The following is a 144,179-nucleotide window of genomic DNA, read 5'->3' as shown; positions in this document are numbered from 1 at the left end:
AGAAAATTCCTCAAGGTGTAGAAGAATAAGGATTTCTTTTCCTTTCCTTTTCCTTTCCTTTCCTCAAACAACTAAACATATTCTTCTCTTCTTCTTTTTTGACACATCATTCCCTCAATTTGTACGACCTGGAGAACAAAATTGAATAGAGCGTAAAGATAAAGTGGATAGAACTTTTGATTCCTCTATTGTAACAATTATATGATCAAAATGGCTAGGCACATACTTCTAAGAATCATTTTTATTACTTTTTAATCCTAAGTATCTTCTCTATATTTATCCTTAGGTTTTGGTAAATGGGAGGGGCAAAACATTTTGGGGCAAATCATTTTAGAGTAGTGTAATGACTCCAAATTGATTTACCCTCGAATTAATTTCAATTGTTATAACGTAAACTAAGGGGAACCATTTCAATACTTCGTGATAGATTGGATCATCAAAATAAGTGGCCACTCTATGATCCATTTCATAGTAATATTCCAGACCGTTTGAGGTGTTAAGTAATGTTTTGAACCTCTCTGGGCCAGTCCTTTTACACCAAATATATTATAGGGCTAGGATAATCTTCTTAGAAACTTTTCGGCCACGTCCTATCTACGACCGGTACGGTTGGGGTTCGGGTCATTTTCTTGATAAAATTTTTGGCCAATGGCCTACCAAGGTGGGAACACAAAAATTAATGACTTGGATTGGCTGGATTTGATCATCTTCTTGAGACGTTTGGGCCATGACCTACATACGATGGGTACCAATAAATGAATTGATTAGATGTTAGATCATGTGGTCGTTAGCCCTCGATCAGAGATCCGTGATGCTCTGATTGTGACCATTTGTGAAGATCATCACATGTCAATCCCCAGATATGTATCGTTTTCTAAATTATTATGTAAATATTATTTTATATAAAAGTAGTTACTTTTCAAATGGGTATCTTTATCAATCTCATGGCATGTGCATTGAGGACAATAAGTTATGAAGACTGAAAATCCACACCCTCCCGAGAGAATACTGAGATTCAATTGGGAGATATATACCCTAACTATCTCTAATCCTCCCTTTTGCATGTCCTGACGCTTGGCATCAACACGTACCCCTACAATATTCATTAGATCATGCAAATAAGTGAACACTTCTTTCTGTGTGCTACATATAAATTCATATGTAAACTCCCGTTCTGCTAAATCTTTTTATACTCGCCATTTGTGTTGCAAAAAAATGGATTGCAAAGTTGAGGATCTTAGTGGATTCGAACTATCATCCCCTTGAGAAATTTTGAGGCCATAGGCCATTAGTGAGAAACATTTTTAAAGTGACACATCTACAACAGGCCTCATATGACTGATAACGCTGTTTCAACAGCGAGAGAAACCGCGCATGTTGTGTAAGGTCAGAGTCTTATCAACTTAGTCCTTTGTGAGTAGAAGAATCAAAATTCTCCATTATCATCCAACTTAACAAAAGAAGGATTCCTTCTATCAAAATATGGGTAAAGGATAGTGTCATGTGGCTTCCATGCCTTTTTAGATGCTCATTCAAATTCTCCAATATAAAACATAACGATTACTTGATCAAATTGAGGGGAAGGTAAGAAATATTTATATCTAATCCTTCAACCAAGACTCTATCCCTTTTAAGAAAAGCATCTTGGCTCTTGAAAATGACCACAGTGACACAAAAAACTTCTTTGAATTTTTTTGGAAAAGAAATCCCAGTAATGCTTTTAAATGCACGTAGACACTCTGTAAAGTTCTTATTTTAAACCCAATGCTACCGAAAGACTAAGAACTTTTCCAAAGAAGATGGCATAGAATCACTGATGGACTTGGTATTTTCACCCCTTTGTTGTTGTAGAAATACTCCCAAAGAGAAACTCAGCAATGGAAAGAAGTATTTTCCAATGTTCAAAGGACAAACCAATACATCAAACCACGAAATTTCATGGAATACTCATTGGCCCAATTGTCTGAGAGAGGGAGAGAGTTGAGTGAGTGGGAGTGGAGAGGGCATAAAAAATTCCCAAAGCTAGTGGAAAAGATTTTACGTACTTAAATTGGTTTTTATTTTCCCGATTGTTTAGGGACTTCTAGACCATGTTTGGCCACTACAATATTTGTGGGGCTTAGTGCTTGAAGCTCATATATATAGTGCCTTGGTTCCCTCTCTCGCTTGTTCCGAGTTAGGGTTGGTTCGTGATCTTATTGTGTCATCTTTTTTTCTATTTCTAATAAATTTGTGGGGTCCCCATTAAACCCCAGCTTACCCATAAAAAAAATAATAAGAAATATTTGTGGGGCTAGTGGTGAGATAGGACTGGACAGGGAGAGACTTGAGAGGGTGGGAATGAAGGGAGCATGAAAAGCTCCTAAAAACCCTAGAAAATAAAAAACATATTCTAAATATGAATTTTCTTTTCCCTAGTTTCTAGGGACGCTATCTCTATTCTCTAGTCCTGCCCACTCGATTCTCTCCCTCTCCTTCCTTCCCAACCCCTTCTCATAGAGTTGGGCCCACTAATATTCCATGGACTAATTTTTCATGGTTGCCAACAAACATGCTCTTAAGATCTTTTTATGCTCCCCTCACTCCACTAGCCCAAAAATATTCCATGGAATATTTTGTCAGCGTTGCCAAACATGCCAGGGCATTTTTGTCATGTGTTTTTTACCATAGAGGTGTGGCTTTGTTTATAGGTAAATGCTTAAGCAAAGAAGAGAATCAAATCGAAGATACGATTCAAAGAGAGATAAACGAGACCAAGTGGGCTACTGTCCTAGGCTACAAGCATCCCCTCTAGCAATACACCATTTCTTGTCTTCCTTATAAATCTCCTCTCTCCTTCTCTTTGCACTATGATGGGGTGTAAAAACTCCAGCCACTCACAGGCTGCCACCTGTCCCAGAGCAGGTTAATTCCAGCCACTCACAGGCTGCCACCTGTCCCAGAGCAGGTGAATTCCAGCCACTCACAGGCTGCCACCTGTCCCAGAGTAGGTGAACTCCAGCCACTCACAGCCTGCCACCTGTCCTGGAGTAGGTGAACTCCAGCCTCTTACAGGCCGCCATCTGTCCTGGACACCTGTCCAGGACACCTCACCAGGTTTTGCCTATAAAAAGGGATTCAAAGCTCAAACCAATGGGTAATGCGAAAATCCCTTCTCTCCCTAAACTCTTAGACATCTCCCCTTCACTCCTGCTCATACTGACTTGAGTGTCGAAGGGCCTGTCCGGAGTAAAACCCGGTCTGGTCTTCTGACCTCGCTTGCCTTGTGCAGGACTCAGCCCTCATAGCAGGACTCTCTCTCTCGACCACCTCACTCCTCGTTCACCCCGGTCCTTCAGGACTCAGCTCCCCTAGTCATCCAGCTCAGCTCTTACATCACTGCTGTACCTGTTACCGATTTTAGGTCTAACAGATTGGCACCATCCGTGGGACCCCAGAACTAAAAGCTGTCTTTACACATCCCACTCACAAAAATGGCAGGACGCAAGAGTACGCGGATGCCTACTGCGCGGGCGCGGACTACCCAAACCGCGCTACCCCGCAGGACCCGGAGCGAGCGAATTGCATCACTAGTAGTAGCAGCTTCTGCTACAGCAGAGCAGAGCCCGGCTCGCTCAGAACATCTGAATCCCTTGCCCACCCCGGAGCAGGTTCAAGCTCTATTTCAGCAGATGACAGCCCTCGTTGGGCAGTACCACCAACTACTTCAACTGCCCCCTCAACCTCCCCTAGAGGCTCCGCGATCTGTCCAAGGAAGGCCAGACGTCCACAGGGGAGAGTCATCACACCATGGTGAGGGCCGAACTCATCATTCCACCAGACAAGTCCCTCACCCCACGACGAGGCATGCCCAAACAGAGCCTCATCACCGTGAAAGATCGCGGTCCCCCTCCGCACAGAGGCGCCGAGCTCATCAAGATCGTGCGCCACCGGCGAAACCTCGACCTCGTCGTATGAGTCGGGAGAGCCAATCCGGCTCCGCGGCGAGCCAGTCTGTGGAAAGGATCAGGTCCTTGGACCACAGGACGGATCCGCTGCTACAGAGAATGGAGGAGATGGACCATCGGATAGAGGAACTGGCGAAGGACCAGAGCCGGCCCGTCTCCAGGGCGTTCTCAAGTAGGACGCCATTCACTGATGATGTTCTGGGTGCCCCAGCACCCAGAGGGTTTAAAATGCCCGTCGTCCCTCAGTATGACGGCACTACAGACCCCGTGGACCACTTGGAGACGTTCAGAACAATTATGCTCCTACACGGAGCTTCCGATGGCTTTCTTTGCAGAGCGTTTCCAACGACGCTAACTGGCGCAGCAAGAGACTGGTATTCCAGGATCAAACCAAAATCCATCAACAATTTTGATGATTTTGGGGAGGATCTTGTCCGCCACTTCATGAGCAGCCGTAGGCCAAGGAAAACAACAGCTTCCCGGATGGCCTTGCGACAGGACGACAACGAGCCTCTGAAGGTGTTCGTCCGCCGATTCAACAGGGAGGCACTTCAAGTGCCAAATCTAGATCCCTCAGCAGCAATGAATGCGCTCCTCGCAGGCGCCAGGTCTAATGAATTCCGTCGAGCGGTGGCTCGACAAAATCCGCACTCACAAGCGGATCTTATGGCCGGGGCAGAAGAGTACATAACGGTGGAAGAAACACTGGCAGCTCTTAATTCAAATCGGAGGATAACCTCTGAAGAGAAGAATCTCCCTAAGCAGCGCAGGGAGGACAAACCTCCCAGGAGAGAGAAGTCTCCTCCTCCTCAGAGAAGAGAAGAAAACTTCACGCCTCTCAACACCTCCAGAAAGCACATACTGGCGGCGATCAGCGAAGAAGAGTTCGTGAAGTGGCCTGCTAGAATGATCTCCAAGGGAAACAAGAGAGATCCTTCAAAGTACTGTCGGTTCCACAAGGACCACGGCCACGACACAGATGATTGTTGGCAACTCAAGCAGGAAATTGAGCAACTCATCAGCCTGGGCTATTTGAAAAAGTATATCCGAACTGACAGCCGCAAACAAGAGCGCAGAGGAAAGAGCCCCCAGGGCCGCAGCCCTCGAAGATCACTGCAGCCCCCTGCTCGGGACAAAACTCCTCAGCTGGGCAATGCGCAGCCTGAGGCACCCCAACCTCAGCCAAGGGGGGTCATCGGTACAATTATGGGTGGGCCTGCAGCTGGGGGCACCTCTTCTACCGCCCGCAAAGCATATGCACGGCGAGTTAACACCGTGCACACAACCAGCAAAAAGACGAGAACGGAGAATGAGATCTCCTTCTCAGATGCAGATCTGGATAATCTTATCCTGCCCCACGACGATGCACTGGTTTTAACCATGCTCGTCGCCAACTGGGAGGTGAAGAAAATCCTCGTAGACAATGGGAGTTCGGCGGACATTCTATACTACCACGCCTTTGAGAAAATGATGATAGGCGACGACCGTCTGAAGCCGGCAAACTCAGATTTATTTGGCTTCTCCGGAGAGGTCGTGAAAGTGGTGGGGCAGATCGAGCTCCCTGTTCTTGTCGGAGATCCACCTTGTCAAGCTTTCGCCATGGTCAACTTTCTAGTAGTAAGGGCCACTTCGGTCTATAATGCTATCTTGGGACGGCCTGGCCAGAACCTCATCCGTGCAGTAGCCTCGGCCTACCACCAAAAAATGAAGTTCATAACCCCCAATGGTGTGGGGGAAGTTCGAGGAGATCAGCCTCAATCCAGAGAGTGCTACGCAACGGCACTTAAAGGCAAAAATGCAGTAGAGTCACTGCCAATTGAACTGCTCGATGTAAGGGACGAGCTCAGAGGGACTCAACCTGCTGAAGACCTCCTCTCCATCCCACTGTGCCCAGAGGACAGTGAGAAAGTCGCTCTGATCGGTTCCTCCCTCAGCACCGACATTCAGCACCAGCTCATCACTTTTCTCCAGGACAATGCAGATGTCTTTGCATGGGTTCCCGCCGATATGCCCGGCATTGATCCAGAGATCAGCACACACAGGCTCGGTGTTGATTCAACCTGCAGACCGGTGAAGCAGAAGAGACGACATTTCGCCTTCGAAAGGCGGCAGGCAATAAAAGAAGAAGTGGAGAGGCTTCTGAAGGCTGACTTCATTCGCGAGATTCGATACCCGGACTGGTTGGCAAACGTAGTCCTAGTCAAGAAGACTAATGGGAAATGGAGGACCTGCGTCGACTTCACCGATCTGAATAAGGCTTGTCCTAAGGACAGCTATCCACTCCCGAAGATCGACCAACTCATTGACGCCACAGCGGGTCATGAACTGTTGAGCTTCATGGACGCCTTCTCCGGATATAATCAGATCAGGATGTACGAGTCGGATATACCAAAGACCTCCTTCGTCACAGATCAAGGGACTTACTGCTACCGAGTTATGCCCTTCGGCCTCAAAAATGCCGGAGCCACTTACCAAAGGCTTGTGAACAAACTTTTTCAGAACCAGATCGGCCGTAACATGGAAGTCTATGTAGACGATATGCTGGTCAAAAGTCGGAGTGCGCAGGATCATGCGTCTGATCTCAGAGAAACATTCCAGGTCCTGAAGAAGCACAACATGAAACTTAACCCCACCAAGTGCACATTTGGTGTCAGCTCGGGGAAGTTCTTAGGATTCATGGTGAGCCAGCGAGGAATAGAAGCAAATCCAGAAAAGATCAGAGCCGTCATGGAGCTTACTGCCCCAAAAACCATCAGGGAAGTCCAGCGGCTCACAGGAATGATAGCGGCGTTGGGTCGCTTTATCTCCAAATCAGCGGAAAGGTGCTTCCCCTTTTTTAGCGCGGTCAAGGGACTCAAGACCGCGCCCTGGACGGAAGAATGCCAGGTTGCATTCGAAGAGCTGAAAAGATATTTGTCCTCTCCGCCATTATTAACAAAGCCGGAGCCGGGCGAGGAGCTATTTTTGTATCTCTCCATCAGCTCCACGGCTCTGGCAGCTGTACTCGTCCGTGAAGAGCACCGCCAGCAAAAACCTATTTATTATGTTAGCAAGGTTCTTCACGACGCAGAAACAAGGTACCAGCGGGTCGAGAAATTGGCTTACGCGCTGGTAATGGCCGCCAGGAAGTTAAGGCCGTACTTCCAAGCTCACACTGTAAAGGTCTTGACTGATCAGCCACTTCGACAAGTTCTCCATCGACCAGATATCTCCGGGGGACTTGTGAAATGGGCTGTAGAGCTAAGCGAGTTCGATATTCAGTACGCACCCAGGCCAGCTATCAAGGCCCAAGTACTGGCAGATTTTGTAGCAGAGTGCACTATCCCCCAGCAGGTCGTCGACCCTGAAGCATTGCAGCTCCCAGTTATAGAGAAAGTAGTCCCTGAAGAGCGTATGACAGAGGAAATTCGGACAGAAATCAGGCCACCTTCAGCCGGACAGGACTCCATAACCAGCACACCGACTTTGGAAGTATATGTCGACGGATCTTCAAATAAAAACGGCTGTGGAGCTGGCCTCATCCTCACTGGACCTGATGAGTTCACTGCGGATTACGCCCTGAGATTCAGGTTCCGTGCATCAAATAATGAGGCGGAATATGAGGCCCTCCTTGCCGGAATAAGCCTAGCAATTCAGACCGGCGCCCAAAAATTGAAAGCATACTGCGACTCGCAGCTGGTAGCAAACCAGATCCAAGGTGTCTACGAAGCCCGAGACGAGCGTATGATTAAGTACCTCGCCAAGGTTCGCCAACTTTCCAGCCGGTTTGCAAGTTTCGAGGTCATCAGAGTGCCAAGAACAGAGAATGCCAAAGCTGACGTGCTGTCAAAACTGGCTGCCTCTGGATATACCACTCTCGGAAGCATACACATGGAGTTTCTACAGAGGTCCAGCATCGACAGTAAAGCCATGGAAGTCATGCAGGTGGAAGATGAGCCGTGCTGGATGGATGAGATCATAGGTTATCTGCGCGATGCTAGACTCCCGGAGGATAAGAAAGAAGCTCGTAAGGTGATACAGAGAGCTGCCCGATTCTCCCTCAGTGGTGACAATCTATACAAAAGGTCATATACTCTCCCATATCTGAAGTGTCTGAGGCCGAGCGACGCCGCGTATGCACTACAAGAGACTCATGAAGGAATTTGCGGAGAACATCTGGGGGGCAAAGCCCTGGCGATAAAGGTGCTGCTCAGAGGACTGTATTGGCCTACTATCAGGCAGAATGCCCTGGATCTGGTTAAAAGGTGTGAGAAGTGTCAGAAGTTCTCTCCTACCATCCACCAGCCTGCCGTAGCAATGGCTCCAATTATTAGTCCGCTTCCCTTCGCAGTATGGGGGATGGACATCCTAGGCCCTTTCCCACCGGCCTCTGGAAAGCGCATGTTCATGGTAGTAGCGATCGACTATTTCACTAAGTGGGTGGAGGCAGAACCTCTAGCCCAGATCACTGAGCAGAATGTGCAGAACTTCTTCTGGAAGGCAGTAGTCTGTAGATTTGGGATTCCCCGTATCTTGATCACAGACAATGGCAAACAGTTCGACTGCCGGAACTTTCGAAAGTTCTGCTCGGACCTAAAAATTGAACAGAGATTCACTTCGGTTGCTCACCCCCAGACCAATGGGCAAACGGAAGTAACTAATAGAATCCTGCTTCAGGGGATAAAGAAGAGGCTGGACGAAAAAGCTGGCCGTTGGGCAGATGAGCTCTACCACGTTCTGTGGGCTTACCGCACTACTCCTCGCACGACGACTGGTGAATCGCCATTCAACCTTTCCTTTGGTACTGAGGCTGTGATACCAGTCGATATAGGCGCTCCGTCTCCCCGAATCACCAGCTTCAACGAGCTGCTTAACGGCGACGGGCTCCGTGCCGATCTCGACTTACTAGAAGAAATCCGGGAAGAATCTCGAATCCGGGTCGCCGCTTATAAGCAGAGGGTATCAAATTATCACAACTCCAAGATTCGCCCCAGAGAATTCAGGACAGGAGATTTAGTCCTGAGAAAGGCAGCCGTCTCCCAACCGACGAAAGTCGAGAAACTCTCCCCGACTTGGGAAGGGCCATATCGAGTGAAAGAAGTTATCTGGCCAGGAAGCTATAAACTGGAGACACTGGAAGAGCACTTATTACCTCACGCCTGGAACTCCAAAAATCTCAGGAGATATTATCAATAGACAAAATGTACAGCGTAAAAAGGTGACTTTGTAAATTTGTCAATTTGTTGTTATAAATAAATAATCTTTTTTGCAGACTTTGTTTCACTCTTACTCTCTGGAAACCCAGTTCACAAAACTTGGGTACTCACTGGAAACCCAGTTCTTAAACTTGGGTACTCACTGGAAACCTAGTTCACAAAACTTGGGTACTCACTGGAAACCCAGTTCTTAAACTTGGGTACTCACTGGAAACCCAGTTCACAAAACTTGGGTACTCACTGGAAACCCAGTTCTTAAACTTGGGTACTCACTGGAAACCCAGTTCACAAAACTTGGGTACTCACTGGAAACCCAGTTCTTAAACTTGGGTACTCACTGGAAACCCAGTTCACAGAACTTGGGTACTCACTGGAAACCCAGTTCACAAAACTTGGGTACTCACTGGAAACCCAGTTCTTAAACTTGGGTACTCACTGGAAACCCAGTTCACAAAACTTGGGTACTTACTGGAAACCCAGTTCACAAAACTTGGGTACTTACTGGAAACCCAGTTCACAAAACTTGGGTACTTGTTGTTCCTGAACTTGGGTACTTGTTAAAAGACCAGTTCGTCACAATTCGACTATCAACAGCCTCAGTCCCAGGTTATCAAAATTAAAAAGACACAGTCAAGCAAATCACTCAGTTGAGAAGTATCAGAGACAGACATGTGATTTCATTGATCAGAATATGTGGGGCCTCGAGGGCCATTACAAAATTCACTTTAAAAAGGCTGGTAAGAGCTGTAGGGTCTCAAGGACCATTACAAAAAGAGGTCAAAACAAACAAAAAAAATACTAAGCATCTGGAAGAGAGGTGATGTCAGCAGGAGCATCTGGCTCCTCATCAGTAATCTTCGGCCTGGCAGGGAGAGTCATGTTCTGCATCAATAAGTTTGGATTGCAGGCCTGGAGCTCCTGGAGGCAGTCGTAGTATCCAAGACTATAAGCCTCGCTCGACAGGCTGAAAAGTTCAGCCTCCTTCGCCTCTGTGGCCTCCTTCACTGCCTTCTCCTGCCTCTCAGTGGCTCTTCCTCTTTGAGCCTCCATGGCTTCAGCAGCCTTGACCAGTTTCTTCTTCTTTGCGGCCAGATCCTCCTTCAACAACCTCTTCTCCTCCTCTACTCGCCCGATGCTGGTTTGAAGCTCCTGCACCTCAGCGGCCAACTTTCCGTTCACCTCTTCAGATGCAGTAATGGCTTGGGAGAACTTCTTACTCTTCTCCTTGAGGTCATTATAGTAGAGCAAGATCTGAAGAAAGAAACAGGCATCAGTATGGTGAAAGGAAGAAATGGGCAGAAAGTTAGCAAACGGATCACCACTTCCTTACCTGGTAAGCTGAAGATAGCACAGCCTCCTCTCCAGTAGCTGGCGGCTCGTGAAGGATCTGTTGCTTGTCCTTCCGCAGCAAACACTTGCTCATGATCTCTGCTGCCACTCGGCTCTCGCCTAGGGCAGTGTCATCCTTCAGAACGGCCCAATTGGGTCGAAAGACGTGCTCACTAAGCCCCGTAGGAGGACGAGCCCCAGAACCGGTTCCGGTAGAAGCACCACCGGACTTAGAAGAGCCACCGCCCTGAGCAAAGGGGCCTATTAGCTTCACCGTAGTCTTGGGCCTCTGGGATGGGGGAGGAGTGCCCTGTGACGGGGCCGGACTCCCCAGTACAGTCGCCTTTCTCTTCTGGCGCTCCTGTTGTGCCTGTGCAGCACCCTCCTGTGCCCGTGGCTGGGCTCCCTGTCTTATCTTCTCGACAGTCGATTGTTTCTTCATTTCTGCCAGACAAGCAAGCAGTCAGAAGCAAGCATATAAAAGTAAACATATTTTAAAAGACAAGTCTAGCTACATACGTTCTGGAGTCGCGGCACTCACGCCCAGTCCAACTAGCACCTCCTCTCCTGAGAACTCTGCACAGCGGATAAGGCCTGATTGCTCAATCTCCTTCCGCATCAAGGCGAAAGTCTCTTTGTCCTCACTCTCGAGGAGCGGCTTTCGACTTAATTTGGAAGTTTCCGGAGTGTCCCACACTAGAGGGACAGGCCAGGGCTCACTGACCTCCTTATCCTCGACGTAGAAGAACCTATTCTTCCATGAATGTATTGACGAGGGGATACCGGTGATGATTTTGAGTTCAGGGCGCTGGCTGATGTAGATCCAGCCCCCTTCCTTATGCCTCTTCAGATGTGCACAAGCACGGAATAGCGACAAGATCACGCTCCTCTCTAACCGGCCGTGGACAAGATACAAGAACCCAGTCAGTAGTCTCCATGAGTTCGGAGCTACTTGAGCTGGGGCCAGTCCGTAGTATCGAAGCACCGCTGCGAAGAATGGGTGCAGAGGAAATCGGAGTCCCGCCCTCATCGACTCCTCATAAATACAGAGATCTCGACTCTCGTTACAGGCTCTGTCTCCCTCTATAGCTGCCTTCAGTTCAAATCTTGGAGGCACACAGTACTTATTCCTAATGTCGCCTAGCATGGACCTGGTGAGGTAGTTCTCTTCGACTAGAGCTCGCAGGTTGTATTTTGGGTTGGCATCCATCCGCGCTCTAGCGACTACCTCCACCGCCTGACCAGGAGGGAATGTTGTAGACGCCTCAGCAACGTCACTTTCAACACTCCCTTCTGCTCGGGAGAGACTAACAGTGGGAAGTGGAGTGGCGTTTAAGTCTAAAAACACCTCCTCCTTGTCCCCTTCGTCGTCACTATCTACAAGATCTACTCTAGCGGACGTCCTAGCCATTACAGGCTCCTGCGGCGGCCTAAATTCTGAACTACTGCTAGTGGAGGACTCCGTACCGGACTCGGAACTCGAATTACTATCAGACATGTAGTAAAGAGAAGGGCTGAGAGGAATACCGGTGAGTGGAGCTCGTCAAGTCCTTGCGCAACTCGAACTGCGAACTGCGAACTGGGAACTGCGAACTGCGAACTGAGAACTGAGAAGTCGAAGCTCCCAGAGCAAGAAAAAAAAGAAAAGATGAAAAGTAAAAAGTAAAGAATGAAAGGGGGTAAAACCTCCTTTTATAGCTTTTCAGAGGCGGTGGGGCATTAAATACGACGCACGCATCTCGAGGACACTCGAATGGCGCCACGTGTCCCATATTTATGACGGACACATTCTCCCACTCAAAAATACGATCTAGCACGCGCGTGTTCCTACGTGCATGAAAATTCACATCTCCGCTCCGTACTACATGCTCTGCACTCCATGCTCCGTACTACATGCTCCGCACTCCATGCTCCGTACTCCGTACTGGATCTTTAAATCCGAACTGGATATAACGCGTTTCAACAAAACGACAAAAACCAGTCCGGTCCGAACCGGACTGGCCGCAAGACGACAAAAATCAGTCCGGGAAAATCCGAACTGGATATAACGCGTTTCAACAAAACGACAAAAACCAGTCCGGTCCGAACCGGACTGGCCGCAAGACGACAAAAATCAGTCCGGGAAAATCCGAACTGGATATAATGCGTTTCAACAAAACGACAAAAACCAGTCCGGTCCGAACCGGACTGGCCGCAAGACGACAAAAATCAGTCCGGGAAAATCCGAACTGGATATAACGCGTTTCAACAAAACGACAAAAACCAGTCCGGTCCGAACCGAACTGGCCGCTAGACGACAAAAATGAGTCCACATCCGGACTCAACTTCCAGCCGGACTCCGGACTGGACCTCCGGACTCAACTTCCAGCCGGACTCCGGACTGGACCTCCGGACTCAACTTCCAGCCGGACTCCGGACTGGACCTCCGGACTCCACTTCCAGCCGGACTCCGGACTGGACCTCCGGACTCAACTTCCAGCCGGACTCCGGACTGGACCTCCGGACTCAACTTACAGCCGGAGTCCGGACTGGACCTCCGGACTCAACTTCCAGCCGGACTCCAGACTCCACTTCCAGCCGGACTCCGGACTCCACTTCCAGCCGGACTCCGGACTGGACCTCCGGACTCCACTTCCAGCCGGACTCCGGACTCCACTTCCAGCCGAACTCCGGACTGGATCTCCGGACTCCACTTCCAGCCGGACTACGGACTCCACTTCCAGCCGGACTCCGGATTGGACCTCCGGACTCAACTTCCAGCCGGACTCCGGACTGGAACTCCGGACTCCACTTCCAGCCGAACTCCGGACTGGATCTCCGGACTCCACTTCCAGCCGGACTCCGGACTCCACTCCCAGCCGGACTCCGGACTCCACTTCCAGTCGGACTCCGGACTGGATCTCCGGACTCCACTTCCAGCCGGACTCCGGACTGGATCTCCGGACTCCACTTCCAGCTGGACTCCGGACTGGACCTCCAGACTGAACCCTCCGATTCACTTCCACACAACACCTGTCCATCCAGATAAGCGATCAACCACACTTTCCCAAGTCACTCAATGACTTGGAAAACTGGGGGGCAACTGATGGGGTGTAAAAACTCCAGCCACTCACAGGCTGCCACCTGTCTCAGAGCAGGTGAATTCCAGCCACTCACAGGCTGCCACCTGTCCCAGAGTAGGTGAACTCCAGCCACTCACAGCCTGCCACCTGTCCTGGAGTAGGTGAACTCCAGCCTCTTACAGGCCGCCATCTGTCCTGGACACCTGTCCAGGACACCTCACCAGGTTTTCCATATAAAAAGGGATTCAAAGCTCAAACCAATGGGTAATGCGAAAATCCCTTCTCTCCCTAAACTCTTAGACATCTCCCCTTCACTCCTGCTCATACTGACTTGAGTGTCGAAGGGCCTGTCCGGAGTAAAACCCGGTCTGGTCTTCTGACCTCGCTTGCCTTGTGCAGGACTCAGCCCTCATAGCAGGACTCTCTCTCTCTCGACCACCTCACTCCTCGTTCACCCCGGTCCTTCAGGACTCAGCTCCCCTAGTCATCCAGCTCAGCTCTTACATCACTGTTGTACCTGTTACCGATTTTAGGTCTAACACACTACAACAACAAGAGAATTACTATAAACAAAAGCTCATATATCAAGACCAGATGTCCTCCAAATCCTTAAGCACAACTAGGCAGGCTCTAGAGACCGCACCACCGCGTATCATTACAATTGAAAGAAGGCTGAGTTTGGAAAAGAGGCTTGAAACCATTCACGAGGAAAGCGAAGGCCATGGTTTTAAGGAAAAGCCTTCGGGTTTGGCGGATTCAGCAGGAGACTTAGTAAAGAAATGCCCCTCTATAGTTGTTGGGTGACGGGACTCATATGTTATTCACATTGAAGATCTTGTCTAGTGTAATTTGTAACTATTTCAGGTAAACGGTGAGATCTACACCCAAACAGGGCCTATGTGTGCGTGCGACATAGAGTACACTTTTAGTAGCTAGGGGTGCAGGGTTGGGTTTGGTTGAGTTCGGGTCGGGTTCAGGTTCGGGTTGAGTTTTTCAAACCCAGGTTGAGTTCGGATCGGGCTCAGGTTGAGGGCTTGGGCAATCCGACCTGAGTAAAACCCTACATTTTTAATCATATTTTTTTCTACTATGCTTAAAAACACGAGCTGGGTCGGGTTGAACTTGGATTGGGTTCAGGTTGATTGAGGGCAAGTTGGACTGGCTAGGTACAATCTGCAGCTTCACGGTGTTTGAGAGTGTGTGTGTATATATATATATATATATATATATATATATATATATATATATATAGTAGAAGAGAAATTGGAGAATTATTGTCCATTTAACACGTTAGTGTATATGATTTTTACCCTTTTTTGCCCTCCCCACTTATCTGTACATAATATCTATGAGGGTAAAATAGACATTTAATTCACCCGAAATATAGCAGTCATCATTATTCTTTTACCATTAACCCTTTGCTGATATCTAACATCTAACTCTATGAGAAATTATTTGGGGGTAAAATCGTAATCTACATACAAAAAGTACCAACACAAGGTTCCTGTCTATGACAATTACGGAAAAAAAACTTCCGAGAAGAGGTAGAGACATATGACAAAGACGAAATAACTACTTTATATTACTCATGTCGGACACTTGCAAAATATTGACGGATTCCGAGCACCTGAAGAGGAACAACAATTACTGAAACCTCTCTCGATTGGAGAGCTAGGATCAGCCTATATCGATTGGAGGGCTACGATCAACCTATGGAAATTATTTTATGGGTACAACCAATTGATGTTGTGTTCCATCACATGGACAGTTTGGATCAACCTATAAAGCCACATAATTTCAATCTTACCCCCCTATTTTATGCTTTTTTAATAAAAAATCTATAGGGTGATCTTAACCATCCGATTTAAGAGGAACAACATATTATGGAAACCTCTATAGATTGGAAGGCTAGGATCAGCCTATGGAAATGATTTTTGAGGCACAACCTATTTATGTTGTGTTCCATCACATGGACGGTTTGGATCAACCTATGATGTGGTCCGTACAGTTCTTTGTCGGGGTATATATATATATATATATATATATATATATGAGAAAACGGTTCCTACACATATGTGTAGAGAGTTCTCTACACACTAGCTTAAAATACAGTGGGGGCCCACATTGTTTGGGTGATCCAAGCCATCCATTTTAAAGGCCCTCACATAGATAGGGTGTCTACAAAAAATCAGATCCATAGGATCATCCCAACCCTACGATTTGTGGAGGTAAAATGGATGTCTTTAAACCTTCACAAATTAGTCCATTTTTTGCCTCCACAGTTTGAATGGTTAGGATGATCCTATGGATCTGATTTTTTATGGACACCTATCTATGTGAGGGCCTTAAAAATGAATGGTTTGGATTACCCAAATAATGTGGCCCCCACTGTATTTTAAGCTAGTGTGTACATAACTTATCTACACATATGTCTAGGAACCGTTTATATATATATATATATATATATATATATATATATATATATATTAGATTGGAGGGCTAGGATCAGCCTATGGAAATAATTTTTGGGGCACAACCTATTTATGTTGTGTTCCATCACATGGACGGTTTGGATCGACCTATGATGTGGTCCGTACAGCTCTTTGTCGGCCCGTGCATCGTACGGGGTTTTTTACTAGTATATATATATATATATATATATATATATATATAGGGAAGTTCCTATATAGGGGTGGCAATGGTTCGGTTTCGGTTCAGTTCGACCCCAAACCAAACCGAACCGAAATTTGAATCGGTTTGGTTTTACCGAACCGAAACCGAATTTTCGGTTCGGTTTCGGTTCAGTTCCGCCAATTTTGCCACCCCTTACTCATAATCATTGAAATATTCGGTTTCAGTTCGGTTTGATCCCCAAACCGAACCGAACCGAACCGAAATTTGAATCGGTTTGGTTTAACCAAACTGAAACCGAATTTTTGGTTCAGTTTCAGCTCGGTTCCAGTTCGGTTCGGCCAATTTTGCCACCCCTATTCCTATAGTCCCTTTCCTCTCCTCTTGAATGCAGCAGTACTCTCCCCATTAAAAGTCTCTATCTTGTCAGCTGGCTTGGGGTTGGAACTCCCACCTGTAGACTTTTTTTGGTATTCTAAGAAGACATTCACTATTGGATTTAATAAGGGAGAGATGAATAAGCCTTGAAATACAAAGCTTGCAAGCACTCTCAAAAATAAAAAAACGTTAAAACTCTCTCTCTCTCTGCAAAAGAACGTAAATGACACTCTAAATTTTGTTCACTTCAAGAACAGTATATATAGATCTCGGTAATTTGAATGATGAAAGGACTTTGACCACATATCTACCACTTGCGTCCTACGTAAAATAAAATATTTCAACCTCATCTACCACAAGTCCTATAGAACCAAAAGTCTTTAGTAGGTATCTAACAAGGCATATCCAAACCGTTCAAGTAAAGAGTAAAAATAAATTTTCTAGAAATCAGTCCTAAAATTAAAAAACTCCATGAGTAGGTGGTGATTAGTTCACATGCACCACCTATATTATTCAATAGAGTTGTACTAACTAGAGGGCTGCGGACATGAGAAAAGCCATTTGCTGTAGTTGTACTAGTGAAGGAAGGTCCCCTTAATGCATCAATACTACTCATATGTTATTGTCTACATTTAATGCTCCAACAACAATAAGAAGACCAATTCTTTTCACAAGAGAAGGACTTGGCAGGGGAGAAATGTGATCATTCACTAAGCTGGACAAAACCACTTCACCGAAATTCTGGTGAGGAGGTAATTGGTTTTCATGCAGATCTTTTACTTTGAAGGGCAATTTCAACACCAAGTATTCTGAAAGGGGTTTTACAATGGTGTTTGCAGCCATGAGCTTCCAAACCTGTTCTTCCTATCCAATGAAGATCTCCTCTTCATCAGCAATGTGCTTTTGAAAATTGGAATTTGCCTTCTGTTGTGCCTCTGGCTAGTATTGATTAATTCAACACTGGGCCAATAACGCTTGTAAAACAGTTTGTTTTCGGACAGAATGGCGCTCCCGGCAGGTATTCAAGTTTTTTTATTGACCTGGATTCTCGCAAAGGATAATTTTCTCTGCCCGGGCCCGTTCCTGACCAGAAGTGTGCTTCCGGTCTTTGTGGAGACGAACCGGGGTGGACCAAGCAACGAGTACCTGAGTTTTGGTGAACTGGATTTCTGAGCAGGTTTGGTTTTCGGCCCGGGCCCGTTCTTGACCAGAAGTGTGCTTCCGGTGTTTGTGGAGAGGAACCGGGGTGAACCAAGCAGCGAGTACCCGAGTTTTGGTGAACTAGGTTTCTGAGCAAGTTTGGTTTTCGGCCCGGGCTCGTTCCTGACCAGAAGTGTGCTTCCGGTCTTTATTGAGATGAACCGGGGTCGACCAAGCAGCGAGTACCCGAGTTTTGGTGATCTGGGTTTCTGAGCAGGTTTGGTTTTCGACCCAGGCCCGTTCCTGACCAGAAGTGTGCTTCCGGTCTTTGTGGAGACGAACCGGGGTGAACCAAGCAGCGAGTACCCGAGTTTTGGTGAACTGGGTTTCTGAGTAGGTTTGGTTTTCGGCCTGGGCCCGTTCCTGACCAGAAGTGTGCTTCCGGTCTTTGTGGAGACGAACCGGGGTGGACCAAACAGCGAGTACCCAAGTTTTGGTGAACTGGGTTTCTGAGCAGGTTTGATTTTCGGCCCAGGCCCGTTCCTGACCAGAATTGTGCTTCCGGTCTTTGTGGAGACGAACTGGGGTGGACCAAGCAGCGAGTACCCGAGTTTTGGTGAACTGGGTTTCTGAGCAGGTTTGGTTTTCGGCCAGAGCCCGTTCCTGACCAGAAGTGTGCTTCCGGTCTTTGTGGAGACGAACCGGGGTGGACCAAGCAGCGAGTACCCGAGTTTTGGTGAACTGGGTTTCTGAGCAGGTTTGGTTTTCGGCCCGGGCCCGTTCCTGACCAGAAGTGTGCTTCCGGTCTTTGTGGAGACGAACCGGGGTGGACCAAGCAGCGAGTACCCGAGTTTTGGTGAACTGGGTTTCTGAGCAGGTTTGGTTTTCGGTCCGGGTTCGTTCCTGACCTGAAGTGTGCTTCCGGTCTTTTTGGAGACTAACCGGGGTGAACCAAGCAGTGAGTACTTGAGTTTTGGTGAACTGGGTTTCTGAGACGGAGTGCTCGGAGATTTGCAAAGAAACAGTATCCTTTCTCATTCACACTCAAGCGTACTTACAACGGCATTCGCTTTTGCGCCAAGTGGCCAGCTATTGATAGTATTTTAGGAGGTTTTTCGAATTCCAGATGCTCCCCAAGTGTTTCCAGCGTGTAACTCCCTGGGCGAATTACCTCTTTCACCCGGTACGGCCCCTCCCAGGTCGGGGAGAGTTTGCCGACCTTCTTCGGTTGGGAGATAGCAGCCTTCCTCAGGACTAGGTCCCCGGCTCGGAACTCTCTTGGGCGTATCTTCAGGTCGTGATAGTTGGACACTTTCTGTTTGTAGGCCGCGACCCTGATTCGGAATTCTTCCCGGGCTTCTTCCAGCAAGTCAAGGTTTGCGCGGAGCCCATCTCCATTGAGCTGCTCATTGAAGTTGGTGACTCTGGGACACGGGACGCCAACATCGACGGGTATTACGGCCTCAGTTCCAAAGGACAAGTTGAATGATGATTCCCCCTTCGCAGTGCGCGGTGTGGTATGATACGCCCATAGGACGTGATAAAGTTCGTCTGCCCACCAGCCTGCCTTTTCGTCCAACCTCTTTTTGATCCCCTGGAATAGGATTTTGTTCGTTACTTCAGTCTACCCATTCGTCTGAGGGTGCGCCACATAAGTGAATCTTTGTTCGATCTTCAAATCAGAGCAGAATTTTTGAAAGTTTTGGCAGTCAAATTGTCTGTCGTTGTCTGTTATCAAGACGCGGGGTATCCCGAATCTGCAAATGACTGACTTCCAGAAGAAGGTCTGCACGTTTTGCTCCGTGATCTGGGCCAGAGGTTCAGCCTCTACCAACTTGGTAAAATAGTCAATGGCCACCACGACGAACTCACATCTTCCTGAGGCTAGTGGAAAAGGGCCCAAGATGTCCATCCCCCATACTGCGAAAGGGAGTGGCCTGATGATCGGGGCCATGGATACAACAGGTTGATGAATGGTGGAAGAGAACTTTTGGCATCTCTCGCATCTTTTGACCAGATCCAGAGTGTCTTGTCTGAAGGTTGGCCAGTACAGGCCTCTCAGCAGTACTTTGATGGCCACGGCCTTGCCCCCCACGTGTTCTCCACAAATTCCTTTGTGTGTCTCTTGTAGAGTGTATGCGGCGTTGCTTGGCCGGAGGCATTTTAGGTACAGAAGGGTGTACGACTTTTTGTACAGGCTCTCACCATCCAGGGAGAACCGGGCTGCTCTCTGTATCACTTTGCGGGCTTCCTTCTTTGCTTCGGGAAGCTTCCCCCTACGCAGGTACTCGATGATCTCGTCCATCCAGCACGGCTCGTGCTCGACTTGCATTACTTCTATGGCCTCATTTTTTATACTGGATTTCTTAAGAAATTTCATATACATATACTCCTAAGAGTGGTGTAACCGGATGCTGCCAGCTTAGACAGCACATCTGCTTTGGTATTTTCCGTTCTAGGGATTCTGATGACCTCGAAGTTTTTGAACTTGCTGGCCAACTTGCGGACCTTGGAGAGATACTTAATCATGCGCTCGTCGCGGGCCTCATAGACTCCTTGGATCTGGTTTGCGACCAGCTGGGAGTCGCAATAAACCTTCAGGCTTTGGGCGCTGGTCTGGACTGCAAGGTTCATTCCGGCGATGAGAGCCTCATATTCTGCCTCATTGTTGGTTGCACGGAATCCGAACCTTAGCGCGTAATCCAAAACAAAGTTATCAGACCGGGTGAGAATCAAACCGGCTCCACAACCAACCTTGTTTGAAGATCCGTCCACATATACTTCCTAGATCGGTTCGTTGGACGATGGGTTCTGTTCTGCCGGTATAGGGATGTTTTCTGTTCTTACTGGTTCAGTCTCAGCTTCTGTTCGTTCCCCAGTTGTAGTTACCTTCTCTACAACCGGGGTTTGGACAATTTCGGACTCGATGCTTTACTGGTGGATGGTGCACTCGGCCACGAAGTCTGCCAGCACTTGGGCTTTTATCGCCAGCCTAGGCAGGTACTGGATATCAAATTTGCTCAGTTCCACGGCCCATTTCACAAGTCACCCTGAGGTTTCTGATCTGTGGAGAACCTGTTTGAGCGACTGATTGGTCAGGACCTTGATTGTGTGGGCTTGAAAATACGGCCTCAGTTTTCTGGCGTATGCCAATTTCTCAACCCGCTGGTACCTGATCTCAGCATCGTGTAGGACCTTGCTGACATAGTAGACCGGTTTCTGCTGGTTGTGCTCTTCCCGGATTAGCACAGCTGCCAGTGCCATGGGGCTTACGGATAGGTACAAAAGCAGCTCCTCCCCGGCTCTGGCTTTGTCAACAGCGGTGGAGAGGACAAGTACTAGTTCAACTCCTCGAATGCAACTTGACACTTCTGTGTCCAGGGTGCTGTTTTGATTCCTTTGACAGCGTTAAAGAAAGGCAGGCTTCTCTCTGCAGATTTTGAGATGAAGCGCCCCAGTCCGGCCACCATCCCAGTTAGCCGTTGTACTTCTCTAATGGTCTTTGGTGGAGTGAGCTCCACCACGGCCTTGATCTTTTCTAGATTGGCTTCTATCCCTCTCTGGCTTACCATAAAACCTAAGAATTTTCCCGAGTTGACACCGAATGTGCACTTGGTGGGGTTGAGCTTCATGTTATGCTCCCTTGGGACTTGGAATGTCTCTTTAAGGACGGGGACATGATCTTGTGCGCTCTGGCTTTTGACCAACATGTCATCTACATAGACCTCGATGTTGCGGCCAATTTTCTTTTCGAAGAGCTTGTTTACGAGCCTCTGATATGTTGCCCAGGCATTCTTTAGGCCGAAAGGCATGACGCGGTAACAATACGTCCCCTGATCTGTTATGAAGTCTTTGGTATATCTGATTCATACATTCTGATCTGGTTATGCCCGGAGAAGGCGTCCATGAAGCTCAGCAGTTCATGACCTGCGGTGGCATCCATCAGCTGGTCAATTTTTGGAAGCGGGTAGCTATCCTTGGGACAAGCTTTGTTCAGATAGGTGAAATCAATGCAGGTCCTCCACTTCCCGTTGGCTTTCTTTACCCGGACCACGTTCGCTAGCCAGTCCGGATATTGGATTTCTTGAATGAAGTCAGCCCTCAATAGCCTCTCCACTTCTTCCTTGATCGCCTACCGCCTTTCCAGGGCAAAATGTCTCCTTTTTTGTTTCACCAGCTTGCAGGTCGGATCGACACCGAGTCTGTGCGTGCTGACCTCCGGATATATGCCGGCCATGTCTGCGGGAGCCCATGCGAAGACGTCTACATTGTCTTGAAGAAACTGGGTGAGGTTTTGCCGGGTGCTACTGTCCAGAGAGGAGCCGATTTGGATGACCTTCTCGCCATCATCTTCGAAAAGAGGAATGGGGATGAGGTCTTCAGCGGATTCATTCACTTGGGTTTCATCTCTTAGATCAAGTAGCTCAATCGGCAACGATTCTGATGCGTTTTTGCCTTTGAGTGCCATGGCATAGCACTCCCTGGACTGTGGTTGATCTCCTCTGACTTCTCCCACGCCGTATGGCGTTATAAATTTCATCTTCTGTGATATGCTGAGGCGACGGCGCGGATGAGGTTCTGGCCGGGTCGTCCCAAGATAGCGTTATAGACTGAAGTGGAAGACTCAATAAGAATCACTCAATAGAATAATAATTAATTGTATGGTAGAAATTGTATCCTTTAAAGGAAATTGACTCCTTTAGCTTTAGAGAGAGCGGCAGATTCTCTCTTTTTTATACGCAATTCTTCATCTTGTCGATTTTGAATAAAAAATGTGGGGTTTCAGTGCAACTTCCAACTTTTGGAGTCGGGCTTGCACCCAACATCCTATTTCTAACTTTATCTTTATGATTCTTTGTCTCCATCCTATCGTACCTTGGCTGTAAGCTCGATAAGGACTCGGGTCCTGATCAAATGGGGCAGGGACCAACTAAAGGGTGACGCTGCTTTCCTCAACTTAGAAATTGTATCCCCATTTTTAGATCTTATAGTGGGCCTTAAATAGTGAAGCACCTTAAGGTGGAAACAAAGGAAGCTAAGGAGAAGCAACGAGGAGTGTAATTGGAGATTCTCATCTCTTGTGAAACGGGTTGGATAAGTGTTTAGTGCATCGAGGGAAGATCTACGTTCTAGTTCAATGTCCTATGGGAACCGGTTGTTTGAATGCTCGCTCTCGGCTCTATCCCAGCAAATGACTCGACTTGAGAACTTCATCAGCCCTAGCGGTTATGATACTCAGAAAATTTTGCACCTATGAGAATCGAAGCTTTGCACGTTCAGTGATCATCTACGCAATAGCTTCCAGCACCGGGTAGGTGTCAGACTCTATACATCGTGTTGCCACTTAGCAGAGTCCTGTGTTTTTAATAAACAGTCGCTACCCCCTGGTATGTGCCGCTTTCTCGCGCAGTTCTCGAGACTTTTCTTATTAGTAGTCTTTTCCGCTTGTCCTAACTTTGTCTTTGTTGAGGTGGGCATCGGATTAGCAGGTATATAATTGTCGGGATGCCCCGAAACATTAGGAGCATAAAAAATCCAAATGGCCCGGAGCAGTGAAGTGAGGTCCCTAAGATTAGGGACCGCACTGAACGACTAAACCGTTGCTAAGGGGGCCCGCTCGGATAAGGAATAAAGCCCTTTCCTTGCGCGCTCGCGTGCTTGTGTACTTGGGGGCCGCGTCCTAAATAGTCTAATCAAACCTGAATTATCACATTTGAGTTTCCGGTATAGGCTCTCCTACGTTAAATACGAAAAGTCTGGTGCCCTGCTCGCCATTCATTGAGAGCAAGCTCTAACTATCAGTTCTCACTCAATCCAAGGCGAAAACGAAGCATTCATTTCATCTTCTTCTTGTAGCGCATTCGGCTCCTCGCCCTATAATTTTAAGAAGTATAATAACTAGAAAACCGCTAGGCCATATGAACTTGATAGGGAAAGACGGCCCTCGAAGCAACTCATACAGAGACAGAAAGCCCACCCAAGGTGCAGACGTTCCTTTGTCCGAACCAATGTAGTCTTTATGTTGAAACTGCAATTGATCACGACTTCCCAATTGAGATAGATGTGGGTTCGCCCGCCCTTCAGCCCTAGCTTAAAAGTGTGAGTGGATCTTTCTCTCCGGCCCGGGAGATCGCTTCGCTTCTGGTGACTAACTTCTACCACTTCAATCAATGGCAAGCTAAAGCTACCTTTCATCAATCAATGAATGAATGAAAAGGAACCTCCATGTGAGGGGTTCGAGGACCTGTTGGTCAAAGGAAAGGGGAGGTCCAGATTTCGGGATGGAGCCGTATGACATGAGAGTGTCACGTACGGTTCCTTTGAGAAGGGTGTGGCTCACTACCAGGAAGTTGACCATTGCGAAAGCTTGACAGGGCGGTTCCCAGACGAGTACTGGGAGTTCGATCTGTCCTTCCACTTTAACAATTTCTCCCAAGAAACTGAACAAATCAGAGTTTGCCGGCTTCAAGCGGTCGTCTCCTATCATCATCTGTTTGAATGCATGATAGTAGAGGATGTCGGCCGAACTCCTGTTGTCGACGAGCAACTCCCAGTTCGCAACTAGCATGGTTATGACAATGGCGTCGTCATGGGGGAGTATCAAGTTGCAAGATTCGCGTCTGAGAAGGAGATCTCATTCTATGTCTTCATCTTTTTGCTGAATGTGTGCACGACATTGACTCGGTGTGCATAGGCCTTTCGAGCAGCAGATGATGTACCTCCGGCGGCCGGTCCCCCCATAATTGCGTTGATGACCCCATTAGGCTGGGATCGGCGCATCTCCGGCTGTGAGCTTGATGGTGGGGGAGATTGATTCCACGCAGGGGGCGGCTGTGACAGTCGAGGGCTCTGGCCCTGAAGGCTCTTCTCCCTGCGCTCTCCCCTGTGGCCGTCATCTTTGACATATTTTTTCAAGTGTCCCCGATTGATCAGCAGCTCGATCTCTTCCTTGAGCTGCCAGCACTCGTCTGTGTCGTACCCGTGGTCCTTGTGGAACCGACAATACTTCGACTTGTCTCTCTTGTTTCCTTTGGAGATCATCCTGGTCGGCCATCTCACGAATTCTTCTCCTTTGATCGCGGCCAGTATGTGTCTCTGGGAGGTGTTGAGAGAGGTACAGTTCTCTTCTCTCCTCTGGGGGGGCCTTTCTCTTCTGGAGACCTTATCATCCATACGGTGCTTGGTAGGGTTCTTTTCTTCAGAGGTCCTCCTTTGGTTTGAATCTAAGGCTGCCAGAGTCTCCTCCACGACTATGTACTCCTCGGCTCCAGCCATTAGATCCGCCAGTGAGTGCGGGTTTTGGCGAGCTACTGATCGACTAAAATCATTGGATTTAGCACCGGTGAGGAGTGCATTCATGGCGGCTGAAGGATCCAAATTTGGCACTTGGAGGGCCTCCCTGTTGAATCGGCTGACGAATGTTTTCAGATGTTCATTATCCTCCTGCCGCAAGGCCATTATGGATGCTGTTGTTTTCCTTGGCCTCCGGCTGCTCATAAAATGGCGGACCAGATCATCCCCAAAGTCCTCAAAATTGCTGATGGAGTTCGGCTTGATCCTTGAGTACCAGTCCTGGGCTGCACCGGTCAGTGTGGTCGGGAATGCTCTGCAGAGGAACCCGTCAGAGGTGCCGTGGAGGAGCATCATAGTCCTGAACGTCTCCAGGTGGTCTATAGGGTCGCTGGTTCCGTCATATTGCGGAACGGTCGGCATTTTGAACCCTCTGGGCGCTGGCGCATTCATAACGTTGTCGGTGAACGGCGGTCTGTTTGAGAACGTCTTTACAGCAGGCTGGCCATTCTTCACTTCTAACTGCAATTACATTCAGCACTGGAAAGTGGTTGTAGAGAAATCAAGAAAATTTTGATATTTATGCATAATACCCTTTATAATCATACTTTATGTACTTTGGGTAACTGCAGAACCTTCGATATATTTATAGTGAATTACGGAAAGGGGAAGTTGAGAAGCCTGCCCATAGATAGAAGGATGATTCTCGATGGGGTAAGCTTGCTCCCTATGTTTCCTTTCATGGTTATGAATGTATAATATATGTATTAAGTATACTGTGTGGCATCCTTCCTTAAGTTGCATGTAAAGAAAAAAAAAAGGGAAAACTTTTGAAAAAAATGTCCCACAGAACTAATAAAATATAAAAAAATTGCGAAGAAAATTCAAATAAAATCACAAAAACAATAAAGAAGATGTGAAGATTTCTACTATCTTTGAGAATACTCAACTCAACTCAACAAAGCCTTTGTCCCAAACTAGTTGGGGTCGGCTAAATGAATCCTTTAGAAAAAATTCATGAAGATGGTGAAAAGAATCTACCCGACTCTAATCCTTGCTCTAGTTGGGTTCTTCTACGTGGATCATTTTCTTCCATTCTATCCTATCCAAGGTCATGTTATCTGTTATGTTCCTAGCTATCAAGTCTTTCCTCACTGTTTCAACCCAAGTTGTTTTCGGTCTGCCTCTACCTCTTTTTACTCCATCAACTTGACACGAATCGTCTCTTCTCACTGGAGCATCCAAAGTCCTACGTTGGATATGTCCAAACCATCTTAAGCGGTGCTCTCTCATCTTCTTCTCAATTGATGCCACCCCCACCTTTCTACAGATGTCTTCATTTTTAATTCTGTCTAACCTTGTGTGGCCGCACATCCATCTAAGCATTCACATCTCTGGTACATTCATCTTATGCACATGCTACTTCTTGGTGGCCCAACATTCTGAGTCGTACAGCCATGCTATCCTCACAGGTGTCTTATAAAACTTTCCCTTCAACTTGGTAGGGATTTTACGGTCGCACAGAACCCTTGAGGCAAGCTTCCACTTCAACCAACCTGCTCTTATTCTATGGTTTACATTATCTTCAATCTCTCCTTCCTTATGTAGAATTGAACCAAGATAGCGAAAGATATCCCTCTTAGGTACCTCATGTCCAGTCATATTTACTACACCCTCGTCCTGCCTCCTTGCATTGCTAAAGTTGCACTCCATATACTTTGTCTTAGTCCTACTCAGTATAAAACTTTTGGATTTCAAAGTAGTTCTCCATAATAATAGGGTTAATGCTCTTTCTCTCCTCCACAACCTTGAAATTAAAATTTTATCATATGACCCTAAAACGAAGCTCCTTAGGAATATAAATACTTTCAAATACCAAAATTACCCTTAATACATGATAAAGTGTAATACTACCTAGAAGATCAATCATCGACATAATATAAATCACAATGAATCAATGGTAACATTCATTTACATCTTGTTAGAAAATGTTAAATAAAAATTAGTTCACAAATAGCATAATAAGTTGATAATTAAGATAGTTGTAAACAATAAATTTAATGCAAATTTGCAGCTATGCATGGATGCATGCATGTATTCTATATATTATAGGATTTGCTAAGGGACCATCGCAGAAGGCATTTTGCGGAATGGCTGTTCCATGAGAGTGCAGCTATGTAGGCTCACTTTTCAACAAATTTTGTCTTATTCATTCAATTCATCTAAGGTGGCTGCACTCTCATGAAACAGCCATTCCGCAAAATGCCCTCCAAGATGGTCCTAGCAAATCCCATATGAGAATGTCTAGACAATTTCGCACAAAGATTTTTTGTGGCCGAGGGAAGAGCAACATCATAGTCTAAGTTGTCTAGTGAACTGGGTTTCCAAGGAGCGTTGGTTTTTGCTGTCCGAGCTTGTTCCGGACTAGGAGTGCGCTCCCGGTCTTTGCGGAGATGAGCCGTGGCGAACCAAGCAGCGAGTACCCTAGTTTTAGTGAACTGGGTTTCCAAGGAGCGTTGGTTTTTGCTGTCCGAACTTGTTCCGGACCAGGAGTGCGCTCCCGGTCTTTGCGGAGACGAGTCGTGGCGAACCAAGCAGCGAGTACCCTAGTTTTAGTGAACTGGGTTTCCAAGGAGCGTTGGTTTTTGCTGTCCGAGCTTGTTCCGAACCAGGAGTGCGCTCCCGGTCTTTGCGGAGACGAGCCGTGGCAAACCAAGCAGCGAGTACCCTAGTTTTAGTGAACTGGGTTTCCAAGGAGCGCGAGGAGATTTGCAAAAGAGTTTCTATCATTCACATTCAATATATGTTTACAAAGTCAGTTTTACGCCGGGTGGTCTATCACTGGTAGTATTTCCGGAGGTTCTTTGAGTTCCAGGCATGGGGTAGTAGCTGCTCCCCAAGCGTCTCCAGCTTATAACTTCCCGGGCGAATCACCTCTTTTACTTGGTACGGCCCCTCCCAGGTTGGGGAGAGTTTTCCGACCTTCTTCGGTTAGGAGATAGCAGCTTTTCTTAGGACTAGGTCCCCTGTTCGGAATTCTCTGGGCGTATCTTCAAATCATGATAGTTCGACACTTTCTGCTTGTAGGCGGCGACCCTCATCCGGGATTCTTCCCTGGCTTCTTCCAATAAGTCGAGATTTGCGCGGAGCCCGTCCCCATTGAGCTGTTCGTTGAAGTTGGTGACTCTGGGAGACGGGGCGCCTACATCGACTGGTATTACGGCTTCCGTTCCAAAAGACAAGTCGAATGGTGATTCCCCTGTAGGTGTGTGCAGAGTAGTACGATACGCCCATAAAACGTGAAAAAGCTCGTCTGCCGATCGGCCGGCTTTTTCGTCCAGCCTTTTCTTAATTTCCTGCAGCAAGATTCGGTTCGTCAGTTTTGTCTGCCCATTTGTCTGAGGGTGCGCCACTGAAGTAAATCTTTGCTCGATCTTCAAGTCAGTGCAGAATTTTCGAAAGTTCCGGCAGTCGAATTGTCTACCGTTGTCTGTTATCAGAAGGTGTGGGATCCCAAATCTGCACACCACCGATTTCCAAAAGAAGTTCTGCACGTTTTGCTCTGTGATCTAGGTTAGAGGTTCGGCCTCCACCCACTTGGTGAAATAGTCAATGGCCATCACTACGAACGCGCGTCTTCCGGAGGCCGGTGGAAAGGGGCCCAAGATGTCCATCCCCCATACTGCGAAGGGGAGTGGACTGATGATTTGGGCCATAGACACAGCAGGTTGGTGGATGGTGGGGGAGAATTTCTGGCATCTCTCGCACCTCCTGACCAGATCCAGTGCATCTTGCCTTAAGGTGGGCCAGTATAGACCTCTCAACAACACTTTGATCGCCAGGGCCTTGCCCCCTAGGTGTTCCCCACAGATCCCCTCATGCGTCTCTTGTAGGGCGTACGCGGCGTTGCTGGGGCGGAGGCACTTCAGGTATGGGAGGGTGTACGACCTTTTGTACTGGCTCTCACCATCGAGGGAAAACCTAGCTGCTCTCTGTGTCACTTTGCGGGCCTCCTTCTTGGCTTTGGGGAGTTTTCCACTACACAGGTAGTTGATGATCTCGTCCATCCACCACGACTCGTCCTCTACCTGCATCACTTCGGTGGCTTCATTTTCGTTACTGGATTTCTGTAGGAACTCCATACATATACTCCCAAGAGTGGTGTATCCGGATGCGGCCAGCTTAGACAGCATATCTGATTTTGTGTTTTCGATCAGCTCATTGATGCCACCGCAGGTCACGAATTGTTGAGCTTCATGGACGCCTTCTCCGGATACAACCAGATCAGAATGTATCAGTCGGACATACCAAAGACTTCCTTTATAACGGATCAGGGGACGTACTGTTATCGTGTCATGCCCTTTGGCCTAAAAAACACCGGGGCCACGTATCAGAGGCTCGTGAACAAACTCTTCCAGAAGTCTATGTCGACGATATGCTGGTCAAAAGCCGAAATGCACAGAATCATGTGTCCGATCTAAGGGAAACATTCCAAGTCCTTAGAGAGCACAACATGAAGCTCAACCTCACCAAGTGCACTTTCGGCATCAGCTCGGGAAAATTCTTAGGGTTTATGGTAAGCCAAAGAGGGATAGAGGCCAATCCAGAGAAGATCAAGTCCGTGGTGGAGCTCACTCCACCGAAAACCATAAGAGAAGTGCATCGGCTAACGGGAATGGTGGCCGCACTGGGTGCTTCAACTCAAAGTCCGCAGAGAGATGCCTGCCTTTCTTCAACGGCGTCAAAGGAATCAAGATAGCACCTTGGACAGAGGAGTGCCAGATCGCGTTCGAGGAACTGAAGCAGTACTTTTCCTCCCCACCGCTCCTGACAAAACCAGAGCCCGGGGAAGAACTACTCCTGTACCTGTCCGTGAGCCCTATGGCACTGGCAGCGGTGCTAGTTCGAGAAGAACACAACCAACAAAAACCGGTCTAGTATGTCAGCAAGGTCCTGCACGATGCCAAGATCAGGTACCAGCGGGTCGAGAAATTGGCCTACGCCGTGATCATGGCAGCCAGGAAGTTGAGACCGTATTTTCAAGCCCACACAATAAAGGTCTTGACCGATCAGCCGCTCAGGCAAGTTCTCCATAAGCCGGACACCTCAGGACGACTCGTGAAATGGGCCGTGGAGCTGAGCGAATTCGATATCCAATACGTGCCTAAACCAGCGATAAAGGCTCAAGTGCTGGCAGATTTCGTGGCTGAATGCACCATCCCCCAGCAGAGCACTGAACCTGAAATCGCCCAAACCCCGGCTGTGGAGAAAGAGACCACAACTGAGGAGCAAACAGAAGATAGGACTGGAGCAGAAATCATCCCCGTATCAGCAGAACAGGATCCATCGGCCGCCGAACCGCTCTGGGAAGTGTACGTGGACGGATCTTCGAACAAGGGTGGCTGTGGAGCAGGTTTGATTCTCACCGGGCCTGACAACTTCACTTTAGATTACGCCCTGAGGTTCGGATTTCGCGCATCCAACAATGAGGCTCAGTATGAAGCTCTCCTCGCCAGAATGAATCTCGCAGTCCAGACCAGCGCCCAAAGGCTGAAAGCATACTGTGACTCCCAGCTGGTTGCAAACCAGATTTAAGGTGTCTATGAGGCCCGCGACGACTCTGTTGCCATTGGATCAAAGTAAGGCTAGAAGAGAATCATGAAAAACTGCTAAAACTAAGGATCTAAAACATGAAAACCTGTAAAGTCGGATGAAAACCACTAAAATCTAACATGGTGAGTGAGATCAGCCCACTTCAGGAAGCCCTGTTCACTCATTAACTAGGGTAATTTTGGGGTGTTTCACCCATGATCATGTGCTTATGTATCATTATTGATCCTATCCTGCAATGAAACAGCCCCAAGATCTAATAATATTAAAAAAAAAAAAGAAGAAGGTTGCGTTAGGTTACCTTATGATTCATAAATAGGTGGGGCCTTTAATTGGTTTGGATGCTCCTACTGGGCCCCTTGATGCATACATGGCTGAAAATCTGCAACAATCATCCTAATTTTTGTTGCAACCAATCGACTTACCCATAAGGTGCTATTGTCAGTATTGCAGGAAGAGGGATCACAACAGACGAGAGCGAGAAACTCCTGCACGTCTCTCCCACGATGGTTACTATCCCAGAAAAATGACTTCGGCCATCTTTGTTAGGCCGACCGGCTCACATTAATTTCACTATTCATTTAATGATAGTGTCTTTTAGTTATAGAAATTATATAGAATCAATATAACTTACGAAAAGAACAACCTAACGTAACCTTGAGAACCTATCCTCTAATCAAACAGCCCCTACGAGTTATAAGCTAAAAACTACCATTGCTTATGATTCATAAATGTCAATGTTGTACCAAGTTACCTTAATTATGGGGGCCTTTAATATCATTTCCCAAAAATAAAACATGTAAAATACTCACACATGTTCCCTTAGTTGTACTAGATGTACTCCTTCATAAAGGCGGCATACTAAGGGCATTGATGAATTCAACCCCCCGCCCCCCCTACGGTTATGAAGCCACAACCGGTGTACAACCATATCTCTCTCTCTCTCTCTCTCTCTCTCTCTCTCTCTCTCTATATATATATATATATATATATATATATATATATATATATATATATATATGAGGAAAATGATTGTAAGCTTGAGCGCACCAAGCTTAGGTGAACTTGAGGGCCCAAAACTCATGCGTCCCACATTTTTTGTGGTGATCCAAACTATTCATTTGCAAGGCTCCATCATAGATAGGGTGTGTACCAAAAATCAGCTCCATTGGATCATCCTAACCCCTCCAAAAGTGGAGAGAAAATGGGCAGATTTGTGGCAAACGGTGTCTGTCCATTTTGCCCTCCACTTTTGGATGGGTTAGGATGATCCTATGGAGCTGATTTTTTGTACACACCCTATCTATGTAAGGGCCTTTCAAATGAACGCTTTGGATCATCCTAACAATATGGGCCCACATGAGTGTGTGTATATATATATATATATATATATATATATATATATATATATATATATATATATATATATATATATATCATGACTTTTGGACTTTTGGTGGGTACCATAACCAATACTCTCCCTTCTATCTTCTCTCTTCGACGCAAATCCTTGGTGAGCCCAACAATGAATGGTTTAGATCATTGAAGAAGGTGGACCCCGTAAAAAGTGTACTCTTTTAAAAAACCACTTCCACCTACCTAGTTCAAAGATCCTAACAGTTCATTTTTGGGGCCCAACGTATAGAGCCCTTGCCCATAAAATCTCCATATATGATCCAAACCATCGGACAACCAAACACCGGTACAACTATTACTCTCTCTCTCTCTCTCTCTCTCTCTCTCTCTCTCTCTCTCTCTCAACATGAACCCTTGGTGGGGCCTAACAACTGAATTGTTTAGATCTTTGAACAGGGATGGCTTCACCCATACTTATTCTCATAACCAATATTGTCTTTCTTCTCTTTTTAATACGAACCTTTAGTGGAGGCCAACAATAAATGGTTTAGATCTTTGAAGGTGCACACCATAAAAAGTGTCATTTTTGAAAAAGAAAAAACTTCGGCTCACTTTTTAAATAGGCCCCATAAACCATCTCTCTAGGATGATCATAACTCTTTGATACCGCCGCATGGTGCCATCATATTAGATTGAAGGGTTAGATCATCTGATGGAGATCATTATTTGGGGCACAGTCTATTTTCGATTCTTGACAAATGAACAGTTCGGATCAGTGATCAAAGTGGCCCAATGAATTTTCTAAAAAATTTGTGGTATGTGATGTATGCACATAGGTGCCATATAATTGGTGGGTCCAAATGTATATTGTGTTCGTTCCTAGGTGAGTATATATTTTGAAAAATACAATGAAGCCCACTTTGTTTGAAGATCCAAACCTGTTGGGACCCAATATTAGTAAATTGTGCCCCAAAAATCATCTCCATTAGATGATCCTTACCCCCCTAATCTGTATATATAAAAATCTCTATAGATCCTAGCGTTAGGATCAGCCAATGGAGATGGTTTTCATGGTACGACATATTTACGTTGGGCCTAACAACTAAATCGTTTAGATCTTTGAACAAGGTGGGCCCCATTCTTTTTTTTTAAAACGCATGCACCTGCATGACACACATATTTACTAAATAATTCATTGTGGCCCACATTATTCTAATATATTGACTGTTCATTTGATGGGCCTCAGTGTTAATAGGCCTCTCCCCAAAAATCATCTCCAGGTGTTGATCCTAACTCTCCGATCTGGATCATCTTATGGAGATGATTTTATGGGCAAGGCCTCTTTACGTTGGGCCCAACAAATGAACTGTATGTTTGAATCTTTGAACCAAGTAGGCACAAGTGAATTTTTTTTTTTTAAAAATACATTTTATGGGGTCCACGTTCAATGATCTAAACCATTCACAAACCAAGGGTTTGTGATCATGAGAGAAGAGAGAGTACCGGTTGTGGTAAAAGTTGGGACTAGGACCACCAAAGTTCATGTAGAGAGAGAGAGAGAGAGAGAGAGAGAGAGCACAAAAGGCTTAAACTAAAGGGAAGTGATAGATTCGCACCTGTTTTTTACTTGGGACATATCAGTAAGTTTTTTACTTGGGACACATCAGTAAGTTTTTCTTGTGCCAAGAGGCACCCAACTTCCACATATAAATACATTGTAACAGCATGTAAATTGTTGTCTATGATATCCTAGTAATATCGCCCTCATATAAGGGCATTATTGTCATGTAACAATATATTTTGTATATATAAAGCAACCAGAGAGTATTAGATTCAAACTCTCTTCACATTGCAGAATCATTTTCTTTCTCATTATTTTCTTCGAAATGGACTTCCAAATGGATTTGGGGTGTATTTTACAGTCTCGGGAGCACAAAAGCATCTTAGTCACTGGTTCTACTGGCTTTCTAGCAAAGAGTATTATCCTTTTTTCCTTTAGCTCTTTTGCATTGTCTGGTATATTTGTTTTTAATGATAGTTTTTCTTTCAAATAAATGCAGTTTTTGTGGAGAAACTACTTAGAGTTCAACCTCATATGAAGAGGCTTTTTCTTCTTTTAAGGGCTACAAATGATGAAACTGCTAGGCAGCGCCTGCAAAATGATGTATGCCACTACACTTCATTCTTTCTTGTAATATCATTTTTTAACTCCTCTTATCACTCAAGCCTCTTTAAGGAGGAGGTATCATATCTGTGACACAACCAGTTACTCCAAAAGCTTAAGCTTTTGGAGACGGTGTTATTTAATCTTTTATACTTAACACTCCTTTCACGTGTGTGGCCCCTTTTTCTAGGGTTGGCCTACAGATGGCACATGTGGCTCATCTTTTGTGTTTGGCCATTGCATGTGGATTTTTGGTATCAAGGAGGTTTGAACTTAGGACCTTTGGCTCTGATACCATGTGAAAGCTACCAGTAACTCCAAAAGCTTAAGCTGATGGTGATGGCATTATCTAATCTTTTATACTTTAACTGACTTACCCATTAAAAAACTTAAAACTGAGTTTTGTCTTTCTGAAACATCAAACCAAGATGTTATGTATCATATCTTAGCTTTGTTTTATTGTCAGGTTATGGAGAAGGAGGTATTTAGGATCTTGAGAGAGAAGCATGGTAAGGATTTTTATTCATTTATATAGGACAAGGTCACTCCTGTTGCAGGGGATATCACTTGTGAGAACTTGGGAATAGAGGAGAAAAGTCTCAAGGAAGAGATGTGGAGAGAAATCAATGTCGTTGTAAATGTGGCAGCTACGACAAACTTTGATGAGAGGTGATGTTGTATTGCAATACTGTCATGTAGTGTACGAAAATGAAACAGTTCCAACCTGGTTTTGGATCAGGTTGGGTTGGAATTTCCTCCCAATGTGTTGGGAAAAGCCAACTAGATTTAATATCGAGTTGGGTTGGGGTTGAGGCTGTGGGCAATCCGACCCCCAACTCGACATCCATCGTTTAAATTTATTATGATTTTCAAAATTTTAGGCTTAACTCAACCCGGACCAACTTGGGGGGAAAAAAAAAAGGGTTAGCCAAGCCAGGTTAATTAGGGTTGAGAAATTTAATAGGGGGTTGGGTTAGAGTAGACCATCCTCAACCCAAGGCTTGGATTTGGTCGAGTTATGGTTAGGGAATGATATCTCGGATTGTGTTAGGCTCGGCCTCAACCCGGCCCAACCCGGCTCGAGTTGCACCCCTAGACAAAACTCAACATGGATGAGAACTGGGCAAAGATAATACTGAGTTAAATTGGGAGAGTCAATAATTAGCTTGGGAAGTTTTTAATCAGTTTACAAATATGAAACCGGTTTCTAAAATCTCAGACTTGGGCGAGAACTCGGTCAAGTTAAAAAGGAGTAGACATAAGCAAGTCCATAATTGGCGAGGTCATTTTTTTATCGATTCGGGCAAGTTAAAGGAGTTTTGACTTTGTGATGACAAAACTCAGGCTTGAATGAGAACTTGGCCAAGACAAAACTGAGTTGAGTTGTGCGAGTTTGACTCAGTGCAGTTTTTAAAATCTGACTCTGCAGTTTATAAACAGTGAATGAAACCATTTTTTATTTTTCTTTTGAAACTCAAATTATTAATTTTTTTAATAGTTGTCTATAGGTATGATGTCTCTTTGATTACTAATACCATGGGAGCTAAGCACGTTTTGGAGTTCGCAAAGAAATGTGTGAAACTAGAGATACTTCTCCATGTTTCAGCTGGTGAGTCTATATAGTGAGTTACCAAAGAATAGATGATTATCATTATTTTTATCTCGGCTATGAACTTATTCTTGAAGTTTGATTCCTACTGCTCCTCTTCTCCTACTCCTTTTCCTCTTCTCTATCTTTTCTTCTTCCTCCTCCTGTTTTCTCCTCCATTTATTATTTGATCCATGTGCTTGTAATTAAGAATTGATTTCTTCTTATTGTTTGATAATTTAGCCCTCTAATGAATCACATTTCATCTTGTGTTTTAGCATATGTTTCTGGGGATAAGACTGGACACATATTAGAGAAACCATTTAACATGGGTGAAACACTAAATGGAATCATGCGTTTAGACATTGAAGCAGAGATGATATTGGCAAATGAAAGAATGAGGGAACTTCGTGATAATGGAGCTAGTAGAAAAGCAGAGACTATTGCCATGAAAGAACTCGGAATGAATGCAAAGGTTTGAAACACTCAAGTAGGATTGACCGTAGATTGCAAATTTTGAGATCAATGTTTTTAAAATCAGAATAGCCCAGAAATAGGCATGGTAACCAGAATACTAAGTTGAGTGTAGGTGTGTCACGCCCCCAAACCGCGCACACGGTTGAGAACACGACAGCGCCGTACACCTGCAAAGTAAATATTAAAATCATTAACAACTATCTAATTTCTGAATAATATTAAAGATCCCAAATAATCAATGATTTCACTATCATTAGCTCTCTCTCCACCCATAACAATAAATCAATAAAGTCTCAAACACATATCCAAATCAATACTCATTGTCTAAATCAAAATAGATAAACTACTAAACGTTAGTGGTACGTCCTAGGCTTCCACTTCATTGCCAACGCCACGAGGTTCAAAATCTGAAATTGTTAAACCACAGTCAACCTAAGTCCAGTACATAACAACAAACTAATACAGTGCAGAATAGCATGCCAAGAAGAATTCAAGGAATGATAAGTAAAAAAGAATCGATGTTCAAAACTAATGTTTATTCAAGAGGGCCAAATCTGACGTTGAAAAGTCAATAGTCCATATCTAGTGTAAGAAGTCCACAATTGCGAATGTCACAGTTCCTATAGGTCAAAGTATAAAGAGATAGCATATCAAAAGTGTTCAAAGGGGTCAAAGTTCTTATGACACTTCTTCTCATTGGCTTAGTCACATAATACAATAATATACACCACAATATAGCGTGGTTCTAATGACATGCTATTTTGCGCCGACTTTCCGCGATGCCGGAACTAGTTCCTTGTTCTTAATCACATACCTGTTGATAGGGCCAACGGATGGCTAGTGCCATATATGCCCCGCTGGCAAGTGTCTTTTTCGGAGTTCTCGATTCTGAGCCCCATGAAGTGTTCAACATTCATAGGTTCACATGGGTATCAAATTCATAGGGTTGTATAAGTATCAAAGGCATGGCGGTGCCCCAAGATCTAATAATATTAAAAAAAAAAAAAAGAAGAAGGTTGCGTTAGGTTACCTTATGATTCATAAATAGGTGGGGCCTTTAATTGGTTTGGATGCTCCTACTGGGCCCCTTGATGCATACATGGCTGAAAATCTGCAACAATCATCCTAATTTTTGTTGCAACCAATCGACTTACCCATAAGGTGCTATTGTCAGTATTGCAGGAAGAGGGATCACAACAGACGAGAGCGAGAAACTCCTGCACGTCTCTCCCACGATGGTTACTATCCCAGAAAAATGACTTCGGCCATCTTTGTTAGGCCGACCGGCTCACATTAATTTCACTATTCATTTAATGATAGTGTCTTTTAGTTATAGAAATTATATAGAATCAATATAACTTACGAAAAGAACAACCTAACGTAACCTTGAGAACCTATCCTCTAATCAAACAGCCCCTACGAGTTATAAGCTAAAAACTACCATTGCTTATGATTCATAAATGTCAATGTTGTACCAAGTTACCTTAATTATGGGGGCCTTTAATATCATTTCCCAAAAATAAAACATGTAAAATACTCACACATGTTCCCTTAGTTGTACTAGATGTACTCCTTCATAAAGGCGGCATACTAAGGGCATTGATGAATTCAACCCCCCGCCCCCCCCCTACGGTTATGAAGCCACAACCGGTGTACAACCATATCTCTCTCTCTCTCTCTCTCTCTCTCTCTCTCTCTCTCTCTCTCTCTCTCTCTCTCTCTCTCTCTCTCTATATATATATATATATATATATATATATATATATATATATATATATATATATATATATATATATATATATATATATATATATATGAGGAAAATGATTGTAAGCTTGAGCGCACCAAGCTTAGGTGAACTTGAGGGCCCAAAACTCATGCGTCCCACATTTTTTGTGGTGATCCAAACTATTCATTTGCAAGGCTCCATCATAGATAGGGTGTGTACCAAAAATCAGCTCCATTGGATCATCCTAACCCCTCCAAAAGTGGAGGGAAAATGGGCAGATTTGTGGCAAACGGTGTCTGTCCATTTTGCCCTCCACTTTTGGATGGGTTAGGATGATCCTATGGAGCTGATTTTTTGTACACACCCTATCTATGTAAGGGCCTTTCAAATGAACGCTTTGGATCATCCTAACAATATGGGCCCACATGAGTGTGTGTATATATATATATATATATATATCATGAACTTTTGGACTTTTGGTGGGTACCATAACCAATACTCTCCCTTCTATCTTCTCTCTTCGACGCAAATCCTTGGTGAGCCCAACAATGAATGGTTTAGATCATTGAAGAAGGTGGACCCCGTAAAAAGTGTACTCTTTTAAAAAACCACTTCCACCTACCTAGTTCAAAGATCCTAACAGTTCATTTTTGGGGCCCAACGTATAGAGCCCTTGCCCATAAAATCTCCATATATGATCCAAACCATCGGACAACCAAACACCGGTACAACTATTACTCTCTCTCTCTCTCTCTCTCTCTCTCTCTCAACATGAACCCTTGGTGGGGCCTAACAACTGAATTGTTTAGATCTTTGAACAGGGATGGCTTCACCCATACTTATTCTCATAACCAATATTGTCTTTCTTCTCTTTTTAATACGAACCTATAGTGGGGGCCAACATTAAATGGTTTAGATCTTTGAAGGTGCACACCATAAAAAGTGTCATTTTTGAAAAAGAAAAAACTTCGGCTCAAATTTTAAATAGGCCCCAGAAACCATCTCTCTAGGATGATCATAACCCTTTGATACCGCCGCATGGTGCCATCATATTAGATTGAAGGGTTAGATCATCTGATGGAGATCATTTTTTGGGGCACAGTCTATTTTCGTTGATTCTTGACAAATGAACAGTTCGGATCAGTGATCAAAGTGGCCCAATGAATTTTCTAAAAAATTTGTGGTATGTGATGTATGCACATAGGTGCCATATAATTGGTGGGTCCAAATGTATATTGTGTTCGTTCCTAGGTGAGTATATATTTTGAAAAATACAATGAAGCCCACTTTGTTTGAAGATCCAAACCTGTTGGGACCCAATATTACTAAATTGTGCCCCAAAAATCATCTCCATTAGATGATCCTAACCCCCCTAGTCTGTATATATAAAAATCTCTATAGATCCTAGAGTTAGGATCAGCCAATGGAGATGGTTTTCGTGGTACGACATATTTACGTTGGGCCAAACAACTAAATTGTTTAGATCTTTGAACAAGGTGGGCCCCATTCTTTTTTTTCTAAATGCATGCACATGCATACAGACACACATATTTATTAAATAATTCATTGTGGCCCACATTATTCTAATATATTGACTGTTCATTTGATGGGCCTCAGTGTTAATAGGCCTCTCCCCAAAAATCATCTCCAGGTGTTGATCCGAACTCTCCGATCTGGATCATCTTATGGAGATGATTTTATGGGCAAGGCCTCTTTACGTTGGGCCCAACAAATGAACCGTATGTTTGGATCTTTGAACCAAGTAGGCACAAGTGAATTTTTTTTTTTAAAAAATACATTTTATGGGGTCCACGTTCAATGATCTAAACCATTCACAAACCAAGGGTTTGTGATCATGAGAGAAGAGAGAGTACCGGTTGTGGTAAAAGTTGGGACTAGGACCACCAAAGTTCATGTAGAGAGAGAGAGAGAGAGAGAGAGAGAGAGAGCACAAAAGGCTTAAACTAAAGGGAAGTGATAGATTCGCACCTGTTTTTTACTTGGGATATATCAGTAAGTTTTTTACTTGGGACACATCAGTAAGTTTTTCTTGTGCCAAGAGGCACCCAACTTCCACATATAAATACATTGTAACAGCATGTAAATTGTTGTCTATGATATCCTTGTAATATCGCCCTCATATAAGGGCATTATTGTCATGTAACAATATATTTTGTATATATAAAGCAACCAGAGAGTATTAGATTCAAACTCTCTTCACATTGCAGAATCATTTTCTTTCTCATTATTTTCTTCGAAATGGACTTCCAAATGGATTTGGGGTGTATTTTACAGTCTCTGGAGCACAAAAGCATCTTAGTCATTGGTTCTACTGGCTTTCTAGCAAAGAGTATTATCCTTTTTTTCTTTAGCTCTTTTGCATTGTCTGGTATATTTGTTTTTAATGATAGTTTTTCTTTCAAATGAATGTAGTTTTTGTGGAGGAACTACTTAGAGTTCAACCTCATATGAAGAGGCTTTTTCTTCTTATAAGGGCTACAAATGATGAAACTGCTAGGCAGCGCCTGCAAAATGATGTATGCCACTACACTTCATTCTTTCTTGTAATATCATTTTTTAACTCCTCTATCACTCAAGCCTCTTTGAGGAGGTATCATACCTGTGAAACAACCAGCCGAGAGTGGTATATCCAGAGGCAGCCAGTTTTGACAGCACGTCAGCTTTGGCATTTTCTGTTCTTGGTACTCTGATGACCTCGAAACTTGCAAACCGGCTGGAAAGTTGACGAACCTTGGCGAGGTATTTAATCATACGCTCGTCTCGGGCTTCGTAGCCCCTTGGATCTGGTTTGCTACCAGCTGCGAGTCGCAGTATGCTTTCAATTTTTGGGCGCCGGTCTGAATCGCTAGGCTCATTCCGGCAAGGAGGGCCTCATATTCCGCCTCATTATTTGATGCACGGAACCCGAATCTCAGGGCGTAATCCGCAGTGAACTTATCAGGCCCAGTGAGGATGAGGCCAGCTCCACAGCCGTTTTTATTTGAAGATCCGTCGACATATACTTCTCAAGTCGGTGTGCTGGTTATGGAGTCCTGTCCGGCTGACGGTGGCCTGATTTTCGTCCGAATTTCCTCTGTCATACGCTCTTCAGGGACTACTTTCTCTACAACTGGGAGCTGCAATGCTTCAGGGTCGGCGACCTGCTGGGGGATAGTGCACTCGGCTACAAAATCTGATAGTACTTGGGCCTTGATAGCTGGCCTGGGTGCGTACTGAATATCGAACTCGCTTAGCTCTACAGCCCATTTCACAAGTCGCCCGGAGATATCTGGTCGATGGAGAACTTGTCGAAGTGGCTGATCAGTCAAGACCTTTACAGTGTGAGCTTGGAAGTACGGCCTTAACTTCCTGGCGGCCATTACCAACGCGTAAGCCAATTTCTCGACCCGCTGGTACCTTGTTTCTGCGTCGTGAAGAACCTTGCTGACATAGTAAATAGGTTTTTGCTGGCGGTGCTCTTCACGGACGAGGACAGCTGCCAGAGCCGTGGAGCTGATGGAGAGATACAAAAATAGCTCATCGCCCGGCTCCGGCTTTGTTAATAATGGCGGAGAGGACAAATATCTTTTCAGCTCTTCGAATGCGATCTGGCATTCTTCCATCCAGGGCGCAGTCTTGAGTCCCTTGACCGCGCTGAAAAAGGGCAGGCACCTTTCCGCTGATTTGGAGATAAAGCGACCCAACGCCGCTATCATTCCCGTGAGCCGCTGGACTTCCCTGATGGTTTTTGGAGCAGTAAGCTCCATCACGGCTCTGATCTTTTCTGGGTTTGCTTCTATCCCTCGCTGGCTCACCATGAATCCTAAGAACTTCCCCGAGCTGACACCAAAGGTGCACTTGGTGGGGTTAAGTTTCATGTTGTGCTTCTTCAGGACCTGGAATGTTTCTCTGAGATCAGACGCATGATCCTGTGCACTCCGACTTTTGACCAGCATATCGTCTACATAGACTTCCATGTTACGGCCGATCTAGTTCTGAAAAAGTCTGTTCACAAGCCTTTGGTAAGTAGCTCCGGCATTTTTGAGGCCGAAGGGCATAACTCGGTAGCAGTAAGTCCCTTGATCTGTGACGAAGGAGGTCTTTGGTATATCCGACTCGTACATCCTGATCTGATTATATCCGGAGAAGGCGTCCATGAAGCTCAACAGTTCATGACCCGCTGTGGCGTCAATGAGTTGGTCGATCTTCGGGAGTGGATAGCTGTCCTTAGGACAAGCCTTATTCAGATCGGTGAAGTCGACGCAGGTCCTCCATTTCCCATTAGTCTTCTTGACTAGGACTACGTTTGCCAACCAGTCCGGGTATCGAATCTCGCGAATGAAGTCAGCCTTCAGAAGCCTCTCCACTTCTTCTTTTATTGCCTGCCGCCTTTCGAAGGCGAAATGTCGTCTCTTCTGCTTCACCGGTCTGCAGGTTGAATCAACACCGAGCCTGTGTGTGCTGATCTCTGGATCAATGCCGGGCATATCGGCAGGAACCCATGCAAAGACATCTGCATTGTCCTGGAGAAAATTAGTGAGCTGGTGCTGAGGGAGGAACCGATCAGAGCGACTTTCTCACTGTCCTCTGGGCACAGTGGGATGGAGAGGAGGTCTTCAGCAGGTTGAGTCCCTCTGAGCTCGTCCCTTACATCGAGCAGTTCAATTGGCAGTGATTCCACTGCATTTTTGCCTTTGAGTGCCATTGCGTAGCACTCTCTGGATTGAGGTTGATCTCCTCGAACTTCCCCCACACCATTGGGGGTTATGAACTTCATTTTTTGGTGGTAGGCCGAGGCTACTGCACGGATGAGGTTCTGGCCAGGCCGTCCCAAGATAGCATTATAGACCGAAGTGGCCCTTACTACCAGAAAGTTGACCATGGCGAAAGCTTGACAAGGTGGATCTCCGACAAGAACAGCGAGCTCGATCTGCCCCACCACTTTCACGACCTCTCCGGAGAAGCCAAATAAATCTGAGTTCGCCGGCTTCAGACGGTCGTCGCCTATCATCATTTTCTCAAAGGCGTGGTAGTATAGAATGTCCATCCAACTCCCATTGTCTACGAGGATTTTCTTCACCTCCCAGTTAGCAACGAGCATGGTTAAAACCAGTGCATCGTCGTGGGGCAGGATAAGATTATCCAGATCTGCATCTGAGAAGGAGATCTCATTCTCCGTTCTCGTCTTTTTGCTGGTTGTGTGCACGGCGTTAACTCGCCGTGCATATGCTTTGCGAGCGGTAGAGGAGGTGCCCCCAGCCGCAGGCCCACCCATAATTGTACCGATGACCCCCCTTGGCTGAGATTGGGGTGTCTCAGGCTGCGCATTGGCCAGCTGAGGGGTTTTGTCCCGAGCAGGGGGCTGCTGTGATCTTCGAGGGCTGCGGCCCTGGGGGCTCTTTCCTCTGCGCTCTTGTTTGCGGCTGTCAGTTCGGATATACTTTTTCAAATAGCCCAGGCTGATGAGTTGCTCAATTTCCTGCTTGAGTTGCCAACAATCATCTGTGTCGTGGCCGTGGTCCTTGTGGAACCGACAGTACTTTGAAGGATCTCTCTTGTTTCCCTTGGAGATCATTCTAGCAGGCCACTTCACGAACTCTTCTTCGCTGATCGCCGCCAGTATGTGCTTTCTGGAGGTGTTGAGAGGCGTGAAGTTTTCTTCTCTTCTCTGAGGAGGAGGAGACTTCTCTCTCCTGGGAGGTTTGTCCTCCCTGCGCTGCTTAGGGAGATTCTTCTCTTCAGAGGTTATCCTCCGATTTGAATTAAGAGCTGCCAGTGTTTCTTCCACCGTTATGTACTCTTCTGCCCCGGCCATAAGATCCGCTTGTGAGTGCGGATTTTGTCGAGCCACCGCTCGACGGAATTCATTAGACCTGGCGCCTGCGAGGAGCGCATTCATTGCTGCTGAGGGATCTAGATTTGGCACTTGAAGTGCCTCCCTGTTGAATCGGCGGACGAACACCTTCAGAGGCTCGTTGTCATCCTGTCGCAAGGCCATAAGGGAAGCTGTTGTTTTCCTTGGCCTGCGGCTCCTCATGAAGTGGCGGACAAGATCCTCTCCAAAATCATCAAAATTGTTGATGGAGTTCGGTTTGATCCTGGAATACCAGTCTCTTGCAGCGCCAGTTAGCGTCGTTGGAAACGCTCTGCAAAGAAAGCCATCGGAAGCTCCGTGGAGGAGCATAATTGTTCTGAACGTCTCCAAGTGGTCCACGGGGTCTGTAGTGCCGTCATACTGAGGGACGGCGGGCATTTTAAACCCTCTGGGTGCTGGGGCACCCAGAACATCATCAGTGAATGGCGTCCTGCTTGAGAACGCCCTGGAGACGGGCCGGCTCTGGTCCTTCGCCAGCTCCTCTATCCGATGATCCATCTCCTCCATTCTCTGTAGCAGCGGATCCGCCCTGTGGTCCAAGGACCTGATCCTTTCCACAGATTGGCTCGCCGCGGAGCCGGATTGGCTCTCCCGACTCATACGACGAGGTCGGCGTTTCGCTGGTGGCGCACGATCTTCATGAGCTCGGTGCCTCTGTGCGGAGGGGGAACGCGACCTTTCACGGTGATGAGGCTCTGTTTGGGCATGCCTCGTCGTGAGGTGAGGGACTTGTCTGGTGGAATGATGAGTGCGGCCCTCACCATGGTGTGATGACTCTCCCCTGTGGACGTCTGGCCTTCCTTGGAAAGATCGCGGAGCCTCTGGGGGAGGTTGAGGGGGCACTTGAAGTAGTTGCTGGTACTGCCCAACGAGGGCCGTCATCTGCTGAAATAGAGCTTGAACCTGCTCCGGGGTGGGCAAGGGATTCAGATGTTCTGAGCGAGCCGGGCTCTGCTCTGCTGTAGCAGAAGCTGCTACTACTAGTGATGCAATTCGCTCGCTTCGGGTCCTGCGGGGTAGCGCGGTTTGGGTAGTCCGTGCCCGCGCAGTAGGCATCCGCGTACTCTTGCGTCCTGCCATTTTTGTGAGTGGGATGTGTAAAGACAACTTTAAGTTCTGGGGTCCCACGGATGGCGCCAATCTGTTAGACCTAAAATCGGTAACAGGTACAGCAGTGATGTAAGAACTGAGCTGGATGACTAGGGGAGCTGAGTCCTGAGGGACCGGAGTGAATCGAGGAGTGAGGTGGTCGAGAAAGAATCCTGCTATGAGGGCTGAGTCCTGCACAAGGCAAGCGAGGTCAGAAGACCAGACCGGGTTTTACTCCGGACAGGCCCTTCGACACTCAAGTCAGTATGAGCAGGAGTGAAGGGGAGATGTCTAAGAGTTTTTAGGGAGAGAATGGATTTTTCGCATTACCCATTGGTCTGAGCTTTGATCCTCTATTTATAGGGAAAATCTGGTGAGGTTACAGGCCGCAGCTCACCTAATCTGGGACAGGTGGCGGCCTGTGAGAGGCTGCAGCTCACCTACTCTGGGACAGGTGGCGGCCTGTGAGAGGCTGGTGTTTTCAAACCCTATCATGGCCCACTTGGCAAACACGTAGCACACATTGCTAATGAAGAGGAGATCTTCATTGGATAGGAAGAACAGGTTTGGATTCTCATGGCTGCAAACACCATTGTAAAACCCCTTTCAGAAGATAAACCCAACTCACTTGGTGTTGAAATTGCCCTTTCAAGTGAAAGATCTGCATGAAAACCACTTGCCTCCTCACTTGGTGTTGAAACCGCTTTTGTCCCCAATACCACCTAGAATTTGGGTGAAGTGGTTTTGTCCAGCTTAGTGAATGATCACATTTCTCCACTGCCAAGTCCTTCTCTTGTGAAAAGAATTGGTCTTCCTGTTGTTGTTGTTGGAGCATTAAATGTAGACAACAGCATATGAGTAGTACTGGTGCTGGTAAGGCAAAGGATAGCACATTAGTAGTCCTTCTGAAAAGTCTTGCCACTATGGTGATGGAAGCTCCTTGAGATATGCTGGTCCTGGTATTGATGCAGTAAAGGGACCTTCCTTCACTAGTACACCTACAGCAAATGGCTTTTCTCATGTCAGCAGCCCTCTAGTTAGTACAACTCTATTGAATAATATAGGTGGTGTGAACTAATCACCACCGACTCATGGAGTCTTTTTATTTTAGGACTGTGATTTCTAGAAAGTTTATTTTTACTCTTTACTTAAACGGTTTGGATATGCCTAGTTAGTTGAATCAGTTTGGTTTAACCAAACCGAAACCGAATTTTCGGCTCGGTTCTGGTTCCACCAATTTTGCCACCCCTATTCCTTTCCTCTCCTCTTCAATGCAGCAGTACTCTCCCCATTAAAAGTCTCAATCTTGTCCGCTGGCTTGGGGTTGGAACTCCCACCTGTAGACTCTGTTTGGATGCCGGTAATTCGTTGGGAGATTTATATCCCAACGGTCAAAGGGGAGATTAAAGGGTAGATCTAAAACAGCATAGTCAACGGGGAGATTAAGGGTGGAAGAAAGAAACATTGTTTGGTTTGTCTTGCAAATATTGGGGGGGTTTGGGATAAGGGTAAAAAGATCTCCCCAAGATCTTCTCCACAAATTTCTTTGATTTGAAGAAATTTGGAGAGAAGATCTCGAGCGCGCCACATCACCTGACCGTGCTAGTGGTCAAAGACCTTCAAAGGCAACCAAATAATCTCAAGAAGATCTCAAGATGATGTTCTCCCCTCAATCTCCTTAAAAATAGCCAACCAAACAGAGCGTATTGGATGTAATAAGGAAGAGATGAATAAGCCTTGAAATACAAAGCTTGCAAGCACTCTCAAAAATAAAAAAACGTTAAAGCTATCTCTCTCTGCAAAAGAACGTGAATGACACTCTAAATTTTATTCACTTCAAGAACAGTATATGCACATCTCCGTAGTTTGAATGATGAAAGGACTTTGACCACATACCACTTGGTATCTCTCGTGTCCTATTTAAAATAAATTATTTCAACCTCATCTACCACAAGTCCTATAGTACCAAAAGTCTTTAGTAGGTACCTAACAAGGCATATCCTAACGGTTTAAGTAAAGAGTAAAAATAAACTTTCTAGAAATCACAGTCCTAAAATGAAAAGACTCCATGAGTCGGCGGTGATTAGTTCACACCACCTATATTATTCAATAGAGTTGTACTAACTAGAGGGCTGCTGACATGAGAAAAGCCAATTGTTGTAGGTGTACTAGTGAAGGAAGGTCCCTTTAATGCATTAATACCAGGACCAGCATATCTCAAGGAGCATCCATCACCATAGATGCAAGACTTTTCAGAAGGACTACTACTGTGCTATCCTTTCCCTTACCAGCACCAGTACTCATATGCTGTTATCTACATTTAATGCTCCAACAACAACAGGAAGACCAGTTCTTTTCACAAGAGAAGGACTTGGCAGTGGGGAAATGTGATCATTCACTAAGCTGGACATAACCACTGCACCCAAATTCTAGGTGGTATTGGGGACAAAAGCGGTTTCAACACCAAGTGAGGAGGTAAGTGGTTTTCATGCAGATCTTTCACTTCAAAGGGCAAGTTCAACACCAAGTGAGTTGGGTTTATCTTCTGAAAGGGGTTTTACAATGGTGTTTGCAGCCATGAGATTCCAAACCCGTTCTTCCTATCCATTGAAGATCTCCTCTTCATTAGCAATGTGCTTTTGAAAAGTGGATTTTGCCTTCTTCTTGCTTTCTTCGTTTTGGAACAGGTGCTAGATTCATTTGATTTGCTTGAAATTGACTGGGATGGAGATTGGGAAAGCTGTTGGAGAAAGGCGTCATTTATCTTTTATACTTTAACACTCCCCGCACATGTGGCCCACTTGGCAAACACGTAGCACATGTGGTTCCACTTTGGGCCGACCATCACATGTGGATTTTTGCTATCCAGGAGGTTTGAACTTAAGACCTTTGGCTCGAATATCATATTAACTTACCAACTTCTCCAAAAGCTTAAGCTATTGGAAAGGCGTTATTTGTCTTTAATACTTCGAAAAATTACCAATGGGGGACATAAAAATGACCTAATTATAAACAGGACCCATGCTTTTATGAAATTATCAACCATGGACAAAACAGGTCTTGTAACTAATAGCCGGACAAAAATGCCCTTTTCTTATGCAACAAGTTTAACTTTTCCACTTTTCCCTCTTCTCTCTTCTTTCCCTCTTCTTTTTTTTTTTTACTTTTCCATTTTCAACATTATTTTTTTTACGCTACCAGTCATCTTCCTCATCGTTCAACCACCATTGTTGCTGGGAAGTTTCGAAAACTTGAAACGTGAGTTCATTCCCATCTATCTCTTTGTATCTAGGTTTTGCTTTTCATTTGTTTTAGGGTTTTGCATTTCTCCTTCTCCTTTTCAATGGCGGATGAGGAAGATGAATCGTTGGGTAGAAAGGAAAAAAACGGTTAAAAAGAACAAGTGAAAACAAAACAGGAAGTAAAAACGTGTTCATAAAGAACTTGATAATCCCATTCGGAAATTACTAACCCCTCTTTTTATACCAGAAAACCCCAATCCCAGAGGCTTGAAAACCCCCTTCCAAAACTCTAGTACCCTCAGCCAATTTTCAGGGACTTGATAAGCCCGTTCGAAAATTGGTAACGCCATTTTTATACTAGATAACCCCAATCACAGATACCTGAAAACCCCCTTCCAAAACACCAGTACCCTCGACCAATTTTTTGGGACTTAATAAGCCCGTTTGGAAATTGGTAACCCCATTTTTTATACTAGATAACCCCAATCCCAGAGGATTGAAAGCCCCCTTCAAAAACTCCATTATCCTCGGCCAATTTTCAGGGACTAGATAAGCCCGTTCGGAAATTGATAACCCCATTTTTATACTTGATAACCCCAATCCCAGAGGCTTGAAAACCCCATTCCAAAACTCGAGTATCGTGCGCTTAAGTTGTTATAACGCCTCACATTGGTGCGCTTTAGCGGGACCCAAACATTTAAACTAATGGGAGGCGTTATAACAACTTAAGCGCACCAAAAAAATGGTGAGCTTAAGCGCACCAACAGATTTCTCACACATATATATATATATATATATATATATATATATATATATATATATATATATATATATATATAGTGGTGGCAATGGTTCGGTTTCGGTTCAGTTTGACCCCCAAACCAAACCGAACCGAAATTTGAATCGGTTTGGTTTTACCGAACCGAAACCGAATTTTCGGTTCGGTTCCGCAAATTTTGCCAACTTACTCATAATCATTGAAATATTCGGTTTCGGTTCGGTTTGATCCCCAAACCGAGCCGAACCAAAATTTGAATCGGTTTGGTTTAACCAAAACAGAAACTGAATTTTCGGTTCGGTTCCGGTTCGGCCAATTTTGCCACCCCTATTCCTTTCCTCTCCGCTTCAATGCAGCAGTACTCTCCCCATTAAAAGTCTCTATCTTGTCCGCTGCTTGGGGTTGGAACTCTCACCTGTAGACTTTTTTTGGTATTCTAAGAAGAAATTCACTATTGGATTTAATAAGGGAGAGATGAATAAGCCTTGAAATACAAAGCTTGCAAGCACTCTGAAAAATAAAAAAACGTTAAAGCTATCTCTCTCTCTGCAAAAGAAGGTGAATGACACTCTAGATTTTATTCACTTCAAGAACAGTATATGTACATCTCCGTAGTTTGAATGACGAAAGGACTTTGACCACATACCACTTTGTATCTCTAGCGTCCTATTTAAAATAAAAAATTTCAACCTCATCTACCACAAGTCCTATGGAACCAAAAGTCTTTAGTAGGTATCTAACAAGGCATATCCAAACCGTTTAAGTAAAGAGTAAAAATAAACTTTCTAGAAATCAAAGTCCTAAATTAAAAAGACCCCACCACCTATATTATTCAATAGAGTTGTACTAACTAGAGGGCTGCTGACATGAGAAAAGCCAATTGCTGTAGGTGTACTACTGAAGGAAGGTCCCTTTAATGCATTAATACCAGGACCAGCGTATCTCAAGGAGCATCCATCACCATAGATGCAAGACTTTTCAGAAGGACTACTACTGTGCTATCCTTTCCCTTACCAGCACCAGTACTCATATGCTGTTATCTACATTTAATGCTCCAACAACAACAGGAAGACCAGTTCTTTTCACAAGAGAAGGACTTGGCAGTGGAGAAATGTGATCATTCACTAAGCTGGACAAAACCACTTCACCCAAATTCTAGGTGGTATTGGGGACAAAAGCGGTTTCAACACCAAGTGAGGAGGTAAGTGATTTTCATGAGATGTTTCACTTTAAAGGGCAATTTCAACACCAAGTGAGTTGGGTTTATCTTCTGAAAGGGGTTTTACAATGGTGTTTGCTGCCATGAGATTCCAAACCCGTTCTTCCTATCCAATGAAGATCTCCTCTTCATTAGCAATGTGCTTTTGAAAGGTGGATTTTGCCTTCTTGCTTTTCTTCGTTTTGGAAGAGGCGTCATTTATCTTTTATACTTTAACACTCCCCGCACATGTGGCCCACTTGGCAAACACGTAGCACATGTGGATCCACTTTGGGGCGACCATCACATGTGGATTTTTGCTATCCAGGAGGTTTGAACTTAAGACCTTTGGCTCTGATATCATATTAACTTACCAACTTCTCCAAAAGCTTAAGCCGTTTGAAAGGCATTATTTGTCTTTAATGCTTCGAAAAATTACCAATGGGCGACATAAAAATGACCTAATTATAAATAGGACCTATGCTTTTATGAAATTATCAACCATGGACAAAAGAGGTCTTGTCAGTAATAGCTAGACAAAAATGCCCTTTTCTTAAGCAACAAGTTTTACTTTTCCACTTTTCCCTCTTCTCTCTTCTTTCCCTCTTCTTTTTTTTTTTTACTTTTGCATTTTCAACATTATTTTTTTTACCCTACCAGTCATCTTCCTCATCGTTCAACCACGATTGTTGCTGGGAAGTTTCAAAAACTTGAAACGTGAGTTCATTCCCATCTATCTCTTTGTATCTAGGTTTTGCTTTTCATTTGTTTTAGGGTTTTGCATTTCTCCTTCTCCTTTTCAATGGCGGATGAGGAAGATGAATCGTAGGGTAGAAAGGAAAAAAAACGGTGAAAAAGAACAAGTGAAAACAAAACAGGAAGTAAAAACGTGTTCATAAAGGACTTGATAATCCCATTCGGAAATTGGTAACCCCACTTTTTATACCAGAAAACCCCAATTCCAGAGGCTTGAAAACCCCCTTCGAAAACTCCAGTACCCTCGGCCAATTTTCAGGGACTTGATAAGCCCATTCGGAAATTGGTAACCCCATTTTTATACTAGATAACCCCAATCACAGATACCTGAAAACCCCCTTCCAAGACTCCGGTACCCTCGACCAATTTTTAGGGATTAATAAGCCTGTTTGGAAATTGGTAACCCCATTTTTTATACTAGATAACCCCAATCCCAGAGGCTTGAAAGCCCCCTTCCAAAACTCCATTATCCTCGGCCATTTTTCCGGGACTTGATAAGCCCGTTTGGAAATTGATAACCCCATTTTTATACTAGATAACCCCAATCCCAGAGGCTTGAAAACCCCATTCCAAAACTCGAGTATCGTCGCCAATTTTCAGGAACTTGATAAGCTCTTTTGGAAATTGGTAACCCCATTCCGAGAGACTTGAAAACCCCCTCCCAAAAATCCAGTACCCTTCGTCAATTTTCAAGGACTTGATAAGCCCATTCGGAAATTGGTAACCCTACTTTTGAGAGTTGCTAACCCATTTCCAGAGAGTTGATAAACCCCTTATGCTACAAAACCCCCTGCCTATAGCAACTCTTCTAATGGCATCAACTTTTTCTTATACAACCACTTGTCTTCCAAAAAGTGAGTGAAGCCCTCCATGCATCATCTCCAGAACCCAACCTAAAATACAAACCGCTTAAACCCTAAACAAGATAAGTCGGAAACAAAGGAAGATGAATAGTAGGTAAAAAATACTCAACTTTCAAGTTTTTGGGATACAAAGAGATAGATAGTAAGAACTAACTTTCAAGTTTTCAAAACTTGCCCAAAAAATCAAAAAGGTGAAAATGGTAAAGTAAAAGAAGAGGGAAGAAGAAAAAAACAAGGTGAAAACTAGTTGTAAATGCCAAAGGGCATTTTTGTCCAACTTTTACTGACAATACCTCTTTTGTCCCGCATTCATAATTTCAGAAAAGCATGGGTACTATTGATAATTACGTCATTTTTTTGTCCCCCATTGATAATTGGTCCTAAAATTATCAACGAGGGACAAAAGTGATCTTGTCAGTAAAATCTGGATGAAAATGCCCTTTTCTTAAGCAACACATTTTATTTTTCCACTTTTGCATCTTCTCTCTTCTTCCTTCTTTTGTTTTTACTTTTCCATTTTTAACTTTGTTTCTCAGCAAATCTTTTAAATGCACGTAGACACTCTATAAAGTTCTTATTTAAAACCAAATGCGACCGAAAAACCAAAAACGTTTACAAAGGATGGCAAAGAATCGCTGATGGACTTGATATTTTCACCCTTTTTTTGTAGAAACACTCCCAAAGAGAAACTCACCAAAGGATGATCCAACATTTCTCAAGAATATTCCACAACTCCATCAATCTCTCTCTCTCTCTCTCTCTCTCTCTCTCTCTCTCTCTCTCTCTCTCTCTCTCTCTCTCTCTCTCTCTCTCAACACATCAGTAACCACTTTCTTGTGCCACAAGGCATCACATATAAATACATTGTTCCCATTCGAGTGACAAACCCTGACTCTCCTCTCAAGGCTATAGTTTTTTATTCTCATTATTTTCTTCGAAATGGACTTCCAAATGGATTTGGGGTGTATTTTACAGTCTCTGGAGCACAAAAACATCTTAGTCACTGGTTCTACTGGCTTTCTAGCAAAGAGTATTAGCCCCCGCCCCTGCCCTTTTTTATCTCCTTTTTCCTCTAGCTCTTTTGTATTGTCTGGTATATTTGTTTTTAATGATAGTTTTTCTTTCAAATGAATGTAGTTTTTGTGGAGAAACTACTTAGAGTTCAACCTCATATGAAGAGGCTTTTTCTTCTCATAAGGGCTACAAATGATGAAACTGCTAGGCAGCGCCTGCAAAATGATGTATACCACTACACTTCTTTCTCTGTAATATCATTTTTTTACTCCTCTATCACTCAAGCCTCTTTAAGGAGGAGGTGTCATATCTGTGAAACAACCAGTCACTCCAAAAGCTTAAGCTTTTGGAGACTGTTATTTAAGTTTAACACTCCCCTCACGTGTGGCCCCTCTTTCTATGGTTGGCCTACACATGGCACATGTGGCCCCGCTTTTGGGTTTGGCTATTGCATCTAGATTTTTGGTATCTAGGATGTTGGAACTCAGGACCTTTGGCTCTGAAACCATGTGAAAACTACCGTAACTCCAAAAGCTTAAGCTGATGGTATTAGAGAATGAAATCAAATCAAGATCAAATATTCTGAGATTAGAAGATTTGATTTTATTAGGCTATATTGGTTGGTTGGGTTAGATTAGGCAAGTGAATTTATCTAATCTTTTATACTTTAACTGACTTACCCATTAAAAAACTTAAAACTTAGTTTTGTTTTTCTTAGGGGTGTAAACGGATCGAATTCAGAGCGGATATGGCTATATCCGAATTCGATTACAGTATACACCATCTGAATTCGGATTCGGATTCGGATTTGACGGATATTTAATATCTATTACCGAATTCGTATCCGCCGGATATTGTTCGAATTCGGATATTATCCGTATCCATTTATCCGGTAAATTCAAACATTTTATTGCAGCACTTTATCTTTTTTCTCCTTCTTACTCAATGAATTTTCCAAATCCTAAAACTAGACCTCTACATTCTCTTCAAAAAATAAACTCTCAAACCCTAAAATATATGAGATCCTCTTCTTCCTTTTAAAACAAAGGCAGAGAGAGAGGGAGGCGGTGGGGATGGTTGATAGAGTTGGTAGTGGTCTTTGGATTTTTCCTTTTTTTTTTTATATGATGGAATGGGTTTGGGCTATTTTTGTTTTTGTTTTTTTTTTTCTAAAAAGAAAATTCACTTTTCTTTTAGAAACAAAAGATAGTGTGTCATTACTAAAAATAAACATTAATGATATTATTAATAATAAATAAAAAGGATTTACTTCTCGGATTCGGATGTTAAACGGATCGGATATACCATTTACCAGATTCGCATCCGCTAAGAGCCGGATATCTCATAAACGAATTCGGATAATATCTGCTTGAAACGGATTCGGATAATATTCGCTTTAAACGGATTTCGATGCGGACGGTAATCGAATTTCCGAATATCCATTTACACCCCTAGTCTTTCTAAAACATCGAACCAAGATGTTATGTATCATATCTTAACTTTGTTTTATTGTCAGGTTATGGAGAAGGAGGTATTTAGGATCTTGAGAGAGAAACATGGTAAGGATTTTTATTCATTTATATGGGACAAGGTCACTCCTGTTGCAGGGGATATCGCTTGTGAGAACTTGGGAATAGAGGAGAAAAGTATGAAGGAAGAGATGTGGAGAGAAATCAATGTCATTGTAAATGTAGCAGCTACTACAAACTTTGATGAGAGGTGATGTTGTAATGCAAATACTGTCATGTAGTATAAGAAAATGAAACAGGTTTTTAAAAACTCAGACTTGGACGATAACTCAATTTAAGTTAAAAGGGAATTGACATAAGCAAGTCCATAATTGGCGAGGTCAATATTTTATCGATTCGGGCAAGTTAAAGGAGTTTTGACTTTGTGATGACAAAACTCAGGCTTGAATGAGAACTTGGCCAAGACAAAACCGAGTTGAGTTGTGCGAGTCCATATTTGACTCAGTGCAGTTTTTAAACAGTGAACGAAACCTTTTTTTACTTTTCTTTTGAAATCTCAAATTATTAATTTTTTTAATAATTGTCTATAGATATGATGTATCTTTGATTACTAATACCATGGGAGCTAAGCATGTTTTGGAGTTTGCAAAGAAATGTGTGAAACTAGAGATACTTCTCCATGTGTCAACTGGTGAGTCTATAGAGTGAGTTACCAAAGGATAGATGATTATCATTATTTTTATCTCGGCTATGAACTTATTCTTGAAGTTTGATTTTCTACTGCTCCTCTTCTCCTACTCCTCTTCCTCTTCTCTATCTTTTCTTCTTCCTCCTCCTGTTTTCTCCTCCATTTATTATTTGATCTATGTGTTTGTAATTAAGAATTGATTTCTTCTTTTTGTTTGATAATTTAGCCCTCTAATGAATCAAATTTCATCTTGTGTTTTAGCATATGTTTCTGGGGAAAAGACTGGACTCATTTTAGAGAAACCATTTCTCATGGGTGAAACACTAAATCGAATCATGCGTTTAGACATTGAAGCAAAGATGAAATTGGCAAATGAAAGATTGAGGGAACTTCGTGTTAATGGAGCTACTAGAAAAGCAGAGACTACTGCCATGAAAGAACTCGGAATCCAAAGGTTTGAAACACTCAACTTGGATCCACTGTAGATTGCAAATTTTGAGATCAATGTTTTTAAAATCAGAATAGCCCAGAAATAGGCATGGTAACCAAAATACTAAGTTGAGTGTAGGTGTGTCACGCCCCCAAACCGCGTGCACGGTTGAGAACATGACAACGCCGTACACCTGCAAAGTAAATATTAAAATCATTAACAACTATCTAATTTCTGAATAATATTAAAGATCCAAAATAATCAATGATTTATCTCTCTCTCTCTCTCTCTCTCTCTCTCTCTCTCTATCTCTCTCTCTCTCTACCCATAACATCAATAAAGTCTCAAACACATGTCCGGATCAATACTCACTGTCTAAATTAAAATAGATAAACTACTAAACGTTCGTGGTACGTCCTAGGCTTCTGCTTCATTGCCAAGGCCACGAGGTTCAAAATCTGAAATTGTTAAACCACAGTCAACCGAAGTCCAATACATAACAACAAACTACTAGAGTGCAGAATAGCATGCCAAGAAGAATTCAAGGAATGATAAGTAAAAAAGAATCGATGTTCAAAATTGATGTTTATTCAAGACGTCAAATCTAAGGTCGAAAAGTCAATAGTCCATATCTAGTGTAAGAAGTCCACAAGTGCGAATGTCATAGTCCTTATAGGTCAAAGTTCAAAGAGATAGCAGATCGAAAGTGTTCAAAGGGGTCAAAGTTCCTATGACACTTCTTCTCATTGGCTTAGTCACATAATACAATAATATACAGCACAATATAGCGTGGTTCTAATGACATGTTATTTTGCACCGACTTTTCGCGATGTCGGAACTAGTTCCTTGTTCTTAATCACATACCTGTCGATAGGGCCAACGAATGTCCTCCATTAGCAGGATCTAAGTTCTTATATTCACATGTTGGCTAGTGCCATATATGCCCCACTGGCAAGGGTCTTTTTCGGAGTTCTCGATTCTGAGCCCCATGAAGTGTTCAACATTCATAGGTTCACATGGGTATCAAATTCATAGGGTTGTATTAGTATTAAAGGCATGGCAATGGTTTTCAAAGTTCATGATTCAAGGTATATTCAAAGTCAAAGGTTCTTTGCTCGGTTCAAAAATGATAGTCAGATTTTATTGAATTCAATAATTGAACAAACTATTACATGAATATTCAAAGAGAAGTATTCATATGATTCACAACAAATAGGGTCTCATCATGATGGCATGCTAAAATCACATACAATCTCAAATCAAAGCTTCGATCACAACATATTCTCAAGGAATTGAGGTGAAGAACATATGAAAGAATCAACTACACTAAATTAGTATGTTATCACGTACCTCAAAATATCTCTTATGCTTTCCGACTTGAAGAGCTATTAACCTAATGAAGTGTGTAACAAACATCACTACGGGGCCTGAGGAAGTACCTCAAAACGAAAATACAAAATCCAAAAAGAAATAAATTTTTCATATTTCTGGTGGTTCGGGCGCTCGACCCATCCCCTTCAGGCTTTCGAACAATCCTTCGGATGACTCTTCGGGCGTCTCTGAGATTTTTCCAAAATTTCCAACTCTTAGGTTTCGTTGTTCGGGCGCCCAAGTCAGGAGTCCGAGATCCCCTTCGGGCGTCCGAATACTTAGGTTCAGGCATCCGAATCTCGCGATTTGGGTTTTTACCTGCGACCCGCGAGAACATAGAATTTTACTGAATTTCACAATCTTTGAGGATTTGCATCTTATTTTTTTGGCCTCCGTTTTGCTCAAGGTGATGGATTCCTTGTGACGAAAGGGTTTCATTAAACCCAATCAAAGCACAAAAGATTCGCCAGACGTCGATTAGAAAAGAAAATAAGATTAGGACAAAAGTCACACAACTCTCAATTCTAATGACCAAATAGATTGATCTTGGGTTTGTTGGGGATTCAAGAACGTAACTAATCCCAAGGAATCTGAGATCAATCACAAAGATCATCTCAACCACAATCGTATGCCCAAAATGATCATCTTCCTTTATTCTCAACACAAATCTTAGTGTTTCTAAAGATCAAAACTTAATCTGGATCATAGTTCGGAGAATTCATATGGTGGCCGACCGTGAAAATCACAAGGGCCCCTTGATTTTTCATCCTGGTCAAACCACCTTTTTTGACTTCCCACTTAGATGAAAAATAAAGGGGCAGGGTTTTGACACGCTGCCCTAGTGATTTTCACGGTCGGCCACCATATAAAAACTCCATAGTTCGTACCTCGGACTACATTCCAAGATCTTCCACACACATCTTCTCCTAGGGTTGAGAAAACGTGTAGCTCTAGGGTTAGGTTTTGCCAAAGTTCACTTAGTGGTGTATTTATAGGGAATTAAAAGAATCCCTAATCTTTATGGTTTCTCCAAAGACAAAATACCCTCTCTTTAAATAGGTGACGGTTTTTCGTTTGGGCTGTAATTGGGGTATTTCAAGGTGAGACCAAGATGATAGGTTTTTTTCTTTCCACTCCAAGATTTCTACCGAATGGTTATAGCTCAAACTTAAGTCGATCTTTGAATTCTCAAATTGGCTAGTTCTTGAACGCCACAACACCATTTATTCAATAGGAAGTGATATATTTGGCCCCTTGTTTTACTAGGGACTGCCCCCTTAGGTGTAAAAGAGTAGTTATAAATACACTATAGGTGGCTGTCCAAAGTAGAAGAAAGGAGAGAATATATCAGTTCCCTAATCCATTTATTTATACAATTCTGCTACTTTATATCTTCCAGGGCTCGATTCTTTGGTTGGCCAAACACCTATGGTTTTACAAAGGCAATGGGGGAAATGCTTCTTGGACAACTTAGAGAAAATATACCACTAGTTATCATGCGCCCTACTATCATATCAACCACTTACAGAGAGCCTTTCCCTGGCTGGATTGAAGGCACCAGGTAACTTAAGAACTGTTGAATGTTTACGGTTTACCAGCTTTAACTTGTAATGCTCTGTCTTGATTTTTTATTGATGTTTATTTAATTTAGAGCACTGCTAGGGAAACGGGATCCCGTTTTGTGAAAAAAAAAAAAAACACGGGCATCAACCATTAGTGCCACGTCCACTAAAAGACAAAGGGAGCTCAAATCCCCATAAAAGCAATAAATACACCTTGGAAAGGGTCGGCTATGTCACTCCTGTTTTTATTTTCCACACGAAATCCCTTTTTCAAAGTGTTTTCCTTTAGGCCACGTTTAGATGCCTCGTGCTTTTATATTTAGATTTGCATTTGAGTTTTGGATACAAAATACATCAATCATCCTTATGCTCAGGATGTGTGTGTGTGTGTGTGTGTGTGTGTGTGTGTGTGAGAGAGAGAGAGAGAGAGAGAGAGAGAGGGACGTCTGGCTGCTGCGGCAGCATGGTCGAGGAGCAGCGGGGATGAAATTTAAAAAAATGAAGGTAATTGCCACTTCGGCATAAAGTCACGAGTTTGCTCCCTGGAGACGAGTGTTCAAATCCCACCCGGACTTACCCTGAGGCACGTAGTTTGTGGGCCACTGCGTGCATACGTATAGGAATAGTCCTACTCCCGAAGGGGGTGAGAACACCCTGCGTCATAAAAAAATAAGGATGAAGGTAATTGCCATAAATATTGATTTCCAAATAATTTCTTGCAGAACAGATTTGAAAATCAAATTTGTTTTCACTGTTGTAGCTGATTTGGAAATCTAAGGATCTGATCCAGTGCAAATGTGAGAAATCCAAATTTAAATCTTGTGGGTATCCAAACTTGGCCTTAATTTATTTTTTGATTCAAAGTTCAAATATTCCATAACTTGTTACAACATCAAACTCCACCAAATCATTTCTATTAATCTTCGATGATGTTTATCAGCAATAATCAGTGCTTATATATGGACTTACAATTAAACACAATAGAAGATAAGGATAATCACAATAATGGTAAGGGAAATGATAAATGCACCCCTTTTCATCATATGGGACAGCCAATTGCAGTGTATGTGGCAATCAACTCTGTTCAATCCTTCTGACGTGAAGTACATCGGCCCCTTTACAGTTAATGATACAATGCTGCTGAGTGTCCCAAGTGATGAAAAGGGGGGCATTTATCATTTCCCTAATGGTAATCCTAATCTAAGCCAGTTTCCTTATTTATTCTAACTACCTACGAAGATTTCTAACTCTCTAACAAAGATTTGTTCTAACTTTGCAAAAGGTTTCATGGAGAGAGATATTGAAGTGAGGAGATGATAGGAAAATAGATGGATGATTAGTAATATGCCATCACCAAAGGCAAGAAAACTGTAGCTAAATGCTTATTCGCGATGCTTAAAATTCCATCCCCATATTTAAGGAAATGATATCCCCTATACACCACCCCCCCCCCCCCCCCCCCCCCAACTCCCCGAAACGGATAAAATCCCCCCCTTTAATGGTTTCTGTGAGAATGGTTTAATGCTTGAGGTTAAATTCACCCCCTTCAATGTTTTTCTTTGCCTTTAAAACTTAACAAATAATGTTAAAGGGGGGGATTTTATCTGTCAGAGAGAGAGGGGGGTGGAGAGGGGCGGGGATATCATTTCCCTATATTTATTGTTGCGAAAGAGTTAGGGCAAAGGTATACGAACTATATTATATTATATGCAATGGCAACTGTATCCTCCGTCTCTGAATGTTAATTTTTTATGTTTAAAAAAATAATGTGAAATTTATTGGAGAGGGTACATATCCGTCTCTTTAAAAAATTGTCACTAATAAAAAAATTCAGTGACAAAGATGTGGGCCATCGCAATTTCTATCTGACATTGTGATGTCAAGACAATTGCAATCATATCAGCTTCAATTAAATTAACTTTAACATTGTCCAAAACAAACTTCTTTGGATGTCAACAATCCTTCCTATAGTATTCAAGTTTTTCGCGTTTAAAACATTTCCATTTCTTTTTTGGTATAGTTTTCTTAAACTTGTTTTCTCTTTTCATCTTCATGTTCTTAAACCTCGCATTCTTTCGAGTAGAAGAAGATGATGGTTTTCAATCATAAATGTAAGTACATTTAAAACAAATAAACTATTAGCATTATATCATTTTCCTATAAATGCATTATTTTTCTTAGAATAGCCTTGTTCACTTCAAAAGTGAGTTTCAATCTATTCTTGTTGAGAAAAGCTTCTGACACCAAGTTTTGCCTCATATCCAGAACATGCATCACCACTTGAAGATCAAGTATTTTTCTTGAAGTTAACTTCAGCATTTACCAATGAAATTTGAGGTCTGTGGATTGCCCATGTAGACTTGATCTTCTCCTTCAAACATTGAGTAGTTGTAGTAAGAGTTTTTGTCTCCACATATGTTCTTAGCAACACCTGTGTCCAGCACCCACTCATTTAGATTTTCCACCAAGTTCACCTCTATCACAACTGTTACAATCATATCAGCTTTGGTTGGATTAACCTAAACACTATTCGAAACAAACTTCTTTCTATGTCGACAATCCTTCCTATAGTATTCAAGTTTTCAGCATTCAAAATGGTTCCATTTCTTTTTAAGTGTAGTTTTCTTGAACTTGTTTTCTCTTTTCATCTTCATATTCTTTAACCTCTCGTTCTTTGTTTTTACTATAATTTCCTTAGAGATAAACTCTTTGGCTTTTTCTTCTTTTTCTTTGATTCTGTTATTTTCCTCTATCTTAATCTGAACTACTACTTGATCTATTGTTCATTCCTTAGTTTTGTGCTTCATTCCAATTTTGAAGTCTTTTCTGTTATTTTCCTCTATCTTAATCCGAACTACTACTTGATCTATTGTTCATTCCTTAGTCTTGTGCTATACTTGAAATCTTTGTTGAGTAGCGCGCTATTGCTATAGCTTAGGGCTTCTATCGCGTTGTTATAGCGGCTTCATTCCAATTTTGAAGTCTTTCAAAGATAATGTCAATTTCTCTATAAGAGAACCAGCCATGAATGCATCAGGTAATTTCATACATTAGCCAATTCTCTAACTAAGAATTGATACTCATCAATTTTTCTAGACACATTTTTACTATCTTTCATGAAAAAATCCAAAAAGTTTCCTATGGAATATTTCGTATTTCTAACATTTTTTAAGTGCATATTTTCTACCTAGTGCATGCTAAATATCCGAAGAATGCGTATAGGAATAGTAAACATTGTATAATTCGTTTAACAATCCATTCAAGATATGATAACTGCAAGCATAATCGGCTTGATTCCATCCATTAAATTTTGTAGCGTTTTCAACTGGTGATGGTTGGGTAAGTGCAACAGCTGCCCCAATTTGTTGTAATGAAAATAGGATATGTTGTCTCCACTACTTGTAATTTGAACCATTGAACTGTTTGATTTTTGAAAAATCAAGAACATCGGTTACTCTAATGTTTGTAACAGTGGTGGAAATAGAGGAGGACTTGCGGGCCTCAGTAGCCATAATCAAAACATGATTCTTGATATTGTTGGAAAAATAGATGTATGATGGATGCTCAATAATATATATGACAAAACTGAATTTGAAGATTGTTGAAAAAACTAATTACTAATGAAAGTGGAGAGGCAGATGCACATATCGATTTTGACGACATAACCCTTGCTAGAAAAAAATTGTTTGTTGAATGAAGAAGAAAGCTAAGTATTACCACTTGATCACTCTCCTTAAGAATCGTATCCGCCCCCTACTGTGCAATCCAGGATCCTCGGACCAACCTCCAAGATAAAACATCTCGTAGGCTCCAGTAGACATGCACTAGCTTATTGACCTTCATAGAATCACTTAAGAACTGCTCAAACATAGAACGGATACAGAGGAATAGAGTGCGGAAAAATCTTAAGGAGAAAATAATTAGTTGTGTCTATGTCTATATTGTTTTTTATGTATCTGAATTCTGGGTGCTGGTGTTCTTCCCTCTTTATAGAGAAGAACACCCCCAATAGGAGAGGAAGAAATGTTTGTTCAGAGAAGACGGACCACAACATTTAGAAAACGGTAATAAAGACGTTGGATATAAATGGATGCTTAAATGGCGTCTGTTCAGAAATAAAGATTGTTTAAAACTTAAACATAGATTTTGAACGATAAACAAGTCATTTAGGATGTAAAATAAAATAATATTTTATTGATGATCAAAACCAAGACCTCGGATCATGGCCAAGGACCAGTGCGGCGCATGTGTGTGTTTATTTTAGTTCATGTAAAACTGATGCAAGCCTCTCCTAGGCTTCTTGGACTAAGGATCGGGAGAGTGACAAACAAACACTCAATTGCTCAAGAATTCGGATTCAAGAAAAACATATTTGCGCAAGATCGGTAAAATGAGCATATCTCCCTCGATATAGGTCGGAATGACTTGATTCAAAAGCATAAATTTTAAGGACTCAAAGATCTACAACTTTACTGACAAAAGTCTGCTTAGAAATGTTGGGTGTGATAAATAGCCAAATGGATTTCCGTCTAAAATATGAATACCATTAATAAAACCACAAGCGAAGAGATGAAGAAAATGATTAAGCAAAAATATAACCTGCTAGAGGGAGAGGGGTACAGAAATCTCTACCGTTCCTTTGAAGGAGACGAGGATTTAAGGTATCAAGTCGCCGACTATCCCAAAGGACAAGGAAGAGACTTGCTAACTTGTACCTCAAAGGCGTGAATAGAGAAATGGATCCCTCTCAAGAAATGTGTTGGCTTCCTTTTCCAACTCATATCTTCAACCAGCCATCCATGGTAGGTATTTATAGGGAGAATTTGACTCTTTACATTCATGATGCATTTACTCTCCAATGAACGTAAAGGCCATCAAGAGTCCCCAAAACACCACTTACACGTGCATGAATTTTCAATGTTTAAGTCTCTTTTAACCAACATGTAAATATAATAAAGTGCATGTAATGGCATCTAAATTAACCATTGAGGTGCATAAGTGCAAGTACATGCACATAATCAAGCACATAAATGGTGAGACTTAAATTATTGAAAATATCTAAATACATTTCATTGTACGTAAATTGGGTGAAGGGCATACAATGAACGGTCTAGATTAATTCATGTACATATAAGCTCAATTACTTCCATTTTGATCAATTAGGGGGTCCCATGAGACTGATCAGACATAGATTATTAATACGATCTCGATTGTTGCATAGGGTGTCCCTTGATTGCATAAGATCGCATGCCATCACCATGTTAGGAATTAATTGATATCATGGTAGGTCGTGTCCTTTTATTTTATAACACAATGTGCAATGTGTTAGGCCCCATAGATATTGCCTCTGTCCGAGAGTCCAGTTCCATTTCCAATGGAGACTGTAGGTGGTGGCCAACCATTAAGACAAAGGTGCATTAACCCCGTCATCCTAACTCTCGTTCGGTGATTCATTTTGGGATACATACTTGGTGAGATTGTCCCATTATAGAATCATTAAGGGATAAACCCATCCTCCTATACACCAAGTCTTTAGTTTACGGAGTAATATGCCACCTAGGCAAAGGGAAAGTCCGGCCATGCAGAGTCAATATCCAACAAGAAAAATGCTGGAAATGGCTCGAAATGGTGATGGAAGTGGATGAATGCGAATGGACAGGTTTCTGGAAATAGAGTGGGGCAAAATATAGAAAGATAACTTCAATGGCTACTCTTCTAGGTTGCCAAGGAAGATAGGTAACATCAATTCTTCTAAATTGATGGTTGCAACTCTTCAAGGATGCAAACAATAGGGGAAAGCTCCTACTCTTCAAGGAAAGAGTGAAACTCTTCTAGGTTTCAAGGAAGAACTCTTCAAGGTTCAAGGAAAAATACACTAAGCAAATTTTCATTCAAATATTCAACTAACTCCATTACATATGTTTGATACTCTTTAAATAGAGAAATACATGAGAAAATTCGTTCAAACTAGCTCACTAACTAATTTAGGGACTCACATACATCATTAATAGTTTAGGAACTCTAAACACATTAACTAGTCAAAGCTAGCAAACACAGTCTACCAAAATATCCATAACTCTTCATCCCCTTAGCCAAATTAAGACCATGAATATCCGTTGGAAAGCTAATTCAAAGACCTACAACTTCCTAGTTAAGTATTTTCTCTGATTTCCCCATCTAAAGGTCCAAAGAGGGGCTCCAAAAAGTGGTCAGACTCATTAATGCGGGAATCCAGCTCGATCGGCGTGTTCATGGTGGTCTTTATGCTCAATGGATTCAAGTTGGACATGGGCCTTGTGTTGGGCTTGGATGCGGGCTGACCTTCTTAGTTGCTTAGGATGGTTCATCTGGGCTTCAAACTTGTCAACCTCATGGGTGTGGGCTGCATCAAAAACTTGGCTCACCCAAACAATTTTAATGCTCCTTGAAAGGCCCAGGCCTTTTCCTGCGCACCGCCTCTTATAACGAGGCAAAAGTTTCTTCCACTTTTCAATGTGGGATTAAATGCTTTCCATTGGCTTTCAAACACACTCTCACAACACGCATGGTCTTGGGTTCGAGTTTCAAGGCAACACTTAGGGCAAGCTTCGCTACCATGAATTTATTTCATGATAAATTAGCTACTTCATGTGGTGAGGAGGCTCGGAGAGGGATTTTTTCCGGAATACGGGGGAGAGTCAGTGAGGTGAGGACAAGAATTTTTTTCAAGAAACAAAAGACTCCACTCCAAATGTGATCGACTTTTTCCTAACTTTTTAGCCATTGCTCACCCTCGACTCATTCCTGCCCTCTCAAATCTCTCCTTCTCCCACCTGCCTTACCCCTATTACACCACTTGGAGACACTGATTTATCATGAAAAAAAATCCTGGCTTAAAAGATGAGAAGCCACGGATTTGCAGATTACATACACTACTATCGTCGATAATTTCATTATCTTCAAATTAGTTACTTGATTTATGACCAAGATTGCTGACATACCCTAATTTTTTTTTATGACAAGGGGTATCCACACCCCAATTTTAGGGCGGGACTATTCCCTACGGATGCGCTCAATCACCTGTAAACCACGCACATCGGGTAAGCAGGGGGATTTGAACTCGCATCAATGGGGAGCATACCCATGACTTTAAGCCAAAGAGCCACACCTGTACGGGTTATATTCCCCAAATTTACCTAACAAGAAATTTAAAAACATTTTATTGCTCCTGTAATCTCTCTCCTCTCTCTCTCTCTCTCTCTCTTACTAACTGTAAATAATTTTCTTGGGATCTTCTCATAACCTTCATGTCTTGGATATTCTTCACTTCTAACTGCAATTACATTCAGCACTGGAAAGTGGTTGTAGAGAAATCAAGAAAATTTTGATATTTATGCATATTACCCTTTCTAATCATACTTTATGTACTTTGGGTAACTGCAGAACCTTCGATATATTTATAGTGAATTACGGAAAGGGGAAGTTGAGAAGCGTGCCCATAGATAGAAGGATGATTCTCGATGTGGTAAGCTTGCTCCCTATGTTTCCTTTCATGGTTATGAATGTATAATATATGTATTAAGTATACTGTGTGGCATCCTTCCTTAAGTTGCATGTAAAGAAAAAAAAGGGAAAACTTTTGAAAAAAATGTCCTACAGAACTAGTAAAATACAAAAAAATTGCGATTAAATTCAAATAAAATCACAAAAACAATAAAGAAGATGTGAAGATTTCTACTATCTTTGAGAATACTCAACTCAACTCAACAAAGCCTTTGTCCCAAACTAGTTGGGGTCGGCTAAATGAATCCTTTAGAAAAAATTCATGAAGATGGTGAAAAGAATCTACCCGACTCTAATCCTTGCTCTAGTTGGGTTCTTCTACGTGGATCATTTTCTTCCATTCTATCCTATCCAAGGTCATGTTATCTGTTATGTTCCTAGGTATCAAGTCTTTCCTCACTGTTTCTACCCAAGTTGTTTTCGGTCTGCCCCTACCTCTTTTTATTCTATCAACTTGACACGAATCGCCTCTTCTCAGTGGAGCATCCAAAGGCCTACGTTGGATATGTCCAAACCATCTTAAGCGGTGCTCTCTCATCTTCTTCTCAATTGATGCCACCCCCACCTTTCTACAGATGTCTTCATTTTTAATTCTATCTAACCTTATGTGGCCGTACATCCATCTAAGCATTCGCATCTTTGCTACATTCATCTTATGCACATGCTGCTTCTTGGTGGCCCAACATTCTGAGCCGAACAGCCATGCTATCCTCACAGGTGTCTTATAAAACTTTCCCTTCAACTTGGTAGGGATTTTACAGTCGCACAGAACCCTTGAGGCAAGCTTCCACTTCAACCAACCTGCTCTTATTCTATGGTTTACATCATCTACAATCTCTCCTTCCTTATGTAGAATTGAACCAAGATAGCGAAAGATATCCCTCTTAGGTACCTCATGTCCAGTCATATTTACTACACCCTCGTCCTGCCTCCTTGCATTGCTAAAGTTGCACTCCATATACTTTGTCTTAGTCCTACTCAGTCTAAAACTTTTGGATTTCAAAGTAGTTCTCCATAATAATAGGGTTAATGCTCTTTCTCTCCTCCACAACCTTGAAATTAAAATTTTATCATATGACCCTAAAACGAAGCTCCTTAGGAATATAAATACTTTCAAATACCGAAATTACCCTTAATACATGATAAAGTGTAATACTACCCAGAAGATCAATCATCGACATAATATAAATCACAATGAATCAATGGATAACATACATTTACATCTTGTTAGAAAATGTTAAATAAAAATTAGTTCACAAATAGCATAATAAGTTGATAATTAAGATAGTTGTAAACAATAAATTTAATGAAAATATGCAGGTATGCAGGGATGCATGCATGTATTCTATATATTATAGGATTTGCTAAGGGACCATCGCAGAAGGCATTTTATGGAATGGCTGTTCCATGAGAGTGCAGCTATGTAGGCTCACTTTTCAACAAATTTGGTCTTATTCATTCAATTCATCTGAGGTGGCTGCACTCTCACGCAACAGCCGTTCCGCAAAATGCCCTCCAAGATGGTCCCTAGCAAATCCCTGAGAATGTCTAGACAATTTCACACAAAGATTTTTTGTGGCCGAGGGAAGAGCAACATCATAGTTTGAGTTGTCTTATTCATTTAATTCATATGAGGTGACAGTTTTCTATTGAAAAAGAGAAGCTCCGAAGTACTTTTTGTGAAATTGCCTAGCCACTTCATAAATATGGGGAAAATGTTTATGGTCAATTGACCTGATCTTTTCTGGTCCGTCGACCAGAAACATAGTGGGAGCCATGTTGTTTGAGTGTTCCAAACCATTCATTTGATGGGCCCTGACATATATAGGGTATTCCCAAAAAAATCAGCTCCATTGGATCATCCTAACCCTTCGATTTGTGGAAGTTAAAATGGAGAGATTTGTGGAGGTTTATACCCGTCCATTTTAACCTCCATAAATCGAAGGATTAGGATGATTCTATGGAGCTGATTTTTTGGGCACACCCTATCTATGTCAAGGCCATCAAATGAATGGTTCGCTTAACCCAAACAGTGTGGGGCCCACTATGTTTGTGGTTGATGGACTAGATTAGTTAACTGGTAGATCAACCAGAAACAATTTTCCTCTCTCTCTCTCTCTCTCTCTCTCTCTCTCTCTCTCTCTATAAGCTTATCTGCGCTCGAGTGCAAAAACAGGGTTGGGCTCACATTGTTGGGGGTATCCAAAGCATTCATTTGGAAGGCCCTTTCATTAGGGCTGCAACTCGGGTCGGGCGGGTCGGGTTTTGGAGATCCCAACCCTACCCGAGAAATATCTCGGGTCGGGTCGGGTCGGGTTTTTTTTCGGAAAACCCACGATTCCCAAACCCGGCCCTACCCATGATAAATCTCGGGTCGGGTCGGGTTTTTTCACGTTGACGCAATTTTTTAAGGAAAATTCTTGTTTGGCAAGGCAACTCAACTCATAGAAGCAGAAATTACACTCACATTACACTTGAATCAAACAGTGATGTAATTACACTCACATTACACTTGAATCAAACAATGCGGTAATCAAACAATGTTGTAATTACAATCAAACAATGCTAAATGAAACACTTGAATCAACTCAACTCATAGAAGCAGAAATTACACTCACATACAGTAACAGTGGGTGCGTGGGTTTTCACTTTTAACTTTTAACTAACAATAGAAAAAAATGTTCATACTATAACTTATGTAACTCGGGTCGGGCCCCTTCAAACCCGGCTCGACCCAAGATTCATGCGGGCTTTTGAATGCTAAACCCGGCTCGACCCGAAACCCATGAAACCTGAACCCAACCCAGGGTATTTCGGGTCGAGTCGATGCGGGTCGGGTAAAACCCGGCTCGAGTTGCAGCCCTACCTTTCATGGATAGGGTGTCCACCAAAAATCAGCTACATTGGATCATCTTAGGGTATCCACCAAAACTCAGTTCTATTGGATCATCTTATGGTGTCCATTTGTGGGATGAAAAAAATGGGCAACTTAGTGGACAAACCTGTCCATTTTCACCCCCACAGATGGACACCCTATGATGATTTAATGAAGATGATTTTTGGTACACACCCTATTCATGATGGGGCCTTTCAAATGAATGCTTAGGATCACCCCCAACAATGTGGCCCCACCCTTGTTTCCTGCACTCGAGTGCAAATAAGCTATTTGCGCTTGAGCGTAGAACCCTTTTCTCATATATATATATATATATATATATATATATATATATATATATATCCCCAACAATGTGGCCCCACCCTTGTTTCCTGCACTCGAGTGCAAATAAGCTATTTGCGCTTGAGCGCAGAACCCTTTTCTCATATATATATATATATATATATATAGAGGAAAAGGATTGTACGCTCGACCGTACCTAAAGTTAGGTACGGTAGAGTGCCAAATCACATGGGTCCCCCATTTTTGGTGGGCATCTAAACCATTCATTTGCAAGGCCCCATCATAGATAGGGTGCATACCAAAAATCAGCACCATTGAATCATCCTAACCCCTCCAAAACTGGAGGCTAAAATGGGCAGATTTGTGGACAAACACTGTCTGTCCATTTTGGCCTCCACAAATGGATGGGTTAGGATGATCCTATGGAGCTGATTTTTGGTATGCACCCTATCTATGATGGGGCCTTGCAAATGAATGGTTTAGATGCTCACCAAAAATGTGGGACCCATGTGATTTGGCACTCTACCGTACCTAACTTTAGGTACGGTCGAGCGTACAATCTTATTCCTCATATATATATATATATATATATATATATATATATATATATATATAGCAGAAGAGAAAAGAAGAGAATTTTTTGAATTTTTTAAAAATTTTATGAGAATTACACCTCACTTTTTTTGACTTTTTCTAACAAATGCATCCATTCAACCCACATATTTTCAATCCTACCCCCTCCTTTATGCTTTTTAACAAAGGCACCCATTAAAGCCGCATAATTTCAATCTTACCCCCCTCCTTTATGGTTTGTTAATAAAAAATCTATAGGGTGATCTTTACCATCTGATTTAAGAGGAATTATGGAAACCTCTATAGATTGGAGGGCTAGAATCAGCCTATGGAAATGGTTTTTGGGGCACAACCTATTTATGTTGTGTTCCATCACATGGACGGTTTGGATCAACCTATGACGTCGTCCGTACAGTTCTTTGTCGGCCCGTGCATCGCACAGGGTTTTTTACTAGTGTGTGTGTGTGTGTGTGTGTGTGTGTGTGTGTGTGTGTGTGTGTGTGTATCTATATATGTATGTGTGTATATACATGGGATTTGCAAAGCAATTTGGCATAAAGCCATTTCGCGGGTCACTTTTTCAGGAGAGAACAACAACCTCAAATGAATTAAATGATAAGACAAAATTTGTTGCTAGGTGGTTGTTCTCTCCTGACAAAATCTCCTGAATGGCTTTATGTGGAATTGCCTAGAAACTCCCTGTGTGTGTGTGTGTGTGTGTGTGTGTGTGTGTGTGTGTTTAATTAATGAATGTATCTTAAAACTGGATCAAGCTTATGGATTTTGACATGAGGCTTGTAAGTACAGATCCCAGGAGACATGGTGGTAAATGCTATGATGGTGAGCATGGTGGCTCATTCAAATCAACCCTCATTATTCATCTACCACATTGGTTCGTCTGTGATAAATCCTTTTTGTATCTCCAAGCTTATTGATAGTATGTACAACTACTTTTCTATGAACCCATGCATCAGAGAGGATCGAAAGCCCATTAGGGTTTCTAGGTTAACAATCTTCAACACCATGGCTAGCTTTCGCAGATACATGACTCTACGTTACAAGATACCACTCAAGGTTGGTTTTTGGATGTATTGATATATATAAATCCCTAATCTATAAAATACATACTAATGGTCATTAACCTCTATTTGGTTGTGGATTCTTCTCTTTAGGGGTTGGGATTAGCGAATGCAGTATTTTTCCAGCATTTCCATAGTCTATACAGTGATTCAAGTCGAAAGTACAACTTCAACATGCGTTTGATGAGTCTATACGAACCTTTCTTGTTTTTCAAAGGAAGGTATGTGTACTCCCTCTTGCATCGATTCGGCAATAGTAAAGATGTCAGTAAAAGCTACCTTTGTTAACCATTTTCTAGAGCGACTCGATATCATAACAAGTGGAAGTCTATATGCCACTGCCTTCAAATCTCTCTCTCTCTCTCTCTCTCTCTCTCTCTCTCTCTCTCTCTCTCTCTCTCTAAAGTGGAAGACAATCGACCACTGCCTTCAAAGCTCTCTCTCTCTCTCTCTCTCTCTCTCTCTCTCTCTCTCTCTCTCTCTCTCTCTCGTTTTACACTTTTCTCTTTACTAATCCCAAAAAGTTATCAATAGCCAATTATTGAAGCAAAAAATAAAGATATGGCTACCTAGGGGTGCAAGTTTGGCCCTGTCAGCTCTGAGCTCGAACAGGGTCTGGGCTGGATTTTCCAACCGTGAGGGCGGGTCAGGGTTCATTTTCTAGGCCCTGAGTCAGGGTTGGGTTTAGGGTTAATACCTCGGGTCGGTCCGACCCGACCCGAAGTTTTCTGTTATAGAATTGAACCATTTGTGCATGTTTCTTTTGCTAATGTTTTCTATTATCTTGGATTGATGTTTCTTTAGATTATTATTATTAATTGATTGTCTCTGCTGCCCATCATGTTGTTGAATTCATATTGTCTTATTTTGTTCCTTTTCTCTGTTTATTGATCATTTTGTTATATATGATATGTAGTTGTTTTATTTTTGGCACTCTTAATAGGTATTTGCACTAGGGTCAATCAGGGCTAGCCCGACCCAATCAGGGCCAATCAGGACGGGCAATGGGTTAAGGGCCGAGATAATGGGATCCAGGGTTGGGCTACGGTTTTGAAAAACCCGACCCAACCCGACCTTGTTGCAGCCCTATGGCTACCAATATAAAAGCAGAGTGAAAGAATCATCTCCTAGAAAATATATGTTTTTCCTGTGGGATTTGCTAGCATCCATCACAGAAGGCTTTTCGCTGATGGTCTGTTGCATCTGACAGCAGCCACAGAGGCTCACTTTTCAGCAGATTTCATCTTCATTCACTCTGTGGCTGCTGTCAGATGCAACACACCATCCTCGAAAAGCCTTCTGCGATGGACGCTAGCAAATCTCTTTTCCTATAAAGGGAAACTAAAAAGGCTGCTCATATTCACACCACCATGTTTTCATAATGAGACTAAACTCACCTCGACTTTTATTATTTAACCAGCTGTCAAAAGAAATTACAATTTCCAAAAAACTCTCAGCGGTCAACTAAAAAATAAAAGACAATGTGAGTTTGTTTCATTATCCTAATATGGTAGTGCAAATATCACTAGCCTTTAAAAAAATCAAATTTTAGGATAATAATTTTTTTTCAAAAGTAGGCAAAATAAATAAGGCTATAATGTAATAATGTTCATAAAAATGTAAAAATGACGTAGCTATATCTTGATATGGAATTTCAGGGGATGAACGCAAAAGGCATTTCATGGACCAGCTATTGCATGGGAGAGCAGCCACATAGGCTCACTTTTTTACAGAATTTGTCTTATTCATTTAATTCATCTAATGCGGCTGCTCTCTCATGCAACAGCTGGTCCGCAAAATGCCTTCTGTGATGGTCCCTAGCAAACCCCATGTCGATAAAAATTTAAAATAACGTAGCTATGTCATTAAATATATATATATATATAAGAGGAAAATGATTGTGAGCTTGAAGCTCATATAGCTTATATGAGCTTGAGGGCCCAAACACATGTGGGCCCACATTGTTAGGATGATCCAAAGCATTCATTTGAAAGGCCCTTACATAGATAGGGTGTGTACAAAAAATCAGCTCCATAGGATCATCCTAACCCATCCAAAAGTGGAGGGCAAAATGGACAAACACCGTTTGCCACAAATCTGCTCATTTTCCCCCTCCACTTTTGGAGGGGTTAGGATGATCCAATGGAGCTGATTTTTGGTACACACCCTATCTATGATGGGGCCTTGCAAATGAATGGTTTGGATCACCACAAAAAATGTGGGACCCATGTGTTTGGGCCCTCAAGCTCATATAAGCTATATGAGCTTCAAGCTCACAATCATTTTCCTCTATATATATATATATATATATATAAGTAAAGGGTTTCTGCGCTTGAGTGCAAAAACAAGGGTGGGCCCACATTGTTGGTGGGATCTAAAGCATTCATTTGAAAGGCCCTTTCATGGATAGGGTGTCCACCAAAAATCAGCTCCATTAGACCATCTTAAGGTGTCCATTTGTGGGGTGAAAAAATGGGCAGATTAGTGGACAAACAATATATGTCCATTTTCACCCCGTCAAATGGACACCCTATGATGATCCAATGAAGCTGATTTTTGGTACATACCCTTGTAGACACCCCATTTTGACCGTCCCCTTAACCTTCTAATTTTGTGCAAAACTCCATCAAATGAATGAATTAGGGTCCCAAAATTCACCCTAAGCTAGGGAGGGATCCTACCAAGCTCCCTGCAAAATTTCGTCGAATTCCGAGCTCGTTTGCCAAGCGAACGAAATGGGAGAGTGTCCGTAGTGTAAATCACTAAAAGGGGGGTGGATTATCCTAGATGGGGCTGTCCAAGGTAAAAGGGAGTGCGAATTTGGCATCTTCTTATATAAGCCCATTTTTGTTACAAACAGAGGGCTTTTCATTTTCTCTAAAAAATAAAAAATCGCAGAGGAGAAATCCCCCAAATTACGAAACCCTAGTCCACCGATTGTCATCTCCGGCATCTTCTCCGGCAATACTCTAGCTCCGGCTACATCCCCGCCAACCCTCGGCTATCTTTCATTGCTGCCATTGATCCTATCTATCGATTCCGGTAGAAAATGCAGAGTAAGGCAGATCGAGAGAATCAGAGAAGTAGAGCAATAGATCTGGAGATGGGGAGATATCATTACCAGATCTAGAAAAATCAGAGAGAGAGAGAGAGAGAGGAAGAGGCCACCACCATCATCTTCTTCTTCGCACCTCCATCGCTTGATCTCCTCCATTGTTTCCGGCTGAAGCTCCAGCTTAGCTCCGATCGATCTATTTCCTTATAAGTTAAGCTTATTCTTCTTTTTTGTCCCCTCATTTTTTGCCTTAACCTCTTCTAAATCCTCTTGTTCATCTTCTTCTCCGGTGAGATCCCATGGATTCCGGCCAACTCCTATGCTCCGGCAAGCCTTGATTCCCTTCTCAGATTACTTCATCTTCCTCCTAGCTAGCTCTAAGTCATGGATTCGAGCTTTTAAACCCTGATCCATAGTTTTGAGCTTAAAAACCGTAGAATCTTCATTTTCTAGATTTGAAACCCTAGCTCAAACTCCCAAAAACCTTAGATCTAGAGAGATAGAGTCTTGATCCATCATTTTACAATGTTAAATCCATAGATCTTTCATCATTCATCTTTTCCTATACAGGAACCCCAAATTCGAGTTTCATTCTATTGAAAATCTTCAGATCCAGACCAAATTACATGGAATTTTGGTGTTAACTGTTTTGTTCTTGCAAGTGTCGATACATAATCAACTGAAATTCCGGTGATAGCTCAAATTCTCATGATTTTATTCACAAAGAGAGAAGGTAGCAGAAATTTGGAGCAAGAAGTAAAGGAATCCAAAGAAATTAAGAGATTTCAAGTATTTTGTATATATTCTTTTGTTTGGTTTCCTTTGATTATACACTGATGTGCTTGAATAACTTCTTTAGTCTTTATCTCTTTTGATTAAATTCTTTCAACTGTTTGTGATATGATCGATTTCCTGTGCTAATACTTGTGTATGTTAGTAAGAGTCATATACTATGTTTTATAAGACTTAGGTTAGGGTGTGTTTTGAATTCTCAGAGTTCCTTCAAAGGTTAGATCGATCGAAATTCTCAGGTTCATACATTTTTGTATTGTTACTGCTATTGTAAGCCTCTATACTCTATGGCTTTAATCTCTATGGGCTTGAATGCAATTGTTAAGACTTTCAATGACTTAACCTGTTGTGAATAGGGTCTCTGTTCTTTTGTATTTGCTAAGCGTCTGTGTATGTTCTAGTGGTCTTGGTAGTTAAATGAATGTGAAGAATCAATTATTCGAAAATTCTTTTTGTCTTTGGTTAATGAATATAGCTTTGTGTACAGATGTTCGCAAATTTATCAAAGACAATATTATTCCCTTGATTTTGTGTGATCGACACAAGTTGTCTGGCAGCTTTGATTTCTTGTCTTTTAGTTTCTTCTTCTCATTCATATGGTTTGTAGAAGATAGCTCTGTGCTTTTGTTTGCCTTCTATCACATTGTATGCTAATTTCTTTGGGGACTCAAGCATGTGATTGGGAGTTTAGATTCGGCCATGGTTATGTTCCCTGTTTTAGCACAATTCAGCCATGGTTATGTTCCCTATTTTAGCACAATTCAGCCCATGATTATGCTCCTTGTTTTGTCACAATTCAATCCCTACATGTTCCTTGTTTGGCTTATCTAATTTTGAAGCTTGTATGGTCCCAATTTTCCTTCTTGTTAGTTTAGCTTGAGCTTTATCTGATTTGTAGTGTAATTTTCCCATATATGCTATTGTGGTCTGTTGTAAATATTACCATCTGTTGGAGATAACATCTTTGAGATTTAAGGAGATAGTTGTCAAATGCTTGCCTTGTTTTTTAGAAGCACGGTTATATGGGTCAAAAGTTGAAGAACAGATGTTGAACTTCATAAAACTAAAAATTGAATGCTTCTCTTTTGGCTATGTATATGTATGCTCTGGTAATATGTTGGGCAAATTCACTTGATGTGCTGAGTTTCGATATCTTGCTCATGCTATTGTTTGAGGCGTATGTGTGTAGGCTTTATGAAATGAAGTGCAAATGTTCAATTTTGAGGTCAAGCTAACACATTTTCTTATATCATTGGAGGGATTTACCCGGTCATGGTAGTACCCTCTTTCTTTAGATAGAGATTTCTTAGATTTTTAGACACTCTCAGGTATTTGTCCTCTCATTGCAAGGGCGATGAAGGCGTTAGCCCAAGCCCATCATTAGAGGATTTGCTCAGTCCAAGTAGCACTCCCCTCTTTCTTTTCAAAAGACTTGACCAGTCTTTTATGTGTGTGTTTTGCATATGGTTTAATTTTTATGTCAGTTATTGTTCAAATATATAGTTTAGTCCTATATAATTTTTTGATCATATATATTTTGGTTCTAGATTATGTACATTTCAATTTAGTAATTTATTTTTTCTTATCTGTGAATAGGATTTTGCTGTCCAATGGCTTTAAAATGAGAAAATCATTTTTCTTTGTCTTGATAAATATATAAAAAAAAACTGAATAAAGAGTACTTTGAAATAAAATTTGAGAAGATTTCGATAAGGATTTCCAAAATTAAGCCTATAGTCCAGTACTTATAAATTTAATACTTCTCTTTCATACTAAGCTTTGAGTTAGGGTTCGAAGACGGTAATAAATGGATTGTTCAGGTGAGATTATCTCAAAGCTTATTATACTAATTCCTTTTTATTTAAATAAATTGTTTAATAGGAAGAATGAGATCAGATGACTACTCTATTCGATATTATCGACATGAGTACTGTCTGATTTCAAGGCGGGATATAGAAATATTATCATGTGTATATGATATCAGATGATTACTTTAGCATCATCTGATTTCATCCCTATATTGGGGTGGTGTTTGTGGTTGGGCATAGAAGTGTTTGATATTGTTTTCTTTTACTTTATTAGGCTATCCAGCGGCTGGTCTGGACTAATTAATGTTGTTTATCATTTTATGATTGCTATAGATTTTTTATTATTATTTATTGAAAATTCTTCTTTGCTTAGCACTTGATTTATTTTTATAAGAATAGAATGGAATTTGCGATTATCTGGTAGTCTTTTCTTCTCTCTTTGATAGACTAACACAGTCTTATAGATTTCTGTTAAATTTCTTTAGATACTAAAATCCCCTCTCATTGCAAGGGCTATGAAGGAGTCATCCCGAGCCCATTATTTTAGAGGACTTGCATAGTCCTAGTAGTGTTTTCCCTTCTAATCTTTTCTTCATTTTATGAGACTGTTTAAGTCTTTCAGGTTTCTTTCCTTTGTCATTTCGAGCCCATCTCTAGGGGGACTTGCACAGTCCAAATAGCATTCCATTTTTTCAAAAGACTTGCCTAGTCTTTTAGATCCAAATCTTTGGAGACAGGCATTGTCTCATTAATGAATCAACCTGAGTCAACCCCTAGGAGACTACCTCTAGTCTCACAGGTCTTAAACCCTCTTCTAGTCGAAGACCAACTTGGTCTGTCAGTTATCTCATTTTCTTATCATTGTTTAGGCAATGATAAGGTTACTTGGAGCCCATCCTTATGCTTAGGAGACTTGCCCAGTCTTGCTAGCATTTTTCTCTATCCTACCTCTGTGTCTAAGAGACTTACCCAGTCTCATTCTCTTGCTAAACCTCCTCTTTGTGCGTCGTTTGGTTTTGGGAGAACACCTTACTCGGCTTTGCAGCATACCCCTACCCTTATGGGTATTGGGTTGCACATTTGTTGCACCCTAGGGCTAGGCAGCTGTCCGGCCCAGCTGGGTGTTTTACCTTTGCCAAATATGCACAGGGTCTCTTTTTCCTTATTACTTGTGAGCTTTATCTTGGTTTGATAGTCCACTAGCATAGGAGTCTGTCCTTAGCTAGAGAGTCAGTCCTTCAGTTTCAGGAGTCAGTCCTATCATCATAGGGGTTAGGATTCTATCCAACCTCTCATCAAATCATATGATTTTTATCCACTCTTGCAAGGTATAGGATGCTGTCCAACCTTTGCGGGATATCAGGAGTCAGTCCTGCCCTTATGATGAGAAGATTCTGTCCTCTTGTGTCAAAAATTCCAAAAACATCAAAAACATTTCAAAAACCAACAATCTTGAGTCTTTAGGAGAGTAGTTAGGAAAATCTGTTGTCGAACTACGTTGGCTTGATCCCTTTCAACAGGGTACGTAGTGCAGCTTGGGATCCATATCCCAAGTCCAACCAAACCTTTAAAAATAAGCATTTCAAAACTTCCAAAAATACAAAAATTCTTCAAAACCTTTTCAAAAAGATCTTCCCCTAGAGTTAGGAGTCTGTCTTAGCTGTTTGGGGTGTTTTAGAGTTAGGAGGCTGTCCTGATTTGTATTGATATGGTATGTCCTGTCGCGTGAGTGTCCCTAGAGTTAGGAGGCCTCAAGTTGATCGGTTAGACACTTAGTCGAACTGATGGCTAGACTAGGAAGCATATAGTCAGCCCATGGTTTTCATTAAATTGCACAGCCTAGATACATATAGGATGTAGGGCCTACCTGCATTAGCTTAAGGCTTACCAACTTGCATTAGTTAGGGCATATAGAGTCCTAAAAATCACAATTCACATGAATTTAAGCAATTGTACAAAAAAGCTTTAAAAATCAGTCGAGTCTAGTGGAATCGAGTCTAGAATAGCAGTTCTAGATGGTTAGGCATAGTAGTTTAGAATATGGCATCGAACTACGTTGACTCCGATTCTTCCTGAGGCCGGGTTACGTAGAGCAGCTGGGATGGACGGCCATCTTGGTCCGAGTCAGGTCGCATTAGAGTTAGGACTCATTTTGTCCAGTCATGTATAGAATTGAATTGTGTTGTGTGTTTTGCTGTGTTTTCTTACTTTCACGTACAGATCTTATACCTTTAGCTGTAGCATGCATGTGTTTGCACACCAGAACTCAGACACCAATTAGGTATGACACTCATAACCTAGTTATTCTTAGGCGACACTTATTTTATTTCTTTTGTGTGTGCTTATTATTCATCTCCGAGACATGCATGATTAGATAGACGTCTTCTCGGAGATATTCGTTCCCATTTCATATGACTTTCGTCCAAAACTCTTCAAAATTAATAAATAAATGGCATAAGAGACCAGGTGTTTGCACTTGGGCGGATGAGGTGCTCTTTAGACCTTTCGAATTCGTAACCAGGCACGAACCCTCTTTTTATAATCTCTGGTTATCCGTTGCAACAGAGCATAGTATGGGATCCTTGGCCCACTTCCTTGGATGGCGACTCTTCTTTGTTTAAGATACGCCTCGAATCTGGGCTAGTCCCCGAATCGAGAGGTATCTCACCTTTGTATCGCCACTCATGCTGTGAGAGGCATTTTCTTTCGAGAGTTCCTTGGTAGAGCTCTCCATTCACGTGGATGATCCATAGAGACTGCAGCGTGTGGGGCCCGTCCCCCGCCGCCTCGCTCTCGGATCGGGGTCCACAACCCTACCCATGATGGGGCCTTTCAAATGAATGCTTACGATCACCACAACAATGTGGCCCCACCCTTGTTTCCTGCACTCGAGCGCAGGAACCCTTCTCTCTCTCTCTCTCTCTCTCTCTCTCTCTCTCTCTCTATATATATATATATATATATATATATATATATATATATATATATATATATATGAGTTGCTAGCCACTTTCGCGGCTGGCTTTTGCATTGGATGACAGCCTCACATGTTGACTTTTTGGCATATCTTGTCTTACTCATTTAATTCATCTGGCATGGCCTCATCACATGCAAAAGCCAGGCGCGAAATAGCTTTCTGTGAAAGTGGCTAGCAAATCCCTATATATATATAGTGTTTGTGAGCTAGAGCTCTTATAAGCTTATATGAGCTAGAGCTCACAAAGACAGGGAGCCCACATTGTTTGGATGATCCAAAGCATTCATTCGATAGGCCCTCATATAGATAGGGTTTGCCTAAAAAATTAGCTTCATAGGATCATCCTATCCCTTTCATTTATGGATTTTAAAAATGGGCAGATTTATGGAGGTTTATACCCGTCCATTTAACCTCCACAATTGGAAGGGTTAGGATGATCCTATGAAGCTGATTTTTTGGGCACACCTATCTATATGAAGGCCTATCGAATGAATGCTTTGGATCATCCAAACAATGTGGGCCCTCTATGTTAGTGAGGTCTAGCTCATAAAAGCTTATATATATTGAGAAGGATAGAGAGATAGGTGATATGACAAATACCAAAATCAATAAAAAAAATATCCACTTCTCAAACCCCGACATTCCTTCTATTCTGTTAACAATATCTTAGTAAATTTTATTGAATTACATAAATGACTGACAAAGTGGCTCTAACAATTGATGGCTTCTTTGGATGCCACCAAAATTAGTTCTTATTTGTAAATAATATAAATTGATTTACTATTATTTGTAAATGGGATGGCATTTTTTAAAGCTATTAAGTATATAATTTCTATGACTACTACAACCGTTATTTTCAAGTGATCATGATTAAATTCAAAGGCATTTGAATATAAGATTATATGTAAATTATTTTAAAGATAACCAAAGAAACCCTTAGTCTTCATCTAAGTTATATATATATCATCATCATCTAAAATGATTTGATCACATGCTCTTAAAATTGTTTAGCGTTTAACGATCATAATTGTGTTGTGCAGATTCGACGACTTCAACTCAGAGAAGTTTAGGGCAGCGATGAAAGATGATGGCATGGCAGATGGGATGTTATGTTTCGACCCCAAGTGCATCGATTGGGAAGAATATCTCATGAAAATTCACATCCCAGGTGTTGTAAAATATCTACTCAAATGAAAAATAGTAAAATAGTTGTGAGTTCAAGCATTGATCGAACTCTTCTCAGCTTATGATTATGCCATTCTACTATTTGTGTAATAAGGTAAAACATGTACTCATGTTTTCATTTACTCAAATTGTTAAATAATTTCTCTTGCCATTCTACCATTTTTCTACGAAGATAAAACAGGTACTCAAACTGTTAAAGAATCTCTCCAACTTAATTTGCCTACACTCTTCAACATTTGCATGTTGGAAGTTTCCATATTTTAGACTTTCTTAAACTGATTGTGGCCTCGCATTTAAGCAACCCTTTTCTTAATTAGCTAATCTAATATGTTTGGAAACATCTTGGAAGGCAACGCATTAAAAACACTTGATAATCTTGTGCCAAGAGATCCAAACGAATTTTGCTTTATTTGGAAGCTTTATGGGAGCTTCATTGCATATATATACTAGTAAAAAACCCCGTGCGATGCACGGGCCGACAAAGAACTGTACGGACCACGTCATAGGTTGATCCAAACCGTCCATGTGATGCAACACAACATAAATAGGTTGTGCCCCAAAAATCATTTCCATAGGCTGATCCTAGCGCTCCAATCTATAGAGGTTTCCATAATTCCTCCTAAATCGGATGGGTAAGATCACCCTATAGATTTTTTATTAAAAAACCATAAAGGAGGGGGGTAAGATTGAAATTATGTGGCTTTAATGGGTGCCTTTGTTAAAAAGCAAAAAGGAGGGGGTAGGATTGAAAATATGTGAGTTGAATGGGTGCATTTGTTAAAAAAAGTCAAAAAAGTGATGTGTAATTCTCATAGAATTTTCAAAAATTCAAAAAAATCTCTTCTTTTCTCTCTCATATATATATATATATATATATATATATATATATATATATATATATATATATATATATATATATACTAGTAAAAAACCCGTGCGATGCACTGGCCGACAAAGAACGGTACAGACCACGTCATAGGTTGATCCAAACCGTCCATGTGATGGAACACAACATAAATAGGTTGTGCCCCAAAAATCATTTCCATAGGCTAATCCTAGCCCTCCAATCTATAGATGTTTCCATAATTCCTCTTATCTTAAATCGGATGGTTAAGATCACCCTATAGTTTTTTAATTAAAAAACCATAAAGGAGGGGGGTAAGATCGAAATTATACGGCTTTAATGGGTGCCTTTGTTAAAAGCATAAAGGAGGGGTATGATTGAAATTATATGATTCAATGGGTGCCTTTGTTAAAAGCATAAAGGAGGCGGGGTAGGATTGAAATTATATGAGTTGAATGGGTGCATTTGTTCAAAAAAGTCAAAAAATGTGAGGTGTAATTCTCACGTAATTTTCAAAAAAATAAAAAAAACTCTCCTCTTTTCATCCCAGCTTATTATATTATATATATATATATATATATATATATATATATATATATATATATAGAGAGAGAGAGAGAGAGAGGCTTTTAGTAGCTCTTCCTCTTACCACAAAGTTACAACTCTTTCTTGAGAGTTCTCACGTTCATGTCAACCCGTACCCGCAAATTTGCTGGTGGGTTGGGTTGACCTGCGGGAACGGATTGATTTTGCCAAGTCTACAAAAATCCACAATTAGGAAAAAGTAGAGGTGGCAATGATATGGGCCCGCTTTAACCCAATAGCATAGACCTATAGGCAAGGCCCACCATAGGTCCCATTGTGCACACCCGCGTATCACATTCTCTGTCTTGACACGTGTCCAAAATTCATGGTTTTTTATTCAAAGAAATATATTTTGGGCGGTGATAAATTCGCAGTAGAGGAGGGTATGGGGCAAACTAACACGTTAAAGGGGTGCGAATCATCCTAAAGGGGGTGCGAATTTATCATTGCCCTATATTTTTCGCAAATAGTGAGCGTGAATTGGCGAGAGGGAGAGATCTTGGGTATCGCAGTTATTGATAAAGACAGAGAGAAGGTTAAGAGAGAGAGAGAGAATGGTTTGAAATTTCGGTTTCGGCATAAATTTCGGACCTAGCCGATACCGTAAACAAGGAATGAATTAGGTTATTAGATAGCGAGAGACTGTATCACTAGGGATTTGCTAGGGATAGATACTTAAAACAAGGTCATTTGGACGTCTCTTATTCCTCAGTCCGTGCCCGAGCTGATAAATTCACCCTTTATTATTCTGAGGACACCCACTATTTATTCTCCTTGAAATCGGCTAAAATAGGTACTCATATAGTTAGGCCTGTAAATGGATATTCGAAAATCCGATTACCGTCCGCAACCGAATCCGTTTAAAGCGAATATTATCCGAATCCGTTTGAAGCGGATATTATCCGAATCCGTTTATGAGATATCCGGCTCTTAGCGGATACGAATCTGGTAAATGGTACATCCGATCCGTTTAACATCCGAATCCGAGAAGTACATCCGTTTATCCTGAATATCCGGATCCGGATCCGTATATCCGAATCCGTATCCGAATACCCGGATCCGAATCTGTATCCGAATATCCGGATCCGAATCCGTATCCGAATATCCGGATCCGAATATCCGAATCCGTATCCGAATATCCGTATTCGTATATCCGAATCCGTATCCGTGTATCCGAATCCGTGAAAATAATTTTCTTAGAAATAAATCCAAAATAACTACAATAGAAACAATTTTCTTGAAAATTATTTTCTCTCCACATTCTAGAGGGAAATTAAATGAATATGGTTACTTGCTTGGAGCCTTGGAGGTAGGGGTGTTCATTATTCGGTTAAAACCGAATAACCGAACCGAACCGAATTGGTTCGGTCGGTTCGGTTCGGTTTTTTTCCGTTTCGGTTCGGTTTCGGTTTTTTTATTTGGCAATTCGGTTATTCGGTTTCGGTTATCTAAAAAAAAATTCGGTTAACCGAAATAATGATAAAAATCATTATTTTTTCAAAAAAAAAGTGTGATATGGGCACTCCAAAGGATGATCAAAACCGTCCATTTGATTGATCACAACTTAATTAGGTTGTGCTTCAAAAATCATTTCGATTGGATGATCCTAGCCCTCCGATCGAAACCAAGATTTTGCTTTTTTCCCCTCTTTATTAGAATTAATTTAAGAGAAAGTCAACTTGAAATACCAGAGAAATTATCTGATGCCCGACCGTGATGTCACGTCAAGGTGGTACGCCAGAGGTATCACCCTTGATATTTGATCCAACAGCAGCATCTTAAAAAGTGATCTGCTGTTGGATCAAATATCAAGGGTGGCACCGCTTTGACGTTACTTCACGGTCGAGCATCATATAAAAACTCGGAATACCATATGGGTTTTCAGTTTTCTAATAGGGAAATGTTATCAGCACTATGTATTTTGATGAGGGCACTCCTCACTTTATTAGAAGTATGGTATGGACAGCACTATAGGATGATCCAAACCGTCCATTAGATGGGCCACAGCCTAAATAGGTTGTGCCTCAAAAATCATTTCCATAGGTTATAACCCTCCTATCTGAATATTATAGTGTTGATCCTAACCCTTTTCAACTTGCCCCTCTCATTCATGTTGCCTTTTAGGAAAACTCTAATGTGTTGCCTTTCACCATTTACTATTGATGGTGAAAGTGATTTCCTACATAATTGTGCTCTTCTTCTATTCTCCATCACTTCTCTCCACTCTCCTTCATGTAATATGTTCCCTTTTACCATTTACTATTGATGGTGAAAGTGACTTTCTGCCTAGTTGCCTCTTCCTTTATATTTTATTATTTATCACCAGGCAACTGATTGGGCGGTTAGGATTGCTTGATTGATGCCATGGACCATCATCCCATTGGTCTAATTCTAGGGAGGTAGAAAAATGTATGCGGGAAGTCGGGAACAAACTCATTGTCACAGATGACTAAAGTGCGATGTGGACATACAAGGTGGGGTCCACAATCTAGACTTCAGCCTTCACACGGTGTTTAGCCTTCACACGGTGTTTTGCAAATTTAGTCCCACATCGGGATAGAGGAGAAAACTTGTGTGAAGCTGTGGGTATAAATACGGGCCGAGGGTTAATGAGAAAATTGCCTTAAACAAATGATTAAGGAAAACAAAGCGAACGGTGGGGCTTGCTCGCCGCGCTTATAAAATATTTTGCGAATTTAAATTCGGATTTTGCGGATTTAAATTCGGATATTTGTCTATGAATTCGGATTTGAATTTGGATAAACAGATACGTTTCAGATATCCGTTTATGAATTCGGATTTGAATCCGGATAAACGTTTCAGATATCTGTTTATGAATTCGGATTTGAATCCGGATAAACGGGGATATTATTCGGATTTGAATTTGGTTCGAATTAAATTCGGATTTGAATTTTGATAAACGGATAGGATAATATCCGAATTCGGATATTATTCGAATTAAATTCGGATTTGAATTCGGATAAACGGATACGGATAATATTCGAATTCGAATAATATCTGTTGGATGCGAATTCGGTAATAAATTTTAATTATCCGTCGAAGTCGAATTCGGATACGGATACTGAATTTTGTAAACGAATTCGGATTCGGATATAGCACTATCCGATTCGAATTCGATCCGTTTACACCCCTACATATAGTCATATACAATTAAACAGTGTTTCCTGAAATGCCGAAAATACCCAGATAAGACAGACCACATCCCTGGAAACCTCACATTCCCGAACGAGGACGTGAGGAAGAGAACCACATGGGTATTTTCGTCATTTGAAGAAATACTATTTAGTTGTAAACGAGTACAAGGAGAATAAAAGGGGCGCATTTATCAGCAACCTTCTCGTTTTACTATTATATTTTATTATATACTGTTGATGATAAACAGTCTAAACCCTAGAAAGGAATAAACCCTAAAACCATCTTCTTTTCTGCTCAAATTTGCAATCAGAAAGTTTGTAAGGATCACACCACAGTCTCCTGCCGAGAACTTGAAGAATTTACAGAAAATAAAGAAGGAGAAACCAAGGGGATTAGGATTCTTCGTTGCGGCTGATTTTTTTTTTTCTAGGGTTTTCTCTAGGGTTTTTTGAAACAACCAATTGATCCAAAAGCTTAAGCAGTTAGAGTTGGTGAAAAACAGTGCTAACCCTAGATAGGAATCAACCTTGAGATTGCCCTGTTTTTGAGTGATGATAGATTTTATTAAAGAGAGCAAACTCAGAGACTGAGATACCATTCAAAAACAAAAAAAAAACCCTAGATATTGAGGTGGTCAGATACAAAAAAGGAAAGTTTGGAACAGTATTTGCGGTGTTCCTGGTCGTGAAATGGAAGAAATTAAGGAAAAATCCAGAAGGGGAAGGAAGAAAGGCACGGGCGCAGGAACGAGGAAAAATGAAGTGGGTTTGAAGAGAAAGGCCGTGGAAGATAATTCAAATTCAGTGGATCTTACATTGGATAGAAGCAATGCGAAAATTATGTTGGAAGAGAATTCAAATTTAGTGGATCATACATTGGATATAAGCAATGCTGAAATTACAAAAGAGGAAAGTTTGGAACGGTCTTTGCCGCGATCCATGGAAGAAATTAAGGAAAAATCCAGAAGGGGGAGGAAGAAAGGCACGGGCGCAAGAACGAGGAAAAACGAAGTGGGTTTGAAGAGAAACGCGGTGGAAGAGAATTCAAATGCAGTGGATCCTACATTGGATAGAAGCAATGCTGAAATTATGGTGGAAGAGAATTCAAATTTAGTGGATCATACATTGGATATAAGCAATGCTGAAATTACAAAAGAGGAAAGTTTGGAACGGTCTTTGCCGCGATCCATGGAAGAAATTAAGGAAAAATCCAGAAGGGGGAGGAAGAAAGGCACGGGCGCAGGAACGAGGAAAAACGAAGTGGGTTTGAAGAAAAATGGGGTGGAAGAGAATTCAAATTCAGTGGATCCTACATTGGATAGAAGCAATGCTGAAATTACGATTGAAGAGAATTCAAATTCAGTGGATCCTGCATTGGGTATAAGCAATGCTGAAATTGCAGTTTCAATGTTTGATTATTCAATTGAGAATCACTTTCAAGCGATCAAAACGATTTCTTTGCTTTGCGGAATTACGGACGAAGAGAGTTTTGCTGAAAGTGAGATTGAAAGGTTCTCCTTGTCTGTCACTTTCTTAACGTGAGTTCAATTTCAAACCCCATTTTTTTCTCTTGATTTTTCGTTGTTGCTTTTGTATTTCAAGAGATGGAAAAAAGACTTCTGTTATTAAATCATAATTAATGATTAAATAAGTAAATCCCAACTAGAGGATATAAATTTCGATCGAAATAATGTAACATTCGGTAAAAAATTTCGGAAATTTTGGCCGAAATTTCAGCAATTTCGGTGGAAATCTTGTTAATTTCGCTGAAATCCGGTAAAAAACTGATTCAATGTACTTTCGGTGTCGGTTTGGAATGAAACCGAAATATTTCGGCCTAAATTTAAGATTTCGGATGAAATTTAAAACTATTGGTAATGGGTTTCCATCGTAAATTTCATTCTTGCAATTGATACAAACATTAAAATTGCATTGGTTTCTATACTAAAGGCCGTGCTTTTATTGATTGAGTGATATTTGTTAGCATCATTCTGAGCTAAATTACGTTGAACTTGAATTCTTTTATAATGAAAAATGTTTTTTCCAGCAGGGGAATATGTTTCCAAAGTTTAGCTTGCGAAGATGACCTCGAAGTATGCATGTTTTTTTTAATGTTTGATAGTTCAAATTTTGCATTAAGTTTACGTTCTGTAATGTGTTCTAAAAACAGTTGGCCATCTTAGAATAGCAAGCACTTGGGTGCTTCAATTCCAAAGAATGTCCAAAGAAAGTTTCATTCTTTGGACATAATCTGGCATCTGCTCTTGAAAACTTTGATAAGGGCCTGTCTTGTTCTTAGCAAATGTAACTTGGTGCTACTCCCTCTCTAGAATTTTGCTCCCACTTTGAAACCTGTTGTAGATTATGCTGTAGCTACCACTTTCGTGGTTCCATCAATATTGATTTTAGCTCGGTCAATTTGATGCTATTTTGTAGTGTCTTTTCATTTTAGAATCTAAATATTGTGACTTTTCTCAAGTACAATCCCTTTAGTTAATTTTTTTATTTAGCAAGTCTACTTATTTTTATAGAATATTTGTTAAAACCTACTTAAGCTTGAAATTATTGGCTATAACCTACTTTAAAATGTGTTAGGTGCTAAAGTCTGCATGATTTTGGATCTATTTAGCAAAACCCACAAAAGGACTAAATTTTTTAATACTCCTCTTAGTTGGAGCATTTTCCCATGTGCTACAAGAAAAATAGTCCACTCAATTTAGTATCATTTTCTTGGTAATGTGTTTGCCATTTTCTCCTAACATGTTGATGCTTTATTTTTTCTTATCTTTGCTTCTAGCATTGAGGATATGTTAAAAATGATTATACACAGTATATGCCTCCTTGTTTTGTTTTCAATTTGTGAAGTTCTCCACCTATCGTCAACTTTTATGAGTTCATTATGTCATCCTGATAAAATGTATTTGTGTATGTATACAGAGAATGGAAGCACCATTATTACCAACCAAAAATCATTCGGTTCGCTTATGAAACAAGAACCCCTCAAGTAAAAGATGCTGTTAATGGGGTAAGCTTACCCCCGTTTTCTGCTGCAACTGTTCCTAAGGTAGGTTGCAATGAGTCGGTTCGTTGGGCTATTGATTTTTTATAATCCTTTTCTTTTTCTATATTTCTTTTAGTTATTTTTTTTTTAAAGAAAGCCATACTTGCGCTTTTTTGCTACGTACTACTTTAAAGTGAGCTGGATGTTGCATCTTGGACCTTATTTACCATATCTTTTTTTATTACTGGATTTGATATATTGATGCAGATGGAGAAACTATCTGGTAGTACCCAATTTTTGAATTCCAGGTATGTTGGTTTTATTTAGCTTTCCATGTAGTTCTATTTGAAGATCTTCTTCCCTTAAAGTTGTAACAATAACTCAAGAATACACCCCGGATTTTATTTGGATTGGTTATCACTTCACTTTCTTGCTCTCTTTTTTCCTGTTTTCATGCAAGTGAACTTGGTTTTGTTGTTATACAAGATTATTATGCGTGCATGCTTTCATCCATAAGTGTGAATTTCATTAGTAAAAATAGAGAAATTGGTTAGCAATTCTCTTTTTTTGAACAGTTTGACTTATTTACATTGGTTAGCAATCTCCATCAAAGGAAGTAAAAGTCCTCATTGTAGGAAGAAAGAAATGGCCAATGTTGGATAACAAAGCAAACCCGTTGTCTAGGAAATCATGTCTTGAGACCATGAGGAAGTACCAGTTACAAACTACCCCGCTACTAGTCGACAAGCTTGCTGTTCCCCTCACTATTCACTGACTGGTGGTTGGGGAGATCTAGATGATATTTAATTGGGACACCTGGTCCTCTGGTGAGTGATGGATTTATTCTTGTGTGCTTATTACATATTTTTTAATGGCAAATTTTATTAGCACAAAGGGAAAGGAAACAATAAGGTGACTGAGATGGTTAGAAAAACACAACAAACAAGAAATGGAAGAAAAAAAAATCATCATCTGACATCAAGGGAGGAGAAAGACAAAGGTCATAATCTCCTCCCGAGTCAAATCTGGAGCAAATAGGCTAGTACTCAACTCAACTAAGCCTTTGTCCCAAACTAGTTGGGGTCGGCTAGCGAATAGGCTAATCAACCTCGAAATTGGTTGATCCCCAAACATGCTATAACACCACTGACTAGCCCTCAATTCTGTCCTTGGACTTCCTCAATCACGTCCATAAAGTGCCAAGGATAACTGGCACCTTCACCCATCTATTCACATTCAACAGGTCTCCTTCCACAATAAGGTCCTTTAGAAGATCTTGACCCGCACTACAAATCCCCAATAGGAGAGCGATGACTTCGGCAGTGTTGGAATCACGCCTTCCAACTGGGTCAGAGAAAGCCATACTAACTTCCCCCTTGTGTCTCGCAACAACCCCCCAATGCCGTCGGACATGAATTAAACTAGACGATAAAGGGCGGAGGGGGGTTGCTAAGCTGATTTTCATCACAATTCCTCTTAATTGTCGAGGCGGAGTAATTATGGAACTCAGGGCCCACTAGGGAATATCAGCTCCTGAAATGCTCACACATTTTTCGGAACACCCTCAGAAACTCTATTGTTTATTTCCTTCCAGAGGATCTACAGAATTGCAACTAACACCAAACCCTATAGAATTCACCCCTCATCGACCATGGGGCAAAAGAGCACTAATCCAACAAATCAGCGGCTTCGCTCGCAAAAGTACAAGCAATCCCAACCATCTACAGAATTGCAACTAACACCAAACCCTATAGAATTCACCCCTCATCGACCATGGGGCAAAAGAGCACTAATCCAACAAATCAGCGGCTTCGCTCGCAAAAGTACAAGCAATCCCAACCATCTTAATGCAAAATACAATACCTTTTTTTGAAAGATAAGGAACAAAGATATGGTCCACTGACTTCCCATCTGCCACACGTAGAGCAAGAGGAACAAGAAGCCGGTTGAATTATCAAATTGAGAACTTTCCATTCGACTCAGGAATACAGATTCTTCTGTCTATGCTGTCACTCTTAATGTCGTCTGGATTAATTCTGCACAAGTAACGCCCCAACTCTGGATTTCTCTCTAAAAAAAGTTTATGCAGAACTGAATATTCCAATCCACCTTACCAATCAGCCTAATAAAACAATCATTGGCATACACATGGAAAACAATCATCGGCATACACATGGTTAAGTGCATTTCCTTAAATTAGGAGGGTTGTATATCAATTCGATTCTTACAATGCAGGTCTATTTTTATTTGTCGCGAACTATTCTAATTTACTATGTTTTATTGAAAAATTGTGAATTATTGGTTGAATTCCATGGAATATAGGGAGAGCTAATTATTTTTTGTTGAATATCTCACAATTTTTTCATGGAAATTTTCCATGAACATTTTGCTCCTTTTTCCCCAAAAAATGACAAATTTTGTAACTATTAACTTTTTATTGAATATCTCACAATTTTTTCATGGCAATTTTTTCCAGGAACATTTTCCTGCTTTTTTCCCAAAAAATTACAAATTTTGGAACTATGAAACTATTATGACTCGCAGCAATTGAGTCATGGTGAGATGCGGCAATGTCAATGTGAAACGTAGAAATTGCAATCATCAATGGAAAAATTGCTAACACGATGAGGACCCTAGGAAGTTTTAGCGACGATGATATCATTAGAGGCAAAATACAACCATAAAAGTCAATTCAATATTCTGCCCCATTAGAAGAGCCAATGGAAGAGGATATTCATGCTTGAAATTTTTGGACCCTACATCAAGGCCAAGAAAACTTGTAGTGCGCGCACGCGCAATCGCATGTGCGTGTGTGTTTGCATGTGAGCATGTGTGTGCGTGTGAACATTATGTATTTCAATTTCCAATGGAGATAGTTTGTTTTGGTCTTGTAAACGACTACTTGTGAAGGGATTATAGCACCTTCTCTTGTATTTTGCATTCTATAGTAATGTCTATTTGGCATTTGGGCGTGCTTCAAAGGCCTTGGTTTTCGCAGATGCACGTGGTCATGCAGTTTATACCCCCTGCTCCCTGGAGTTCTGCTAGAAATTAATGTAACCTGGAGCGTGTGTGTGCGCGCACGCGTGTATGCGTGTGTGCGTGCATGCGTGTGTTGTGTGTGTGCATGTGGGGGAGGGGAGGGGGCGTTTTGCTTGGGCTCATCATGGGTTTGCACCCCACTGGAGATCTTAACCACGATGGAAGGTGGAAAAGCTTTTCATAAACATCTTTGATATCACTAGACTAGAGTATTTTACAATATTGTATTTTTCGTTTTAAGAAAGGAAAAGGTTGATTTTGTTTCAACATTATGTGCTCTTAAGTGTTGAGATTGGACATTTTCTTCCTTTGCTCTACTCTTGCTTTCCTATATACTTAAGAACAAATTAATCCTTACATGCTTTTCCAATACTTAGTTAAGTCAGTGTATTTGTTTTATAAACAAAACTATTTAAGAAAGTTGTGGCATACATTCTCAATATAATATTCTTATGCAATTAATTACTATCAAGATGTCGTTACATTTATATCATTTTCGGCATTTCCATTTCTTCTAGTTCATTCCCTCATACATTGTAGAATGCTACTCATAAGATTTTGTTGCAGCAAAGATTTCATATTGCACGTTGGTGGGCCTGTTTGGGCATTGGATTGGTGTCCTAGGATTCATCAAAGGACTGAGCATCCTATTAGTTGTGAGGTACTTTCAAGTTTTAACCTTGAAACTGGTATTATTTCCCTTTTGCACTTATGGATTCACAACAGCAACACAATACTCTTTTACCTTCTGTTACTGTATGTTTGATGGGAAAGGATTTGGTGCTTAAACTTTTTTCTTTTTTTCCCTCTCCTCTGCACCTTTAGTTCCGCACATGTGTGCCATGAGATTGAGCTGTTTGTTCAATTGGGCCATAGCCCGTGTCCCACTTTTTTTTATCAATGCTACCGTCTGGTGGAATTTTGAGGACTGCAAATGGAATGTTGAAAAAAAAATTGAACAATGGTCATATTCGGCCAGGAGAAGTCCTCCAGCCGGATTGTTAGGATACTCCAATCAGTGCGAATTTTGGGCAATTGTCATCCATGGTGGGGCTTTCCGAAGGAACGGTCCGAATCTCATGCCTATGGGCTACATTTGTAGGTTCAAGGTTGCTGATAGGAGGAGAAGAAATAAGTCTTGAGCACTTTACTAGATAAGATCTATGCATGTGGATATATCTATCTATCTACCTTCTGTATGTTTACCATATGGATAGGTATGTGTGTGTGTGTGTATAAAATATACGGATGATGTGACATAAAATGTGACACAGTTGCTACATCCCTAGTAGCTGTTTCGTGTTGTGTTGTGCAAATGGGTAGTCAGTTTCATTTGTCTGTATATGTTCCTTATCAATTAGGTATTAGGTAGTGTTGTTTGATCAATCTTAGGTATTAGGCTTTTGAGATTGATATATGAAGTATACTCCACATGAGACGCTGAATACTATATATAAAACCTCAGAATCATCTCGGTGCCCTCTGTCCTAAGTGAGTTGTGAAAAAGAGTTTTTATTAAGGAGCTGTCATGCTGAGAGCCCAATACATAAAACATGATATAGTTCCTATATCCTATGTGTTATTTTCTGGTTCGTATGATGTAGTACAAGAGGGCAATTCCTAATGACTTATGGGGTTTTGCTAAATATGAGTAAGTTGTTAATGTTGTTTAATTAATCTTTGGTATTACGATTTTGAGCTTTAATATGTAGGTATTCTCCCTACAAAATGTGAAGCAGTAAATTTAAAACACTAAGTTGACTTCGTACTTGCCAAGGGCCTGAAGAATTTGGAAAAAAGAAGAAGAATGGCTCTCAAGAATTTGAAAAATTAAAAATGAACAAACTATGGGGCATGTGTGTTTCGTTGTCTCAACAGGTTTGTGGTTGTGTGATCGGGACTATCCAAGATGCCATGAAGAATTAATAAGTTAAGAAGGCAGGGCCCAGCGTTAATGTTCAAAGAATTTTAGTTAGTTTTTAGAGTATTGTTTAAGTCTTTCAAGTCACAGGGGGTAGTAAAGTCTTTCCTTATCAAAATCACTCAACTTCTTTGAGTTGTAAGTTTTTAAGTAGGCCCCACACATATATTATGAAAATTTTAAGTGGGGAGAAAGTATTTTAAGTCATTGATGGCATTTGAGTCCAAAAGTGGTGTTTTTTAGTTTAGGGTTCTAGAATATTCTAGTTCTCTTTCTTATATATGTAGTGTCATGTTACTTTTCTTTTATGCTATGATAGAATGATTAAAGAATTGAATTTTTTTACTCGTGTGGATGTGAGTATGGTTTTTAAATTTCGGCTGAAATACTGAAATTTCGACCTAAATTTTGGATTTCGGCCGGGACCAAACCGCTACCGAAATTTAAACTGAAACTGAAATTGCCACCGAAATTTCAATCCTTGGATGTGATTTATGTTCTTAGGGTGCGATGCCTTGATCCTCATGTTGCAATCTTCTTTTTCTTTGGTTTGATGCTGAGGAAAACTCTTGGTGGGCTGTCTTGGGATAAATGTCTTGTTTCTTCATTATTTGCAATCTATATTTTCACTATTTCTCTCTTCTTTTCTTGGTATCTTTCACAAAAAGAATTTGCCTAGGAATTGGAAATATTCCTTTCCCTTCCCTAAAACCTCAAAACCATAATTTTTTCTTTTGTTTTAAACATCTCATCTCATCCTAAACCCTGTGTCTCTTAGTCTTGCCAAAAGCTTTGCCTCCACCTTGTCAACATGTCTGTACCTTTTCGGTATACATCTACACTTTTTCGACATGCATCTACACCCTTCCAAGCCTACCCTAAATCTAGTAGAAATATTTTTCCAATCTAATCAAATAGTAAGATCCAAAACCCTAAATTTTACCCCCATTCCCTACTACAATAATATACTCTTGCCAGTTAGTTCAAATATCTATAGCTTGCATAGACTATTTCCTTTGTCCGTACCTTATTCTTCACCCTAGTCGGTTAAAACCTGAGCCTAATATTTTAAAGATACCCCCTTTCATAGATTGCCCCGCCTCATTGTATTTTTAGTTAGTCAAATAGAAATCATACAACTACAGTAGGGGCTCTAATAATTATTATTGCGGTTGACGGCATTTTATACAAGGTATCAGTGAGTATTAATTTCCAGATAGGTGTTGTCCATTCCCCTACTCCTAGCCATGTGACACTTCCTCTGTCCAACTCTGTCCTTGCCTTTACCATGTTTCTGATGCACAAGGTTTTATTCCTATCTATCTGGCAATAAAAAAAACTCGGCGACCTCCTATAACCACTGACAAGCAAGATTCTAGTACTGTTGCCCTGCCTACATCTACCATAGGAGTTTGTGCCACTGCCACGCCAGAGTCCATGGCTGTTACGACCACCACAATGAATTCCAGTGGAGATTCAACATATACTACATAGTGACTTACAGTATGTACTTTGAACAGCATTATTGGCCATATACTTTGAACAACGTTTCATAATAAGGTACTCACTTATGTCTTATATCACTGGTTTTCTTAATTAAATATTGGAAATATGACAGTATAAATTACCAGCATAGGAACAATGCTGGTTCCTGGTTAGAAGAATAAGATACACTAGATTATAAATTTATGAGCATTTATTGGAGTCCAAGCTGTACATATATACTACTTGAAGCTTGGTTAGGTCCAAAACGAAGTGAACTGACAAGTTCTTAGTTGAGAAGGCGCCAGTTCACAGTTGAGAAGGCAAGTTTCTAGACACCGGTTGAAAGTTAGAAGTGTTTATGATGGAGCCTATTAATTGATGAAACAAAGTCTGAGTTACTACTTTGTTGCTTAACCCTTTTCAACTAAAAGAACGGTTTTATTAGCATTGAGTGCATTCATTTTTTCAGATGTTTTAACTGGTAATTGGATTTCAGTACTGGATGTAGTATCTTGGCTTGGAAGTTGTCATTTTTCATGATTACGAAAACCAATGTTTTTTAATTACCTTACCATCTTGTTTCATTTTCAGTATCTTGCTGTTGTCATTTTTTTTCATGATTGTGAGAACCAGTGTTTCTGAATTACCTTACCGTCTTGTTTCTTTTTCAGTATCTTGCTGTTGCTGCTCATTCTCCTCACTCTTCATATCACAAGATAGGTGCCCCATTGACTGGCAGAGGTGTCATTCAGATATGGTGCCTTTTAAATGTTTACAGAAAAGAGGAACCAATTCCATTGAAGCCCAAAAAGCGGGGTAGAAAGAAATCAGTCACATGTGAATCTTTAGATGATTTAAGTAGTAACAGTGAAAGAAGATTAATAGTAAAGGGTGACATGGGAGATAAGTCAAGCCAAGGTGGCTATAGTGATAATATTAATCCAATTTTGGCAGCCATGAATGGGGAAAATAAATCTTGTGATGCAGTGTCGCAAGCAAATGACAGCTGCAGTCAGGACGTGACGGCACTGGGGTCGGAGGTTGTCCGTGAAGGTTGCCTGGGAGTTAGCATGGGTAGTTCATTCCTTCCGAAGGATGTTGCTTTGCCTAGGGTCATGTTATGTCTGGCCCACAATGGGAAAGTTGCATGGGATGTTAAATGGCAGCCTTACAATGTTAATGATTCTCAATCCAAGCATCACATTGGTTACCTTGCTGTATTGCTAGGAAATGGTTCTCTAGAAGTGTATGATATTCTCCTTTTTTTATTTCTGTTTTTTTCTTGTCACAAGTGTTCATTATTTATGTTTTAATTTTTACTTTATTAGTTATTAAATGCCTTATTTTAAAAAAATGCTGCACCTCAAGAACTGCATTGTTTTATGTCATACTAAAAAACACATGCCGAAAGACTCTCTGGGTGCATACTTGAGGAGTCTGTTGAGTTCTATTAGTTGGTCATTCTGTCCCTAATATTTATATTTTGATTACATTCAGCTTTTTCATTCATGTATCCATATCATTATAGTCTACTTTGATAGTACATTTTGCAATTGCCTCGGCCATTCGGCTCGGCCCGTTTTTAAAATTTTCCGTCATTCAAAAAAAATAATTTTCTCAGCTTCTATAGAATAGAAATTAAATTGATAGTTATTAGTATCCTTGCAGTCTGGCCACAATATTGGACCATATAAGGGAGGATATGTCTATCCCTACTTATGCCATGTAGATATTCTCTTCTATTAGTCTTGGTTGCATTGTTCTGAAAAGGTTTACTCGGCACTTGAACCTATGTTTGACCGCCTCTTATTTTCCCAGTTTTGGGGGGCTTGTCCTTGACCGCCTCTTATTTTTGCTTGACACTTGAACCTATGTTAGGGACTACCTTATATTTATTTTTTCACTTCAGAAATTCTGCTTAATGACTTCTGAAAATCCGATGTAGGGGGGTCCCAAGTTATACTAGATTGGCAACACAATGAGGAGGGAGAATATGGTTGTTTAAGAAATAGAATCTACCAATTTTAATACCTTTAAACCGATTTTAAAGATTAAGAGATCAAGAATCAATATTCAAGCATACAAGTTAAATCTAATGGTGCAATGCAAATAAAAGAGCAAAGAGATAGAAAGAGTGCACCCGAGATTTAAAGTGGTTCGGTCCTCAAATCTGAGGCCTACTCCACTCCACCAACCAAACCCGTTGATGGCTTCACTATTTGATCTTCTTAACCTTGGCGAAGATCGAATGCCAATTACAATAGCTTTAACTTTGGTGGCTATCCTCACCCCAATAGCTTTAACCTCGGTGGCTATCCTCACCACGGAGAATAGGCTACGCTTCTCCGAATACTCGCCCGAATACAACACTCGAAGGTTTGAAAGAAAGAAATGAAAAATCCCTCACAAGGGTTACAAAATGGATGTACAAATTTGAGCCTATGATCCAAATCCTAAAGATGGTGATGAGAGGCACAATTGAAGTTTGATTCACTCTTGGATATTCAAATGAAGTTTTAGAGTGTTAGGATTGATTGTTTTGAATGTTTAGAACACCCATATTTATAGGAAAAACAAAATATGACCGTTCAGTGGCATTACAGTAATTTCTGGAAAAACACCAACGGATATAAATCTAGCCGTTATTAGTGTTCTCGGAGTTCCGAGAATTCTCAGAGTTCCGAGAAAGAATCTCGGAGTTCCGGGAATTCTAACAGAATCTTAAAAATGTCTACTGGACCATTTCTCGGAGTTCCGAGAATAATTCTCGGAGTTCTGAGAAGCCTATGAAGAGCAGATTTTCAATTCTGTTTGGGCTTCCAATTCTCAACCAAGATGGGATTGCTATGAGGGTTCCAAGGTGTTGGAACTCCACAATTACAATCACTTGTTTATTTAGGGTGTGTGAGATTAACTTAATTATGCCTCTAAAAACCTAATCTAGGTTTGGATCAATTACATTCTAAAAGACAAAAAATGGTCTTCAATATGAATTTCTTCATGTCTTCAAGTCTTCATGACTTCTTGCTTGATGACTTTGGCCTTCCAATTAGTGGTCCAATGTGGGCTTCTTGGCCTTCAATCCAAGCATCCTTGATCTTACCTTATCATGATCTACAACTTAGACAATCAAACACATTAGTGATAAATGATCACTGGGGTCGGAGGTTGTCCGTGAAGGTTGCCTGGGAGTTAGCATGGGTAGTTCATTCCTTCCGAAGGATGTTGCTTTGCCTAGGGTCATGTTATGTCTGGCCCACAATGGGAAAGTTGCATGGGATGTTACATGGCAGCCTTACAATGTTAATGATTCTCAATCCAAGCATCACATTGGTTACCTTGCTGTATTGCTAGGAAATGGTTCTCTAGAAGTGTATGATATTCTCCTTTTTTTATTTCTGTTTTTTTCTTGTCACAAGTGTTCATTATTTATGTTTTAATTTTTACTTTATTAGTTATTAAATGCCTTATTTTAAAAAAATGCTGCACCTCAAGAACTGCATTGTTTTATGTCATACTAAAAAACACATGCCGAAAGACTCTCTGGGTGCATACTTGAGGAGTCTGTTGAGTTCTATTAGTTGGTCATTCTGTCCCTAATATTTATATTTTGATTACATTCAGCTTTTTCATTCATGTATCCATATCATTATAGTCTACTTTGATAGTACATTTTGCAATTGCCTCGGCCATTCGGCTCGGCCCGTTTTTAAAATTTTCCGTCATTCAAAAAAAATAATTTTCTCAGCTTCTATAGAATAGAAATTAAATTGATAGTTATTAGTATCCTTGCAGTCTGGCCACAATATTGGACCATATAAGGGAGGATATGTCTATCCCTACTTATGCCATGTAGATATTCTCTTCTATTAGTCTTGGTTGCATTGTTCTGAAAAGGTTTACTCGGCACTTGAACCTATGTTTGACCGCCTCTTATTTTCCCAGTTTTGGGGGGCTTGTCCTTGACCGCCTCTTATTTTTGCTTGACACTTGAACCTATGTTAGGGACTACCTTATATTTATTTTTTCACTTCAGAAATTCTGCTTAATGACTTCTGAAAATCCGATGTAGGGGGGTCCCAAGTTATACTAGATTGGCAACACAATGAGGAGGGAGAATATGGTTGTTTAAGAAATAGAATCTACCAATTTTAATACCTTTAAACCGATTTTAAAGATTAAGAGATCAAGAATCAATATTCAAGCATACAAGTTAAATCTAATGGTGCAATGCAAATAAAAGAGCAAAGAGATAGAAAGAGTGCACCCGAGATTTAAAGTGGTTCGGTCCTCAAATCTGAGGCCTACTCCACTCCACCAACCAAACCCGTTGATGGCTTCACTATTTGATCTTCTTAACCTTGGCGAAGATCGAATGCCAATTACAATAGCTTTAACTTTGGTGGCTATCCTCACCCCAATAGCTTTAACCTCGGTGGCTATCCTCACCACGGAGAATAGGCTACGCTTCTCCGAATACTCGCCCGAATACAACACTCGAAGGTTTGAAAGAAAGAAATGAAAAATCCCTCACAAGGGTTACAAAATGGATGTACAAATTTGAGCCTATGATCCAAATCCTAAAGATGGTGATGAGAGGCACAATTGAAGTTTGATTCACTCTTGGATATTCAAATGAAGTTTTAGAGTGTTAGGATTGATTGTTTTGAATGTTTAGAACACCCATATTTATAGGAAAAACAAAATATGACCGTTCAGTGGCATTACAGTAATTTCTGGAAAAACACCAACGGATATAAATCTAGCCGTTATTAGTGTTCTCGGAGTTCCGAGAATTCTCAGAGTTCCGAGAAAGAATCTCGGAGTTCCGGGAATTCTAACAGAATCTTAAAAATGTCTACTGGACCATTTCTCGGAGTTCCGAGAATAATTCTCGGAGTTCTGAGAAGCCTATGAAGAGCAGATTTTCAATTCTGTTTGGGCTTCCAATTCTCAACCAAGATGGGATTGCTATGAGGGTTCCAAGGTGTTGGAACTCCACAATTACAATCACTTGTTTATTTAGGGTGTGTGAGATTAACTTAATTATGCCTCTAAAAACCTAATCTAGGTTTGGATCAATTACATTCTAAAAGACAAAAAATGGTCTTCAATATGAATTTCTTCATGTCTTCAAGTCTTCATGACTTCTTGCTTGATGACTTTGGCCTTCCAATTAGTGGTCCAATGTGGGCTTCTTGGCCTTCAATCCAAGCATCCTTGATCTTACCTTATCATGATCTACAACTTAGACAATCAAACACATTAGTGATAAATGATCACTGGGGTCGGAGGTTGTCCGTGAAGGTTGCCTGGGAGTTAGCATGGGTAGTTCATTCCTTCCGAAGGATGTTGCTTTGCCTAGGGTCATGTTATGTCTGGCCCACAATGGGAAAGTTGCATGGGATGTTACATGGCAGCCTTACAATGTTAATGATTCTCAATCCAAGCATCACATTGGTTACCTTGCTGTATTGCTAGGAAATGGTTCTCTAGAAGTGTATGATATTCTCCTTTTTTTATTTCTGTTTTTTTCTTGTCACAAGTGTTCATTATTTATGTTTTAATTTTTACTTTATTAGTTATTAAATGCCTTATTTTAAAAAAATGCTGCACCTCAAGAACTGCATTGTTTTATGTCATACTAAAAAACACATGCCGAAAGACTCTCTGGGTGCATACTTGAGGAGTCTGTTGAGTTCTATTAGTTGGTCATTCTGTCCCTAATATTTATATTTTGATTACATTCAGCTTTTTCATTCATGTATCCATATCATTATAGTCTACTTTGATAGTACATTTTGCAATTGCCTCGGCCATTCGGCTCGGCCCGTTTTTAAAATTTTCCGTCATTCAAAAAAAATAATTTTCTCAGCTTCTATAGAATAGAAATTAAATTGATAGTTATTAGTATCCTTGCAGTCTGGCCACAATATTGGACCATATAAGGGAGGATATGTCTATCCCTACTTATGCCATGTAGATATTCTCTTCTATTAGTCTTGGTTGCATTGTTCTGAAAAGGTTTACTCGGCACTTGAACCTATGTTTGACCGCCTCTTATTTTCCCAGTTTTGGGGGGCTTGTCCTTGACCGCCTCTTATTTTTGCTTGACACTTGAACCTATGTTAGGGACTACCTTATATTTATTTTTTCACTTCAGAAATTCTGCTTAATGACTTCTGAAAATCCGATGTAGGGGGGTCCCAAGTTATACTAGATTGGCAACACAATGAGGAGGGAGAATATGGTTGTTTAAGAAATAGAATCTACCAATTTTAATACCTTTAAACCGATTTTAAAGATTAAGAGATCAAGAATCAATATTCAAGCATACAAGTTAAATCTAATGGTGCAATGCAAATAAAAGAGCAAAGAGATAGAAAGAGTGCACCCGAGATTTAAAGTGGTTCGGTCCTCAAATCTGAGGCCTACTCCACTCCACCAACCAAACCCGTTGATGGCTTCACTATTTGATCTTCTTAACCTTGGCGAAGATCGAATGCCAATTACAATAGCTTTAACTTTGGTGGCTATCCTCACCCCAATAGCTTTAACCTCGGTGGCTATCCTCACCACGGAGAATAGGCTACGCTTCTCCGAATACTCGCCCGAATACAACACTCGAAGGTTTGAAAGAAAGAAATGAAAAATCCCTCACAAGGGTTACAAAATGGATGTACAAATTTGAGCCTATGATCCAAATCCTAAAGATGGTGATGAGAGGCACAATTGAAGTTTGATTCACTCTTGGATATTCAAATGAAGTTTTAGAGTGTTAGGATTGATTGTTTTGAATGTTTAGAACACCCATATTTATAGGAAAAACAAAATATGACCGTTCAGTGGCATTACAGTAATTTCTGGAAAAACACCAACGGATATAAATCTAGCCGTTATTAGTGTTCTCGGAGTTCCGAGAATTCTCAGAGTTCCGAGAAAGAATCTCGGAGTTCCGGGAATTCTAACAGAATCTTAAAAATGTCTACTGGACCATTTCTCGGAGTTCCGAGAATAATTCTCGGAGTTCTGAGAAGCCTATGAAGAGCAGATTTTCAATTCTGTTTGGGCTTCCAATTCTCAACCAAGATGGGATTGCTATGAGGGTTCCAAGGTGTTGGAACTCCACAATTACAATCACTTGTTTATTTAGGGTGTGTGAGATTAACTTAATTATGCCTCTAAAAACCTAATCTAGGTTTGGATCAATTACATTCTAAAAGACAAAAAATGGTCTTCAATATGAATTTCTTCATGTCTTCAAGTCTTCATGACTTCTTGCTTGATGACTTTGGCCTTCCAATTAGTGGTCCAATGTGGGCTTCTTGGCCTTCAATCCAAGCATCCTTGATCTTACCTTATCATGATCTACAACTTAGACAATCAAACACATTAGTGATAAATGATCACTGGGGTCGGAGGTTGTCCGTGAAGGTTGCCTGGGAGTTAGCATGGGTAGTTCATTCCTTCCGAAGGATGTTGCTTTGCCTAGGGTCATGTTATGTCTGGCCCACAATGGGAAAGTTGCATGGGATGTTACATGGCAGCCTTACAATGTTAATGATTCTCAATCCAAGCATCACATTGGTTACCTTGCTGTATTGCTAGGAAATGGTTCTCTAGAAGTGTATGATATTCTCCTTTTTTTATTTCTGTTTTTTTCTTGTCACAAGTGTTCATTATTTATGTTTTAATTTTTACTTTATTAGTTATTAAATGCCTTATTTTAAAAAAATGCTGCACCTCAAGAACTGCATTGTTTTATGTCATACTAAAAAACACATGCCGAAAGACTCTCTGGGTGCATACTTGAGGAGTCTGTTGAGTTCTATTAGTTGGTCATTCTGTCCCTAATATTTATATTTTGATTACATTCAGCTTTTTCATTCATGTATCCATATCATTATAGTCTACTTTGATAGTACATTTTGCAATTGCCTCGGCCATTCGGCTCGGCCCGTTTTTAAAATTTTCCGTCATTCAAAAAAAATAATTTTCTCAGCTTCTATAGAATAGAAATTAAATTGATAGTTATTAGTATCCTTGCAGTCTGGCCACAATATTGGACCATATAAGGGAGGATATGTCTATCCCTACTTATGCCATGTAGATATTCTCTTCTATTAGTCTTGGTTGCATTGTTCTGAAAAGGTTTACTCGGCACTTGAACCTATGTTTGACCGCCTCTTATTTTCCCAGTTTTGGGGGGCTTGTCCTTGACCGCCTCTTATTTTTGCTTGACACTTGAACCTATGTTAGGGACTACCTTATATTTATTTTTTCACTTCAGAAATTCTGCTTAATGACTTCTGAAAATCCGATGTAGGGGGGTCCCAAGTTATACTAGATTGGCAACACAATGAGGAGGGAGAATATGGTTGTTTAAGAAATAGAATCTACCAATTTTAATACCTTTAAACCGATTTTAAAGATTAAGAGATCAAGAATCAATATTCAAGCATACAAGTTAAATCTAATGGTGCAATGCAAATAAAAGAGCAAAGAGATAGAAAGAGTGCACCCGAGATTTAAAGTGGTTCGGTCCTCAAATCTGAGGCCTACTCCACTCCACCAACCAAACCCGTTGATGGCTTCACTATTTGATCTTCTTAACCTTGGCGAAGATCGAATGCCAATTACAATAGCTTTAACTTTGGTGGCTATCCTCACCCCAATAGCTTTAACCTCGGTGGCTATCCTCACCACGGAGAATAGGCTACGCTTCTCCGAATACTCGCCCGAATACAACACTCGAAGGTTTGAAAGAAAGAAATGAAAAATCCCTCACAAGGGTTACAAAATGGATGTACAAATTTGAGCCTATGATCCAAATCCTAAAGATGGTGATGAGAGGCACAATTGAAGTTTGATTCACTCTTGGATATTCAAATGAAGTTTTAGAGTGTTAGGATTGATTGTTTTGAATGTTTAGAACACCCATATTTATAGGAAAAACAAAATATGACCGTTCAGTGGCATTACAGTAATTTCTGGAAAAACACCAACGGATATAAATCTAGCCGTTATTAGTGTTCTCGGAGTTCCGAGAATTCTCAGAGTTCCGAGAAAGAATCTCGGAGTTCCGGGAATTCTAACAGAATCTTAAAAATGTCTACTGGACCATTTCTCGGAGTTCCGAGAATAATTCTCGGAGTTCTGAGAAGCCTATGAAGAGCAGATTTTCAATTCTGTTTGGGCTTCCAATTCTCAACCAAGATGGGATTGCTATGAGGGTTCCAAGGTGTTGGAACTCCACAATTACAATCACTTGTTTATTTAGGGTGTGTGAGATTAACTTAATTATGCCTCTAAAAACCTAATCTAGGTTTGGATCAATTACATTCTAAAAGACAAAAAATGGTCTTCAATATGAATTTCTTCATGTCTTCAAGTCTTCATGACTTCTTGCTTGATGACTTTGGCCTTCCAATTAGTGGTCCAATGTGGGCTTCTTGGCCTTCAATCCAAGCATCCTTGATCTTACCTTATCATGATCTACAACTTAGACAATCAAACACATTAGTGATAAATGATCACTGGGGTCGGAGGTTGTCCGTGAAGGTTGCCTGGGAGTTAGCATGGGTAGTTCATTCCTTCCGAAGGATGTTGCTTTGCCTAGGGTCATGTTATGTCTGGCCCACAATGGGAAAGTTGCATGGGATGTTACATGGCAGCCTTACAATGTTAATGATTCTCAATCCAAGCATCACATTGGTTACCTTGCTGTATTGCTAGGAAATGGTTCTCTAGAAGTGTATGATATTCTCCTTTTTTTATTTCTGTTTTTTTCTTGTCACAAGTGTTCATTATTTATGTTTTAATTTTTACTTTATTAGTTATTAAATGCCTTATTTTAAAAAAATGCTGCACCTCAAGAACTGCATTGTTTTATGTCATACTAAAAAACACATGCCGAAAGACTCTCTGGGTGCATACTTGAGGAGTCTGTTGAGTTCTATTAGTTGGTCATTCTGTCCCTAATATTTATATTTTGATTACATTCAGCTTTTTCATTCATGTATCCATATCATTATAGTCTACTTTGATAGTACATTTTGCAATTGCCTCGGCCATTCGGCTCGGCCCGTTTTTAAAATTTTCCGTCATTCAAAAAAAATAATTTTCTCAGCTTCTATAGAATAGAAATTAAATTGATAGTTATTAGTATCCTTGCAGTCTGGCCACAATATTGGACCATATAAGGGAGGATATGTCTATCCCTACTTATGCCATGTAGATATTCTCTTCTATTAGTCTTGGTTGCATTGTTCTGAAAAGGTTTACTCGGCACTTGAACCTATGTTTGACCGCCTCTTATTTTCCCAGTTTTGGGGGGCTTGTCCTTGACCGCCTCTTATTTTTGCTTGACACTTGAACCTATGTTAGGGACTACCTTATATTTATTTTTTCACTTCAGAAATTCTGCTTAATGACTTCTGATGATCCTATCAACCGCATACAGGTGGGAGGTTCCTTCTCCTAGCATGATCAGGACTTTATATAGTTCTCGGTGCAAAGAGGGGACAGATCCTCGCTTTATAAAACTAACGCCAGTATTCAGATGCTCAAAGATAAGGTGTGGGGCCAGGCAAAGGTAAACACTAGTTTGAATAATAAAATGTGTTCTGTAGTACATTATGAATTTCTGGTCGTGAAAGATGAAGTATCATGTGACTTTTAGCTTTCAGAATCCTGGATGTTTTATATCATTCACTTGATTTCAATTGTAAACTATGAGAAGATTATTTTCTGTTTTTTTCGTCTTGTAGTTAATAGTTTCTTTACATATGATTTAGAAAAGTTGATAATTATAAAAGATGAGCTATTTTGACAATTATGAACGTAGAAATGGCTGTAAATTTGTTCTAAGGGAACAACTTCCAATCCCTAGGTTTTTATTAGTTGCTTCTTCTCAAAATTTTAAAAGGCACTTTTTGTTTGATCGTCTCCCTATTGACATGACTCATACTTGCTAATCATTATAATTCATGAGTCCCTTGGTTCTATACTGTAGATTCATGAAACTGGAAGATGGGACATACCCTAGCTGAGGTCTCTGTTTTAATGTGTGCAAGTATAGCTCAAGTTTATATAATTGACTTGGAATTTCTCACATCCTTCTTTTGTCTTTCATCTGGTGCAGTTTCTTTGAAAAATTATATATATATTATATGTGTGTGTGTGTGTGACACACACACACACACACATATATATATGAAATATATATATCGGGGGTGGGTGGGGGGGGGGGGGAATTTCGCGGAAAGCCATTTGCAGCTGGCTTTTGCATGTGCAAACGGCCACACAGGTTGACTTTTTGACATGTTTTGTCTTATTCAATTATTCATCTGAGGTGGATATTCTCACGTGCAAAAGCCAGCCGCAAAATGGCTTTCCATGAAATTGCCTAGCAAATCCCTATATATATTTATATATACAAACTTTGTGAAATTTTTAGTACTTAACTGTCCTGTTGCTCTGTCCACATTCTTATTCTCTATTTCTCTCTGCAAAAGCCAGCCGCAAAATGGCTTTCCATGAAATTGCCTAGCAAATCCCTATATATATTTATATATACAAACTTTGTGAAATGTTTAGTACTTAACTGTCCTGTTGCTCTGTCCACATTCTTATTCTCTATTTCTCTCTGACTATCTAGAATGTGTTGTTAAAACAGCATTCCTCTTACAGTGGAGTGGTCAACTTCAGCCCCGCATGAGTTAATCCTAGCTGGATGCCATGATGGAACGGTAACTTTTGCTACATGCTCTCTAGGAAAATTTATTAACTATGCCCAGTTTTTTTGAGACGTCTATTGTCGTGTTAAAAAAGTGGTTGTCTTGATGGTAATTTTGAGATTTCTTTGTTGGAATTGATACTTTTCCATACATTCAGGTTGCACTGTGGAAGTTCTCTGCAAGCGGTTACTCTCAGGGTATTGACATTACATGCTCCAGTTATACAATTGCCTTCATATTCTTTTTACTTCACCATTGTGATTGAATATCCTTTTAAAACAATAACAATGTATTGGCAGAATCTATCCTTGTAAACTTGTAGGATCATTACATAACTTCTAATCTTGGTGGAAAGGAAAAGGGTGTAAATAGTACTGATTCTGTATTTTTTGGTCTTATAGGCAGAATTTATCCTTAGTAAACTTGTAGGATCATTACATAACTTCTAATCTTGCTGGAAAGAAAAATGGTTTAAATAGAAGCGATTCTTTGTTTTTTGGTCTTTAGTAGTGATTTTGTATTCTAAGAACCATTCTTTCACTTTTAAAATACGCTGGCATTTAAGAGTTGAATTTCACTCTGCCTGTCTATTGGCAGATACAAGCCCTTTGCTTTGCTTTACTGCTGATACTGTTCCTATAAGAGCTGTAGCTTGGGCGCCCGACGAAAGGTAAGTGGTGCTTTATTATTGATTTTGATGTTAGCATTCTTTTTAATGTGTCGCTTATCTTATTAAATCTCAGTACCAGTTCTCCTTGTATAGTCCAGTGGGTCCTGACTTAGGTCACATTACAATCTTGGAAAGATATTTTTTCATACATGAAACTGATGTTTTCAACATGCTATTTGATAACTTGAATTAGGCCACATTACAAACTCAGATGTACAATTAACCTTGCTCTGGCAGATCTAGATTCGACCATGCGAAGTTCAAGAGGGAAACAAATGTGTGTGTGTGTGTGTGTGTGTGTGCGCATATATATATATATATATATATATATATATATATATATATATAGAGAGAGAGAGAGAGAGAGAGAGAGAGAGATTTGCGTGGCTTGTCTGTAATTCATCCTTGACTCTAAAACATTACAAAATATACATCAATGACATGTACAATTACAATAATGCCCAGTATCTAATGTTGCTCTCTCTAACACCAAGAATGTTGGAGCTCAGAGAAACAAATTAAGAATAAAATATGAAGTTAGCTCGTTGGGGTGGATATAAAGAATAAAATCCCCTTAGAATAGCTATAAAACGGGACTAAATAAGGCTAAAATAGGAAAACTTAAAAAGTTCAGACTGAAAATGGCCCAAGTGCGTAACGAAATTCAGACTGAAAAGTTCGGCATGATTATTAGTAGTGGTTCCCTTACCAATATGATTATTTGTGCCGGTTTCCTTACCAGTATGAGACGGTATGATTATTTGTATCGATTTCCTTACCAGTATGAGATGTTTCGTCTGTTTCAGATATAATTAAGTGGTATTGATAACTTAGCATATAATAGAGACATGTTGGGATCTTATTTCCCACTTGTGGCAAACATTTGGAGCTACCAAAGCACATATTAGCTACTACAGAAGAATATGCATTGGCCTAGATGATGCTTGGTGGTTCATGCGTTTTGTTCACTGAATTTGAATTACTTGGATTCCGTGGGATGGCGGAAAGTGCGAAGTATGCCAAAGGGTTGATCCTTGCTCCTTAAGTGGGCGGTAGGTGATATTCAATTCCTGCAGGGTAGAACTAGCAACACTCGAGAAACAGTTTCAGTGAGTGGGGAATGTAGGGATACCGGCATTCTAAATTGTACTGTGACGGTGGCTCCATACCGGATAACAACTAAGCTACGGGTCGGAAGGGAGACAGCTTTTTTGATTGGACTATTTCGGACGCGCGCGCCCACGGCCAGAACGCTTCCCCTCGGGTTGAGTAGTCAATGAATTGGGTTATCCACCCGATACCCTAGAATAGCCATACCTTACACTACTATGTTACTCGCAGCGTCAGCCTACATGTAGCACTTTAAGCAGCAATCAAAGGAGTATCATGCCATCCTGCGTTCGTGTCTTAGGCCAAGCTGCGGCAACTTACGAGGGGTTGTGTGTTAACGACGTACATAGCATAGCGTATTCGCGTACAAGACACCAAGCTGGGAAAGCAGCAAGAAGCCGCTTGACCAAGAGCGTATATTTGTGGTTTGGAAATTGTTTGGGCGCCGAGTCCCGATTAGAGCTGATGTAGTTGATTTAGATCGTTTGGAAGAGCGAATAAAATCTTGCTTTGTCGAGAATTCCCCTTAGACCCTCGTTTCGTATACTCCACTTGTTCCCTTTGTAAGTAAGCTATTTTTAATCCATAGATTGTGAGTGAGCTTAATGCTTTGGCTCATCGTGAGACCTTGTTTGTTGGTATGCTTGCCAGAGGACTGGCAAGAAAGTCCCAACTTCACCTTCTGACTTCTAACTAACCTCCGACTCCCAGGTCGATAACTAATTAACGGCGGTCGTGTTGGTGTTCTGCTTAACCGGGCTCCATACACCGCCGCCTACCCTACATGGGCCATTCTCGTCGATGTTGCGCCACGTTTGGCGTGGTTATTTGTAGTGGTTCCCTTACCAATACGAGACTGTATGATTATTTGTGTCGGTTTCCTTATCGGTATCAGACGGTATGATGTTTCGTCCCTTTCGGACGTAATTAAACAGTTTTTTTTTTTTTTTGAAAGTTGACAGATTTCATTAATGTTGAAATAGCATTCGGGACCAGTAGTCCCAGCCTGCCGTTACAAACATTACAGATGTTTCCCGGATAAATCCGAGGTATTACAAAAAGGCATGTTTGCCATTACCATGCCTTATAGGCTGCATTAATTACAGATATGAAGTTATATCAAAATCCTCCCGATTTGCTCCCGCCTTAGCCAAAGTGTCTGTCATCTCATTTGCTGATCGTCTGCGGTGTTCAAGTGTTGGGTTGAGGAATCGCATCAAATCCAATATTTCCACAACAGTCTCCTGTAGTTGCCAAGGGCCCTTTGCTGTTTCAGTAGCCCAAGCCACTACATTGGATGAATCTCCTTCCACTATAAGTGGATGCTGATCATGTCCGCACGCCCATCGCAAGCCAAAGAGTAGAGCCTTTACCTCAACTTCATTAGAGTTGCATGTCCCACACGGTCCTGAGTATGTCATGATAATTGTCCCAGATGAGTCTCTGATTACTCCTCTAATCCCTGCCCTTCTTGGATTACCAAAGGAGCTGCCATCAAAGTAATTAAACAGTTTTGATAACTCAGCATATAATAGAGACATGTTGGGACCTTATTCCCCACTTGTGGCAAAGATTTGGAGCTACCAAAGCACGTATTAGCTACTGGAAAAGAATATGCTTTGGCCTAGATGATGCTTGGTGATTCATGCATTTTGATGGGACATTATCATAGTCTTCTAGTATGTTATGTTAATTTTCTCAAATTAAGTTCATACCAGAATTTATTTCCAGAGCAATGCTGCTTTGTTATAATATTTATATAGATAGATTTAAGGAGACTATTTGTTGGGAATCTCAATCTTATGGGTGTTCACTTCAGCTTTATTTTTTTGCTACTCATACCTCACAACTTGAGAATCGGAAACCATAGATGACTGTTTTTGTCATATGACAGCAACAGTGTTTTCTGCTTTTGTTTTAGGAGAATTTTGTGGCTGGATTGCTTTAATTTCTCAGGCTTGGATGAAAAGGCCTTAAAAATAAATTTCCCTTTCCGAATTTAAATTTTAACATGTCTGATTTTAATAATTATTAAACTCGAATATTTATCTCAAATAATTGCATTGAGAGCAACCGTTTTTGCTTGGCTGTTGGCTGGAGATTCTGTCTTACCTGGGATCCTATATTTGCTGGCTGGATCTTTGAATGCCATAGGGATTTGTTCTTTGTGATATGGAGGATTTGGCTCCCAATATGTCTCACTGCCAAATTTTGAGGTCGCATGGATTTAATGTTGTTCTTGAGGACCCTTGGTTCAAGTGTCAACGTTGATAATAACAATTTAACGATCACTGACCACACACTGGGTTTGAGTTTTTCTCTTTCATTACTGTAGGTTGACTCATGAAATTCCTTTATATTTTCTGCATCACACCTGCAATGGATGGACACCAAATTTAATGGATAATGAATTGGGAAGTCTTGGGGTGCTGTTAAACTTCGATGTTGCAAAAAAAAATTCCTGTGCTTGGCCTAAGGGCAACATCAAATGCCATTTTAGTTTTAAATTTGTTCAGATCTTTTATTTATTTGAAATTTCTGAAAAGTAATATATGGTTTACAGTGATGCAGAAAGTGCAAATTTAATAATGACTGCTGGACATGGACGTCTAAAATTTTGGGACATACGGTATGTATGAAACTATGAATACCTGCTTGGTTTCATTAGTGTTTTCAAACAAATATATATTTGCTCTCTATCTTTTCATCTTTGCTAGCAGATCTGTTATTTGGTGACTGTCTTGCTATTGCCAACTAAATTAGGATATTCACATTTTTGGGTTTTGTTGTTTGGATTGGAGGCATATCAACGCTAATTATATTTGATGTCGAAGCTTCCTTGTCCTCAAACAAGTGTATTCGTTTCAATCCAAATCTCTCAAAAACCCCATAAGATTTCATTGCCCAAAGGATGGGTCCATTATTTTCAAGTTGGTATATGCTCTAAATTTTGAGAAGGTTTTAGCACTGATTCTTGAAAGACCCAATGAATACCACAGAGGTGAGTTGGAGTTGAGACCTAGATGACAGCACGAAACTTTTTTGCGCAGAGGAGGGATGGATCCCAAGATGTACTTTGTCTGGGCAGCTCGATTGGAAGGGGAACTTGTAGTTGTGGCTACAAGATTGAGAGCCTGAAAGACACCTATCTCGATATTATAGAAGCAGGCTACTCGGTTTATGAGGCGCTTCAACTTTGGAAATACATAGAGACTGTTGTAGAAAGAACCCCATCTTAATCGGTAATGGGAAGAATATCAGCAACTCGACTCGCTCGTCACCTTGATGTAACCATGAGTACTCCTATGGATCTGGTAGTGATAGTGAACGGCAATCTTTTGGCCGAAGGACCTTACAGATTGGGAGGCGAGATGGTCGAAGGGAAGAGGTCTTCAAACTAGATAACATCAAACACCATTATGGATCTATTAGTGAAGGTGAGCGACACGTTTTTGACCAAAGGATCTTGTCGAGGGGAAAAGGAAATGGGAGAGGTGTGTCTAGATTCAAGCCACACAAGCGAATGGCAAAACCTTCCGGGGAGGATTGGGAATGCTCTAGTTGTGGTTATTATAATTTTGGGGGACGAAGTCGATGTAGAAAGTGCTTTGTGAAGACTTTGGAAGACATTGCGTTGCCGGAGTTTGATGACGGAGACCCCTCTAAATGTTTGGAGGTAACAAATGATGTCACTGGATATCATGCAAACTTCTGGAGTTAATTGTTTATGGTAAAGAGATTGAGGAACGCATGAAGCTTCTCAAGTCATGCTTGATGGGGCGTATGAAAATTAGAAACTGGAAGCTTGATGAGGCTTGGGTGTGGGCAAAAAAAATGGTGGGGAATGCCCAATCTCTAGAAACCTATGTTAATCAACACCAATGAATTTCTATTCAGATTTGAATCAGAAAAACAAGCAAGAGAAGTTTTATATTGGGGAGGCGAGGCCATGGGAAACTGCTTTGCCTCTTTTGTAACCATGGCATCCAACTCTTAATAATGGGGCTAAATCCATTTGGATAAGATCCTATGACATTCCACTTCACGCGTGGATACCATCGACGATCTAGTCCCTTGGTAAGTTATTTGGTCAGGTCCTTCAAGTTAAAATGCATGGATACCATGATCATTGTATGGTTTTGCTTCAACAAAAATTCTAAACCTACACTGGAAACATTTATGTCCATTTATTAATTTGAGGGTTGAGAATATAAGTTATTTAATAAGAGTCATGAGCATTTTGGAAGAAGAGATTATTAATGATGGGATGAACACTAATGACACATCCCATTTGGAAGATATGTCCCACCCTGCGAAAGGGGACAAGTCTGGTATATTGACACTTGAGGATAAGGTAATCTCTGGCGAGATGAGGAAAGGAAACCAGCTCGAGCCTAGACAGGCGAACCGTTGAAGAACCCTGAATTCAAATTTGAATTGGGGTCTAATAGGGCAAAAAGATCATTGGCTGGAATGATGAGATCTCCACAAGCTGACAGAGATAAAAAAGCTCTACATCAGGGAAAGGACAAAGGACCATTGTATCCCAGTTTCAAATTTGATTTTGGATCAAAGGAGGTTGTGTCCTCATTGGCCGGGACGATGAAAACAGGGCATCACGCGGCTGAAGATGGTTGGCTCCCGGAAACGACTAAGAGTAGGGCATTAAATGACCCTGCCGGGGTGTGAAGAAAATGGGGAGTCAGAATAGAAGGGAGGCGAAACAAAATATTAAATATCGTTGAGTCTCGAGGATGGAGAGAGATGTCATTTCACCGGTAAGAGATAACCATCATTTGGATCCTCATGAAACCACCCATAGATTTACTACATCGCGTCCCGATTCAAGATATCGAGGAAAATACGTGAAAAGGTATATGAAAGGATTTCGTACTAATCCTGCAACTTACATGCGCCAAAGTTACGAAATCGAGAAAAGTTATCTATTAAGGCACTCAAGAGTCGATTCATTCCTAGGTATATGAAAGGATTTCGGACCAATCCTGCAACTTACATGCGCCAAAGTTACGAAATCGAGAAAAGTTATCTATTAAGGCACTCAAGAGTCGATTCATTCCTATATAAAAAAAGGGAGGGTAAGGGTTTTGGCAGATACGAATCAAAAAAGAAGAAACTTGTCTCTACCCTCCTTGATCTCTTGGAGTTTGTTCACATGGACAGAAGTTGCAGCTCCTTTGAGGAAGAAAGAAGTCTTGATCGAACGGGTAAAAGGAAAATGCCGAGGGGGAAGGCTTAGGAGTTGATGAAACAACGTCATTCAAAAAACAAGGCCATGCCAAACGATTGAAGCGCCAGCGATCAGCCTCACGTGGTTAAATTACACAGACGTATCTAGAGCATCAGTGGAAGAAACTCTTAGAGGAAACTAAAGGTAAGGAAGATGAAATTGAAGCCCTTACAGGAAAGAGATCGATGGAAGAGGTCTGCATCCCTCTCCATGAGCTGCCCCATTTCAAAAAGGCGTTGGCTTAAGAAAAGAAGACTTTGGAAGTGGAAACGGATTCGGGGGAGGTGGATTGGGAGAAATTAGTCAGTAGTCAGGAGACTGCTTAATCCAGAGACTCCATGGATGTTGACCTTAGCGGGATGATTAAGAGTTGTCTGAGAAGGGCCGAACAGGATTCGGTGGATGAGAATGTGGAAATGGTGGATAAGGAGGAGCAAGCTTCTCGAGAAGAATTTGATGAAATGTTCAAAGTGGGCAAGAACCTGGGAATTGGTTTTGAGGAAAACGCGGAGAAGATAAAGGAGATGCTTCTGGAGATTGAGAAGCGTGATGCGATTGAGAAGGGGAAGACGCCAGCTAGGGGGAGCAGGGAGCTAAAGGCTCTCAAGAAGTAAGGGGATCTTATACTTCTCTGGTGTAAATGTTTTTGGTGGTTTTCTGTGTTTTTTTCTTGGAGGTCTCTGTTTTTCTGGAAGGATTGTGAAGGTTGTTTGTGTCTTGTCTTTGTCTTGATGGATGGAAGGGAAGTTGCTGATGGTCTGGTTATGTGACCCTCTACCTTTATTGAGGAAATGCACCCTTAATGAGATTTTCTGAGCGTGCTTGAGGGACTTTTGGTCCTTCGCTGCTCGAGGATTTTTCCTCCGTGGATCTCTACTTTTGCTAGGGTAAAAGGGTGCATGAAAAGTTTTTTTATGAAATGTTTTTTACGAGCTTCTGGATGAAGTTACTCTCGGTTTAGTGAAGTTGGTAATTTGGGGAGGGGGGGGGGGGGGGGGGGGGGGGGAGTATGTAACCTCTCTTTGTAATTTCCGTAAGAGTTTTTGGGCATAAGAACCTGTTCTTGTTAACGATTTCAGTATATAAATATATTGTCAATTTTCAGAAAAAAAAAAATGAATACCATAGCACTAGATAGTCATGATTCATGCCTTTCATCCATGTTGCGATGAATGAGTAGTTGATTGTTCAATTTCTCTTCTTTCTTACACAACGTGCAAATGTTAGCTAAGCTAATTATATATATATATATATATATATATATATATATATATAGAGAGAGAGAGAGAGAGAGAGAGTAAACAGTTCCTGAGGTGGCGCTAGCGCTACCTTATATGAGGTGGCGCTCACTAAACATAGGGGGCCCACTTTGTTTGGATGATCCAAAGCATTCATTTGATAGGCCCTCACATAGATAGGGTGCCCACAAAAAAATCAGGTCCATAGGATCATCCTAACCCTTCCATTTGTGGAGGTTTAGATTTATGGAGGTTTATACCCGTCCATTTTAACCTCCACAAATGGAAGGGTTAGGATGATCCTATGAATTTGTTTTTTTGTGGGCACCCTATCTATGTGAGGGCCTATCAAATGAATGCTTTGGATCATCCAAACAAAGTGCGCCCCCTATGTTTTGTGAGCGCCACCTCAGGAACCCACAGAATAAGAGCAGGTTGGTTGAAGTGGAAGCATGCTTCAGGAGTTCTTTGTGATCGTAAAATACCTACCAAGTTGAAGGGGAAGTTTTATAAGACAGTTATGAGGCCAGCCATGTTGTACGGCTCAGAATGGTGGGCCACCTAGAAGCAGCATGTGCATAAGATGAGTGTAGCGAAGATGCGAATGCTTAGATGGATGTGCGGCCACACAAGGTTAGATCGAATTAAAATTGAAGAAAATTGAAGCCATCCGTAAAAAAGGTGGGGGTGGCATCAATTGAGGAGAAGATGAGAGAGCACCGCTTAAGATGGTTTGGGCATATCCAACGTAGGCCTTTGGATGCTCCAGTGAGAAGAGGTGACTCGTGCCAAGTTGATGGAGTAAAAAGGGGTACGAGCAGACCGAAAAAAACTTGGGTAGAAACAGTGTGGAAGGACTTGAGGGCTAGGAACATAACGGAGAACATGACCTTGGATAGGATAGAATGGAAGAAAATGATCCATGTAGACGAACCCAACTGGTGTCAGGATTAGACTTAGTCAATTTGAGCCGGGTAGATCCTTTCACCTTCTTCATGAAAATTTTCTTAAGGATTCATTAGCCGACCCCAACTAGTTTGGGACAAAGGCTTAGTTGAGTTAGGTTGAGTTGAGTATGTATATACCATTCAAATATATATATATATATATATATATATATATATATATATATATGGAAAAATGTTTCAGGTAGGGTGTGCCCAAAAAATCAGCTCCATAGGATCATCCCAAACCTTCGATTTGGGGAGGTTAAAAATGGACGGGTATAAACCTCCACAAATCTGTCCATTTTTAACCTCCACAAATCGAAGGGTTGGGATGATCCTATGGAGCTGATTTTTTGGGCACACCCTATCTCTGCCAGGGCCCATCAAATGAATGGTTTGCATCATCCAAACAATGTGGACCCACTGTGGTTCTGCCGACGGAGCAGATAACGCTATCTACTTGATCGAGTGGAAACAAAATATTGGCATTTCGTGGATGGCAATTTGCATGTGAGAGCAGCCACCTCGTGAATGAAGACAAAATCTGCTGAAAAGTGAGCCTGTGTGGCTGCTCTCACATGCAACAGGTCATCACACACACACACACACACACACACACACACACACTAACTCTATTTTGTCAAGTTGTTATTTTATCCCAACTTTGCTGCCCAGCCAAAAACCTATATTTCAAGGGAATGGAATTCTTCCACTCTCTCGATGCATGAGTGATGGAATTGTTGATCCCATGAGAGAGCTAATGTAGAAAAGATTTTACCGAAATTCGACCACTAGGGATGCATAGCTACTTATCTATCTATCTATATGCAGGGATGCATTTGCATACACTGTTTCAGAAAGACACAAAATCCTATTTCCCCTAAAAACTCATCAATCAAACCAGATCAGCTGTTACTCTTCAAGTTGGGGAATTTGAATTAGATCTAGCAAACAAGTGTCAATAGGAATTTGGCATAGGATTAAGTGGCAAACATTGTTAAGATGATGATTGTGATTGGTCTAGCTTGATGAATTGGGCCCCGTTCATACCTTGCTTTGACTTGTGCTTAAAAGCATGTGCTTTAAGCTGCATCATCATGTTTTATGATGTCCAAATTTTGAATGTGTGTGCTATGGAGCTTCAAGGACAGCCCATTGTTAAGAGCTAATTCATGTATTTCAAATCCTTGCTGAGTCGACTTGATTAGTCAAGATTGGGGATGAGAGATTTAATTAGTTATCGAAAATAAAAAGTCGATAGAGCTATTTGATAGAATAAGCTCAAATTGAAAGTTATTGATTCGTCATTCAAATCAAGCACTCCAAAAATTAGCTCACATTCTCAAAAATTAAAAGATTTACAACTTGAAAAAAAAAGAAAGATCTCGTAGTTCTAGTTTTGAGGCAACTCTTTTTTCTGGCGCTTATTGAATATGGGTAGAGTTTTGATTTTTCAGACATTGGCATGGTTGGCTGTAGCAAGATTGTTTGAGTTGACTTATTTAGTTACTATGGAAGGTTAAGATCACCACTAGGTATTTCATACTATTATGCTCTGAATAAAAAGAATGACTTCAGTACATGGTCTCTCAACATATCCTCATGGAAGATTTTATTCCTTTTGTTTTGTTACAATCTTTTGTTAGATTATGTACTTTTAATGATATGCCTATCCAAACTCACGAAAACTAAATGTTTTTCTCTCTTGTACCTTGTAGGGATCCTTACCGCCCTTTGTGGGACCTTAATCCAGTGCAAAGGGTCGTATTAAGCCTAGACTGGCTGAGGGAGCCAAGGTACTATGTAATTTATCTTCTTTTTGAAGTGCATACGATTTCAGGGTTTCATTCAGTACAGGGATTTGTTAATATAAGAATCCTTGTCAAAATTGGTTCCAATATCAATAACATATTCCTAATATATCACATTTGGACGTTTCTTCTAGGTGTGTTGTTCTATCCTTTGATGATGGCACCCTGAGGATCCTTAGTTTGTTGAAGGCCGCATATGATGTCCCTGTGACTGGAAAACCTTTTGTCGGAGCACAACAGCAAGGATTGCAGAGTTATTATTGTTCATCATTTACAATCTGGAGTGTTCAAGTATCACGACTTACTGGTATTTATCTTATGACATTGGATTGTTAAGTGAAATGTATCAAATTACTAATTTGGACACAGACCATGTTGGCTTATGGATTGTTAAGAGAAATACACCATTCATACTATTGTAGTGTTATATATTTCATTTTAGAGAAAAGGGTTCCTGCGCTCAAGCGCAGATTGCAGGAAACAAGAGTGGGGCCACATTGTTGGGGTGATCCTAAGCATTCATTTGAAAGGCCCCATCATGGATGGGGTGTGTTCCAAAAATCAGCTGCATTGGATCATCATAGGGTGTACATTTGTGGGTTGAAAATGGACAGATACTGTTTGTCCACTAATCTGCCCATTTTTTCACCCACAAATGGACACCCTAAGATGATCCAATGGAGCTGATTTTTGGTGGACACCCTATCCATGAAAGGGCCTTCCAAATGAATGCTTTGGATCCCCCCAACAATGTGGGCCCACCCCTGTTTTTGCACTCGAGCGCAGAAACCCTTTACTCTTCATTTTATTATGTTATAACTAATATTTTATATTTTTACTGAGAAATCAAAAAATTATTAAACTTTTAGATTAACTAACAAAATCAAGGCGTAGAGATTTAGCCATGCCCTATTATACATAAAATTGTGTCATATTTTCCTACTCTTTTTTTGTCTTTGTTATAATTTTTATAAAATATTAAAATCATTTAAAAAATATATCTTTCCCCGGGGTTGTAAGTGACATAGCGTTCCTGATAGAAAATGACGACTCCTCCAGAAAAACTAAGTTATTCAAGTGCTTTTTCCCAAAGAAGTCTCGCTCTGACGGCCGGACGAGTCATCTACTTAAAAGGACCCTCCCTGCGCCATTTAGTGGTGTTAGTGGTATACTATGTCAGTATATGCTACAGAATTATATGAATTGCATGTGAAATGTGTGTACGTATTATGTTTAGATATTTATATGAATTGCATGTAAAATGTGGTATGTGATGGTTTTTGGAGTGTGTACTTGTTCTTATTCTGGCAATTCTTGAAGTTTCAACTTAAATGTCCATCATTTGCATGTGTTTTCATACTTTATTGTGATTTTTCTAAATTTGCACCGATATCTTCATCCAAAACCAACATGTTTCCATTTCTATCATGGTCTAAGCGCATAATAAAACTGATACCCGAAAGCTTGGTATTAAATACTGTATAAAGGTAAATTTATTCATAGCTATAAATGTCTATAGCAATTGTGAAAATTTTAGGTGTAATTTATTTATAGGTATTAAATATACCATACATTTCTAAGCTCTAGCCTTATTTCACCTCGTAAATATTTACTCATAACAACAGGTATTTTCGGTACACGAATCACGCATGTCATTTTTTTAAGTTTTAATTATAGAAATACCTGAAAGTAAGGGAATAAAAAATACCTGAGAGATTAAGGCATAAAAGAAATGTTTCTGGCAATATCAACATGCTTTTACCTGTTCACATGTGTTGAAAAAGCTAAAAACGTAAAGTGCTTTTTTGTTACATGGGCAGAAACATAAAGTGCTTTGTTGTTACATGGGCAGAAACATAATCATTTATTGAATGTAAAGGATATTTATCTTCAATACTGGAAACTACTCTCTTATATTACGATATGGTCTGTTTCTAAAGCCATTCTTCCTGCAAAACCCTTTAGTGTCATATCTTTAACAAGTTAAAGTTGGAATCGGGAGTTGGATTGTCCTTTTCATTACATTGCTTGTATTTTGTGATTGATATATTGCAACTGTCATATGTTATCATTCTGACAAAGATTTGTTATGGTTTAGGACTAGTGGCATATTGTGGTGGTGACGGTTCTGCTCTTCGTTTTCAGGTAAATTTACTCATCGCTTTGTTTTCCTTATAATCAGAATTTTGTTGCTTGAAAATGGATTCTGGTTCTACAGTGGAGCTGTAACCTGCACACAGAAATGTTACAGTTCAACACCTTGTTCGCAGAACTCTTCGCTAAGAAGTTGGGTTCCCTTAATGTGCATACTTACCTGACCCTCTCTATAGTCTTCAAAACGATCTAGGATTTCCACTTGGCCTCGGCTATCTTTCAAGGGATGTCATAGTTACCGAAAACTTCCTAGTTGGATGCAAAGCTCGCTTCCCTGGAAACTCGATTTTGATGCAAAGCTCACTTCCCTGGAAACTCGCTTCGAAATCGTGCTTCTCTGATGCTTCCTACACATTTCCTTTTAATTAAATGTGCGTGTCCTATTTAGGTGATTATTTCTTCCTAGAAGAATATTCTCTCCTTTTGATGATGTTGAAAGTACAAAAAGAATCCATTTAAAACTTGAAAACTCATCTTCAGATTCAAATGAAAATTATGTGGATCATTTTCCAAAAAATTAATATAAAATATAGGTTAATAAAACATGTGAAACTGTAAATTCTTAAAACTTATAATTCTAATTAGTCGCTATTAACTTACCAACTTTTCCAAAAGCTTAAGCTGTTGGAAAAGGCATTATTTATCTTTTATACTTTAACACTCCCCATGCACGTGTGACCCACTTGGCAAACACGTGGCACATGTGGTCCCATTTTGGGCTGACCATTGCATGTGGATTTTTGCTATCCGGGAGGTTTGAACTTGAGTCCTTTGGCTCTGATACCATGTTAACTTATCAACTTCTCCAAAAACTTAACATGGTAAGTTAACATGGTATTAGAGCCAAAGGTCTCGAGTTCAAAAGTCCCGGATAGCAAAAATCCACATGCGATGGTCGGCCCAAAGTGGGCAACATGTACCACATGTTTGCCAAGTGGGCCACACGTGCGGGGGAGTGTTAAAGTATAAAAGATAAATAACGCCTTTCTCCAACAGCTTAAGCAACATCTCCCTATATCTTTTCTAAACCTCCCGCTTCTCGCACTCGCTTCCCACTCTGGCGACTATGTATCTGTTACCTTTGTTGGCCCACAAACAAAGACTCTTGATGATCGAACCATAAGCCATTAACTGGCTAATGCAGCATCTGTTACTCCAACAAGGCTGCATATGAAGAGACATGCACCCAAACTCAGTAGCTACATCCCTAAGTTGCATCAGTACGGATACGAGTGTCGTAATCCGACATGGGTATCGAGTGTCGGACTCAGCAAACCTCAAAAAGAAAGATCCGTGGATTCGCCCAAATATTTTTAATTAATTCTGAAATTTTAATTATAATAGGGAGATGATGAATCCGCACCCCCTGTTGGATGATTCGCACCCTTTTAAGGTGAATTGACTTCGAAAAAGCGTCAAAAAGTGTCAAAAAGCGTCAGACTTTAACGCCTTTTGACATCAATTCAAGTTAAAGGGTGTGAATCATCCTACAGGGGGTGCGAATTTATCATCACCCTTATAATAGATAATATATTAAAATTTTTAGTAGGTTGAGCCATAGTTACCAGGGTGGGAAACGAAACGTGAAACGGAAACGGGAAACGCATGAAAAAAAATACAGGGGAAACGAGAAACAATAGAAAATCGTACGAGAAATGTCTTAGGAAATGATGTGTTTTTTCCAAAATGATTTCCATAAGTTCCACACATGTTTCCTACACGTTTCATATGCGTTTTCTATGAGTGTTGCATACGTTTATCACGCGTTTACACATTATTTACATAAGTTTTCCATATGTTTCCCATGTGTTTCAGAAACATTTCTCCAATTTTGTATCATATTTTGGAAACGTTTCCGAACGTGTTTCCCTCATTTTAGGGGAAACGAGTTTCCCAATTGTGAGAAACGCGTTTTAGGGGAAACGGGTTTCCCACCCGCCCAAGGAGTTTCCGGCAACTATGGGTTGAGCATATATATAATCTTTTATTTTCATATAAAAAATAGAGAAAAACTTGCTATTATGATGGATAAAGCTTAAAACATGAAGGTTGTGCCAGCAATATTCAGAAAAAATAATAAAAATAGACCTAGAAGTGTCTCTGTGAATCCTAAAGTATTGGAATCTGAGATGTGTCTGACAGGGATTCTTCGCCCTTTCAGAAGAATCTATGTAACATAGCTGCATCCCCATTAGCAGCAGGTCCAGGGTTGCGTTTTCTAGACCCATTGGAATTCAACTTGAATACTCATCTTGAGATGATAATTAACAAATAAGAGACTTTTGTGATGCCAATGAGTGCCATTGGATATGGCTGATAAGTTTTAAAAAAAAAACAGTGGAGCTTACTGTGTTGAAACTCGTGCCTCTAATGGCCCCAAGAACATTTCAATCGTCTCTAGGTTTATGTGGCTTGATGTTTATTGATCGTCAAATTTCATATTTTGTAACTTATTCCACATTGTAGCTGTAAATTCTTTCTGATGCCCTTTGGGCTGGCGAGTTGAGGTGAGAATATTGTTTGGCGTTGTAGATGTGAAAGAATTCAAATGGAAGGAGGCCCATAAGGAGAGATCCTTCTTCCCAAGTATAGTGGTTGGCACGTAAGAGATTGGAAATGTGTGTGCTGTAGAAATTTCAACTTCAAATTTGTTTGGTGATATTTTAAGGAGGCTGTTCAAATTTGTCTTTGGCTTTTGGAACGCAAGGCTTATAGAGAACATGAAGCGGCTGTATAGCATAGATGCATTATGTTACAATGAAATCTAGAAGAACTTTCCCCTTAGAAATGTTTGGCTGGCCAGGTGGATCTAGAGTGCTTGATATAGTGCTGAAGGGGTGGATATTATTTTCTTGGGGGTTGAAAATATTGAGCTTTTCCTACTTATACGTGGAACCTTATTCCTCTTCGTGCCTCTTTCAGATATGGAGGCTATGCTAGTGTTAAAAGCTATAACTCTTAGGGGGCACTTCTAGCAATCTTTTTCTGAGTTTGAGTTGTGGAACTCTGCTGAGAGGGATTTCCTTTGACATCTTTTTTTTATGGCAACGATTTATTAATAAGAAAGGGATTAAAGCTCGCAAACCGAGGTGGTAAAGAACAAGCCAAACAAAAAAGAAAAGAAAGGTACAAGTTGCAAATCAAAGGGGAGATAGTGAAACATCTCCAGAGCTGGTCTCTTTTCTTCTACTCAAGGTCGCTCCAATTTTCATCAATCGAATCACGTTTAAGAAGTCTCCTTCCACGATAAGATAGTCTAAGCCGCACCCTCCACTATGATAATGCCAGTCAACATGGCATGCATTGGTGGCATCGGAGACGCCTAAAGGACCAAAATAAGACCATTTGGTTGTACCGTCAAACTCACGAAGAAGACACCTTAGGCTGGACGATCCAAGGTTCCCCAAACTGAACCATCAAAGTTTGCTTAAGTAAAACATCAAAGTTTAGATTAACATTTCGAGGCCCCAGGGAGGGAGGGGAGTCAGCCTAGGAACCACCTTACCTGACTGGCCCTTGTCAAGGCACACAATATCCATGATCTTCTTAATTTATTGATTGTGATACCACTGAAATCTGGGAGGATGATCGGCCATTGCAGAATCGATGTAAAGATTTGCTATTTCATGCTATGGAAAGAACTTTGCAACCCCTTTAAAGATCTGACTATTTCTTTCCTTCCAGTTGACCCAGATAGATCCCAATATCCAGGCGATATCAAAAAGTTGCATCACAGAAGCCCAAGTGTCCCAGGCTCCAAAGGTGGTCCACAATGAAGATTTTGTTGAGGAACAATGTCCAAGAGACAAACTCTAGGAGGGGTGGGAGTTCTCGGGGCTCTGACTGCATGTGAGGCAGATGTCATTGGATGAAATGGTAGAAAGAATGAATGTAGAATACACCATCTGAGTCCCGGGACCAAATTCTCATATCACCTCTGGATTGTCTGATGAAGGTTTATTCCAAAATATCCAACAAAGTAGCCATCCTGTCAAGTTCTTTGTCAAAAAATGTTTCTGCGAAATTGGACTCTCCGGTTAACTTTGTTTCTCTTAGGTAGTCCTCAACAGAGCAACTCCGCTCGGATGCCACCAAAAAAGGAGTTCAAAAAGGCTCTCTTAACATCTATTGTCCACACTGAAGATCTGTCCAGATGTCTATTCAATCACCTTCGCACATTTTATAATGAAACCCCCTCTTGAAGAGTGGCAATCCTTTCATGATCTCTCGAAACAGTTATCCTTTTAGTCGTAATCATCAAGCGAGTACAAATGTCCAAACTGATACCGTATTTTCCGGCTATTACCACCCTCCAAAGATGGCTTCGTTCCTCGCCAAACCTCCAGTGTCATTTACCCAAAAGAGCCTGGATCATCATCTCCTTTAGATTTCTTATGCCAAGGCTTCAGCTATTTTAGTCTGGCAAACTTCTTTCGACTTAACCAAGGGGAATCTCCTCCTGGTCTCCAAGTCATCCCACAAGAAATTTCTCTGTTGCTCAATCCGCCTTATTATACTGGCGATGGATTTGAATAAAGAACAAGTAATAGGTTGGCAGGTTAGAGAAGATGGCTTTAATGAGTGTAATTCTGCCAAACTCATCTTATGTCACTTGCTTTTATTATGTTATGCACTTATGCTGTGTTATGCATTCAGGGTTTTAAAGTCCCTAACATCTCTGGTCAATGGTGTCAAGTTGGCAATTGATGTAAGGGAGGGGTTGTGGAGTCTCAATCTCTTGGCTCACAATTCAAAGTTGTCAGCTCATTTTGTGGTGTTGCCAAAGTGTATGTGTTGGTGGTGGTGGTGGTGGTGTGTGGGGGGATTGTGACATAATGAGAAGCTGCGTTGAGTGTCAGGGATAAGTGTGGTTCTCACTTTAAGGTAGATGACATGGAAATTGTTCATAAGAGGTTGTCAGGTGTGGAGAATCTCGTAGATTATGGGCTTTGAGGGAGCTATCATGGAGCTAGAACATTGGTTATATGACGGTTATGCAGCCAGTAATCGAGCAGGCTTGAGGACTTCTCTCGAGGCAGTTGGCATAGCTACTGCTACCAACCCTAGGGGTACGAGTCCTTTCATGGGTGGGCAGGGAAGATTTTCGATAATGTACAAGAGGATACATGTCGTATTGGTGGTGAAATATAAGAAAAAGGGAATGGAGAGGAATTCCAGAGAGTCACTTGTTTTGCTGTCTTTACTCCTAACGAGAATTTGGGTGTGAAAGGATCTCAAGGTCAATTTTCAGAACAACCATACTTTGAAGGAGAATAAATGAAATCAGTCTAGGTGAGGGTCAGTCGGTGTTTCACCTTAGTTGAGGTGCAATTTGAGGGCATGCGTTCTATTTTCTTTTGAGGAAACAAAGAAAAGGCATTGAATTTTCTCCATCAATTGGAAGGTCAGGATAATATGATTGGAGGCCAGCACTTGGAAGGTCAGGATAGTATGATTGAAGGCCAGGACTCTATAAGCATATCCAAATTGAGGGAGCCATGTAGGGAAGTGAAAGATCTATCTTCGTCTATACAGTATGATGGAAGCATTGTTTGAAATTTTGGCTGAAACATTCCGATTTCGGCTGCTACCAAAACGAAATCCACTTGGATTCGGAAAAATACATGATTTCGCCCTAAATTTCGGGATTTCATTAATGTTTCGGTCGAAATATGCGAAACATGCAATTTTTCGTATAAAAAACAAAGACATTTCAACAGAAACACTGCAAAAATCAAGTCCACTCGCAGAAAAGAGAAGAATCACGAGATTCCTTTAGGATATTTCTAAAAAGACAAATAATTAAAAGAAACCATTTCAGCCATGATTTTGTACTGAAATGTTTCCATGAGTTTACAAGATCTCAGCTGAAATTTCAGACTGAAACTGAAATGTTTCCATGATTTTACAAGATCTCAGCTGAAATTTCAGACTGAAACTGAAATGTTTCCATGATTTTACAAGATTTAGGCCGAAATTTCAGACCGATTTCGGTTTTGGTTTCGCTGATGAACGGAACCGAAATTTAAAACCTCAGATGGAAAGAAAGGCAAGGGATGAGATCTTAAGGAACTAGAAGGGGACAAGGGCTGCTACACTGGTTTCCAAATGAACTTGCTTCATGGAAATTGTAAGATGTAAACGGCTTGGTAAGATGTAGGTGAATTGCTATTATTTTATCAAAATGCAAAAAGGAGGCAGTGGATGCGCACCTTCTTAAAGAGATGCGGTGGAAAAGCATATGTGAATGAGAGTCCTTCCAGCGAGGAAGGGAGCAAGCGACATTATACTGACGTTGAGGCAGAACTCGAGGGCTATTTTGTTGTAGGAGATAAGAACATTGGTCTTTCATGAAACAACAATAAGTAGGAGCACAAATTGTTTCAAATGGTCAAGGAGGTTGTTTTATTGAAAGAGAGGGGAGATATGGAATATGTGCTTGTGAGTGTCTTCAAGATGCTTACTCCATGGAGTTTGATTGGTGTCTGAAGGTTATTTTTTTCAAAGATAACATTTTATTCAAACCCTATTGAAAATACAGCAGTAGCAAGGGGACAAGGCAGGATGAAAGCATCAGGAGCTGAAAGATTGCATTTACATTGCACTAAGAGAATTGGGATTTCATGAAGGGGAAACTTTTGAGATACAAGAAGGAATTTTTTGGGAAACTATGAAGTAAAAGAGCTATGTTTAAGCTTAACTCAATAGCTTGTATCGGCTGTTGTGGTTGGGTTGACCTTAAGAGCTCTGGTCTATCAGCCGTTAGATGTCCTTCATAGCCACCGTTACGGAATTTGGAAAGATTGGAAAACGAGATGTGAATACAAGCTCACTTCCGATGAGTGAGTGCAACATTTGTCAACTTCAACCTGAAAAAAGAGGGGTTAGAAGAGGTGGTGATTTTTGCTCTGTTAGCCTTGTATATAAGTCATAACTCTTTCGGCTAGGTCAAGGCTTATTTTTTGGAGATGCGATTTTCCTTTCCAAGAAGTTTTTTGTTAATAGTAGTTAAACTTTGGATGGTGTTTTAATAGCTAATGAGTGTTTTTAATCAAGAAATGGAAAAAAAACCCATGTATTCTTTGTAATAGAGATAACGGAGAGAACTTATAATCAAGTGGATTGGGATTTTCTATATAAGTGATGAAGAAGGTGGCTTTAGCCCTATGGGGAGCATTGGATAATGTGGATAGGAGGCTTGTAGCACAATAATATTACTGGGAATGTGGCGGTTCATGGAGTTGTAGATGGATATGTTGAATCATCCTGCCATTGATGTGATTATGCTTAATTTTGATGAGAACTTTACGGGAATCACGGTCCCATAGGGTAGGTAAGAATGCTTAGGAAGACAAAGGTGAGAGTTTGTTTCCCTTAGTGGCCCTTTAGGTGTTAAGGATCCAAATGAAGTGGAGCTGCCAAGGAAGACAAACGTCAGAGGTTGTTGCCCTTCTTTGGCTCTTTAGTTGTCAAGGACTCAACCTCCACTATTGTTTCTTTTATTCGCATAGCTTTCAAGGAATATGGAGCGAAGTTGTGGGATGGGGTAATTCTTCCAATGTGATCACTTGGGCCATCGAGGGGAATTTGGAACTGTGGAGGTATCCTCAGATTACTAATTTTGTTTATATTTGTAGAAGTGATATTTCATTTATGCACATATTGAGAGAAACCAGTGAAATGGTAAATGTTTTAACTAGAGAGGATGTGAAGAGTCTTTTGAGAGGGGTCTTCTCAACACTTCCTTTTCTCCGTTTAGTAAATCCATTATACATGCAAAATCTGAGAAGTTACCACATTAATATTTTATGATAGTCAGTAATGTAGATTCAGTACATGAAATTTTAATGAATTTGAAAGAAATCTTACCTTTCAAACAAAACAAAAAAATATTGTTTTCCACTGTGTACCTTTAGATCCAAACTTCAAATAACCCCATGCATGGATATATCTGTATTATCTCATATCTAGTTAACTTTTTTCTAACCTGCTACTTCTCAACCCATTCCTTCCTTGCTTGGAACTAGCTTACAAGTAAAGCAGTGAAAGATCCATCGCGGAATCGGGCCCCACATTTTATATGTGGGTCACTGACTGAAGAAGAGGACTCGGTTCTCACAATAAACACTCCTTTGCCAAACACTCCATTCCCAATGAAGAAGTCCATGAATGAATGGGGAGATACTCCAACATCCATCCGCGGATTTGTGTCTAACATGAACCAGGCAATGAAAGCAAAGCATCAGATTCCAGGTGACTTGTAGAAATGGACTCTTTTTACCCATTTGAAACCTGCCCTTGTTTTATTAACTCCCCATTTCTCTTTGCAGCTTTGGGTTTTGGGGATGAAACAGCCATTGTTTTAGCATCTCAGAACCCTCCAACTTCTCCAAAGAGCAAAACATTGCCTAGGCTCAAAACTTGCAGGAAGAGAAAGACCGGGCAGAGCCAAACGGCAGACGAGACATGCTTGGTTGGAGAAGAAGAGCAAGAAAATATAAAAGATAAAATAGCGGGGCAAATGAAGGCTGAGAGAGAGATCTTTCCTCCCAAAATTGTAGCTATGCACAGAGTGAGATGGAATATGAACAAGGGCAGTGAGAGATGGCTGTGTTACGGAGGAGCGGCAGGAATATTACGCTGCCAAGAGGTAAACTTGTAAAACTGATTTATATACTAGTAAGAAAGCCCGTGAGACGCACCCGCGAAGATTATGTACAGATGTGAGAGGGAAGGAGGGGGGAAAACTTCTCCATTAAAAATCCCATATCATAGTATAAATCCCATGCAAAAAGAGGTTGGGGATTTTACAAGGTACTAATAGCAAAAATTTTAAATATTCCCAGCCACCACTGTTTTCACTTTGTATTTAGTATAGATGATCAGAATTTATTAATTGTTGACAAAGGAAGCTAACATCTACATCCATTTAAGTAAAATGATCAGAGTTTGATAAAATGAAGAGCACCATATCTCATTTCAGAAAAATAACCCCCAATGCACATCGACCCTCGGCCCATGAAAACAGGAATGATAGTAAAATCAGCTTTGTAATTGAAGAATTGGCATTCAGTTGAAGCACACCCTATAGTTTATATATGAATAATACAGTAGCAGGGTGCCTCTTTATAATACAATGTACAACTCAGTGGGTCCCACCCTCAAATGATCTGAAACGTCTACTTGATGGGCTTGCTTTGGATCCCATGTAACTAATAAGTATAGGTTAGTTCCTTTTGTAGATATGCGACGAACCAATAATATAGCAGAGGGTTAGGATCACCCTCTGCTATTGTTCAAAGATCTAAACAATACAGTTGTTGAGTGAGTCTGTGTAATGGTTCTGAAAGTATGTAGAGTGAGATGAAGAGAGGGAGAGAGAGATGGCAATTTGCCATGTATCAATTGGAGTTTTTACATAGTGTTTACACGTACACCAAAAAAATTAGTGGGACCCATGTTATTGGAAGATCCAAATCATTTACTTGCTGGGTCCAGCTTAAATAACTTCACCATAGGATGATCCTAACCGTTCAATCTGTGGCACTTAAAAGAGATGTTGCTGTACCTTTACAGTTAATATTGGAGCACTGGAAAAAAAAATTACAAGAGGATCAGGTTCATTCTACAGATATGATTTCAAGAGGACACACAATTCCTACCAAATTATTGTTCTTCTGTTCTCACAGTACCCACCAAACCGAAGGCCTTATTGAGAAACACACATGCATACGCGCACGCACACACAAACAGATATCTATCTACTTCTTGCACACAATGCCGCGCCCGTTCATGCCACTCCCACATTCCAAACTGGCATATTCTGTTAACCTCCGCGATCCCGATCCCGATCCTTCCTTGGCCAAAGCGAGCAACTCTGCAATCGGCTGCGAAGAGACTTGAAGCCGCGAATTCTCTCTCACCACCCATGACTGGCATCTCGGCTGACATCTTCACCTTACTAGTGTAACCTTCTCCATAAGTCTGACCCAACATGCGGTTCACTTCACCCGTTAGCGAGTAGAACTTAAATCCGAGCTCCAAATGTGCGAGACAGACAGACAGTCCTCTTCAGTGACACCATAGCCATGCACCCGAGACTCTTCCTCGCCGATCGGGACTACATTTCCCGTGATCCTGAAACTACCATCTACTTCAACTATGACTCCATTAGTCCTACGCGGTCGAGTGATGGATAAACTTGGAATTATCTTTGATTGCCATTTGGAACCTGTTGAAGTATAAATGATTAAGTAACACCAACTTTTTTTAATAGGTTAAGCTTTTAGAGTAATTGGTTGTTTCACATGGTATCAGAGCTATTGCCATACGGCAGGTCCTGAGTTCAAAACCCAAAAACTCCTTGATATACCCCCCCCCCCCCCCCCCCCCCCCCCCGCCCCGCGCGCGCAAATTCCCAAAAAAAGGGGCCACAGATGAGAGGGAGTGTTGGAAGTATAAATGATTAAATAACACCAGCTCTAACAGCTTAAGCTTTTGGAGTAATTGGTTGTTTCACAGAACCTTCGCCTTGAGGAAGGAAGATGGGCTCCCCGGCGATGGACAAAGAGAGTCGGTCGACAGAATTGTCCCATTTTGCCATCTTTTGGGCGCCGACGTAGAGTTTGTGGTCATCAAAGAGGACTCCAATTGATTGGACCCAAGTGAAATCTCGCTTCATGTTGGGGTTTCGCTTGCCAATGAAGTGGCCGTTGATGTGGAGGTTGGAGTCTGAGAGGAGACAGAAATCCTTGTTCTTATGGCCGTGGAAGTAGAAGGTGATGCCGTCGCCACCGATGAAATGGGGTCCTGGCACACAGCGCCCGGCTTATCGCATGCTGTAAGACACACAAACATGTTCGCATTAGTTTAATATTACGTTTAAATTTGAGTCCAATTATCAGTGTAGCACTCACAATCAGTTTTCATAATCTTTAACAAGCAGGGCCTTGATTAGTGCCCTGCTCGTTTGAGATTATGAGAACCGATTGTAGGCCCCAAACCTATTATTGGGATCAAAATTACGTTAATTTTGATCCCAATAATAGGTTTGGGGCCTACAATCGGTTCTCATAATCTCAAACGAACAGGGCCTAGAATAAGAAGATTAAGTGATTATATGCGCTATTCTAGTAATTTTGATCCCAATAATAGGTTTGGGCCCTACAATCAGTTCATAATCTCAAATGAACAGGGCCTAGAATAAGAAGATTAAGTGATTATATGCGCTATTCCTAGAATTGAAGTATGGAGATGTTTGGATGTAGGGAAAAGAAAATTATGGAAAATAGCCTTTTCTTGAAAACAAATTATGGGTTTTTTATTTCAAAGATTTTCCTCTTTACCGTTTGGTTACACCCCCCCCCCCCCCCCCCCCCCCCCAACCTCTCTCTCTCACACACACACTGGATTGTGTGGGCATCTGTCCGCGATCCAAGATCCATGATGATCTGATTGTGGCCACATCGGTGAAGATCAACTCATGAAAAACCTCAGACAAACATTGCACACACCCACATGCATTGATTTCTAAAATTGCATTGGTTAAGTTGGCTAATTTCTCAAAAAGGGGTGAAACGCATCCCAATGAGTTTTTTAGGACAAAAATGCCCTTGTGTTGGTTTTCCCTCCAAGAAAGTAAGCAACGGATCCTAATGCATTTCACCTAACATTTTAACCTTTTCCCACCTCTCTCTCTCTCTCTCTCTCTCTCTCTCTCTCTCTACAACATGAACAATTGAGGGGCCCCCAAAATTCTCCTCCTTGGTGAGTTGGTGCCCAAATCCAACCCACTATGACGGTGTACCGTCCAGACCATAGGATGATCCAAGCAGTCCATTTGATAGGCCACATCGTAAATAGGTTGTGTCCCAAAAAACCATTTCCATATGATGATCCTAGCCCTTAGATATAAAGAGAAATTGCTTATTATGAAAACCTCTATACATTGGACGGTTGTGATCATCCTATGTAAATGATTTTTGGGGCACAAGCCATTAATGTTATGGCCCATCAAATGGACGGCTCGGATCATCCTATGGTCTGGACGGTACACTTCATTTTAAAAATATGGGTGGGGCCTAAATTGGGTTAATGTTACTGTACGAACCACACCATAGGATGATCCAAACCATGGACAGCTTGAACCATCCTATGTTGTGGACGGTACGCTTCAATTTGAAAAATATAGGTGGGGCCAACGATTGGGCCTTAATGTTACTGTACGACCAACTCTATAGGATTATCCAAACCAAACCATGGACGGCTTGGATCATCCTATATTGTGGACGGGCCTTAATGTTACTATACGACCAACTCCATAGGATGATCCAAACCATTCATTTGATGGGCCACAATGTAAATAGGTTGTGCCCCAAATATCATTTCCATAGGATGATCACAACCCTACAATCTATAGAGGTTGCATAAGATGTAGTTTCTATTTAGATCGAAGGGCTAGGATCAGCCTATCAAAATGATATTTTGGGACACAACCTATTTACGTTTATGGCCCATCTAATGGACGGTTTGGATCATCCTGTGGTGTGGTATGGGTGGGGCCTACGTTGTGCAAAGATGGGCCCACAGTTCCACCAACGGTTTCTGTTGGGCCCACCATCTTTGAACAACGTAGGCCCCACCCATACCACACCATAGGATGATCCAAACCGCCCATTAGATAACCCACAATGCAAATAGGTTGTGCCTAAAAAATCATTTCCACATGGGGATCTAATGAAATAACACCCCCCCACCCCCCCCCCCCCCCCCCCCCATCCGGTGTCATTTGACATTTGCAAGGGCACCCTTGAGTTTCGCATTCCTCTTTTCTCTTTTCACCCGATTTTAAATTTAGGCGAAATCTGAAATTTCAGACCGAAAATTTTCGGCAAAATTTTTGGTAAAATATTAATTTTTATTTCTTTACAGGCCGAAATTACCGAAATTTCAGCCCAAAAAACCGACATTTCGAGCACTTGTACCGAATTTCAGCCAAATTTTGGTTACCCAGAACCGAAATTTAAAACCTTGCTTTTGACAACTCAATACCTGTTTCTTCCACTTCTCTTCTTAAAAATATAATGCCCAACTTTTTTTCCTTATATTCTCTGATAACTAAAGCAAAAATGGCGAGAAGCAGCTGTAGAAAATGCCTAATAGTTCTCCTCGCCAATAATTCCACAAAAAGCTTTCTTGTTTTCTCTTGGTAAGTGATATATACGCCCCTGGTCATTACTTGGGACACCCAGCAGCAATGTACATGGTAATCAGCCCCATTGAATCCTTCTTACCTGAAGTACATCAGCCCCTCTGCAGTTATTGATACACTGCTGCTGGGTGTCCCAAGTAATCAAATGGGACAGATATATCATTTTCCCTTTCTCTTTTCTACATAAATTTCGGTTGTTCCTTTCTTTTCATCATAGAGAAGTTAGATCTCATTAGACCTGGCAAAAAGTGACCCAGACCCGCGGGTCCACCCAGCCTGCCGGTAATTTACAGGTTTGGGTCACTAAATTAGTGACCTGTTTAAATTTGACCCAGCCCAACCCGTTGAAACTGAGCCGGGTTGGGTAAGCCCGCGGGTGCCCACAACTGCCGTAAAAACCCAATTGATAGAGATTTTATATGGTGCCAGCCCTTAATAGTTCCATATTTTTCAGAAAGTACTGTATGGACCACATCATAGGATGATCTAAACCGTCCATTTGATGAAACACAACGTAAATAGGTTGTTCCCCAAAAATCATTTCCATAGGATGATCCTAGCCCTCCGATCTATAGAGGTTTCCATAAATAATAATATGCAATTCCTCCATAGATCAGAGGGCTAGGATCATCCTATGGAAATGATTTTTTGGGCAACACTTATTTATCTTGTTGCCCATCACATGGACAGTTTGGATCATCCTATAGTGTGGGAATAAAAAAAGAAAAAAATAACTGGGTTATACCCGCAGGTCCGGACCCGTACTGGTTGGGTGAAACCCGACCCGGCCCACCAGTTTGCGTCTAGATCTCATTTATCAAACAATCAGTCCCTGGTGTATAGATGTTCTGGCTGTGTTTTGTTTATGTTTTTCAATCTGTCCATCCATCTGTTGTCCGGTAATAATGAAGAAAGAGGACAGAAAAGAGGAAACATGAAAGTAAGTGGAGGAATCAGGTGAAGTTAATAAAAAAGATGTTTGGGTCATTGGGTGTATGCAAGTGTAGGGATGGCAGCATATATGAGATTTCCTTTAGCATCGGCGACGTGGCGGAAGGTGAAAAAATAGGCTTTGATTTACAAGAAGAAGAAGAAGAAAACGCAAGGTGTTGAGAAAATCCGCCGAGCAATCCGATCGGATCGTGCACAAATATAATGAAAAAGTAAAATAAACAAGCAAATCAAGCCACAAGATGAACACTAAGATTTTACGTGGTTCGGCAAAGCCTACTCCACGGGTGAGAAACATGATCTTCCACTATGAGAAAAAAACAATATACAAGGATTACAATGGATTAATCACAAACCCGCAACCCTTTCATTGCTTCTCAAACCTAAGATCGTACCAAAGAGAAAACCTGAGAGAAAACACCAAGAGAAACCCAAGAGAATACCCCAAGAAGAAAACCCAGATAGAAAACCCTATATTCTTCTTCTTCTCCCTTTGTCTCTTTCTCTCTCTTCACTTCTCTTTTTCTTTTTCTCTCTTTCCCTCTCTTGATTTTTCCCTCCAAAGAAGAAAGCCACTTCCTCTTTTTAGTTGTTTCCAAAAAATTCAAATAAGAAGGTTTCTATTTTTGCCTCTTGCCTTCCCACCCAAGCCACCTACGGTGGGTGGGAAATAAGGCAACTTTCCAACACAAAGAAAAATATATTAAAAAAAAAGGAATAGAATGGCAAAGGTAATTTTTTTACTGTCGCTAAATAACTAAATAATTTTTATTTGGGAAAGATAGATATTAGTGGCCGTTTTTTTTCATCGCTAAAACCAACTTAATTTCTTTTCTTTTAATTTTTTATTTTCAAAAAAAAAATCAATATACATTAGTGACGGAAGTTTTTCAGTCACCATTACATTGAATTTCTATTGTGAAAACTTCCAATGTTTTTTTTTGAGATGGAAGTTTTTCCGTCGCTAATTATTTATAGGGATTGATGTTTTTTTTTATGGTGACAGATTTTGTTTGAAATGTCTTAAAATAATTTTACGGCAGTAATAAATCGACCCCAAATATCTTAAATCGACCCCGAGAGAAAGAGACATAGGGGGTCGATTTATCACTGCCCTAATTTTACAGTAGACTTTTCATATGGTAAAAAATTTTGCCATATTTTTTTTCCGTTGATCCATTGCACGCAAGAAAATTAGACGTAAAACAAATACTATCTTGTTTTAATTTATGAGTATAGTCATTGATGTTTTTATAACCATACGCCTCAAATACATATAAAAGAAAAGCAAAGTTTTGTTTTTCTTCCCCATTGTCATTGTCGTCAACTTTTATCTCTGTCATTTTTAAAAGGAATAATCACTTCCAAACTAAACGGAGTCCCGTTCAGAAAATAAAGACGAAAGGCTCCGTTTATTTCAACGTAAAATGGCCGTAAAAAAAATTATTCTCATTTTTTAGTCTAAAAATGGCCGCAAAACTTGTTTTTACACCCATCTTACATCGAAAGAAACGTAGCCATTGACTAATCATTTGGTCATTTTCACTAATTATTTTTTTACTCTGGTGGATTTGTTCTCTCTTGCTTGTTATTTTGTAGGAGTGTCACAATTAAGGGCCCGCCGGTTTTTTGGTTTTTGCAAACCCTTTACGTAATCCTCATTAGTTATTTTTCATTGAAAAAGACAATAATAATCATTTATATATTTTAATCAATAATGTCAACTGAAGTTAATTTTATACTTATTTATAAGACAAAACGTTTTAATCTTTCAAAATTATGTAAATTTATTTTTACGAGTAGTTGGGTCAACTGATGATACGACACGACGATAAGATCTGCGCGGTTGCTAATCGTGTGAGCCTATTATTTACATGGCCCGCGGTGATGTATTCCTTTTGAATATATCACCGCACCATACACACAGAAATCGTTAGCTTTTAAGCCTTTTGGAGTTGACGTTGGCTCCTCCACACCTTTGTATTTCCTAACGATATCTGTTAAGGGCGCCCCAATAGGCTGCAAGGGGCAGTTTGTATTTACAATGGCTGAAAGACAGAGTGCATTAACGCATAGCCGCCCCTTGCAGCCGATGGGGACGCTCTTTCATCCCATTTTTACAAAGGCGCCCTTCAATTTAGAATACCTCGTATTTTGGATCATAAAATTTTATAAACAAAAGAAATGGTGCTTGTTATGTGCGAACTTTAGTCATGTTGAAAATACGTGCTTTTATGACATATTTTTACAAAGTCAAGTTATAGCTAAAACTTTAAAATGTAAGGTATTTAATAGCTATAAAGAAATCTATACGACTATATCTATCTGTAGAAAAATAAAATTTACATTTATAAGATATTTAATAGCTAAGAAGAAATTTACATCTATAAGGTATTTAATAAATTTTTTTCTTTTTTATAGATAAGCTGGGATCGGATCGAACCTGAGACCTCACGGTTGAGAAACGAAGCCTCAACCGTTGAGCTACAGACCCAACCCCAAGTTTATTAAATAATCTGGGATTCTGGGTCCACCAAAGTTTTCCACACACTAATGGACCCACCAATTTGAGGGTCCCACCATTTATTGATCATTAGACAAATATAAACATTGTATTTATTGGATGATTGTCCGAAGGCTGCAGATTGGACGATCAGGATTGCTTGATCAATCACATTATTTGAGCAGCTGCTTGTTCAATCTCCAGTGAGAGAGGTCAGAGAGGACCACCTCATTTTAGCATAGTTGTTGGGCCGATATGGTCGTATCGGCCCAAAGATCGGATGTAACGTACCGGGGCCACGATTCGATGTAGTACAAAAGTACTTCTTATGGTGAGGTACTTCAACGTTAAAAAGTCACGTACGATCTTTGAAGACTTGTAAAAGCCCAACTTTTTAACCATGGGAAGTGATACTGGGAGACGCATTCGTATGAGACTTATGAGACCGAGAAATGTTTTGATTTATCTGGACCATCCACTTGATAAGCATTGCTTTACGTAGTATGTAACTACATTTTCGGGGTGATTTTCGGGTCATGGGAGAGCAAAAAATAGCCCTTTAATGAACGGCCAGGATTAACCAAAGGTAGGAGCCACTATACCGGGGCCTCATTATGTTACAATGAGATGGCAGTATGGCACCCTCATATTATGGTAGAACTGACGCAGTTGATGCCATGGTTTTAAATTTCGGTTTCAGTACCGGTTTCGGACCTCACCAGAACCGGAATTTCGGCCGAAATCTGACGACGTATTAAAAACAATATTTTATTTAGTACAAAATTTAAGCAGATATTACTGAATCGAAATTTCAGAAAAATAATAAAAATTTTAAAAATGAGATTTTTAGTCGAATTTCCTGAAATTCCGGGAAAAAGTATCATTTCGGGTATGTTTGATTTTGGTTTCAGTCGAAATTTAAAACCATGGTTGATGCAAGTATTTTTTGACATTTCAGCTGATGTTCCTAAATATATTTTTTTAGTGGACATTTCATGCCCTAAAAATAACCCTCATCAACGTATCGTAGCCATCCGATCTGTGGATTGGACTGTGGAATGCCGTTTATTTGGGATCTAGGGAATAAATGGATAGGATCACTTGATGAATGGGGTCAGGATCTTCCGGTGGACACCATGCCATTCGCCCCTTCTTTTTCTTACTTGGGACAACTCCCTCTAGTGTAAAAGAGTAGTGATAAATATAGTGAGCAAATATATTGAGCAAAACGTGATTAGTCAAAAAAACAAAAAGGGGATTGGAAAAATTCGAGTTTAATACGATATTGGTTAAATTTGGGAAGAGATATTTACGCCCCTCTTGATCACCAAGGACACCCTGCGCCAGTGTATCAATGACTAAATGGGGGCTAATGTACTTTGACGCAATCCGGTGGTGTATCAATGACTAAAGGGGGGCTAATGTACTTTGACGCAATCCGGTGGGTTTGATTTCCACATACACTGGTACCGGGTGTCGCTTGTGATCAAAAGGGGCGTAAATATCACTTTCTTTAATTTTTTGTCGTTAAAAAAAGAAGAGAAATTCTACACTGAAGGGAGCCCTTGCAAAAAAGAGGTGAAAGGGCTCTCACATTGCCTGCACATCACCATCATACATTGATAACTGCTGAAGAGTCCAACATGATGGTGATTTGCATCCATTGGGGGAGCCCTTTCACCTCTTTTTTGGAAGGGCTCCCTTCAGTTTAGACTTCCTAAAAAAAAGGGAAAATTACATGTACACCCCCCTCTAGTGTCTGACATATCCACTTCCACCCCTATAGTTTAAAACGTGACAAATACACCCATGTAGTTTCAATTTGTATAAGGTAGGCCCCCTTAGTTGACGGTTCGTCCACAGATTGAAGGGTTAGGATGATCTGATGGAGCTGATTTTTTGGGCACACCCTATCTATGTCAGGACCCATCAAATGAACGCTTTGGATCATCCAAATAATGTGGGCCCATACCCAAATCCAAACACTACCAAAAAATCATCCAAATAATGTGGGCCCACATTGTTTGGATGATCCAAAGCGTTTATTTGATGGGCCCTGACATAGATAGGGTGTGCCCAAAAAATCAGCTCCATCGGATCATCCTAACCCTTCAATCTATGGACGAACCTTCAACTGAGGGGCCTACTTTAAACAAATTGAAACTACAGGGGTGTATTTGTCACGTTTTAAACTATAGGGGTGGAAGAGGATGTGTCAGAAACTAGAGGGGGGTGTAAATGTAATTTTCCCAAAAAAAAAAAATGGTGTTTTTTTTTAAACGGTGTGTTTTTTAACTGTGGAGCTGGGCTGTCCCAAGGAAGAATGAGGGTAATATATCATTTTCCCAAAGTTTATGTCTGTGTGGGGCCTATCTACGGGGGTCTCGTTGATGCATCTCATAGTATGATTCCCCTGACCTTTTTTTGGGTATTAGGCGCATGATAATATCGTGCGCCGATTCTTCTTACCTCCGCCTATATAAACCCCCGAACCAAAGCCTTGGATTTTCATTCGCGGTATTTTCTTCTTCTCTTGTTTTCTCTCTGCCATGGCTCAGGTATCTCTCTCTCTCTCTAGGGTTTATAATTGAGTCAGATCTCTCACTCTAGGGTTTATAATCGAGTCAGATTTCTTGATAATATGAGTTATTCATCTCCGATTTTCATCTCGATTTGCAGATAACTCGAGATCAAATTCTCTCTCTCTCTCTCTCTCTCGTTTAGGTTTCTTGTTTGATCTTTTTGAACAGTAGCTTTTTTTTTATTGATTTTCTGGATGTGAAGATATAATTTAGCTGATTGTGATATTAATGTTTGTTGAAATTTTGAGACGATTTAGGTAGTTTGATTCAAGAAACATGTTCCTCTCTCGATGCATTGGACTTGAAAATTTTGATGTGATTTCATGCTATTGTATGTGTTTTAACCTAGGTTTTCTGGTTGATGTTGATATTACAATTTTCTTAAATTGTTGAATTGATTAATGATGGTTGGATTTGTACATTTGTGTGAATAGTATTTAGAAGATTGTTTATGTTGAATTATTTTGAATTAAAAATAGAGATTGAACTTTTTTTTCCTTGAAATTGTATGTGAACATCATCTCTGGAATCTGATGCTCTTTTATCTGTTTTTTCTTAAATTTTGAAATTTATATTGATCATGAAATTAACATTTTTACAAGTTTTTTTTTTTTTTTTTGCGTATCCCTTGTTAGAAGCTGCTCTCGTTATTTATCATCGAGCATGTGTTGTGTTTATGGAAATTCGAACTTGGAGTGTAGTTATTTTAGTCTAATTTCTTTTCGAACAAAATCAAAATAGTTATGATGGGTTTTTGGTATGGAAATAAGTTATATTTGAGGGTCAATTAGATGCTTCCGAAATTTTAATGTGTTTTGGGTATGGAAAAGAAATAAATTTTGCATTTATGATTTATGGAGTCAAGGTCATGTTCAATCAATTGGGCAGCTTCAGAAGAAGCTATAGCGAGTTAATTTATAGCTGCACAATCAAGATCCAAAATGAATAATAACTCTTTAGTAGTTAATCCTTTTTACAGGGAAAAGCAGTAGGTTTGCTCTGTCTTGTCTGAAAAAGCACTCACATATTTTTATCTAGTTGTATACAGCTTTAATGTTTTCCCTATCCAATATTGTGTATTCTCTTTGAGAGAGAGAGAGAGAGAGAGAGAAATCATTAGTTTTATATCTCTCAAATCTTTACACGTAATGATCTCCTCATGTAGCTTAATTGTTCTCTTTACTGTAGGGACAATTAAAAGATTCTGAAATTTTATTGGATATTGCATAAGATGTGGGAGTCTATCAGGATAGACCAGTGTTTCTGTCATGGGCTAGACATATTAGAACAAAATAGATATCATAAGGATCAAGAAGCACTATATGACCTTTAATTTTGTTCTTGAGCTTTTGCTTTGAAAATGTGTGACATGCAAATGATCCGTCAACTCTTTTATTTTGATCTGTAACATAAACCATTCATGTCAAAATAAAGTAGAATGCACTTGTTTGAAGCAGCACGATCATGTCTATCAAGTTTAATGTTTACTAGCCTTATTCTGCTCCCTTTGTTTGAAGCAGCACCATCATGTCTATCAAGTTTAATGTTTACTAGCCTTATTCTCCTCTCTCTCTCTCTCTCTCTCTCTCTCTCTCTCTCTCTCTCTCTCTCTCTCGTATGTTGCTGAGAAGTTTGTTATCTTCTTTTTAAAATTTATATGAATCCCAGGCCTCATGAGACCATCACCAGACACTATAATAGGGTTTACTCTTGAAAGTTTTATGTTTTTTTTTTAACTTTTATTTTAATTAAGAGTTGAGTATAGAAGAAAAGTCTTACCGTAGATTCTTGGCTTCTGCTTCGCTTTTGTAGTAACAAAGAGAACTTCCATGAATGACATAAGGTAGCACAAAGAGAAATCTTAAGCACACCAGGGAAGATCGTAATTTAGCTGCTGGCTATGCAAAACAAAATAAAGGTTTCTACAGAAGGAAAATCAAAGAAGTTTGGGAATGGTATTTAAGCCCCATATCATTACAATTAATCTGATGACCCAATGGTTCTATTTTATGCTACAATGAGAGTCTGACAATCAGCAGTCAGAAAAACACTTATGCAAGTTACTGTTTGAAGACATTTACGAATCTTTGAAAAAATGTAAATCTGGTGAAGGAAAACTTGCCTATCTTCATAGACTAAATCAATTATTGCATTGAGGATTCTACAAGTGTAAGAGAGAAGATCCATATATCATGCTCAAAAGCATGAATTGAACGGGCATGTGCACACTTATATGCCCTGTAACTAGAGTGTGTTTCACATATTTCTTCCTTTTTTTTGTGGCCTTTTAATAAAGGCATAGAATATTTTAAGGTGTTAGTGCATGAACTTCAGTCTGCTAATTTATGTGTAGTTTCTGTTCAAATACCAGTGATCTCAATAATATGATGCAGATATTTGTAACCCTGTGTGGTCTTATAATTTGTGGTCTTCACTAATGATTGCAATGTTACACAAATAAAAAGCAAAAATTTTTCAATAATAAGAGAGATGTTAGGACCAATAATGTTGGTAAAAGTATGAACGAAAGATGAAAACTGTTACACATTTATTGCTTCAACGGACATCTTCATTCCTTTGCATTGTTGATTTAACATAACTGTTCTCACTGCTGATATAACCTACTAATACTATATATTGACTTCCCAGTGTTAACATGTCCTATGAAGTATAAACTGAGAGGTTGGAACCATAATTGCCAAAAATGAAGCTTGCATAGTATCCAAATGTTATGATAGAGAAAGCTTGGAAAATGCCCGATGAATAAAAGCTTTGACGTCTCAAAATTGGATCCAAATGTTATGATATTGCACGTTAGGAAAATGCTCGTGAATAAAGGGTTTTCAGATGTCTCAATTCAAACCTGTATCCTTGTGGTTTCCTTGTCTGATATGCCTAATTTGAACTATTTTTCTATATGCAGACGGTGGTTCTCAAGGTTGGTATGTCCTGTGAAGGCTGTGTTGGGGCTGTGAAGAGGGTTCTCAACAAGATGGAAGGTAAGCATTATTTTTTCAGTCTGTTTCTGTATTCTACTTGTGTAGGTATTGTGTAGGAGTTTTCCAGATAATATCCCCTCAATCAATCCTAATATATGCCCTGTGGAAACCTCAATGGTAAGATCTGACGGTGTCTGATTTTCATACTGGCTTTTTCATATTTTTTTCCGGCTATCCATCATTATGTCTAGGTAACATAGTGATTTAGATGCCAAAGGAACCTTTATACAAGGGGCTTTCAGTTCTCATTTAACACTTTCCACAAACAAGAAAGAAAAAATTATAGTATTAGTGGTTGTGGGAATTTGGGATTCAGCTTGATAAATTTTCTGCTACAGATACTCCGTAAAACTCTGTCTCCAAGAGGAAAAAAACACAGTAATTGTGGTGATCAAAGCCATGAAGGAATCCCAAATTGCGAAAAAATTTATCTTGTTTTTGGTTCAGTGAAAGGACATCACAGACTCTCTAAAATAACAAACTAATTAATAAATAAATAAGTTATCTAATGAGATTAGTTCCAAAGATCAGTCTCTACAGTCCACAACTCTAAACACTAAAATGGTTAACCAACAAAGTAGTAGTCCTAAAACCTAAAGCTGTAGATCAAGTAATGTCGGCTCTTAAATATCCTGCATTACCAGATAAGGAAGATTTACGATTCAATCCCCAGAACCTTTAATGGTGAGATGGCATATTGGAGAAATCTGTCTCGTGTTAATTACATGGATATCAGTTTCTTCTTTTGGTGTTCCTCTTCCTGTTGTGATTCTTCTTCCAATCATCCTTCTCTTTGCTTGATCGATTGCTCTTTGGAAACTTTGCCAATTCCTTCGGATTTGTGGTTTGAAGTGAAGAAATGGGATTTAAAATGAAAACATTTATCTCCAAGGTTGCAGGGAATCCAGTCGAAGTCTCTGTAAGCTTATTAGTTCCCTACCAAAGATTATGATAAACAAAAGAGAGGGAGACGGATGATGCGATCAAAAGGAATTAGATAAAGATGGCTTGAAGCCCATCTTACATAATAATTGAGGAGAAACTCGAAGCTTTATTGTAATTAGTTTCATTTTTAACCTCAAAAAGTAACTTAGTAAACCCAATTGAGCTGTTAATGTTTTCTTTAGGGTAAACTCTCTCCTCCCATTGTGAATGTTATAAAAAAATCTTATTAGTATATGTATTTCTTAGGGGTAAAATTTGGGTCGGGTCAGGTTGAGCTTTTGCTAAAAAAAATGAATTGGAATCGACCTGAACCCCAACCCAATGTTATGGTTAAAGCTCATCCAAAATTCCCCAAAAGTCGACAACCCCCAATATTTCTTATGCTCCCACAATCTCCATTTTATACAACATTGTCTGTACACAATCTCCCACAATTGTGTACAGACAATGTTCCCAATTTTCGGTGTTTGTGGCGTTAAACATGGATGAGGGTGTTCTTTGTGACTCTGCCTCAGGTGTTGAGTCATATGATGTCGACTTGAAGGAGCAAAAAGTGACGGTGAAAGGCAACGTACAGCCAGACGCGGTTCTCCAGACTGTGTCCAAGACAGGAAAGAAGACTTCCTTCTGGGAAGCAGAAACAGGAGCAGGGGCAGATGCTAAGGAGGTTAAGGAAACTGTTGCTGCTGCTGTATGATCCCTTCATCCTCATGGCTTTATTTCAGTTGGCCTTACTACATAGGGCTTGTTTCATCTGGTAATCCTTGTTCACCTTGTTTGTGTACACTCTATATGAAGGGAAAGTATAGTTCCCCACACCCTGAAAGGATTTTTACTTTCATTTGCATTTGGGGTGTATTATATCTTATTAGTAGTACCCATTTGGAGTAAATAAAAAAGTAAGGGTTCATTTGGAGGCATAATTGAAATTGATGGCAATTCCACACAAAAGTACACATTCATTGAGGATAGGGCATGCACCAACATTCTCTCCATTGGATGATCTTAAGGCTTCATTTTGTAGCCTTTAAATAGACAGTTAAAATCTAAAGACCAATTGTCTCCATAAATTGGGGAAGTGTCAACTGAACTGATGAAAGACTTAGAGTCATGCAGTGGGGGAGAATTTTTATGGCAGATAAACGGTATGGATTATTGAAAAACGGGTTCCCTCGCGTGTAATTATCTGCTCATATTATGCACGTTTGGATACCTCATGTTTTTGTATTTGGATTTGGGTTTGAGTTTTGGATACAAAATACATCAATCATCGTTATACTCATGTTGTGAGAGAGAGAGAGAGAGAGAGAGAGAGAGAGATGGCTGCTGCTGCAGTAGGGTCAAGGAGCAGCGATGGTGAAGGTAATTGCCACAAATATTGATTTCCAAATAATGTCTTGCAGAACAGATTTGAAAATTGGATTTTTTTTTTTTACTGTTGTAGGTGATTTGGAAATCTAAGGATCTGATCTAGTTCCAAATCTCAACTGCAAATGTGAGAAATTTTAATTTGTGCTTGTGGATAACAAGGGTAAGGCCAATTTGGGTAAAATAAGGATGTAAGGATGATTGGAATGATCCGAAGGGATAGGCAAATATAGTGACTTAGTGAGCACAATG

General features: G+C 40.8%; 3 protein-coding genes, 1 long non-coding RNA gene and 1 pseudogene across 4 annotated transcripts; 4 read left to right on the top strand and 1 right to left on the bottom strand.

Moving 5' to 3' along the window:
- The first annotated feature begins 33,794 nt into the window (after positions 1-33,794).
- Positions 33,795-37,757, top strand: LOC143863749 (uncharacterized). Its single transcript, XR_013240960.1, has 3 exons — positions 33,795-34,102; positions 34,569-34,771; positions 35,611-37,757. It is a non-coding gene; the product is annotated as an uncharacterized LOC143863749 (long non-coding RNA).
- Positions 37,758-52,306: 14,549 nt separating this feature from the next.
- On the top strand, positions 52,307-80,571 carry LOC143863742 (alcohol-forming fatty acyl-CoA reductase-like). The gene is made up of 10 exons (XM_077374502.1): positions 52,307-52,727; positions 52,835-52,938; positions 54,228-54,430; positions 54,771-54,871; positions 55,130-55,322; positions 58,069-58,230; positions 65,654-65,735; positions 70,332-70,598; positions 70,697-70,824; positions 80,276-80,571. The coding sequence occupies exons 1-10, from the start codon at positions 52,637-52,639 to the stop codon at positions 80,427-80,429; spliced, it is 1,485 nt and encodes a 494-aa protein (XP_077230617.1). The 5' UTR covers positions 52,307-52,636; the 3' UTR covers positions 80,430-80,571.
- A 4,629-nt stretch (positions 80,572-85,200) lies between these two features.
- LOC143863350 (Transducin/WD40 repeat-like superfamily protein) lies at positions 85,201-128,285 on the top strand. Its single transcript, XM_077374031.1, has 16 exons — positions 85,201-86,542; positions 87,942-88,068; positions 88,273-88,313; positions 91,615-91,708; positions 95,125-95,726; positions 103,989-104,207; positions 104,916-105,047; positions 106,131-106,203; positions 106,349-106,388; positions 106,789-106,861; positions 110,535-110,600; positions 117,123-117,200; positions 117,350-117,522; positions 119,314-119,360; positions 127,397-127,622; positions 127,700-128,285. Exons 1-16 carry the CDS (start codon positions 85,695-85,697, stop codon positions 128,029-128,031), a joined length of 3,171 nt encoding a protein of 1,056 aa, XP_077230146.1. The 5' UTR covers positions 85,201-85,694; the 3' UTR covers positions 128,032-128,285.
- Positions 128,286-129,035: 750 nt separating this feature from the next.
- On the bottom strand, positions 129,036-130,226 carry LOC143863348 (uncharacterized; annotated as a pseudogene).
- Positions 130,227-138,513: 8,287 nt separating this feature from the next.
- Positions 138,514-143,482, top strand: LOC143863656 (copper transport protein ATX1-like). The gene is made up of 3 exons (XM_077374390.1): positions 138,514-138,591; positions 141,539-141,614; positions 143,075-143,482. The coding sequence occupies exons 1-3, from the start codon at positions 138,583-138,585 to the stop codon at positions 143,254-143,256; spliced, it is 267 nt and encodes an 88-aa protein (XP_077230505.1). The 5' UTR covers positions 138,514-138,582; the 3' UTR covers positions 143,257-143,482.
- The last annotated feature ends 697 nt before the right edge of the window (positions 143,483-144,179 follow it).

The sequence above is a fragment of the Tasmannia lanceolata genome, unplaced genomic scaffold, assembly GCF_043159265.1.
Source record: "Tasmannia lanceolata isolate RefF3 unplaced genomic scaffold, GAP_Taslan_0.1 ptg000044l, whole genome shotgun sequence".
Classification (NCBI taxonomy): domain Eukaryota; kingdom Viridiplantae; phylum Streptophyta; class Magnoliopsida; order Canellales; family Winteraceae; genus Tasmannia; species Tasmannia lanceolata.
This window is presented reverse-complemented; position numbering and strand designations above follow the sequence as displayed.

Coding starts and splice junctions, on each gene's coding strand:
- LOC143863742 (XM_077374502.1), top strand. CDS start 52,637: ATGGACTTCCAAATGGATTTGGGGTGTATTTTACAGTCTCTGGAGCAC. Junction 54,872..55,129: donor ACTTCTCCATGTGTCAACTG/GTGAGTCTATAG, acceptor CTTGTGTTTTAG/CATATGTTTCTGGGGAAAAG. Junction 70,825..80,275: donor TTCTTGTTTTTCAAAGGAAG/GTATGTGTACTC, acceptor TGTGTTGTGCAG/ATTCGACGACTTCAACTCAG.
- LOC143863350 (XM_077374031.1), top strand. CDS start 85,695: ATGGAAGAAATTAAGGAAAAATCCAGAAGGGGAAGGAAGAAAGGCACG. Junction 106,862..110,534: donor GCTTGGGCGCCCGACGAAAG/GTAAGTGGTGCT, acceptor TATGGTTTACAG/TGATGCAGAAAGTGCAAATT. Junction 117,201..117,349: donor GACTGGCTGAGGGAGCCAAG/GTACTATGTAAT, acceptor CGTTTCTTCTAG/GTGTGTTGTTCTATCCTTTG.
- LOC143863656 (XM_077374390.1), top strand. Junction 141,615..143,074: donor GGTTCTCAACAAGATGGAAG/GTAAGCATTATT, acceptor ACTCTGCCTCAG/GTGTTGAGTCATATGATGTC.